We start from the raw sequence: 119,553 nt of genomic DNA on the forward strand, positions 1-119,553 counted from the left end.
TCCATAAATGTGTCAATTCCACCAATCATTTGCTATAAAAAGTTCAGCGTCTCATCTTCGGTGCTTGTTTAACTATAATTCTGTACATATATATACAAAACCACACAAGGATAGCTGCTAGCTGCTTCCAATCCTTGTCCTGGATAAAAAATATTTAAAAAACAGAGTCTGGACTTACAAATAGTGCAGAAAATGCAAAAGCATTTCTGTGATTGTCACAGTCCTAACAGAAATTTTTTGTGCTATCATTCCAATAACTGCCACTATTGAACGAATACAAGGCTGAAATAGAGTTCATGATAGATCTGTAGCATTCAGTTGATGAATTTTTTATATAAGTGTGTCCGTTTTGGCATTAAGCTCCTTGGCAGCTTTCTTTATCCTTGTAGATGCTGTGAGATTACATTTGCATTATCTCATGTGTAATTGCAACGGGATTTGTGGCACCAGCATGCTTTATTATCTCCCAGAAATGCAGATGGACATCCAAATATTCATTAAACCAAACTACAAGACACCAAAATCCAAAAACTAAAGCTAAGATATGGAAATTAAAGAGTGTGATCTCTCAACTTCTCTAGTAGAGAAGACTTACGAGCACCTTCCATAAGAGGTAGTGTTGGAAACCCTGTCCTCTGCTGGGGCAGCAGCTGCTCCTGTATGGAGCCAGAGGCAGCAGACCTGAGCAGCAGACCTGAGCTGAGCATCTTGTCAGACTGCTTTCATAGCAGCCACCTTAAAAGCAGGGCTGTTAGAAATTCAGAAAATCAGGTCTTAGAGTGTTATGCCGCATTTTACCCTAATAGGACAGGCTTGAGACAGTCCACCACTCCAGGTACCTGTATACTGTTGCCTCAAGGATCTCACAGGATTTCATCTGGATGCCAGGACAAGGGCTGCAGGAACAGTCAGTAGGGTCTGCCACAGGTTGAAACAGAGCAAGAAGATGAGTTTAGGGTCTCTAAGGAGGACCAATCAGTCTTGAAGGACAACAGCAACTTCTTCCCATGATCTCCTGTTCCTCTCCATCTTTCTGGGGTTGGGGCATTTTGCTCCAGAGCAATCTTGTCTTGTGATACTGTGGTTCAGCCTCTCTTCCATGCAGTCTCCTGTCTCTTAGAGAAGCAGTCCCTTCTCCACCCCCAGCAGGGCAGGTGCTGTCCCCACTCTACAATTTGCAGAGTAAGAACTGTAAAACAGATACTGCCTCAGCCCTTGCTGTGTACCTAAGAGTGCAGTTACCCAGCACATTGCCTCCGACAGTAGAGTTGATGCAAGCTAAATTTCTCCCAGCAAAAACCTATGTTATGCTGCAGTCTCTATATGTCCACTCCATCCTCACTCGTTTGTCAAGTCCCTTGTGTAGGATCTAGCTTTGTAATATCTGTATTGTTTGCACTGCTTGTCTCATGCTGAGTTCTGTTCCCCTTAGAGCTGGTATCAGCAGTTCACATACGCAAAGGAAATAAAACTGAGACTTAGAATGCAAGCCCTCTGGAACCAGGCTAGTAATTTTCCAGCATGAACGGCAGGTGATCAGGAGGCCAAAGCCCAGCACCAGCATGCTTCCCAGCCATGTGGCTGGATGTGACAGCAGACTGGGCTGAAACACAAGGATAGCTGCAGACAGCCCACACTGGCCCACACCAGCACCAAGTACAGCATCATCTCTGTCTGAAAAGAGCCTCACCCTCCATGCAGCTCTTGGACGAGTTTTGTGAACTCTGTGGGTGGGTGGGCACATGCAAAAGCTCAGATCGCCATTGAACAAAATCCGTGTATTTTTCCTGAAGTGCGAAGCACACCCTTTAGACTCTGTACCAGTAGTTACTGCCAGAACTCTTTTCTCCCCATAGAAGTATGTTATCTCCACCCCCTCCGATAAGAGCAGCTGCTCATGTCCCAGGTGTGCTGCAGGGTGACCTTGCTGTCTCCTTGGTGAGCCAGAACAAAGCAGCAGGACCCCACGGCACAGGTGCTCAGCATGCTGAAGTGCTGTGATGCAGCATGAGCATCCATCAACCCAGCCATGTGTGGCCTCTGTGCCCCAACACCAGTGGCAGAGTGATTCAGCCATGCTCCCACCCACTGCAAAAGCAGAAACGCAATGTTCAGAGGGCAAACTCCAGCTGCAGATCGCACTGCATGCCACAGCAGAAGCTGAAGAGTGAGCACTGTGCACTGAGTTGTCATAGGCAGAGCTACTCCCAGGTTGCACAATACTATGTGCTAATTTGTGTTCAGTGAGAAAATGAGCTCATGCAGTAACTTGTGGATTTAGAGGTGGCTTATCCAAAGATAGAGGGTTGTTGTTTTTTCTTTTTGCCAAATACAGTGTAATTGTAATCTAAGAAAAATGTGTTAGTACTAAGTGAGCCAACCATAAGGTACACTCTGTTTCTCTCTTTCTTTCTGTTATGTAATACATTCTTTAGGTGTAAATAAATATTAAGAACAAACATGTTTCTTCAAATAACTGAGCCTAAAAACAAAGGTGCATAGGCTCCCTCTGTGGCCAGCTCTTGACTTTTAGATACCTAGTTCTCAACTCTGGATCTGAAAATCTGAGATCCTGTGATGTAAAACACTGGTGAGTTATGACTCCTGGGCTGCCCAAAACTTGCTTTTTTTTTTTTTTTTTTTTTGCTTTTTTTTTTTTTTTCTTTTTTGCATTTTTGACCTACACCTTTCTCCCAAAAGAATTCACGACAGATCAGGTGCTGCCAGACTGCCAGCAGTCAGCATATCAGCATAACCCCACTCTGAGCTCAGCACTTTATGCCTTAGTTAATTTGCAGAAATGTCTTCATGCGTCAACACCTCATCCAGATGGCTTTGAATCACCTTTGAAGACTTCTACTATACACCTGTCTTTCTCTGTTGACTAGACAGGCATGGACAACAGGCATGGACATCTGGCTCAGACTGTATGCTCAGCACTGACATGGCTGAAGTCAGCTGAGGTGAAGCCCTATTGAAAACTGAAGCTATGTGACAGCTGGGCTTGTCACTACAAGGAGAACATCTAACAAAGGGCTCTAAAATGATGAAGGGTCTGGAGCATCTCTCTTATGAAGAAAGGCTGAGGGACCTGGGCATATTCAGCCCAACAGTGAGAAGGCTTGAGGTGATCTTATGAATGTCTACAAGTATCTGTAGGGAGAGTGTCAAGAAATTGAGGCCAGACTCATCTCAGTGGTGCCCAGCAATACAATGAGAGGAAACAGGCAAAAAACTAAAACGCAGGAAGACTGAACATGAGGAAAATCTTCTATACTGTGTAGGTGATGAAGCACTGGCACAGGTTTCTAACAAGGGCCAGAGCTGGACAGTGGAAAGGGGATAGGAAGTGAGACCTTCACACTAAGAAGTCTAAGTGGCTCTGCCTGTCTCATCTATCTCCTCCCTAATGCATAGGCAATGAATCCCAGTGGCAACATGGCTCATTGCTTGTTTGAATGCAGTGATTCTCAGAGATGTTCCTGTGAATATGGTATATCTTCCTTAGATCTGATCCTTAGATCAGTACTTGATTCTGGCACGTAGCACCACCTGTAAAGCTCCCTGTTAAATGCTTATGTCCTTACAGGAAACAGAGTTGCAATAAAGCTACACATACAGCAAAGCACTAACCGAAAGCGTAACTGAGTGATGTGGATAAAAGAATGACTCACCAGAAGGAATTCAACACAGCAGTGCTTGCTCGTGCAAGAAGGCATGTAGGAGAGCATCAGAGCAGGCACCTCAGTGGAAATGACTGTCTAGGGCACCTTTAGTTAATCATATTATCCTAAATTCTTGAAGACCTGAACGCTGACTTCTCTGGAACGCTAGCCTGTTAAATCCTTCTACTTCAGTCTTGATCTTCAGGAGTGAGAAGATGCTTTCAGTTCTTTGACTGTGAGGGCTATTGTTTGACAGCATATATGCTACAATTATACATTACTATTGTGGATTAATTAGACCTGGCTTGCATCTGCATCTAAATTTTTAGAGCAGAATTTTAGGCTTTGTTTCATTCCTATTTCACCCAGCCCTGCAAGCATACATCTAAAGCTTGGGAGGGTCAGAGTACAGGAACACATCTTTTGGAAGGCTGACATCTTGTAAAGTAGGCACGGTAATGTTTCACTGCTGTAAACTGAAGAGATTACTGATTATACACAGAAAACCTGCCACAGCTGATGCTTTGCTTCATGGACTGCAGGGCAATATGGTTCTTCTGCAGGGCAATATGGTTCTTCTGCCAGAGGCTCAGATATCCTTTGCTAACAGAACAGCTCCAGCTTTGTTTACTTCGCTCCCCAGCTGCTGTTACACGTTATACACTGATTGACATTGTACTGCATCTGCACTAACAAATAAAATGAGCAGGGCCATTTTTGTTGCTGGAGGCATGTAGCATGGTATGGCTTACATCTATACATCATCATGAACCAGGTGATCTTTTCCCTCCTGTTCACCAGTAGCAGGTTTTGGCCTGTGTCACTGCTGCAAACACATCTGGGCATTGTGAGGACCATACTAATGAGAACAAGGGAAAGGAGAATGAGGTGGTAAAGATTAAGCAGTGTGGATGTGGAACAGTGCTTTAAGCCAAATAGAGCCTTGTTTAGGTTCTCGGTATAGATGTCACACCAGTAAGCTATCATGCTGTACGTTCACTTGCACTCAGATCTACCAACAGAACTGCATACATGCTTGTCCTCTGCTCCATCCCACTCAAAAGTGAAAAAAATTCATCTGCAAAACTTCTTAAAGTGATCAAACAAACACACTCTGGTGTGCTAAGATGACAGAAGTTATATGTCAGTGGAATTTCCATTCCCTCGTGTTGATGGGTTGAACTACTCAAGGATTGACTAGCCAAGGCATGCCCTGCTCCATCTCCTCGACTGGAAGGCCTTGTCCCACCAGCTTAGACACCAATACATACTCTGAGCCTTGTTGAGCTATCAGATGAATTGCCCAACAGGACGGAGGATGGAGTTCAACAGGCTGAGGTGTGCCTCAGCCAGAGAATAAGGCTGGATGCAATGGCTGTTCTTCCCAGGAGTTGCTTTCCGAAATGATTATCAAAGAAATCAGAATGTGAGGAGGATGTTCACACAATGTTCATTCGGGAAAACCCCTCTGTTCCCCTATGGCTGGTGTCACCAGTCTTAGGGAGTCTTGCTAAGATATTTGAGAGCAGCTCAGATGTCAGTAGCAAAATCCTCCAGATGCCATGCAATATCTAAAACTACTCAGTAGCTTACTGGCAATACAAGAGAATTTCTAAGTGCCACTAGAGGTTTTCCCAGTGAAGGAACACTAGTATACCTTACAAGTGGAGACAACCTTCTGTCAGCAAAACTGTCAGGTGAACCCAGTAACTGTATCAGTCTTCCTCCAGGATGAAATTAAACCTGGCAGAATCAAAAAAAGGGAGTAAGCATACCTTTGGGGTGCTTTATGCACTTTTGTTGCAATTAATTGTGTTTTCACTGGCCCAAATTTTAGCTGAGAACTGATGTGTCAGATACATGCACTGAGGAGCTGCGTGTGTGCAGCTGTGAGTACAGTTTGAGGGCTGCTTGTGCAGTGAGGTCCTTGGCTCTGACCTGAAGCATTCACAAGGGAAATAGCCTGTTCCCTGCTTCTGATGTAAAACAGAATTAAACACAGATAGGTGAACAGTTAAGTTGTAAATGGTCAAAGGTTTGTGCTTTTCTTAGCTGTAAAAGACATTTATTGCAAAGTAGCAGTTCCATTTGGGATTCTTGACAGTTTCCAGGTATGACTTCACTGCAACTCAGCAGGACTTGTTATTAATAGCCCTACAGAATATCACATTACTTATCACCTCTGTTTACCTCCAAAGTTCATTTAGTTTTGTGCTTCATAAACCTGAGAGGTCACTGAGTGCTCCTGGGAGAGACATTAACTCAGTGACATCAACCTGCCCAGGGATTCCCTCCAGAAGTACTAGGCAAGCTGCAAAGTGGTTTCATTTTGTCTAGAAAAGAGGAACAATAAAACCTGTTTTGAGAACATTCACCAGTAGAAATATGCCTTAAATGGTCAAAGCCTTTGCCCACAGATGTTTTTGTCCAAATCCACACTTCTGATGCTCAGATGCAGTGCCCTGAATCTCTTCCAGTTCTCCATCACTATTTACATTACTCAACACAAGCTAATTGTTTACAGGGGAAGCAAATGGGGAACATCATGAAAGCACCTTATGTAACTGCAGTTATGAGAACATGAAAGAAATCATCCCACGCAGTAAAAGAGATTGAAGATGCCTCCGTCTCCTAAGCACACATTTGCCCATTAACACTGTCTAATAAATCCATGTGAAACAGCTGGAACGTGTTTGACAGATGAGGCTGTAGCTTGGGAAGCCTAGCCTCCTCCTACTCTTTCCCAGGGAAAGATAGCAGGATAGGGAAGGCCCCTGAGGGCCAGTGCTGTATCCTGGGGACACTCACCGACCCTCAGTCCTCTCCGTGCTCCTTGTCATAGAGCAGTCACCTGTAAACCATGGAAAGCTTGGTCTGGGTACCTATAATTAAGAAATTCCGGTTTGTACTTGTGGTGTCTTGTCTGCTTCCTATGTGGGATACAGTGCTATTCTTTAGCTCTTGAGATCCTAATAGAGGTCCGCTCTGTTGTGCCTTCTTGGAGTTGTCTTTTTCCATGACCCCAAAGTAGCAAACAAGCTGTTATCTATATCCAGGATAATTCTGATAATAATGTCCTCCAGTCGCACACATACAGGGGAGAGAATAACAGTACTTTCATAATAGTTATGCCCTCAGTTAACTTTAAAGCATTGGGAAAAGGAATTATTGTCCACCCCGTACTTTACACTGACAGACTGTCAATGACAAGAAAGGACTGTCTGGGAATAGGAAAGTTGTGGGCAGCTTTGCATGCAGCAACCATGAGATAGTGGGTCTTACATGGAAGAAACAAGGCAATAAGTGGAATTGCAATCCTAGACTTCAGGAGAGTCAACTTTGACATCTTCAAGGACCTACTTGGAGGTGTCCCATGGGTTAGAGCATTGGAAGGTAAGGGGGTCCAAGAGAATTGGTTAATATTCTAGTACCAAAAGTCTGTTTAGAAAAGGCTCTTGAGAAACAAAGGTTGCAATGCATGGCTTGACAATTGACCACATTCTTTAATTATTTGTCTACAGGTTTTAAATAAACACCTCAGCTGTGATATAAGATCACAGTGAAGGTAAAAGCTGTGAAAAGCAACAGAGTTAGATATTTTAATAAGAAGCAAGAGAGAAAGATGCCAACCTTGGATGACATTTTAGAGCACATCGGAGAATTTGACAGGTTCCAGAAACAAACCTTCTTCGTCCTGTGTCTGCTTTCTGCTGCCTTCACTCCAGTCTATGTGGGCGTCGTCTTCTTTGGGTTCACCCCCGAGCACCGCTGCTTCAGCCCTGGCGTGGCGGAGCTGAGCCAGCGCTGTGGCTGGAGCCCGGCGGAGCAGCTGAACCACACCGTTCCCGAGTGGGGCAGCCATGGGGCCGCCTACAGCAGCCGTTGCAGCAGGTATGAGGTGGACTGGAACGCAACGGGTGTCAGCTGCACCGACCCCCTTGGCAGCCTTGTGGGCAACCGGAGCTCTGTCCCACTTGGCCCCTGCCAAGATGGCTGGGTCTACGACTACCCTGGGACCTCCATAGTGACTGAGGTAAGGAACAGTTTGTCCAACAATATCTATCTCACCTGCAGTCCTTAAACTTACCGGGGGGTAGAAAGAGGGGTTGAAATAAAATTTTCAGACAATTCTATTAACATTTGAGTTGATATTTTCATAATAGTTTTTAAAAAGAAAAAGGCAGTGCATTCATTGATTCACCAAAGACTCCTGTTCAACATTTACAAAAGCCACATTTGGCCATGCTCCGGGCTTCTCCCAGCTCCTGCAAACCATATTGCTCAGTCAAGGCTGGGAAAACTCCTCACTACCCAGCGGTGTCGTCTGAAGGCAAAGCACAGCCATAGAAAGCTCTGTGGATGGAGATCCTTGCTCACAGCCCCTGCACACAAATTGTCCCACTGGCCTAGTGGTAACCCCACTACCTCCCACACATTGCACTGGTTTCACACAGTGAGATAATGCATGGCTAGGAGTAGTCCTTAGCATCTGAGAAGGAAACCATGCTCTAAGCATCTTCTAGATTTCAAGCAGATATGGGAGAGGAGAAGGTGACATTTCTCTGAACTTTTTTATTTTTCCATTCAAAGATTCTCTGCCTTTGTCATTCTGTTCTTATGTCATTGTGTAATTATTTTCCAGGGCAAAACTTCTCTGTAAGGTCTGGAAAATCTGGATGAGATGTATTGCAGATGTTGGCGTTAAGAGATTACATATTTTATTTTTCAGAGCCTGTTTCCTTGTTGTTTTTTTCATTCCACTCTTTTTTATTCCAAGTTGCTTCCTTCCATTATCCCTCCTTGAAAAAGCATGGTTTGAGTTGAATGTTCCCATTTTTCTGTGACTGTCTGTGCAGTTTAACCTGGTGTGTGAGGACTCCTGGAAGCTGGACCTCTTTCAGTCATCTGTGAACGTTGGGTTCTTTATTGGCTCCATGATAATCGGCTACATAGCAGATAGGTATGTAACATGTACAGAGGTGTGAGATGAACTGTTTCTTCCAGTCCTCTGCTTCAGCATGTCACTGAACAACATTCATGACTCAAAGGGGAAATAAATGGGCCAAGAACTTGTTTCAGAAGGCCCACGTATCTCTTAAAAATGAATGGATCTTGGTTCCTAAGCCCTGGCTGCTGTGATCCAGGAATTCATGGAAATCTTTCAATGGTTTTGTGTGGAATTTGCATATTTACAAGTGAAGGGGTTTTTTTCTTTAACAGTGGCAATCTGCAATATGAGCTCAGAGTTTTAAATGACATTTTATCTCACACACCAATAACTATTTGTCCATCTTGTAATAAATTTGTTTCATGTTAGTTTTAAAACTATCCAGATGACTGTAAATCAGCTTTAAAATAGGAATATTTTTCCCAGATGAAGAAAAAGTTACTTCCTAAATCTTCTCTTGTCTCTCTCTCTCTCAGCTGGCTCTGTACACAGCTGGGTATAGATCTCATTATCTCTCACCTCCTCTTTCCTATCATAAATGTCAGCATGCCACATATCTACTCACACTTCTTTTAGGTTACACTCAAAACAAACATGCTTTGTAGCTGACTTTCCTGTGCTTCTTTTTTTTCTTTTTTTTTTCTTTTTTTTTTTTCTTTTTTTCCCCAGTACAATGATAAGAGAGGCTGAAATTGGAATTTGGAAGAGGTGAAGTTAATAGGGGATGAATGGTCCTACAGAGGCTTCCTTCCATAGAGTGTTTTCCAGTGTACTTGAAAGTATTTCATCCTTTTTACATTTCAGTAATGATGCACAGCTTATGGAAGTAAAGGAGGAGATATGTAGCAGCCTAGGTATGATAGGACATGAAACAGCAATGAGCAGATCCCACAGCTATCAGGGAGTCACTGTTCAAAATACCCTTCAAACACAGAAATGAACTAAGCAATAATGACTAGCAAAAGAATTTCTTGACCACATATGGTTACGTGAACCAGTAGAACCAAGGATCACAGTCCCAGAGCAAATTATATCTGATATGCTCTTTCTGTTTAAAAACACTAAATAATCAGGCAAATTATAAGACCTGAGAGTCGGATATTATTGCTGTTAAGATAATGCAAGTACATGTTATAACACTGGGTATTTTTCTGACACCTTTTCCCCATTCTCTGTGGTCTTAAAGCAGTGCAGGAGTGAGGAGCAAAGCAAGATCTTGTATCCAGGTGCTTAGGACAGAAACAACTCCAGAAGCCTAAAATTTAGTACAGAAGGAGAAAAAAAAAGGTCTATGAATTATGTGTTTCCTGAATTTGAAACATCTATCCTCTATCAGGAGTGCATACGGAGTGCTGTTTTTTCCATACATTAGGTGCCTGAAATCTGCTGTACTTGAGGCAACTCTTGAGAACATTTTAGGTGCTTCAGGGGAGATTTCATCAGCTCTTCCCAAACGCGCCTCTCTCAGAGGGATTAGACCGACTCATTCACTTGACTGGGCTCTGGGCACATTTCCAAGCACTAGTGTCTCGGAAAGGGCACTCCTGTTTCCTTAGACAGCATACAAGGTCAGTGCTAAGATTCAGTGTTTGCACCTCTGTCATTTATTTCCAGGCCTCTAGGAAAGTGCCATCTCAGGAGAGGACATCTCTTGTGATCTGACAAGCCCCTCATGGGTTGGTCTTTGAAACAGAGTCAAAAAATATCAGTATGTCATACTCACGAAAGAAGGAAAGTATGAGAGATCAGCTGCTTATTGTGGAGAACAGAAGACATTTATTTTGGCTGGCATTTATTATTCATGCTGTTTTTGTCAGTGCACACTAATTTAATGGCTTTTATAAATCAAACTTCTAACTGAATATATGTCTCTGTCAGCTAGAGCACAAATGCCTTTCTAGTGCTCAACTAAGCTTGTTTCTTTTGGAAACGTTCTATTTCTGACTAAGTACGGGTGAGTCACAGTGAATGACAAATAACAGGAATGCCCAAGACCCCCCTTCTAGAAGAGCTTAGCAGACAGCAAAGATTAAATGAGAAAACAGGTAAAGATAACAGTAATCAAATACGATCTACATAAAAAAAAATATTGCAGCTTTGAAAGATGGGATGAAGGGCCTCAGTAGAGCATTTATTGAACTCATTTACTAAGTCATTAACCAGAAGTGGTGATCTGATAACACAGGATGAGGGAGTTCCCTGAGCTTCTATTGAAAAATGCTATAAAGGGAATAGCAGATCCAGACTCCTACTCAGAACGAGTAGAGAAAAGGGGGACAGGGAACATCCTCAGCCTCTTCACATCCTTTGGTCTGCCACCTCACCCTGTGTGTGCAGCAGGTGAGCATGACGGCAGGGGAGCTTGGCCAAAGCAGGTGGTGCTTTCTTTCTGCCCAACCAGCATGTGGACTCGGAATCTGTCACCAGCCAGTGTGAATGGGAAAAGCACCAGAGCTCAGGAATAGAACAAAACAACATGGCTTTTACATTCCTCCCGCTTTTCAGGTCTTTTCTGCGGTCCCTCCATTTCCAAACATATCTCAGAAGAGGTGTAGTCCCTCTTTCTTCTATTAACTCTTGCTTCTGGATTTGGTCACTGTACACACCATCAGTCTGACTGACTCTTCAGGCTGCTGTGGTAGCAGCAGTGCTAAGCAAACATGGTAACAACTTGTACAACTTCCACCTCAGCTCCTCTCCACAGGTCTCTATCCAAGAGGGTGGGAAGGCAGATGAGAGGAAAAGACCAGGGAAGTGATTTTGGAAGGAGAGGTCAGCTCCTTAAACACACTACAGGGTAGATGATCAAAAACTTACTATTCAGATCAGAACTTGGGGTACTAATAAAGCTTTACATTCCTTGTACCTGAGAAAACACTTGGAACAAAATCTGAAAGAAAGCAACCTTTGTTTCATAGAATCATAGAATGGCTTGGGTTGGAAGGGACCTCAAGGATCATTAAACTCCAACCCCCTGCCACAGGTAACCTGTATGGAAGTTGATGGCCCTGCATGGGTTTGTTTCAATGGGTTACTCATGAGGAATCTTTTCGCCATTCTGCTGGGGTTTTGTGCAGCTGTGAGCTGAGCCTTTTTTCCTCTTTTTTCTTCTTCTTTCCCTCTGCAGGTTTGGCCGCAAGCTCTGCCTCTTGATCACAGTCCTCATCAATTCTGTCTCAGGGGTTCTTGTGGCCTTCGCACCCAGCTACACGTGGACAGTGATCTTTCGGTTGATCCAGGGACTGGTCAGCAAGGGGGGCTGGCTGACAGGCTACGTCCTGAGTTACGGCACCTTGCAGTTCCTCTCACCGGGCAGGACCCCAGGGTTAGCAGCAGAGCTGGCCATTGCTGTGCTCTCTGGTGTTTGGGGATCTGTGGAGACAGGGACAGCTTGCTATTTACTGCCCAACTGCACTTTGTTGCTTTAAACCATCTATGAGTCAAGCTGTGTTTTCTTTTGTGAGCTGCCTGTCTGAGGGTTTACAGGCCTACAGACTTTGTTATCAAAACAATATTTTATTCCTGGAAAGCTTGGACCAACTTATACACATATACAGAATAATTAGGAGCAGCTCTAGATACTAGGGAGCATTTGTATCTGAAGTGACACGCCAAATGAGAGGACAAAGTCTGGGGGCAAGAACTGAAAATGCTGCAAAGACATCCAATGCTTTTCCAGGAAAGGCAGCAAGCAGTACTGCAGGAGATAACATTTGTGTTTCACAAACTTTGTGCCAAAATGGCTTTGCTGTGTTTCAGCAGGAGAGGCCCTGTTCCGAAATCAGGTGGAAGGCAAGAGTCAGCAGATGCCACCAGGCTGCTGGTGTTGCAAGCTAATACTTGGTTAGATGGAATGAGAGATAGAAAGCTGTATTTGCCCTTGTTTTGGGTGAGGCCTGACACTCCTGGTAGAGGGGCCAAGTCCCTAGCTGACTGATGGAGACTTCTGCAAAGCTGAGTCATGCCACATGGTCATGGCCCCAGCTGCAGCCACGCTGCCGCCTCTAAGCAGAGCAAACCACATATTGTAGACAGGCAGAAAAGTGGCACCAGTTGTCTCCTGCACCGAGGCTGCAGCCTGTACCTCAGGCCAGTTCTGCTTCCCCAACTAAATCCACATCCTCATACGATGCCATAGGGTCCCTGTGCCTCACATAACATTATCTTTGTAGCTGCAGAATTTGTTGGCTTAAGCTTTCGGAGGACAGTGGGCATCATCTACCAACTTGCCTTCACTGTGGGACTCCTCTTCCTCACTGCCGTGGCTTATGTGCTCCCACACTGGAGATGGCTTCAACTTGCTGTCACCCTGCCCAATTTTTTCTTCCTACTCTACCACTGGTAAGTTTCTAGTGTCACCACTCCCAGCAACCCTAAGTCAAAAAGATAATCCAGTGGACTACACCTGGGAGTCCAAGTTTCCTTGAAGAGGTCAGACATAGTGCTACCAGTAGAACTTCCAAAACAACATCAGATCAGATCTTCTGTTTTTCTTTCACTTGCCTCCCCCTGCCTAGGAGTTTATTCCAAGCCATCTAGGAGCAAGGAACGACCTGTAACATGCACAGTTGCCTTTTCTTGTTCCTTAAGTGTCATGCTTGTATGCACTGCAGGTGTCTGCCCGAGTCCCCCAGGTGGCTAATAACTCAGAAGCAAAATGACAAAGCTATGGAAGTTATTAAGCGCATTGCCAAGAGAAACAAGAAGCAGCTACCTCCCTCTTTCCAGGTGACTGTGCTGCATTTGCTGAGTGTATGCAAAGCTCAGGCAAGCAAAGCGTCAATGTTAGGATTACTGTGGGTTTAGATTTGGGAGCAGCTTGATGACTGAAAGCACTGCAGTTCCCTAATATACAACAAGTGGCTTTTCTTTGCCTGCCTGAGAGAGCATGTTTGAGAAAAGAGGCTTGCAAAAATAGCCAACAAACAAGAAACATTCTTCCTTTAATTAGTACCAATCAACACACAGCAAACTCACCAAATTTCATAACTGAACATTCCAAGACATCCTCATTCATTTTTTAATCTACCACTTCATGTCATGCAACAGCCTCATACATATGGCTGCACAGACATGGGAACTGTCTACATACATTTTCATATTTTCTTTCCCCAAAACATTTTGGAGAAGTTATTTTGCTTTCATAACTGATAAATCAAAACTAACATCTTCCCATAAATCCAGGGGAAAATATTCCTTGCTTATTATCCTCTCACCTGCTAATTCTAATCTTTTATCCTTCTCTCACTTGGGCTCCCAGAACATCAAATCTGAAGATGAAGATGGAGAAAAGCTGAAACCTTCATATCTAGACCTGGTCAGGACACCTCAGATAAGAAAGCACACATTCATTTTGATGTACAGTTGGTAAGGAAATACTTTTGCAACCTACATGGAGGTGATGTATTCAATTCCTTAAAATGTCATGGTTGATTTAAGTCTGTTTTGCTCCAGACCAGCTATGAATCTCTTTCAAAGAGTTTGATTTCATCTGCCTGTTCTTTGCATAGGTTCACAAGCTCCGTCCTCTACCAAGGGCTCATCATGCACATGGGACTAGCTAGTGGGAACATTTACCTGGATTTCCTCTATTCTGCTCTTGTTGAGTTCCCAGCTGCCTTCATCCTCTTGTTAACAGTGGATCGCATTGGCCGTCGCTACCCATGGGCTGTGGCACATGTGATGACGGGTGGTGCCTGCCTTGTTACAGCATTAGTCCCAGACAGTGAGTCACTCATATCTCATCAGTCAATGAAATCTCTCCACATCTCCATGTTATTGTTCTGGAAAATAGAAAGTAATCTTTGCATACCTGGCCCACGTCAGCATTGTGATCCAATGAATACAAATTCCATAGAAGCCTGCGTATGCCCAGTATCACCATTTACACCAGATAATGAGAGGTTTGAGGGAGGAGGTAAATTATATTTTCAAAACAACACCAACTAAGATGGCAAGTCTGCCTGTGCTAGACCACAAGAAATGTCCTGTTAAGTCTTTGATTTTTGTGTGGCTCAGAATTCGGATTTGGATGCACCATTCTGGGTGTTCATCCCCCAAACCCCATCTTTTCTGTATCTAAAAAGTTAAATTGTAGTGACACACACACTTAAACACCATCTGGATACATTGCTTCCAGCAGTGTAGGATGTTGAGCAACCACAGTGAAAGGCACTTGGCTTTTATTCAGCTGAGCATTCTCTCCAAGGCTGGAGTCTCAAGGAAACATGTCCCACGAGGGCCGTTGACTGGAACATCTTTCCTTTCTTTTTATGGAGCATAGTTAGACTGAAACCACACAAATAATAGTGCCAAACAACTATCAGTTCACAGCAGAACAAGGACAGAAAACAGAAAATGTCATGGAAAAAAATTAATAGGCAAAAATAACAACAAAGCATTCAGACAATAGATATTTCACATGCAGCTAGGGATTGCAGGGATACAGAGGGGACTGATGTGCTTTTCCACAGGAGCACTGTAGTGGGAGCCTTCCAGCTGCTGCCCACAGCTGCAATTGCTGCCAGCCATGTGTAGCAGTGGCAGTCTGCTCAGCTCTAGAGGAGCTCTGCAGCAGTGGTTATCAGCAGCTGAAAGTCTGTGAAACACTGCATCCCTCAGCGGGGTAAATGAGGGAGAGAGTCTATGCTGTACGTGCACTAGAAGCTGAAACCACCATCCGAGGTCAGATAGGGATCTAAGAACCCATGGGGCATGCAGCAGTGTCCTGGACTGGCACCCACTGCGGGGCTGGGATATTCATTCATTTGCAGCAAAAGTCTCTATCTTCAGGTCTGAAAGCGATCACAGAGCATATACCAAGAGAGGGGGGTGACAGCACCAGCTTGTCCCTGCCAGAAAGCCATCAGACATCTCTGTGCAAAAGTGCAGAGTATCTTGCAAATTAGCAGCTGTGAACTGCTTAGTTTTATTGCATGCAGGAAATGGCATTTTTGCATAAGCTTTTGGTTAATACACTGAAATACCCAATTTACTTTGTATCATCATTTCCTCTCTGTGACAGCCTCAAACCTCTGTTATTTACTTGAATCACAAGACAATCACATTATAAATTATTTGAAGAATGAAAGAACACAATCATGCTCAGATCTCATGACAATTCATGACAGTAAAGTTCCTCTTTTCTTAAATTAAATCTTTAGTGCTGTTCTGTGTTAACAGCAGAAAAAAATTGGTATTCCAACCTCAATATACACAATGTCTTTCCAGCTCTTTATTGGCTTAAAATGACCGCAGCATGCCTGGGCAGGATGGGCATTACCATGTGCTATGAAATGGTTTGTTTGGTAAATCCTGAGCTGTATCCAACTTCTCTCAGGTAAGTGTACCTCCTTCTGTTAGAGTTAAGCAGTGACTATCTTGTTTATGCACTTGAGGCTATTGTAAAGAGTCACCATTTGGACCTCAGAAATGTCTGTCGTGAAAGAGAAAGAGGACCTGTCAAATAGCAGAAATATCATTTAAAATTGAAAGCCCACCAGTAAGTTGTTCTTATCACTGTGAGGAGCAGCAAAGATTCCCTGTGAGGAGAAAATACAGTGCTGCTTTTCTAAGCCTAGCACTAAGGCAGGAGTCCCTAATGGGATATGTAAGAAACTTTTTCAGATATCTTTCACATATCTCTCTTTCAGGGCAGTTTGGTGAGGCTGGAGTCAAATGATCATTAACACCTCTATCTCATGATAGGACTGCCATCATATTCTCTCTCCTCATCTATTTTACACTGCAGTATTCCTCACAGGAGTACGCACAACCTGTGCTTTTCTATGTTCACTTTCTCAGCTCCTGCCTTGTTGTCTCCACAGCTTGTTCCTCTGCCCATCAGCTGCAACATCCACAGCAGGGTGCTGGCCCCTCTCTTCCATCCTACTCCAGCCATGGGTGGCAGAAAGGGGGTTGCACAGCCCTCTCTGCTGTATAGGGCACTCCTAGGCAGGGCTCCTGACATGGGCCAGTGTCTGTCTCTTCCAGGAATCTAGGGGTGCTGATCTGCTCATCCATGTGTGACATCGGTGGAATCATGACCCCTTTCATTGTATACAGACTAGCGGAGCTCTGGCACGAGCTGCCCTTGGTTCTTTTTGGTAAGAGAGCTAGGAGGTGGTTAGTTTGCCTCAGCCTAGATGAGTGATTTTGGTGACCTATTTCCCCACTGTTAAAAAAAATAACGCTGAGAGAAATGAACATACGCATATCAGATCTAGCTTGTTAAGTCTCTCCCATCTAGCTGTTGTAAATTGAGATGAATACACTCCCTTAGTCCTTTCAACAAAGGGAATCTCATGTTTCGGGAGCAGCTCTCTCAAGCTTTGACTTGCTCTTACTGAACCTTCCCATGGTAAAAAGGTCACTTCAGGGGCCTTGTCCTTCAGTGATCCCACTGTCACTGGGCATGGATGCACCTGCACATATTCATTCAGGTATGCCCAGCTGCACCTTCTATCCTACGTGTGGTCATAACAGGGTTCAAAACCAAACAGAAGGCAAAACGGGCTGGATAGGCTGATAGTACCCTTTCTATCGCATCTTAATTATAGGCCAAAGTAGGGATGGCAGCTAGCTAGCATCACCCCCATCACATCCCAGAACAAGTAGAGCCAGAATCTGTTTCCTTTGCACTGCATGCACAAAGCAAGGGAGCCAGACTGCCTGGGGACCTATGGACCCCAGGGTGTTTCAGACCTCTGTGCCCCTCAGAGATGTTTCCAATCACAATCCAATCATAAGCTGTGTCTCAGTTAGAATTAACTAGAAATTTGGAATAAGCTGGGGCCTGATCCCTGCATTGCCCTTGTGAGCCTTGTTCTTACTTTCTCTCTGCAGCTGGGATTGCTTTTGTTGGTGGTGGCTTGGTCTTGCTCCTACCTGAGACGAAGGGAAAAACTCTGCCTGAGACCATTGAAGATGCTGAAAACATGCACAGGTATGGTGCTTCAAGCACAGACCCTACAGATCAGAGCAGCTTTCCCTCATGGCAGCAAAGCCCTCTTGTTGCCATTCATCACCAGAAGTCCAGCTGGAGACCTGACAGGACCTGGCCTGGCCAGAAACTGAGTGCAACACAGCACAGGACAGGAGAGGAAGAAGTCTCTAGAAGGAAGTTCAAACAGGCAAATACATACCCAGAAGTTACTGTGGAAACCACCTAGAATAACAGCTTTAACAGTAGGAAATGACAAAGTTACTGATGCAACCACTAACATAATTTTCAGACATCCATGCAGCTGTAGTCAGCCTACAGAAATTCTCCAAATTACTTCTTTTCCTGCTGTTCTCTCAAACAATTTGATCTAATTTGATCTCATTTGAAAAATTGCCAGTGATGGGAGAGTTGTTAAATTTAGTCTCCAGTGAATTTAAGCACACGAGTTATTTAGTGGATAATGTTCTTTGCCACCCAGAGCATCATCTGTCTTTCCTTTATTCCTTCTGCAGACAAGAAAGAAGCAAAGAAAACACAATTTATCTTCAAATTCTGACTTCAGAAGCTGTACCCAAGTAAGGCTCCGCTTTTGTTCCAAACCTGCTTTTACCGGGCAGCAGTGGAGGGGCCAGCACAACAGCCTCCACCCAGCACTGAGGAAAGAACCATGCAGACACAGCCCACCCTTCTCCAGCTTGCTCTCCTACTGCCACAGCCATGCCTGTTGACTCCATGGATTTCCTATTCAGGCTCTCACAGACCATCTTCCACTGAATTTCTTTATTTGTCTTTTCAGCACTTTCACACTTCCAGGGTCCCCGGACATTTGACAAGAGTAACTTTCACAGCCCAGGCAGGACACTCATGAAGTAATGCTTTCTTCAGACTTGCAGCTCATTTCCATAGCAAGCAGGAATGTATTTATACTTCCAACCCATGTCCACACTGCACCTAATTTTACATGAAAGAAAGCATGTAGATAGCGGCTGATTTAGCATCGCTGCCCATACCCCCCTGAAAATCTCAGTGCCTGATGCTGAACAGGCTCAGCTCCTACCACCTTATAGCAAACATCTCTGCAGAGCATGCTTAGGGAGTCCATGAGTATCCACTAGAACTTCCCACTTAGTTTTCCAGAAAAGGTGGAATAAACATGGGGGAGGGGGAAGTCTAGTTCCAGGCCAACTTTTAAACTTTTGCACCCCAGAATTTGATTGGCTATGAGACAAGCTGGAAAATGAGAAGGAAGGGAAGGAGGAGTTGCAGGCATGTGAACCTTAGGCCATGAGGTTCTGAGTACTACTGTCCTATCTTGAGGGATCAGCAATGGGGCAAGGAGAGAAAGCCACATCGCATACATCCACTGGGAGCAGCACAAGCAGTAATACAACACAGCGCTCTGTACAATAAAGTCAAGTCCTGTTTTAAAATGCATTGCTTTCCTAATGCTGTAGTTTGGGCCAAGCTCTAAAATATCTATGAATGATATGAATTAAGGAAAAGAAGAGGCACAAAGGATCTAGATTTCTAGGTAGACCTCTATTTATAACATGTTGAAATATAACAACTGTAGGTTGAAAGTCCTCTTCCCTAGCCTTTGGGGATCTTGTAAAGTGGTTCACATCACTCAGCAGCTTTTATGTATGTAGTGCATTTTGATTTGCCTCCTGACCAGTCGCACTTCTTGGCTCACCTCACCCTACTTTTTGTACAAGGTTTTTGACAGGTTTCAAATCAGTATACTACAATTAAAAAAAAAAAAACAGTTCTGACAGATTTCTTTTGGTATGGAGCTGAGACCTCTTGGCAATCACAGCAGGAGAGCAGCTTCATAGACACACCCAATTGCATCTTCACTGCTCCTCAACCAAACTCAAGGCCAAATTGTTCACTGCTGACCCTGCAGCAAATGTTAGTTTTGCAACTGCCTGGGCCAGTGTCATCTGAAGGCCATGCTCAGCAAGACAAAATGCTTCCCTGTCATCAAGGCCCACACAGCAAGACTGAACATTACTTGCTGCTCAAGCCTGGTGAAAGCAAGGGGTAAAGTCACCACACTGACAAAGTAGTCATCCTGGAGCAATTGGACACTGCCAGTAATTTTGCTCAGCTGGGTGCTCTGTCTCCACAGATAACCATTAAGCAGCATCAGTATCCTTACCAGAAACCAGTGCTCTCTAATACTGCCAGGGGCCAGCAAGGCAAAAAAACAGTGGAGGAAAACCACAATACCTCATGTCTGTTCTCCCCTGGAATTGCAAGATGTAAAGATTGCTCAGTGGGGTGGAAAAGGAAAAGCAGAACATGATCAGGAGAGATGAGCAATTACTACAGGGCTACCACTGAGAACAGAAAGAGGAACAAGGCGCAAAGAAAGGCAGAACCCAATTCTGAGGCAGCTGCAAATCATGAAAGGTGCTGAACTGTCCCTAACAGATCCAACTTTGTTCCTAATGCTCCCTGAGGCAGAGGATCACTGGACAAACCTCAGCTCAGAAACTCTGCCCTATGTAATAAGATTAGACAAGGTTTGTTCTCATCTCAGTTCTACAACAGAGGTACGTCTCTGTTATGTTATGCTGCCCGTGCAAGATAAAACAATAAAGTCAGACTTCATGGAGGTTTATAAAGTTCATTTGGAATGGACCCCACAATCCCCAAGCTAAAATCTGCCCCATTTTGAGGTACATACAGTTTGAGTGAAAATTTCCCAGCCCTATAACATTTGTATTACAGGGTACAGAGAGGGAACAAGCTATGCAGTGATATGGACAACCACATCAGAAAACCTCAAACATTCAAATGAAAGAATAGACAGAAAAAAAGGGAAGGATGGAGTAGTATCCCTATCAGTGGAGATGCAATTGTGTAGCATGCTAGATAATCTCATCTAGGCTCCCTTTTCCAATGAAAGGTTGGACCTGATGATCTCCTGGAGGCCCCTTCCTGCCTGGGTGGTTCTGTGATTCTATGAACAAAGGGAAGCAAGACAGAAGAGAGTATTCATTCTAATTTTATTTTTCATGCTAGTGCTCTAAAGCAGACTGCCCAGAAAGTTGTGCCTTCTTCAGTCATTTGCTACTTCTGATGTTTGGACATGGAGATAGATCTTTTTGTCCTTTGGAGTGCTTTGCCTGCAAGAACATCAAGACGTAAGCAGCAACCAGGAAGTAATGCATTCAGCTAGCACCTGATTTCAGCTTCTTCATTTGTTCTGCCTCTTCCCCAGAGGAAATAAGCAGTTAATTCTGAGGTCCTCTGGGTTGCTCTGGCTTCTCAGGAAATACCAGTGCTTCACTTACCATACTATATAAAGTAGCTGTTATTAACACTGCACTTTGTTCCACAAAATCAGCCAATTTCTTAAAGCACAAATTACAGTTATAGTAGGGTTGAAGCCATTTGAAGATACTAGCCAAGTTATTCACAGACCAATAACGGCCTAGGGTGCTTATTTTCAGATGCCTAGATGAACACTAAAGCAGAGTCCAAAATCCCCTAGACTAGAGCCTACGAGCCAGCTAGAAACTTCTTGGAAGCATAGGAGGCAGCAGAGTAACAAATGGACTTCCCCAAGGAGTCCTGCTGTACATTTTGTACAATTTCAAGTGAAACCTGTCAGGCTAACTCACCTGTGAAAGTTTTCAATATCTTCGATGGTCTCAGGCAAAACTCTTCCTTTAGTTTCAGGCAGAAACAACACCAATCCACCCGCAATCAAACCAAGAACAGCTTCAAATCAAAGAAATGCACAAAGAGCTTGTTAGCACATACATCACTTTCTGCTGCCTGGCATAAAGGACTTATGAGTAGCATTTTATTTTGTTGGTTTGTTTTTTGTTGGTGGTGGTGTTTTTTGTTTTTTTTTTTTTTAAAGAACATGAACACAAAGGCTTTATATGCAAGACCAGCATGCCATCTATGGAGGATCTGGCAGCTACATGGAAATAGCAAGGAGCCAAATTCAGTTATGAGGTACACACTGGGCTAGGTGGGGTAATGAAGACTGACTGATATCTGTAAAGAGAGAAAAACCCTTTCTATAGCCTGAGCATAAACCAGAAAATGGATGCTATTTACATAACAAGCTTTAGAAAATATATACCCAACATATTAATTCCTGGACAATGTGTTTAACTTGCTCACTGATGGTTTCACTTACCCACTTTGTACATGTTTATATTTTGAATCCACTAAGCACTCTCCCAAATGTACTGTCAGTTAAGAACTGCATATTGCCATTCAAGACATTTCTCTTGAAACAATGTTCTTCTGATCCAAAGATTCAGAGAACACAGACCTTGACCTGAAAAGTTCAGGTCACTAGTTTGCAAGTGCTCATCTTGCATTTATTTACTAATCTCTTTCCAAACAGGTGGAGAAGAGCCAGTTAACAGTGTTAGAAAAGCTGATGTATAACAACTATACTTGTACTCCATTAAAAAAAGAAGGGGGGAAGGGGGAATTCTGACTTTGGCTCCAGGACTGAGGAAGTACACCTCATAGAAGGGCAACAATTTATCAGAATTAAATACAGCAAAACAAAATCAAAACCTATTTAGTCTCATCAGAATGTTGGAACATTGCTCAGCATTTCACCATCTATCCAATCTGTATTCATCTCCAGCTTCTTTTAAAACACAGGGAACAATAATGACGCTATGACAGCATAGCAGATACAAATGCACAGGCAAGTCCCAGGATGCTACAAACTGAAGGTTACAGCACATACAGATGTGAAAGCACACCTGCTGAATTTGGAGCTACTGTCAAAGCTGCTTTTCCCTCTCTTTGAAATCTGGACCCCATTACTGCACCCCAGGAGCAGCTGGTGAGGAAGTAACGTGGCACTTACTGAAGACTATCAGTGGCAATTCATGCCAGATTTCCACCAGCCTGTAGACGATGAATGGGACAGCAATTCCACCAACATCACACAAGGCAGAGCAGACCATCACACCAAGGTTCCTGGTTTGACAGCAAAGGAATCACATTAGCAAGCACTGCAAATGAAAGAGGACAGGGCACAGCTCTGACTTTGCACACAGCATGTGGCTTCACAAACCACAAAACACCAAAATAGTGTGCAAAGCTCTAGTTTTCCAATGGTGGGCACATCCATGAGTTACTTAGATTTAAGTACTGCAAGCATAAAAAGCTTAGCAAATAGCAGCAATATAGTATACCTGTATTATCACAGGTGTGAGCAATTTCCCAAGGTTAAACATAGAAGAAAATCAGGCTCAAAGTGTCTGAGGGGAGTCTCCACGCACAGTAAAACAAAACCATTAGCTTCAGTACCTCTTAAGTGACTTAGCAGAAGGGGCATCAAATAATGCTTTTGTTTGAGGTGTACCATTAATAAAATTCCAACTATCTTCTACTATGCTAATTTTGGATATAGAAATAAGATTAAGAGTCTCCAGTGAAGAAATGAGGATTGAGATTGCTCTGGTCAGTTCAGACACTTTCCCTGCATGCAATGGCCAATGGTCACTCAGGGAAAGGAACTTTTGAGAACCTTTCTCCCAAGCTATAGTAATCTGCAGTGCACATAGCTACTTCTGAGCTATGCACCTTGCAGCCCAATAGGAAAAAAAATCCATTCTTCAACTCAGGAGCTCAAGTTCACATATTCTCCATAGCAGCAGTCACACTGGACACATCCATTTGCATGTAATTTTGAATCAAATTAAGTACAAATCTAAGCAGTATGTGAGACTTTAGATTTATCACCTGCCTTGGTTCTGTCCACTTTTCCCTTTATTTCATCCGCATGAATTTTCATCTACTTGAACCACATTGGTTTTCTTCATTAATCAACGTTTTACAGCACTTTTCTTCTACTCTACTTAATGCTCAGCAATAATGATATATGTTTGAAAGTATTTGGGGATTACTTAGCATAAAACATAAAATACACATTGGCTTCAACTATTTGTTTGCTGGCCCAAAGCAGAAGGATACACTTACCTGATGTATGTTGGATATAACTCAGTGTTTACAAAGCAAACCATTTCAAAAGCTATTGTGATTCCCATTCGACCAAGGCAAGCAGCAATTAATTTCAGCCAATGTAGGTCTGCAGGTAAAATGCATTCAATACATTTAAATTATCCCACTGATTTAGCAGGAATTGGTTAATACCAGTGCTATTTTAGCTAGGTCTCTGATCCCCTATCACGTGATGTTTTAAAGTACTCTCTTGTGTGAATCAGGAAATGAAAACAGTCAACACCACATGAGCTGTGGCACAGCACAAGGGACCCAGATGCTTTGAGATTTATTATTAGCAGTGCTATAAAATCTGTTTCATTTCACTGGGGAGCAGCTGAAGTCCCTAGGTTTGCTCAACCCGGAGCAGAGGAGGCTGAGGGGAGGCCTCATGGTGCCCCTGCAGCTCCTTGTAGAGGGAGCGGAGGTGCAACACTGAGCTCTGCTCTCTGTTACAGCAACAGGACCAGAAAGAATGGCACAGAGCTGCAGAGGAAGGTCAGGGAAAGATTCTTTAGGAGGAGTAGCAGGGCATGGAACAGACTCCCCAGGACAGTGGTCACAGCCCCAAGCTGCTGAAGTTCCAGAAGTGTTTGGGCAATGTGCTCAGATATACATATGGTTTGAATTTTGTGTGTTTCTGTGTGGAGACAGGATTTGGACTCAGTGATCCTCGTGGGTCCCTTCCAACTTGGAATATTCTATGATTCTGTAGTGCAAGGAGCACCACTGAAAGTTGGATGGGCAACAGCCACTGGTGGGCATGCATTTACAGCCCTTCAGGGCTGTAACTCTTTAAAAAGGGAGACATAATTGGGTGCTGTTCCTAGGAGGAAATTCAGGGATGGGAAGCCTCACCCAGCTGACTTACCCTCTGGGATCAGGGCTGTGGCGAGGCAGGCAGCCCCAGCCACCAGGTTTGCTGTAGCCCATGGGTAGCGACGGCCAATACGATCAATAGTGACAATAATGATGAAGGCAGCTGGAAACTCAACAAGAGCAGAATAGAGAAAATCCAGATAGATGTTCCCACCCATTAGTCCCATGTGCATGATGAGCCCTTGGTAGAGGATAGAGCTTGTGAACCTAGGCAGAGAAGAATGTCCCAGTTTTGTTAGTCAGAAGCTCACAGTCTATCCTGCTGGAGCATTCATAACCAGAGCTTCAAAATGACTCACCAACATTATCTTCTTACCAGTTGTACATCAAAATGAATGTGTTTTTTCTCATCTGCGGTGTCCTGACAAGGTCAATGAGTGAAGGACTCTGCTTCCCACTATCTTCATCTTCAAATTTAATATCCTATGGAAAAAGCCAGCACAGTGTTTGTAGGAGCTGAGCACTCACTACAAGCCTTGGACAGTGGCAGGGACAGTCTGAGGCACTATGACCAATCACAACACACAACAGCCCCGGGGGGGGTACTGATCCTTTCTCCCCATGCAGAAGGCCATATCTGGGCAAAGTTCCCTAAAACTCCCCCCCAAGGTTTAACATTGGTCCCTTCTTGCATTCTCTAGCTTATTTCTGCAGGAACACACTGTTTTTTTGCTTAGACAGCGATGAGACTTATGCTGTCTCACCTCCCTCATTAGTACAATAGTGCTCATTACCTCTCTAACCACAAGACCAGACTTTCCGATATTCAAAGTACAATAAGCTTCCACTGGAAGGAACTGATAGAAGCTACTAGTGGGGCTCTTGTTTTTATATGTATAAGCAAGTACCAAGCTCACCTCAAAATGGGAAGGCATCTTTTTCCGATTTTTTTTAGCTATATCATTGACAATTTTCTTCGCTTTGTCAGTTTTTCCTTGAGATATCAGCCATCTGGGAGACTCTGGAAGGCACCTAGCAACACGAGTTAATGCTGTTATACCAAAATGCAACATGCATACAGTGTTCCTACCTACCTATGGAGACTGAGGAGAGAATATTTTGATTGAATAAAGACAGTTACAGGTTTTTTTGTTTGTTTTATATTGTTTTCTCTTCTTCCCTTGGGAAGAATACAGCATCCCGCTGCTGAAAGGGGAAGAGCAGCAGCAATGGCTTTAGTCAAAGATCAGATTACTAACAAGAAATTGGGGCTGGGCTTTGAGTTAAAGCAGCATCAGCATTTTGCTCACCCTGTTGACCACCAACTGGCTCCTCACATGGAGCCATTGTTCAGCTTTGCCTTCACAGGACAAGAAAAGAGTGAACAAGCTAAAGCTGGCTTACCAATTCACAAGGAAGGGGAAAGGAAAACAAAAAATCTTCTATTAATCCTAACAACTCAACTCATCTAGACAATTCATAACTCAAAATTTGGAAAATATTACTCATAAGGTAGGAGAGATCCAAAATACAAATGAACTTGTGTCACCTTTTGGTTGGATCACAAAAAGCTGTTTTTCCTTGTTTCTTAAAAGAACATGTAAACCAATTTGCGAAGCCATGTATACATTCAACAAGCTTTCAATTGCCATTTTTCAATGTAGGCTCTATATAAGACATTTATTTTCTTTTATGAAATATTTAATACATTATTAGATCACTCTTCCATCTTAAAAGTGATTTATTTATTTTTTAAATAGAAGGCAGGTGTGGTGCACAGGCTAGGATGCAATGAAACATGGGCTGCTGAGGGAACTTATTTTCCACCCCTTATTGCTCTGTACCTCCTCTTTACATTAACATGCATCCACATCCAAAAAGCAGTGCCAAATCTTCCTCAGTATCAAATCTTGGGAGCAGAGATGCTGCTTTTAAGCTCATGGGCAAAGATGCAACAGAAACAGTCTTACCAGTAGTAGAGCATTAAGAAGCAGCAGGGTAAGGTGACAGTGAGCTGCAGCCACCGCCAGTGAGGGATTGCATAAGCAATGGCATCGAACACCAGGAGCCCCACTGAGAAGGCTGCCTGGTAGAGGATCCCCACCGTCCTCCTGTACTGCGGGCCAACGACTTCCGTCACTGCAGAGACAGAATGACAGCTCCACCAACCCCATGCAGTGCAAAACACACAGATTTTGCTGCAAAACCAAATGCTAACCTACATTATATCTCCAACCCAGTAACAAAGCATATTTTTTATTTTTCCAAGCGCACCTTTTCAGCCTGTATCTCATGCAAAAATGCTCATACCACTGGATGGCATACAGATTTTCCCGCCCTAAGGCCTCATCATCCATCTGCGTTTTGAACCACATTGTTACCATATAGGCCTAACAGGTTAAGTCTTGCCAACACAGAGCTAAGGTAAAAAAAAAAAAATTGTTAATGAATCCAGTAGCATCATTTCAAGAAAATTTGTTAGAGAAAGAACAGAACGTAGTCATTTAGCAGCTCAAGGAGCTCCTTGGTTTAGTGATGACAGATTAACTAATATTGCTCAGGCAAAGGATGAGTATAGATAATGACACCTCTTTATCACACGTCAGGCTCTGTAAAACTGATCAAAAGCAGCTGCAGGGTAGACGAGCCCAGAAGAATAGAAAAAGGAAATTGCTCTGCCCTTGTACTCTTCATTGAGCACTCAGTATCAGCCCTCTGACGGTAGACAAGTTTACATGGGCTTTGGGGTTGATTCTATGTGACCTCTCTCACAAAGAGATTTTCAAGGAAACTCCAGGAATAACGAGATGTAATTGAGAGTTTTGGGCACTGGCATTTACATTTCTGCCACCACAGTTAACTGGATCACTTGGAGTCTTTCAGTAGGGCCACTTGCTATGCTAATCAGTCTGAAGAAGAGGAGGCTCAGGGGAGACCTTATTGCTCTCTCTAACTACCTGAAGGGAGGTTGTAGTGAGCTGGGGGTCAGCCTCTTCTCTTGTGTGACTGGTGATAGGACTAGAGGGAATGGCTTCAAGCTGCGCGAGGGAAGGTTCAGGCTGGACATTAGGAAATACTACTTCTCTGAAAGGGTGGTCGGGCTCTGGAATGGGCTGCCCAGACAGGTGGGGGAGTCACCGACCCTAGAGGTGTTCAAGGAACATTTGGATGTTGTGTTGAGGAATATGGTTTAGCAAGAACCATTGGTGATGGGTGAATGGTTGGACTGGATGTGGGTCTATTCCAACCTTAGTGATTCTATGATTCTATGATTCTATGATTCTAATCCAAATATAACTCAACTGGGCAGCACTTACACTATTTCTTTTGTTTATTCAGTGATTTCTCGGTGGGGTTTTGTGCCTTTTTTTTTTTGACAGGAGTCTGAACTGTACAGATGAGCAGCCAGTGAGGTCCCACGCAGCTCCACCACGTACCAGAAGGTGGTCCTGAGCTGGTCCTGGCCCTGCTGCCACACAGCTGCCAGCCAACATGCTGAGAGAAACACCAGCACAACGTGGCTCTTCCCATTACTTCGCAGTGCCCCTGGCTGGCCTTCATTCATCCAAGTGCACAGACACCCAAACAACTTGTCTTTTCCTCAGCAAGTACGTGCTGTTCCTCAGTTATTTTTAGGCTGTAAAGCCTCTGTTTCCCCTTCAGTGCTCCTTGTATCACAACGCCTACAGTTTTCCCTACCCTCTGCCTGCTTCTTTCATATCCTCTGTCATCACCCTATCTGCAACTGGGCTGCAGCAGGGCAGTTGCTGCTGAACCTGGGGCCACTGTCTTTCCCCTGCCAGCACTGACAGGAGGGGGCCCAGTCTGCAGCAGGTGGCTGACCCACACAAAAAGCCTGCTTTGAGGTAACGGTGTTCCTATGCCGACCCTTGATCTTTGAAGGCCATTGCCATTTGGGAGAAAAGAATCCCAAGTAGTCAGAGGGAGAAAAACCCTTGATTGTTTTCATATGATTTCAAAAAACTTTAGGAGGTGTTTTTTTTGTTTTTTTTTAAGAGGTCTTTCGTTCATAGTGTTTGTTTTGTGGTGGTTTTTTTCCCCCTTCATCTTTTGCAGCCCATCTTACTCTGTGAGAAGGTTTGGACTCACCAAGGATGTAGCCTGCAGTCCAGCAGCCCTTGCTGACCAGCCCTTGCAAGAAGCGAAAGATCACAATCCACAGGTAGCTGGGCACAAATACCAGCAGAATCCCACAGACCACATTTGCGAGAATTGTGGTTAAAAGGCAAAACTTACGACCAAACCTGGATTAGAAGATATTAAATGTAAAGCAAAACAATGTAGTAATGAAAACATAGACAAATACAAACTGTGTGTGTTTTGAGGGTGAAAAATAAGAACAGATTAATTATGATTCTGATATATCTGCACATACCAGAGTAGCAGATTTATATATTAGAAACTTAATCCTTAAAAAAAAATCTTATATCTCTTGCTGTTGATCCAGTTGTCATCTGGAGATGCTTGGAGCCTGTTTTGCCAACTATCTCCAGGAGGAAAGAGAGGGAAAAAATGCCTTCAAATATTTGCTTCTTTTCAGCCCCGGCTGCCTGAAAAAGGATGGTTCTGTACAGGATGTTAAAGATGCTGGGACTCACTGATTTCCAAACCGGCTGTATCTGTCTGGCAATCTCTGCATCTACTATTTCAAAGTTTTTCAAAAGGAAGGAAGATATTTCCAGGCTGCAGCCACACTGAGTATGGCAGATGAAGCAATGGCACCAAACAAGCACCTCCCAGTTTTGTTAACATCCCCAGGACTCCTGCTTGGCCCAGAAAGGAGATTTGGGCCTGTCATCCATGCCAACTCTGCAGGACTTGCATAAATCTTTTCTGCTCTGTAACATTTGTACAAAATACCAGGGACAGTTTGTTCACTTTAAGGCAAAGTACTCTCTTCTGATCATGACTGAACAGCCAGTGGATGGCCTTATTTTGGAGGGAGCAGAGATGATACCCATTGCACAACTTCTCTCTGCCTTCAGGTTCAGCCACTAAACACTGATAAGGGAGGCCAGAGGGCTTTGCTGTCACCCCACACATACCTGTCTGCTATGTAGCCAATGTTGACAGAGCCAATAAAGAACCCAGCATTCACAGATGACTGAAAGAGGTCCAGCTTCCAGGAGTCCTCACACACCAGGTTAAACTGAAGAAGCAACCACAGTTACAACTAAAACAGTAGAACCAGGAGCTTGCTCACACCCACAACCTCCTTCGCTTCATGTGAAGATGTAAACATGTTTCTGGGCCAATGTTCATCTTATTGGCACCCAGGATATTCATTAAGTGTCCAAGACCAGAAACAAGATCAAGCTCTTGGGCAGTATAAACTTTTTCCTGATGCTCTACAAGGGCAAAGATGAGGCTTTTCTTCTGTCTGTATTTTTTTTTTTACCTTTGAGCAAAGTGACGTGCTTTACTCTGTGCTACCCTCTCTCTTTTGCTTGGCTAGCAGGCAGTACATAAGGAGCTTTAACAGAACCAGTCACAGTCAAAAACAAGGTACATTGCTAAAATGCAGCCAGAGGCATGTGGCATATCAGATATCTTGTGGTGACGGAAGTGGCTCGAGGGGTCACTGCACCACCTTTCAAAAAAGAAAAAGGGGAAACAGCTTTAGTCTGAGAGGACTGCATAAATCCACACAGTCTGCGAGTTCTTTGGTGCCAGCTAATCTCAAGAGCCATCTGGAAATGGACAATCTCAGGAGATGACAGTGGGGCCATCCAGAGCACGCTCACTCAGGTCTTTGCAATTTGTTGCAGTACTTCTTAAAGTCATTGAATTGTTTGGGTTAGAGAGGACCTTGAAGATCATCTAGTCTCAACTCCCTGCCATGAGCAGGGCTGCCACTGACTAGATCAGGCTGCACAGGGCTCCATTGAATCTGGAGCTTGAATGCTTTCAGAGCTGGGACATCCACAGCTACTCTGGGCAGCCTGCACTAGGACCTAACCACCCTCTCATTTTAAAGCTTCCCTCTGACATCGCATCTAAATCTCTCCTCTTTTAATTTAAAAACAATTCTCCCTTGTCCTATCACCATCTTTAGAGGATGATGGCAAGACCTTGTTGCTCTCTACAATTACATAAAGAGAGGTTGCAGTGAGGTGGGGAACCTGCTTCTTCTCTCACATAACTAGCAATAAGACTAAAGGAAATGGCCTCATGTTGCACCAGAGGAGATTCAGGTGGGACATTATGAAAAACTTCTCAAACAGAGTGGTCATGCACTGGCATGAGCTGCCCAGGGAGATGGTGGAGTCACCATCCCTGGAAGTGTTCAAGGAACATTTAGATGTTGTATTAAAGGACATGGTTCAGCAGAGAAATATTGGTGGCAGGAGAGTGGTGGAAAAGATCTCCAAGATCATCCAATTCAAACAGTAGAATCAACCTGAAAAAACTGTTGGCTCACCTCCTCACCTTGATGTCACACAGCCCATACTCTGTGGCAAGAAATGGACTTAGAGCACACCCTGTATCACAGGACTACAGATGCTGACATCACCTGAACACAGAATGGACCTTCCCTTGCATTTATGCTAGAAAGTTCCATGAAGGTTTTAAGAGATCACACGAGTCAGTTTTTTACCCACAAAAATATAATATGAAATCAAATTTCTCATCCCTGATGACTTTTATCATACCAAATATTTTAAAACCTGAAGTAGTTTAAGTAGCTTCAGTATCTTTTTTGTTTACTCTCATGTTCTGAGAATGCAAAAAAGTCATAGCTTTTCGGCCGTTTATTCCTGTTTAACGGTGAGAGGCACTTTTCCCCACCCACAGTCGTTCAATCGTATCCAAAACTAAGAAGCAAACGAGACTTTCACATCTGAGTGTGGATCACAGAAGGCATGCGTAGTTTCTGAAAGGCACCTGCTGAGATCAGCCACTTTTGTTGGAGTATTGCAGGCTCTTGATTTCTTACACAGGTTGTTTACACACTTCCACCAATAGGATTTCATGTGGGATGGGAGTTTCATTAAAGGGGACTTTATCTACCTGGGGGTTTATTTGCTCCTCAGTTGGAGATACCTTCTGAGCACACCAGCACAATACTTCACAGCAGGGACACAGCAAAGAGGATTTGCAGAGCATTCAGACTAAGTCCACAAAGAGAGAAGATCCTCTCTTACAGGTAAGCGCCTGTCTCTCTAACACAGCTTGGACTACATCAACCACCTCCAGCACCCCTCAGCTTATCAGAAACAACACCACAAGAGAAGACAGACACATGCTTTTACCTCAGTCACTATGGAGGTCCCAGGGTAGTCGTAGACCCAGCCATCTTGGCAGGGGCCAAGTGGGACAGAGCTCCGGTTGCCCACAAGGCTGCCAAGGGGGTCGGTGCAGCTGACACCCGTTGCGTTCCAGTCCACCTCATACCTGCTGCAACGGCTGCTGTAGGCGGCCCCATGGCTGCCCCACTCGGGAACGGTGTGGTTCAGCTGCTCCGCCGGGCTCCAGCCACAGCGCTGGCTCAGCTCCGCCACGCCAGGGCTGAAGCAGCGGTGCTCAGGGGTGAACCCAAAGAAGACGACGCCCACATAGACTGGAGTGAAGGCAGCAGAAAGCAGACACAGGATGAAGAAGGTTTGTTTCTGGAACCTGTCAAATTCTCCGATGTGCTCTAAAATGTCATCCAGAGTTGGCATTTTGGCATCAAAACCACCTCAAATCCTTATCACTCTGGTCTGCAACACTGACACATTCAGTTGGCAGCAAAGCTATTTAAGTAACAAAACATTTGACCAAAAGTCAAGATTAACTCCATAAATTATTAAACTACATGTTGCAAGATTTTTTTTTAAGGTTTCATTTGAAATCAGACCTTAATTCACCCAGGCAGAACTTGCATTTAACCCCTACTCCAAGCACATATGTTCCTTACCTCTCACAAAACATAAATAAACAGTGCTGTGTTGTTCTGCTGTATTCTTTTTTGATGTTGTTGATGCTGTATGTTTGCAAGTTAGCTATTACTAACTTTCAAACATTAGCTGTTTGAATTAATCTTTATTGATGACTTCCTCCTAATACAATGGTTAAAAAGCTGTTCTTGCAGAAGGGTAGGAAAAGCACCAGTTCTTCCCATTGTGCATTGCCCACAGGCCCCCAGAGCATGCACTGCCTAGTATGAAACCTGATCTGTGGACCAGCACTTTGCACACAGCTCTTCCTGTCTTCAGGCAGATCCACTGGAGCCAGATAACCAGACCTTTGCTCCTGCAGCCACCTAAAGCAGCATTACTCCAAGGCCAGCACAACATTGCCCACAGCTACTTCCAACCACTGGCAGATGTCACCTCCTCAGCTGCTGTGCTCCAGCATGGAGACAGAGGGATGGGTGTGCAACACCCATCATACTGTGACAGGAGGTATGTCTGCAGACAGTGTGGCCAAGCAAACAGAAATCAAAGCCTGCCTGGAAATTGGGTGAAGTTGGAATCTGTTGGTGAAAGCTGTCGGACTGTTCCTAAAAACACTGCAGCAGCAGATGAGAGGCATCCTTCTGAAGGAGCAGCACTGCTGTCACCTAACACACAGTCATTAGCACCTAAGACTTGTTTGTACTCCTCTGGTTCCCAGTATTTCCATAGCACTTCCTTCCTTACATCTGAACAGCATATTCTGCTGGAAAAACAGGTTGGTGAAACAAGTCACTCATCTAGCAATGAGCATAACAGTTGGTCTACCTACAGTGCTTAGATAGCAAGCAAAAGTCCCAATACCGAACACCTCAGTCAGTGCTGTCAGCTGTTTATTACTAGAAAGTCTTATTGTTATACTTCACCTGGAGATGCTTATCTGAGCAGTACCTGTTCTGCATAAGCTTTATTATGCACAGTCAAAATAAAGCAACTATATGGTGTCATATACTAAGCCATTTCATGCAGCAGTTTACAGATCAAACAACTCAAACCTTGAGTATTTGGGAAGAAGCAACATTCTTCAACACCTACTGAGGCAACACCTTCAATGATAATTGACAGCATTAAAAACACATTGTCAAGCTTCTCATACCCCCAGAGTAACATAACGCTAATTATGAAAAAGACTACTTCTGTTTTAACAATGATAAGATGAAGCGATAGACAAATTCTTTTAGAGACTTCTCTGGTAACAGTGCAGGAGGAAAAATATCCTCAGTCTGAGAAAGCCAGAGTAGTGAGACTTACCTATATATACACATACATACACATACCCATTCTGATCTTTGATACAACTTCATTTCTCATTTTGAGTGATGGGATTATTAGCTGTGCCAACAGAGAAGGACATAAATCAGCTAGTTGATGAGCAGTATTAGACTAGCATAAGAAAGATTCCAGACTTGAGATGTGGGATTTGGAATACCCACGTCATATCTTTTATTGAAATTGCTAAATACTTTATATTACACTATTTTGATTCAAAATGGAGTTTTTATAAAAAGAAACCATTGTTGAAACTGAATAAGCCTGCCAAAATAAACAATGAAGAGTTTCAAAAAATTCTAAAAAATACATAATTGTAGAATTTTTTGAAGCCTTAACATTGCCCATAAATTAAACACACCTGGAGAAGAGCAAAACTGCTAGAGGAAATCTGACTTCCATTCATTGCCAGCAACAGTGCAAATCAATGACCACAGCCAGGAACTCTGTGTAAGAGCCTGAACTTAGGCTTTCAGAAACAGTAGCCCAATGTTTTTTTCATAATGAATAACAGAGAGGCATTGTACAGATTAGGATTCCTCTAGTTGTTGAGGTTTTCCTTCACAATGACAAACTGGGATGTATCAGGTTGTATTCTAGGAATTCTGCTTCTGTGGCCCTGAACACTGATTCTCTGTAGTCACTCTAATCTAGTCATAATCTAGAGGAAAAAAAGGTCTTTGGATGCTTGTCAGCTGCTTAGGCAAATACTGATGAAGTCAGTCATATGACCAGTACCAAGAAAACATCATGCAAAGAACAGCAATCATCTCAGGCTAAAGCTATACAGAATTGTACCTTTCAGTCAATACCTTTGAACCAATGATCTGTTTAAATTAGAATGTATATTCAAATTTACAGGATAAATTAGACCAGTTCTAAAATTTACATCAAATCATCCCAACACAGAAAAGTTATATTTTTCCTCATCTTACAATGGATGAACCCATTGAAGGGTGAACCCATAGAATAATACCCTGCCGGCAGGAAGAACACGTTGCTATAAGCAAACCTGAGTAGTGAGGACCAATAAATACAAGGAGTTAAAATGCTAGTAGTCATCTAGATAATTTGAATCTCAGGAGCCAGGGGCCTAATTCAGCTTTAATCTTGACCTTTGAAAGGTTTCTTTTTTAAGCAAGTATTTCATATCTATGCTGAGACTTAAAGTTGTCCTGGCTAGAGAGAGTCAACATAACTCAGCCTACCAGATGCTACAAATCCAGCCATTACTGAACAGATCATTGTAAACAACAACCAAGACATCTTTCTCTCCTTCCCTTTTCAATGGTTTCTTGTTAAAGGCAAAATTCAGAAAAACCTCTCAGGCTGAAGTCCTCGTATTTGGTTGAAAGTGTTCGTCCCATTTATATATAATCTCTCCATATATATTTGATTAGGCACAAAAGGGGTTATTAAACATTCAACAAGTCCTCATCACTATCATCATGAAATGATACTGAATTTGTAGAGTTCTGTGCCTGCTGTTGGCCAGGCTTGGCTTTTGCTTTCCTTTCCTTTCCCCCATTCAGCAAGTAAACTTTGTCATCACTGGCAAAGTTTGGTGGCTTCTTTTGTGGGTGCTTGCTTTTGTCTAGTCCTCTTCCTGTCTGAATCTTTACATCTGGGATGGTTAACACTTCATCCTCACTGTCCAGGTCATCCACATGGAGAGATGTAAAAGCATCAGATGTAACAGACTTGGTAGTAACATGACCATTCTCCTGCACTCCTTTTACTGTTCTTTGATTCGGTGCTGCAATTTCTTCCATAAGCCACTCCGTTTCATTCTCATTAGCTTCTTCTTCACTGTTTATCTAAAAGAAAAAAAAAAAATGCAAGACTTAGTATACCACACCATATATTTCTACACACTGATCTCCCCAGTTATGGAACCCACCCCACATAACCTTGAGTTTAATTTAGATATAACAGCATATTCTTGCACAGTACTACTATTGCTTTTCACCATATCTAAAATATACCATCTCTTCCTGCAGATTTATATATTACTTGGCTATTTATGGACTGTTCATTTCCTCAACCCTTCCTTTCCCATTTCATTATATAAATGATATAAAAAGCTGTGACTTTCCAGAGTTTGTTTCCCATGCACCGAAGGAGCTAAGGATTAAAGATTTTTACTTATTTATTAGAAAAGCTTCCCCTTAAAATTATTGACAAGATACAAAGCATTTGACTATGCCACTGTATTACCTTTGTGTATTTGTAGGAAACACCTGATGTCCTTCTGCAGCAGTTTGTTATCTTGTTTACCACAGTTTCCCTTAAAAAAAAAAAGGAATATTGTATTAGGAAGGAATGTGTTCCCCTCATCAGCTTTTGCCTCTCTTCAGGTGATTCCTATCATCAACAAATCATTTTACCAAACAAGTTGCAAGCTATCTTGTTGTGACATTTGGCTCTAAACCACTGATTAGCACTATTCAGTTCATAATGCTGCACATCTTCCCCCCTACCACAGTGTCAAGGTGACTAAAACACCTGTAGTCTTTATTCTTACAGGAAGGAAATAAGAGAGAACCTTGTCTGGAAAGCAGAGAAACAGCATGACTTGTATCAAATACAGACAGTACTGTCACATTGTTTTAACCTCCCTTATTAGTAGCTGCCCACAACAGAGACTAGCTTAAATTATCTTTGTAGTCTATGCCTCTTTATATGGACCTTTAGATAATAACAGTTTGGAAAATAGCTGTTTGACAGCTGATGATGCCAGCTGAAAAAACAGAACTTCAGTCTCTGGAAACCAAAGCCTATGAAAGACTTTCAAAGCTTCCCAATCACTTACCTCCTCTCTTTTTTGTAGAACAGCAAGATTATTAGGCATGCAGTGAGAACAACCAGGAGGACACTCAGCACAGCACCAACTGCCTGACTTCTCCTTGAAAGGCCTTTATATACTTGGGCTTCCTGATCAGATTGGCCCTCATGGATTCCTGGAGCAATGGTTGATCTAATAATATAAATATGGAAGAAAAAGACTAAGATCTACTGATGAATTATATCAGACAGAATTAGACACATCGTACCATCCTGTCAAAACTTATAAACTCTACTAAAATCTGTTTATGAGCATGAAAAAAGGTATGCACTGTGTCTACATTCTGGTATGCTTTCAAACAGCACATAAAACTGAGATTACAGTTGAGACTTAAATATGATTAAACACTTTAGAGCTTAAACAGTAAAAGCTACTCACACAAAGTTGCTGTTTTGGAATCAAAGCTGTACCTGAGCAAGCTGCATAAGCTACAGCAACTATTTCCCTTCCACCTGATAGAGGCAATACATGGACCAGACAGTCTTCACAGATAATTCCTTGCTTAAACCAGAATGAACAATTTCCACTTTTTAAGACGGCAACCAGAAAGTGAACATCCCAGAATTATGTCATCACTTGCAGCAAAGCAGCCCAAGTGTCAAGAACACAGGTAAGCACTGAGACACATTGTTTGGCTTTTAAACTACTGCCAGACATTGTTACTCCCTTTTTTCTACAGATCCAAAAAGGATCAGTTCCATTGGAGAAACGCCTCATTTTCCAAGACCTGCAGTGATTTTCAGTCTGGCCTAAAGCAGATACAGTACTTTTTGCTTACTGGGAAGAAGAGTATTCAATCCCACCATACCTCTTCATTATTTTCAGTGCAAATAGGAAAGTGTTTTGTTTTTAAAATCTTCCTGCCAATTGCTGTGTTGAGACCAAAAAACCCCTAAGCTTAGAAGCGCTACATTCAGAAAAAAGTTAACTACTCACATTAGTGGACACACAGCAGACGTATACCATGTAAATAAATACTGACAGTCTGCTGTCTCATGAAGAAATTCAGGGATGCCTTCCTTTACATGAGGATTGCAGTGGAATAAAATTGATGAAGAGACAAACTTTGATTTATCTTTACCACATCTGGAGTCTGATGAAAATATGACATCCAAGTCATCATCTACAAGAAGAAAACATTACAGTTCAGTGCTTCCTTAAAAACAGTATTAAGGCCATACCCTGAAGAGCTGTGTCTGTATTCTCACGGGTGCTCGTTGTGCAGTATAAGCTTAAACTTTGCAGTACCTGAAGGTGAGCTTATACTTCTACATTACTATAGAACAGACTGAGCTGCTTACTGCAGCACAAGAGCAGAGGAAAATAGGAGACCCAGTCTTGTTGTACGTTATTTCTACTGGAGACTCACAACAAGCATCAAACCCAAATCTACTACTAAAGCTATTTGCAAATGAGATTACATAATAGGAAAAAGCAGCCTAAATCATAGAATGGTTTGAGTTGGAAGGGACCTCAAACATCACCTAGCTTCAACCCCCTACCATGGGCAGGGAAAGCTCTCATTAGATCAGGTTGCTCAAAGTCCATGCAACCTGGCCTTGACCACTTCTTCCAAGGATGAGACATCCTTAACTTCTTTGGGCAGTCTATTTCAGAGCCTCACTACCTCCATAGCAAACAGCTTTTTCCTAATATCAAAATTACTCTTTCTTAAATAAATCCTGGAAGACAGATCCAGGACAACTTCACAGAAGTCATTTAGCTTATATATCATGAAACATGAATCACTTTTCAATGAAGTAATTCAAGTAGAGGATCAAAAAAATTTCAGATAACAAGCAAGTACTTACCTTCAACATAATATTTAGCTTTTTTGGCCCATCCAATTTTCCGAAAACGGCGTTCACTAGTTTTAACCTGGCAGATGTTTGCTTCAGAACACTCTGGGAAACTCGAGTTTGTGATACCAGAAAGTTGTATTTCATACACATATTGATCTCCATTTGTTCTTATGTCACCAGAAGCCATGTACAACCTGAGGAGGCATAAGACAGGTATATGCCAAGTCTAAACATGCAAATTCTGGTTATTCCCAAGTCAATACACTAGCAGTAGTGGTAACTATTACCACTAGTTTAATACAGATTAACAATAGATTCAGCAACCAGAAGAGATGCAGGACTGAGGTCTCTTCTGAGTATTACAACTGAGTATTATACTTAGCAGTAAGCCTTTCAGGAATGAGCCAAAAGCAAACTTTTCTAGTTATACTGTCCTCAATGGGTACATGAACACTTAAACTGAATACAAAAGTACTGTTCAGCAGCTCTTACACAAACTACCATACTGACCATATAATCCATTCTGAGTGCATTCTGTAGCTGTAATAAACAGTGTGGCTTAGCTTTCATGAACTAACAACAAACCGCCTTCTGCATGAGGAGAACTGGATCTACTATATGTGCTACCCAACTGCCATTTACAATCATATCCCTTCATGCTGCTGGTGAGACTGAGAATGCTCTCAAACTCAGAGCTATTTCTTCTAGACACCTGCTCAAAGGCTGAAATTTGTGAGATTAAAGTCAAGTTGAATTTCACATTACACCACATTTCTCATTTCATCCTGACTTCCTTTACTCCCTTTTCCAAGCAGGCTTGATTGTATTTGATAACATTACAAGCACAGAGGAACACTTTTGTTCAGTTGCACCAATCCTGCAGGCAGAGTTTATTCTTCCCATAATATTCATAGAAAGACTTCCTTTCATAACGACAGAATTGATGTTAAACATAGTAATTTATAAAAGTTTCTTATAAGAGTTTCTGAAGCAGAAAAAATGTGCATGTGTTGTGCCAGTGTAACTGCTGGTCTTTCTTTCCCTGCCTTGTTGAAGTTCAGTCAGACTTGACTATTCCTCCAGAGCTGTACTCCTCTAAGGTTTCTGAAGCAGGGGTTCCTGTTTCCATATAGATCTGCTGAGCAGGATGAAAGGCACTATATAAAGAGTGAAGGAGCACTGTAGCTGAAAATTAAGATCTGACGCTGACCTGATGACTATACATTTATGGAAAAGAGAAATAACCCCCCAAAGTGTTTTAAGGTCAAGATGACATATGTGCAGGCATTAGATTTGTCTTAATTTCCCTAGGATTTGCTCAAAGCTTTAAGCCCAGCTGTATGCTGCAGTAGCAACCAGACTTTTACGTCAGTCGTAGTACAAGGCTGACAAAATTCAGTGCTATCGCCATTTAACAGCTAGGAATATTCAAGGCAAATCAGAACATCAAGCTTTCATTTTTTGCAGTAGAGTTCTACAGAACTATATTTTCAGTTTTTTTTTTTTTTTTAAACTTACTTGTTATAAACATTCCCTAATGAGAAGTTTTTCCCAGTTGCAGGATTGATAACTGTTCCATCCACTACCTCCACCTCCTGTGGCTTCAAAGCACAAGCTGCACGTGTGTCCCAAATGATGTAGTAAGCACAGTTTTCCTCATCAATCCTGCCAAATAACAAACAGTTGATCGTTCCAGGAAACAGTAACAAGCACTTACTATCTTGAGAGAAGACACACCTATTTGGTTCATGAGTGAGAATCTCCTGCATAAGCATCATGCAGACTGCAGTCACCTGACTGTACTTAAATTCCCTGCTTCAAAAGTTTTAAGTCACACACCGACTTCTTGATACTTAAACACCTTAGCTAGCAAACATGCCAGCTTGCTCTAAGCAGGTTTAATGCTTTGCACTTCATTTGTCCAGAACAAGAAATTAGATTTTGCTGCATGGTTCTCTGCCTCACGTGGAGCCTCTTGTTCAGTTCCCTTACTCTACAAGAAATATCCTGTCAACCAAAACCAGACAGCAAAATCCATCAAAGCTTTCTTAGTACTTGTGACCATGCACATATACCTCAATTGAGATAATACCTAGTCAATAAAAACTATATTGATGTAATAGGAAAGGTTTAGTAAATAATGGAGCAAAACCATTTTTAATCAGTCTAGCTAAATAATCAAGCTAAGTACTGTCTGCTAAATAGCTTTGCAGTGAAGTTATAAGCAGCTGTACTACTACTGATAACAAAAGAGTATCTCAGCCTAATTCATAAGTAGAATACCTAGATTTTTGCCTAAGCAGTTAAAGATATACAGAATATAACTGTTTATGAAAGTGAACAGGCACAGAAACTTCAGAAGATTTATGCCTTACAAATATAGACTAAGATTACTGTAGGGGCTGTCCAACTGAACAGTCACAACCCTGAGACTCAGTTTATTAAAAAGTACAATAGACTAAAGCAGTCAGAAATATGCTGATTATTTACTCACCTCTGCAGCATGGGCATGCCAACTGTTTTTGCACACCTCAATTCTATTATTGTCATTATTTTCTTGTTTTTCCTACATTCCTGTCCACCAGAATAACTAATATACATTGTATCACCTAGAAAAGAAAGTGACATTCAAGGTTTTTGTAAGCAGCTGTCAAATTCCCTTTGTGCGTTCCCCATACTTCATTACTTTACATCACATTCTGGATCCCCCCCACCTCAAAGATCATATATCAATTACACCACTTGCGTGACTTAAGTCTTTCACACTGATGATTATTTAAAAATCACTCCTCAAACCCCTGTAGTCACAGTACCTTGGAGTTCAGGTTGCCAGTACAAGTGTAACATTTATACTTAAGATGTCCTTTTTGACATCTTGAAAATAAATACATAGGTCACTATGAAAGTAATGCCTCATTTATTTCCATGGAAACTACAATAGATACAAGTTCTCACCTACAAAACACTTTTTCAGTGTAGTCACCAGCACTAGCTATACATTTTCACCGGCAATAAACAGGAGTCTGCATGCCATACGAATCTGCGCCTCTGTCACGTCACTAACATTCACCTCTGATATCATGAGCCAATATAATTAAATATAAGGGCCTTGCCCCAGCCCTCATCCAGGCAGCTGTTGAAGATCTCCAAGGAGGGAGAACCCCACAGCCTCTGGGCAACCAGATGAGCCAGTGCTCATCACCGTATCACAGGAAAGGAGAAAAAAAAAGAAATCCTGATATTCAGACAATTTTCCTATTATAACTTTCATGACACTGTTTGTTTCACACTTTTTTCATGGTTTAAATGCCTCTTTGTTTTGTGTGACAGAATCTTTTGTTTTAAAACAGAAATAAACAGAAGACTTACTGACAAAAACATTTTGAAGATGAGTAGAACGCTGTATTTAACGACCTTTATGCCTAGGTTCTATGATATAGTTACCTCATAGCTCTCTACAGAAATAGGAATGTAGCACTCTACAATAACTGTACCTGTCACATTCAGCTTCTGTGTATGAACAAGCCCAAGAACTTCAACATCTCCACTGTTGCTTTTCCTACAAATACTGGCTCTTTCAGGGCAGCCTGTGGGGCCTTCATATACCCTCTGACAGAGATTCAAGTAGTACCTAAACAAAGGACATGATAGACAGAAACTTTAAAATTAATTTCAGCTAAACTGACAAAATGAAATATGAACTTTGTAGACTCCTTACAGGAAGCTAGCTATATTAAAAGACCAAATAATCAAAGTAGCTAAGGAATTGACCATATGCTAACAACTAGCAGATTATTCCCATCATTTTCAAGTAAACAGATTAGTATACTAGTTAGTTTTGACCTAGGTCAAAAACATTGAAATTGAGTAAATAAATATCTAACCTTTTCAGCTACAAAGCTTATAGTGTTCTCAATTTAAATTTCTTAGGAGCTATACCAGTTAAGATTTATTGTAACAAAAAATTTAGGAGCAAGACAGTAAATGAAACAGCTTTTCAACCCCATAGTTTACTATACTTTTAGAATTAGATGCTCTTATTCTTGCTGATTCATTTCTATTTGCTAACTGGAAAGGCTGACTGACAATTACATTTTCTTAAGTTGATACTGGTGAGATCTTTCTACCCTGCCTTTACATTTGAGAACAAGCCCTTCTTGAACTTTAAACAAAATATTACATGCTTGACTTAAGAGAGAACAACTGAATCAATAGGACTTTTTATCAACATAAGAATCAGAAAAATTGCATTTAAGCTGCATTCTGTCCTTTAAGCAGAAAGCCTCTAAGAAAACTTTTAGTTTAGATTTACTTCTCCTTTAAAGAGGAGTACAGAAGTACTGTGCCACATTATAACTTTAGCTGTACTGACCAGTAAGCTACTGCCCAAGAGTTGCTTGCTACTCACGAATTTCCATTGTGATAAAAGACCCATGAGCCTGTCAAGGAAGAGAGCATTCTCAAGTCATAAGTTCTGTGTTTCTGGACAAACTTGCACTCCATCTTCTTTGGAGGACAAACAGCCTGTGTCCTCCATTCAAATGTCACAGCACAGCCAAGCATGTCACTCAGAAGGTGTGGACTCCCGCTGCCAGCATTTTCATCACATACAAAAATAATAGTAGATGCCCTTCTTGCAGTTGCTATAAGAGGGAAAATTGGAAATAAGAGTACCTTGCAAGAGGCTTCCATACACACACAGATTTTAAAGTCTGATACCTCACAATTGCTATCAGATATAGTTTCAGATAAAGCACAAATGCTTTACCTTGCAATTTTCCTCCCGAAGTTACCTTTTCATGCTTTTTAGGAAGTTATGTAGCTCTTCCCTCAAAAATGACTATCTCTGTCAAAGCAACCACTTAGTGACTCAAAGCCACACATTCTGAAGGCATTAACGTTTTTCACTCATTTGAGTAAAATACATTTATTCCATAGATTCATTGTCTTGCACAGTCCCATCAATTCACTTATTTGCATTACACCAGAGGTCTGCTGCTCTCCCACAATTAACTCTGATCATTATAGGTGAAAAGAAGTTCTTACCATTCACACAAAATCCCCACTTTCCATCTCCCTGGTAGTCCACAGTTGTAGCACACCATGGTCTGCTCTTTTCTTCTGTAATACATTTATCATAGCTCTTCCCTTTGTACTTGAAGGGAAACACACAAAGCTCTCCCTTTTCTGTCACTGAGAAAGAAAGGTAAGTTCTCTTAACAAGATACACAGCAGAACAGCGCACACATCCAGACCCAAGACAATATCTAAAGCCTATACCTCAATACTATCCAAGAAGAATCACATGCAGACCGTAAGCATTAAAACATTAAGTCTAATTCCAGTCAGAAAACTCAAATACAGTACGCAGTTGGCTATGATCACTCCTCCCCTAGAAAAGCGTGCAACAGTTTTGTAGAAGTGTTGATATTGCAGCTCAGTATGGTGCATACTACTGAACAAAACTAACTTTCTGCTAAGGCATGAAAAAAAAAATCTATGTTGCTTCCCTCCTTTTTGCAGTGAAACTTAGATTTAAGGGTAAGAAGAATGACAAGACTTTACATAATGAGACCATCCATTGCAATCTCACCTGGAGGGCACCGATCACCTCCTGTATACTGCAAGATGACTGTTTCATCTTGGTGGCTATAATCCATTTTCATTTCCTTTATGCTTCCAAACGAGGACACACCACTTCCAGATGTCATACACACTGCCCCATCTTTGCATTTTCCCTGGGACACATCTGCCTTACTGCATACACTAACATGGTATCTGCTGGATCCAGAAAGTACCTGTGGGGACACACCCAGAAGCATCACAAACAAGGCTGCCCCTTAGAGTCTGGAAGTCAATACACGTGAAGAACCACCAAAGTGCTTTATGAGACTCATACAGTAATTACATAAATGCAGATAACTGATTTTGCGAGTCCAACCTTCATTAATGTGGCAAAGCTTCAGATAAAAGAGCATTCATAGGGACAATGAAACAGCATATTCAGCAGGCCCGTCATCATGTTCAAAGCCAAATTAGGACTATCTTCAGTTAAAAGTTCTCCTTCCTTTACATATTAGTAGACTCCTCAGCTTCTCTCAGAATTGCTAAGAGCCAATGCTCTAACACTACTCCCTCTGTCAAAGGGCAAATAACTACAAACACTGACCACAGCTGCAGCACACATTTTAGTCTCTTCTCACACCCCAGGAATTAAAAAACATTCCAAGAAAGCGTTACCTCAAATGATCTTCCAGAAAGGCTGGTCAAGTTAAAAGTATAGTGTAACTGTTCATCAGTCACAGAACAGCCTGAAGTTTTCACTCGATCAGGACACACAACTGGTGTTTCCCACTCAAACACAAAACTGCAGTCAAGTTTTCTTATCATCTTCGGCTTACCCTGTTGCCAAAGAGCACAGCAAGAGATAAGATTAGGCTTAATGTTGGAAAATCTTCATCATTTCTACAATATTCTTATCCCTCTTGAAATCCCTTATTACTGAGGTTAGGTATCCCTGACTGTAGGACAAATTCCATACCTTAATATTACAACTATTACAGAAAACTTTTAAACTTATCTCCAGAAAACAAACTAGCAATTGAAGTAAGCTAGCTGTCTTATTAATTAGGGTCAAGATTTTGACGTTCAGCTTAGTTGTACACAGGAAAAAAAACAAAGGAGCTGTGTTTCTTCACAGTAGAGAACATTCAGTTCACAAAGTTAAGATACGGACAGAAGGCTGTTTATTTTGTCATCTGATTTTAGATAAAAGCAAGTATGGCCTGCGTAACACTCAAAGCTGCCTTGTTTCAGCTCATCTTCTGTCTTGATGAGAAATGGTCCTACTGAGCACTTTTAACAAGCTCTCATTTGTCAAATATACTCAAGTGCTTCTCCACCGTTTTTCTTAAATTTTCTAAAAAACATCAAGAAGTGTCAGATTTGCAGCATCAAATGGCTTCAAAAGGTTTGGTGTCAACAGAAAACAGTTATTAGTACCTGAACGCAAATTTTGAGAGCTGTGTATGATCAGGAATTATATCATAGGTGAAAAATTTCATAGTAACAGCTTAATAAACAACTACACTAGTTCTTGTATTAGCTCATGGTACAAGTTTCATTGTGTTGGCTTTTTTTTTTTTTACTTCAAGTGTAATAGAATATTAAGTTTAATGCCAGCAGTAAGTTATCACTGTCACTTCAGTGGAATGTAATCCTTAAAACTGTCAGTACTTGATACTTTCAAGCCTAAAGTTCACGCATTATGAAATTTTGTCTAGTTAAGGATACAAATATTCCTTGCTTGAGTGCACAAAACAAGTCCATCCTTATATGCTAGAAAAAAACGCTTTAGTTTTAAGCAATATTAATGCTGGTTACTATTCAGTTCTCATTGCACTCCAGTATCAACATTAGTTTAACAAATGTCTTACCAGACTAGTTCCTTGGCTACAGTGAAATACAATAAGAGAAGTATAGTTCAATTTGTTGTTTATCTGACAGGGAGTAGTGCTGTTGTAAGCGATGTGAACTTCATTTACTGCCTCATTTAACTTGGGAGGTTGAGTAACACGACCAATATCCTGCGCAAGCAAAAGATGCATATTAGGAGACATATAGGACATACCAAGATTTCACAGCAATCCAGAGATTCAGATCAATTCAGAGATTAATCTGTTTGGTTGACATAGGAGCACAACTACTACACACTTTTGAAAACTGTGTACTGTACTTAAAGAATAGATATAATATTTCAGTCATATCAAAACAGAAGCTGTGCAGCTAAAGACTCCTTAACCCGCTTTGACTGAGCTTGGAAAAAGTCAGGGAGTTTTTGCATATTAAGGCATATTTTTAATTTTTTTTTTTAAATCATTGCAATAATACCAGCAATTGAAAATTATGTTGGTAATACAACGCACTAAGTTCCCTGGATCAGAATGGTTGTTCATGGAAAACCATCTCAATTTTTTACCTGCATCTTCTAAAGCTCTCAAATAAGACCTCAAAACATAAGATCCTCCAACATACCTCAAGGTAACAGATGTTTCTCAATATTCTGTTATTGCCCATTCATCTAGCTGTCAACTACTTAAAAATTCTGAACACATCTGGGAGCATGCTAGGACACACCCTGCTTCATATCGCAAGCATGCTATCATGGAATCAAATGCACAATTTCTGCACCACAGAATAGCAGACATTTTGCTTTCCAGGCTCAGTACATGGCATGCAGCAATACACAAGACCGCAAACAGTTTTTTCCACATCTATCAAGGCATGGAAACTCTCAACATCCAAAAAGTCACTTGGGTTCAGGATAGGGAATTACCACTTCATAGGGAAAAACAATGAAAAATAATTTTGAGATTTTAATTTTGTAGTCCCTTTTTTTTATCCCCTCATCAATCCAGTAGGTTCAAAATCAGTATCTGTGATTAGAGACCTGTTTTAAACTAGCAGGAAAATGCACATTCCCACGATTCCAGACATAATACTTACTATTGGCAATTCATTAACAGGAACCATACAAACAGCTGCTCCAGGTGGGCAATTAACATCTTTGATAGGATTGAGAGGCTCACAAATGTTGATATAGAAGTCTGGAGAAACATCTGATGCATCTCCATCCACAAATGCCTCATAATAACCAGTGCGATGGATCAGAGGAGACAGGTCAATAACAGAACTACCATTCAAAACTGAGCAGCTCACCTATGAGAAAGCATGTTTTAGTGCTTTTATTCTATTATTGTTTCCTTTGACTTATTAACAATCATCCTTTCCCTTTACAGAGAGAGAAACAGAATTGTATTTAAAAACATCGAAGTTCCATTCAAGTAAAGCAGCATTTGTTAAAGCTCGTTTGGCTGTGGATACTAAGCATCTACAAGCTATGTATAAAAAAAAAAAATCAAGCTCTCAAACAATTTTAGAATTTAGTCTATACCAGAGTAATATTGAGACTTAAAACTGCCATGCAGCCAACACAAATAGTCACTATGGTCTTCGCAAGAGTAATGGATCCTATGGCTCCACTGATGCGGGGAAGATGGCAACAATTTCAAGTAAAAATGCTTGGTTATAACAACATGAAGTTAATGTACTGCAAATTGATGGCTTGAGCACTGCTTCCTCAGAACCCATTTCAAGTGTTCTTTGAGGTGCATAAGCTTATGACACTTGAAATCTTGGAAGGCTATTTGTGTTCACATACTGGAAGTTCCATTATTTGCTCCATTTCTGTTTAGTTTTTGTACAAGTGATCATCATTGCTACCTAGTCACTACTATTCTGAAAAGTTAAAGTTACTGTGGGTGCACTGTGAAATAATCAGGAATCTGTAAGTGATAACTGAATAGAATTAACAGGCTAGAAAATAATGCTTTTGAATGCTGATTTGTATTATATGTGAAATGTACTGGAGAAGAAACCTGAGTTGCATAAAGCAGAATTCCTGCACAAGACTGAAAGTGAGGATATTATCTGTCAGGGAAAGAAAAACTGAAAAAAAAATCTTAACAGACCTAAAGCTATAGCAGAACTGAAATATTTGTGAAGGGGAGGGGGAAAACTTGTCAGAGAACAATGGTCACATTAAGTATTTAAGTAAGAAGAAGGATCAGAAATTCATAAAGGTAGCATTCAAGTGCTATTAAGACATTTGTGCTAGTGTGAATTTAAAACATTTAACCTACTCCTAAGGCTAGCTTTTACTCTGTGTAACTGTTAACAGTAACAATTTAAGTTGATGAAATTCAACTAGCTCAGACTACTGTCTGGAACACCAGTTCAACTAGAGTTGATCAAGTTATTTCACCTTGATAACACAAAGGATTTGCCTTTGCAGTGTAACACAAGGTTTATCAGATAGTCATTGCACTTAGCAAACCTGATCAGACTTGCCTGGCCTTTTGTCACTAAGCATCTCTCTGCCTGGGACATGTTTCATTTTCCTATCTTAAACTCAGCCTGATCTCTCTTAACCTTTTCCCGATTCCTGGAGAATCTTAAGCATTCCTAAGAAGTTGCCTATGGCTTTCATTTGAGCTGTACAGAAGAGCAGTTAAGTAGATTCCAGACTGAGGTTGATCTAAAATGGTGAAATTTTAACTTAGCTCACCATGTTCACAAGTTTGCCAAGTGCTGTTCATCCCTGCTGAACACATTTACGAGTATTTAAGAATAAACCTGGGTTCCATACTAGATGAAAAAACCTTTCCCTCAAAAAATATAAAGCATATACTAATATTGTGCCTTAATCCCTCCCCTCCCATCAGAAATTTAGCCACACAAGTATTTTACAGAGAAGTAATCCTTACCTCTTCCTCACAAGCCAAGAAAGTATGCCAGGAGAAGTAACTAGTGCATGTCTGCTCATCAAAAGACAGAAAAACAGGATGGCTATCATCCCCAGAATCAGACTTGCATACAAAGCTAAAATAGCTTTTATGCTTCATTTTGAGGTCTGTAGGACAAGGATCGCCATCTTCATAAACAAGCTTCAGTACTTGATCTTCATAAGTTAAAGTTTTACTTGGTTTTCCAGCATTCAATGTTTTTGGACCATCAGTGATGCAGACGGCTACAGTTTATAAGAAAAGAACAAAACAGATCAAATCTTATGCAACTGCCTTTCCAAACAGTGCTACACATTTACCTTACTGATCAACAGGGAACTTTAAAAGGTTCTAGCCTTATTTTAACTTCCATAGAAAATGTTTTTATTACATTATCTGGACACATCATTAAACTGAGCTTAGTGGCACTGAAACAAGCCAGTACTGTCTTCAATAATTTATTAACTAGTAGAATATATTATAAGCACAGCTTTTGGTTACTATGTGGTTAAGTGTACTTCTCTGAAAATGAGGATATTAACAAAAATATCTAATCTATACATAAAGTCATTAAGATGCCCCCAAAAGAAAAACTACTACATAAAAAAGCAATCTTACTCATAAGCAATACTCCTGATTTTACTTAAGTAGTCTCATATATAGTTTAAGACAGAAGAGCTAGCAATCCAGCCTGCCAATAAGAATCTTAAGATACTAGTCAACTGTTAGTGATATTTCAAAAGCATCCAAAAAAAAGAATACCAAGCTAGAAAGAGGACTGGCAAGAGGCTGAAGTGTGGACACAAGGCTAAGGCAGATGCATTATAGCAATCGATACCAGGCAGCAGTTACTGCTGTTGGCTCACACCACCTTCCTTTTCATAGGAACCATGAGGTTTAGCAATAACGCCAGTCTTCCCCTCACCTCCAAAAACACTACTCATCTTTACAGATGTAACAGAGACTGGAAGTGAACGCATTTAAGGTTCAAAATGAAATTTGAAAGAGAGACATTGCTTTACTACTTGGAACAGCTTCTGGATCTCTTCCTAAGCCAGTCAGCCACACAGCTCTCTTCAGTCCTTATGTTTCCAGTAAAACTCGTCATACACAATTTACTGTAAGCTTGTATATAAATATTTCTTTCAGGTACAACTACAATAACAGTGGTATGAGATGCTTACCAGCTCCATTAGCACACGTGCTTTTAGCTTCAGCACAAACATTCAACTCAATTTTTCTGTTGTGTGCATCAATGATTGTATAGCCAGACTCTCGCTTCAGTGATGTCAAATCAAAGAGGTGGCCTACAGACAAAACAGGGTATAGTTCAAACTTTTTGCAGATTCAAAGTAACGACATTACTTTGTATTAAAAGCTTTCAGTAACTTCATTTGGTAGGAAGGTCAAACAGCACCTACTTGCTTGCTAACTTAAAAAGCTAGCAACTATGAGATCATATCAAGAATTAGAATAAAGCTAGTTTCAGAGCAGATGTATTACAAGCTTCCTATAGATCTTTTCTATTTTAGTACAAAATATTTCTACCCACCAACAGTAAGCTTGTTGGTCACTATCCAGATCTTTCACTTTCCTCATTTAATAAAATTCTTTGAGAGCAAACAGTTACTCTGCATCCAGCTGCCTCATTCACACACATAGTTCTCAGGCTCTCTCTCTCTTCTTACCTGTTGCAGGATTCGTTACCCGGCAGTCATTTTGCATGTTGCTTTTAAGAGGACATGCAGCAGCAGTGAACCATATGAAGCTGTAATCGCAGTCTTCAATGGCCATTATAAGTTCTGGCTTTGATTCCTAAACACAAAACAATGACAGACTACGTTGCTGCAAAGTGATACCTGTAAGGTTCCATGTCACAGGGTCAGACCTGAAACCTCTAGCTGAGCTCAATTCAGCCATTGCTCCTAGGACTTAACAGCCTATTTGGGACCAGCAAATTAACTATTATAGTAGTTTGCTACAGTGTAGCTGTATCACATGCACAGGATAGTACAATATCCTCATCAGTTTTACAGCTACTGATAATAAGTGAGTGAAAGGCAGCCTAGCTTAACAGTGGAAAATCCAAAAGCTGAGGATGAAACATTTCAAGTAGGAGTAATTAATAGCTAGGCACAAAGATGAGCAACCAAGGCTTAAAAACTACAGACACTAACATTCAATATTCAATACTGGCACTGCTCTAGGTGTTTCCCAAGATACAATACTCACCTTCAAGATGCAAACATTTTAAAGGTGTTCCAGATGATAAAAGCTGCTAGCAGATTGTGCAAGAAAGACATCTCTTAAGAGATGCTCATCATTTAAAATATCATTCCATAATCTGCTCATAAAGCTGTCTCACAAATAGCTGAAGAGTAGGGAACAGCTAAGAACTGCTCCACCATCCTCCCCACACAGAGTGACACAAATAACTCACAAAAAAATATAAAGCCCTACCAGGAGAAGCCTACTTACAATTTTGCTTTCATCACACTTAAGGCGCAATATTGTTGTTTTCCTGCGAATTTTATCTGGACAAAGCTCCCCATTAATATATTTCAGAGTAGCAATGCCATTTTCCCACCGGGGTCCTTCAGCCACTTCTCCAAGGCTTATACATTTGATACCTTCCACAAGGGAGGCAGCAGCATCAGGAGGGCAGGAACCTATACAGATGAACAAAAACCACTGCATTATTATTCCAAAAGTTAAGGCCATTTTACGGGAATAAAAAAATCCACTTTCAATTACACCATAGCTGATCTACTTCCAAACCAGCACCTAAATTACATTTACTGTAGATTCCTCCCGTCTCCAACCCTAATCACCTCTATTTGTAGCTAGAAAACGTTTCACTCTTACGTGCAGCGCCATATGGTACTAAAGGCTTGCAGACATTAATATAGTATTTCTTTGTAGAAGTAGAAATATCAGTTGCCTCCCAGTTCTCTCTATGCCGTGTCAGAGACGAGAAGTCATAGAAATTTCCTTCATCATCCCTGTAAGACAGAAAATTTTAATTAAGAGGTATTAAAGTAATTCCAGCAACTTTAGAGCTGTCAAACTTTATCCCAGAAACTCTACAAAGAGTGTTGTGATGGAAGAGTCTGCACCAGATTCACTGGTCCCCACAAGCCTCAAATTCAGTAGAGATAAGTCACCCAACCTGCCAGTAAACTGCCCATGTACACACAGACCATATAATGCATGAGTAATTTTTAATTTCACTGGAGCACACACTATGCATGTCAAACAAATGCACAGTTGACTATCATTTTAGAGTAGAACTGAAGCACGGTACCACAGGCAACTGCTAGCCATATTTGAGAGTACATCACTAAATCTTTTTGAGTTAATACTTAGTTGAGAAGAAAACGCATTTTTCCTTGAGTTTGTCTGATGGAAGTTCTTAATAGGTGTCACTTGCTTCCTTGTTCAAGTTAGCTATAGTTGAATATCCACATTTATAAAAAGCTAGTATATTCAGATTTCTAGCACTGATATCAGCATACCTAACAGTTCACTTTTACACTGAATTTACTCCTCAGGAAATTCCCAAATGAAGTATTTTTGCTTTGTGAAATATTAGTTTGAGAAAGTACAAATAGCATGATAAAATTACACAAAATATTGCTTTAGGATTGAATGTCACTGCAGCTACTAATAGATTAAGTAAAAAATACAATAGCTAAAGTAGTGGTATCGCATGAGATTGCAGTAAGGCTATATACTCATTTCCACCATCACACAGCCCAACTTTACTTATGAGAAAACAGCTTACTTGTAGGAACACTCAGTAGATTTAACAGGGGGGCAGGCATACTGCGTGTGCCATTCAAACATGTAGGTACAATCTGGAGTTTCTTTCAGAAATACAGGCTGAAAGAACAAAATTCAAGAGGAATTTATTTTCTCTCATTTAAACATAGAAATTACCAAAAACATCTCAGTCTTGCTTCAAGAAGGTGCAGCAACTTCTATATATTCACATACCATCTTAGAGACATACTATGCTTCTGATCTTAAAAACATGGCTCAAGAAGCTCAAAACACAGTTTTTTTTTCCCAAACCTAAAGTTATCTATGTGCACAATTCTGATAAAAGAGCAACCACTAAAAGCTACCAGTTCCTCTATGATACAAGAGAAAGGAAGAGCCAGAAGTAAACCTAGGCACCATTCTTTATGAATAGGGAAGTCAGCACAAGAATAGAGAGCACTATTAAAAACGTCAAGTTACCCAATTTTTTTTTGTCTGGCCATATACTTCTTGCTTTTCTGTGGATTTTTCTCCTACCTTTTGCTTCCAACAAACAGACTGCTCTGAGAGAACATCCCTCACCAACATCTCCAAGAGCTTTGCTAGGAGAAGACATTTCTTAAAAGAACACCATGCTCTGATTTTCTTGAGGCATGAGGAAGGTTCCTTCCATAAATAGCAAGTTCAGTTATTTATTAAAGCCTCAGAAGAACTTCACATCTCCTGCCCAGTCTGTAAGTGAATAAGCAGTTCTTGGAGGAAGCCAGTTCATATTCTTCATCTTACCCTCCCGCACATTATGAAGAGAGCAGTTCTGGAAGACAGTTTATGCAGGAATTTAATGTTCTGCAACTAACCTCTGATGTAGTCTTGTCACAGTAGAATAATATGGCAGTTGATCGTTCATATATTTTATGACATTGTTCTCCACTGGTGTAATTAATCATTATTAAACCATTTTTGAAAGTCAGTTTCTCTGTAAGCAAGCCTAGAAGAGTTGAGAAAAGAAAGTTAAACAGCTAATCCAGTAAACACAGAACTGCAATAACACATCTGGCAATAGAGTTACACAGGCAGCAGATACACGCATAATAAAGTACCGACAGAAAGACCTAGACATTCCTCTAAAACACAACCTTTTTATTTCTTACATTCCAGTATAAGAAATAATTCAATCCTTTTTACATGGTAAGATAAGATTTCACACTCTCTCTTTATATATAGATTTTACTTGCACACGAAGTAGAAGCGATAGGGTATTTTATCTTACAAAACACGTAGGATGAACCAGCATATAACTGAAGCTACTATGTGATAAATTAATAGCTCTTACTATTCTTTTACTCTTCAAGTTCCTTTCAATCAAGTGCCATACCTGCTACTTTTCTGAAAGTGCTGTCCTTCTTCTTTACTTGACATGACGACACAGAATGAGCCCCTGGTCTGCAGAGTTCTGTTATTTCTCCACAAACTCTGAAGTAGTAGTCATATTCATCTGTACTCACTTTTATGTCTTTATTGGAAAGTGGCTTGAGATTATAAACATGACCATATCTTGGATCTTTCACCTGGCAATCCTCTCCTTTAAAGGAAAGTTAGAAATTTAAAATAGAATTCTATATCTATATATCTATAGCACAAAATGTAAGTGCTATACTGTATTTCAAAAACCATCTCAAGCTGTCCTTACAGGCTCTTCCTTCACCATAGAAGGTTATGTGCAGAACCAGAAATACCAAGTTCAGCACTTGCTTAATTGTCTGGAAAGAACAGTGAGGTCAAGGCTGAAGCAAAAGTTGTCCTAGATGTCAGACTTGCATTTTCCTTGAATAGTTATGGGGTCTGCAGCACTAGTAAATAATCAATATAGGAATTGTTATAGCTTAAGGGAATATCAAGGTCTATGAAGATAAGAGGTTTGAGGAAGTTCTAGCTTCATGGGTCTAACCAGCTGACAGAAAATTTATAGTATTACTGCTGATTGAATTCTAGTGGTCACTAGTGTCACATGATTACTGTTTTTTCATTAATCCCCTAACAAGTTGGTACTAAGACATGACGACACAAGTCTCTCTCCCTTCAAAATCATAACTCGTCAACTGCATCCTGCACAGTAATTGCATATGACGGAGCAGCATCTTAACAAGCATTCCTTTTGCACCACATGTAGGTAACTGACAGTGTCAATTACATCTAGTACTGCTGCAAACAGGTACTTCACCAAAAGTCCTGATATTATACAAGGCATTATCTGCAAGTTGTAAAACTGAGCCTGTAAAGGCAGAGAAGATATCTCCATGTTCCGCTTTCTAAGAGAAAATTGACTACTAGAACTAAAACTCAATTCCTTCTTGCATGTCCTAAAGTCAACTGTAAACTCATTGTCCTCTGGTCTCTCCACCATCATCTACTAAGAGTCAAGTTCACAACACTTTCTGCTCTTCAGGGAGGATGCCTTGACAGACATAGGATCAATCACACATTAGATCTAGCACCAATATTTGCAAGACACCAGCAAGTCTCACTGTGACTGAGGTAGCACTCTGACTTGGTCAGAGAATATTATTACTGTACTTTTTCCCCCAAATACAAGAGTCCATTTAACTACCACCCTAAATTGCACTTTTAAGGATAGGTATTTCTCTTGGACCTAGGCTCCAAAGGGACTTCAACGCAAGAGTTAGCATCTATCACTGAAGTATTTGCAGGGCAAAAAAGCAAATACAGCTCCACTAGGTATTTGCTTCTTATACAGATCTGTTCTATATTTTGAAGCTTAACTATAGTTACCTTCTGCTTTGTGAACAGGACAGGCTGCCAAGGTTCTCCAAACAAATACAAACTCACAGTCATCTTCTTGCTCCAAAACTGGTGATCCCTACAGAAAAATAAATTGTATGAAGGAGATGTATGTTTTGGACTTGCAACAACTGTAGTTGTTCATACAAGAGATAACTGTTTATTGCATTTGCATAGTCTAAAGACACTATTATCAAACTTCAGTACCCTTTCTACACAAAGCTCTATTGGTGGCTCAAAAATTCAGAGAACTTTGTTGTGCACAAAAACTCCAGGAAGTTGTTGAAAGGAGAAACAAGAGAAAAAGCTTTTATACAAGACACTGCATTTTAGAACCAATCTCTCCATTACAAGAAAAATAGTAAACTGTCTATGTTGAAAGTCCAAGCTCAAGTCTTCACAGCTCTTAACGTAGCAAATTACCATTGTTTGATCGCACTGGAATATTATACGTGTAGAATAGCGTTGCTTATCTTTACACGTATCACCGTTCAAGTAAGTAATGCTAAGTGACCCATCAGTAGCAGCCTGTGGATTTATCTGAATGACTCCAAGGTTCTTGCTTTTATCAAGGTATTTCACACAGGATCCTATAGCACCACCTACAGGAAAGCAAAAGAAAACTTTATTTTAGTACAAAGCTCTGACAACCAGAGCCCAAAGGCTTTGGAATAGAAAGTAAGTCACTGTCCTGCATTCACTGAGACCTTCAAAACTGTACTAATCTTTACGGAGATTAAAGTAAGAAACTTGCTAGAAATTCAGAATTCATTCAGATAAGGCAAGCTAAAAGTTGATACCTCTTTTTAAAAGAAAAGTCAAGATACTTATAAATACTGCTCTTAAAACATTTACCCCAAATGCATTCCTACAAATCCCAGCGCAAGAGTCCTGTTTAGTATCAAGACTGCTCGCAGTCTGAGAGCTCTGTAGTACTTTTACAACCTTGCACGGACCTAGGTGAGGTATGTCAAGTTCAGCAACTGAACAGGCAGGATTTAAGTAATCTTTCTAAAATAACTCTGCACAGAAGTTCTGGCACAAGAACTCAAGAAGTCAAGAAGTGTTGGCCATTTGGCTTACCAGGGCATCCAGGCACAAAAGGCAAAGGCTTGCAAACATTCAAGAAAAAAGTTCGCTTCTTTGCATTCTTTGAAGTATCTATAGCAACCCATGGTTCACTCTCTTTGCTCAAATCACTTAAGTCATACTCATTACCAGCAGCATCTGGAAGAGATGTGGCACATACAGTAAAAGCTGGAATATCTGCTAAGATAGGTGCAACAGTACTGAGTTCCAGACATTTCCTTGACAAATACAAATAATTAAAAGTGTTGTTCAGAATCATATTAGATACCCACTGAGAAAGGGTACTGCTTGCATAAAGAAGCAACTATACTAAATGAAAAAAAAAAAAAAACAAGAGTTCCCTTGATGTGTAATTTAGCTACCATAAGTAGCTACTTTAATTAATAGGCTCGTTTTTCCTGGAAGCAATACAAATTTAACCTATTTTCTTCAGTTAGACTGAAGCAACACCTGTGTTTCACAATAGCTTCCTCCCCCTTCCTCCCTTAAGCCTGCTTCAAACAAATTAGTTCTCCCTCCCCACCTTTATGAAGATCTCAAGTACTGAACTTACTCAGACCAAGCATCCTTAAATCTTTATCTAAATGGCCTCCTCCATAAAAGCCTGTGGTGAGTAGTTAATCCTTCTAATAGTTACTGCACAGAGCCAACCTGAATCTCAGGTACATACTTACCTGTAACCTGGCAGTCTACAGGAGCAGGAGCACAGGCCAGAGCTGTGTGAAACTCAAAGAAAGTATCATGAATGTTCAGCCTACTGTTGATCTCTTCACGCACAAACTTAAGCTCTCCAGGATACGAATCATTACAGATGAAAGTCACTGTGAATGTGTCTGATTTTCCTGTAAAACAAACACTTAGCTTGAACTTCAATTTAAATATTCTCCAGTGAAGCAGCAGCAAGTAACACTTGACTTTAAGATTTTCTAACAGCTTCCTGTTAAACTGCTTCAAGGGCAACACTACCTTCTGTTTTTACATTTTCTGAATGACAAAAAAACATCTTCAGATAACTATCCTAAAATTCATAGCAGTCAGTAATAACATTACAAAATAGAGAATAGAAGAGACATTCTGAAGAGCGTAATCACATTCATTGAACTGTACTTCCCACATCTTTGACAGACTTGTGGAAACAGAAAGCCTATAAAACATCAAATCCATTGTACCAGTAACTCCTAGATTGCATCACACAAAGAACAGTTCTTTAAGTTGTGTAATAACTAGAGAACAAAGAACACTGACTCTTTTTAAGCAATACATGTTTAGTCTTCTCCACAGTAGTAACAGGGAGAATATCTGTCATTACTGCATCCTAAAGTAAACAAAATGGTAGAAGCTCTCACAGTGAAATACATGGTAGCTCATTCACTTTCCTGGCTGTAAAAAATAACATAAACATAGTAATTTGTACAGAGAGATCAACATTTCAGAAGCATCTTAATCCTAAACACTTTCCTGAAAAAAAAACTTTTAAGATGCTCTGTACCTCCCTCAAGACTCAGTTTCAATACAGTCGGAGAGCTTGTGTTTAGCTTATGGGTTTTACCTCTTCTCATTAGTCTTACTTGCAAAAACAGACTAAAATTCACATGGCAGGTACACATGAGATACTAAAGCACTTATTCACAAACTCCTAAGAACAGCATAATATACTTGAAAGGTCATTTTTCATTAATAAAACTACTTTAAGCCTTGGTTTTGTGAATAATCTCTAAAGCAATAATTTCACTTAAGAGACAGAGCTGATTTTGCTTGCTTTCTCTATTTAACTATCTATTTCCCTTTTCTAACAGAAGGTATTTTTCATCCACTTAGTAAGAGGAAAAACATCTTGTGCTGTATTTTGTCCATTTTCAAGAGTTTTGAAGTGCACATTTATTTCTGAAAACTGAACAATAATCATTTAGCATGGTTTGATTTCTCATGAGACACTCATATGAGCTAAGCCTAATTAAGTGATTAGCATTAAACCCAGCATTAGCGATTAGCATTAAACCCATTAAACTTACACAAAGTGTGAAATGAAGACAGAAAGTACAATATTAGTGACAAACCACACTGCACATTTCCCAAACTCACCTGATTCAACAAGAAGACGACCTCTGTACGTAAGAGTTAGAAACCCTTCGCTAGACAGATAAAGAGTTTTATCCAATTCTACCATCCTTACTGATGTCAGATTGTCTGCTTCACATCCAGCAGCTGGTTTTCCATTGATTTCACCACATTCTGGCATAGGTCCACAAATGTTTAGCTAGAATTTTTAAAAACATACAGGTGTACACAATGTTAACTGGTTCAGAAAAGTTAGGCTCATGTAGTCTTTCTGCATCAGTGAAATTCTCTTGTTAAAACCTAATTTTTGAAATTATATCATAATTTATACATCATAAAATGCCTGAACTGCAAGACAACTATCTATACAGGAGCAACACCCTCAGGGTCCACAAATTCACCCCACTGGAAGAAAAGGATGTGATTTAACTAGTCAAAAATCCTATGATACTATCTGTGGATAGTCTAAAACTAACGAGACATATAAAGCACACTAAGAGGACTGACAGATAAATTAAATCACTCATAGGCTTACACTGGCCACCTTTGGCATTAGTAAATAAACCAGTATTATACAACTGAGTATATAACTAGCCATGCATAGCATAGAGGTGCCACTACAGTGTGACTAATTTTTAGCTTTGCCATATCAACAAAATATTGTTTATTTAAATACTATTTTGAATGATGAATCAATTTGTCTTCTATTCTTCTCTTAAGTACAATGCTCTTCTACCAACTTAAATTTCATAAGAGGGTGGAGTAAAAGTTCCAACTCACTAGGTATGACCAGAAGAAAAAAAGCAACAGCAGAACCCATAAGCAACAGACTACAGTCAGAATCCTTACCAAGTAGGTCTTCCCAATGCCAGTGGTTGTATAGCCCTTCTCTGCAGCTAATGGCTGCAGATTGAACAAAAATCCACTGTTCGGATCTCGCACAGAGCAGGACTATAAAATAAGAGTTGTAACAGTATTACTCTCTACCTCTGCATTTCTTTTGTTTAACGTTTTATTTCTACCTTACTCAGAGAGCCAAAGAAGTGATTTGCATGTATACCTATCCTGTGCACCAAGCAGCAACTTAATTTGGACAATTAGATTACAGGTCTGGTAGTAGCAACTCTTCATTTAATTCTTTTGTACAGCTGCCTGTTGACATTGGTCATATGCCAGTAAGTGTAATTTAACCAATGTTATTTATTGGGTTAGCTAGAGAGCAAATGTTTAAATTGAAAGACAGTTGTACACTAATGTGATATTTCAAGACTTGTAAAACAGAGTAACTGAGTGGCTCATTGTACAAAGTGATTCTAATTTGATTAGCTATACACAAACAAGAAAAAAAGGATAATACTTAAAAAAGCACTCAACTTTACTAGCAGCCTCATATGTCCTGCAAATTGCTCTTTGAGTGAGCACTGGAACACTTCTGTCCAGTTACATGCTTTGTGCACACTTCAAGAAAACAATAAGATGGCATGAAGTTCCACCATGATCAACTTCATATTTCACTGTAATTGAATTTTTTCCTAGAGTAATGAAAACGCAGCAAACAAACGCTAGAAAAACATACTCTGCCCTGGTGAGGCCATATTAGACTGTTGGGTTCAGCTCTAGGCACCCCTGTTAAAAAAAACTCCTAGAAGTCCAGTGGAGGACCAAAAAGATGATAAAGGGCCTCAAGCACTTCCCACATGAGGAAAGGCTGAGTAACCTGGGTTTGTTCAGCCTGGGGAAAAGACGACTGGGAGGGGATCTGATAAACATTTATAAATATCTAAAGGAAGGTGGGAGGCAAATGGATGAGGCCAAATTCTTATCAGGGGTGTGTAGCAGTAAAACAAAATGTAAAGGCCTATTACTTCCTTCTACACAGGAAGTTCCATACTAACATGCAGAAGAACTTCTTTACAATAAGGGTGACAGAGCACTGGAACAGGTTGCCCAGAGAGGTTGTGGAGTCTCCTTCTATGGAGACATCCAAGCCCCATATGAAGGTCTACCTGTGTGACCTATTGTGAGCAATCTGCTTTAGCAGGAGGGTTGTACTTGATTTCTTGAGGTCCCTTCAACTCCTGCAATTCTGTGAGACCATGAACACACTTGTTTTGATTTTCTTACCTGAGAATCATCTTTTGTTTCCTTGACTGGACAAGCAGCTTCAGTTTCCCATAAGAATGTAACCACACATTCTTGAATAGATATAAACCGGGGGCTGCTATTCTGAAAATGAATTGCAGACAGAAGACCAGAATCAAGTAAAAAGTAACAGCCAAGATCTTCACACATTTGTGAGATTCTGCTTTAAAAGCAGCCTACCAATGGCCCTCAGCCCTAGGCTGTTTGGGATATATGGTATAGTAGATAATAAACAAAAATCAAGCACTACAAAATACCGTTAGCTGACATAACTGAAATAAGTTACTCAAACTTGATTTCAACGCTTTCGTACAAAACTAAAGTAGCTCATAACTGCTCTAAGACCCAGGTTTTCACCATCTCTTTTGGGAAGACCACTAAAGTAAGGAAATCAAAACTTGCAGATTCACAAAGCCAACAGGAAAAGTCTTAGGCAAACTTCACTAGTGTCCCCGCTCACCAGTAGAGTCTGAACTTTAATATGTAGATTTGTATCAGTAGAAGTTCACAGAATTAAGAGCTCATGTAGAATCAAGCTGCAGATGCAGAAACTCAGTCTAGAAATGCACTTTCAACATCCTTCCTCTTAAGACATCCTGCAATGTCTGTAACTATAAAAGGTACTTTTTCATGCTAATTACACTAGTCTGAAACATTAGTTCCCACTAGGGTTATTAGCTTCTAATTAGTTCTTATTTATGATAAAATACTCAGTTTTAGAATCCAGTAAAATACATACCCAATTTAAAACAGAGACGCAAAAAAAATAAAGGTAAGCCCTCAAGTAGCCTCCCTTAGTCACAAGTCTTACATGCTATAAATTTTCAGGTAGCTTCTTGTTATGTGATGTTATGTGACAGAAAATCTACTATGATAAAACAACTGAATGTCCTTACAAGAGTGCCCCTGGAACACACAAAGTGGATGGTGGTGGTATAAGAAGTTCTCTCTCCATCAGCATTGATGCATACAGAGCCATTTGCATAGGTTAGAAGAATGTGACCAAGTCTTTCAACTACTAGTTCTTTGCTGGCAACACCAAGATTACTGATAGATGTGACTTCGTAGTAAGAATCCTAGAAATAAAGAAAAATGTCAGCAATTTTGAACTCAAAAGGACATTTCTTAAAATATCAAAATGAAAAAAATACAGTAATTTTGCATACAGAAGGTTCTCTCCATTGCATTCACAATTCAAACCTAGAAATCTCTCAAATATGGAACAGAAGAAAAATATATAGGTCCACATATTTAAAGCGTAAACGCCACAAACCACTTATTTTATGATAAGGTGCCTATAGTGCTTCAAAACAACCACCCCATCACATCAGCTACTCAGCTTAGAAGTTTAGGGAGCCCGATAATCTCATATGACAATAAATACAATATAATCTATATAGTTGTTTAAAACTATGCTGAAGCCATAAAGTTGACCTTGCATATATGCATGATTAGCAAAGCTTAAAAGTCACTCTAAGTAGAACACTACCAGCACCCTTTTTCTCTTGGCAACTTCTGACTAACCTATTCAAAAGCCTAAATGTTAAGAGCAGAGTGGCAAATATTCCAATCCAAGCCTTATGCAAAACAATATCCAGAATAGAATATTCCTAAAATAATGCTATCAGTCTTTGAGCCTGCAGCAGCATACATGACAAAGAACAGCCTGTCTGCTTTTAAAACAAAACAAAGGAAAAACCATATATACCCCAGATACCACTGTATGTTGTACCAAGGAGTCAAAATTCATGTGTTCATCTTGTAGAACCCTTTATTTTCATCACCTGGCAAATCAGCTCTGAGCTGGGACAGATGGAAGGGCTACTCACATGATCATGCCGATATTCCATCTGGCACACAGATGCTCGTCGGTCACATCCTGGAACAGCAAGTAGAGGTCGACAGACATTTATGTAGTACTTCTTGCGCTCATTTGGTCCTGAATTATCCATGGCATACCAATTTTCACCTCTCTTCTCTGATCTTGCTAAGCTGGGTAGAAAGAAAAAGTTTTACGCTATGAATACATGTTATTCATTTTGCTTTGTCAATCTCAATAGAAACTGACAGTAAAGTCAAAGAGTCAGCTTGTATCTTAGGAAATGAGTCAATATACTAGATTGAAATACCCACATTTCAGGATACTTGCAGTTCACATTGTTATAACAGATGACTTTTCTAATGCTACCTATGTACCAAGCCAACATCATGCAATGCTAAAGTATAAGCCAGAACACAAACCTAGAACAGCTAAGCTCACACAGAGGCTCCTACTTTTACCTTGACAAGTCATATTGGTCCATAGTGTTGGGATCTGTCACAATGCACTCCAATGGCATTTCAGGACAGGCATATTCAGTGTACCATCTGAAATTGTAGGTATAGTTGTCTTCTACCTAAAACAAACAAAAAACAAACAGGTCAATTGATGCTTTCATACCAACTACTACTTGAATCAAGGCTACTCCTTTTTATGTTAAGCTTATTTCCCTTTGGTTTGGAGGATATATTTTCTCAGATTGATTTATGTTCTATTTGTCTCCATGTTGATCCTGTCATTATTTCCCTTCAAAAAATCCCACACCAGAAAAGCAGAACCAGAACAACTTAACTACTGTGTTACAGAACAGTCTTAGTACTTGTTACTTATTCAGCTGAAATGTACATTTGTTCTTTTGACTAGAAACATAAGAGGATGGAAAGCACTTCTAACTACATGGCCTAGAAACTAGAAAATAGCAAGGCAATAGACCCTGACGCAGGTCAACAGCTTACTGTTCACTAGGCAAAACAGGTTTTTACAGACACTGACAGATACACCAAGAGAAATAACTGCTTCCTTTATCAGCTTGCTTTATAGATATGGGTATTTGCATCCATGAATCTCCATCCACAAATCTATGCTGCAATAGCCTAACAGTGATTATGATCAAAATCTACAGACACAAACTTCCCTTTTCCATACATAACTTCTTACCTGATATTCAGGCTGACCTACTCCAGCCTGACGATCACACAGGAAAGTTATATGGGTAGATCGCTGTGTTTTCTTTTCATTGTTATAAGCAGTACCATTTTTGTAGGTCAACTGAATCAGTCCATCATAATACGAAAGTCTGGAATTAGGTAGTCCAAGACTCCAAAACTGATCCTTTCTGAAAAAAAAAAGAAAAAAGCACAAGCTTTGAGACTGAACCAAATTCACATTTAGTTATGTTAAAGAGAAGTATTCCAAACAATAGGCACATAGGTATGTTTATGGAAGATTCCATAAGATTCCATAATAAGACAAGAAGGATTAAGTAATACTGATTAGACAAAGTGTGCTAGGATAAAGAGTGCCACCAAAAGAAAACTTGAAACATGAATAGGTGACCTTTGGAAAAGAAATCATACCTTAATTAAGGTATCTAACACACTAATCCTGCATTCTCTAAAGCACTGACAGGAAATTCATATTTTCAAACTGCGTATTTTAAATATTAAGCTCAGTTTAGTTCCATGCAATTACCTGAGGACTGAAGATCTAGGACTGCAAGTCTTCCCACTTATTGACGACAATTAAGTTCACATGCTCTTAGCTCAAGTCCAGGTTTGGTCTAGGAGGTTTTCTTTACTCTAACTTAATGCTAGCTTTATCAGATTTAGCCTATCTTCCATGAAGTGCAATTTTATTTAATGCCTGCAGTGAGTTCTGCATAGCCTGAGTTGGAAGGGTCCCACAAGGATCACTGAGTCCAACTCCCAGCTTCCCCTAAGACCACTCAAGAAAAAAGTCATATCTGAAGGAATAATAAACACACTATCTCAAAAGCTAAATGCAAGCATGATCACATGTGCACTTTGCTTGAAATAGCTGGCAGCCTAACTACTATGCTACCACATGCTATTTTACATGTTTTATATGCAAACTCCATCAGTTCTAGTAGTGCAATAATAATTTTAAATGCAAATTGCTGTTACATAGAAAGCACATCAAACAACAGGAAATCTATTACAGGCAAGAGAATTAGTTACTCACCCTTGTGTTACCTGGCATGCTGCTGATTGTGTGTGACACAAATTATCAGGCACACTGCCACAGATGTTTATGTAGAACAAATATTCTGTAGTGTTAACTGTGTAGTGCCCGTTTTTCTTGGTCAGTGGTGATAAATCAAAAGAGAAGCCTAACATGAAAGAAAAAGCTATGAGTGCCATTTTCTCCTGCTATCTGTCAGATCTCAGTTCTCCTGGTTACACAGCCAGTTGTCACATACAGATATGATCCCCATAAACACGTCTCCACTCATGTAATTGTTCCAGAAAGGCACAAGCTCAAATACAAAGCATGTTCCCTACACAAAAATTACTACAGTCAAATAACACCCACTCTCCCACATGTACTAGCAGAGTATCAAAGCTCACGCTGTTTTCACTTTCCATATACATGCAGTTAAAACAGCTGTGCTAAAATGTTAAAGGTTTTAGACTTGCACTGAACTCACTCCAGTTTTGCACAGCAGGACAACAATTTCTTTCCTCAAGGCCTTTAAATGTAGCCAGCATGCAGATATTTAACCTACCTGCCTGAGGATCAGAGACTTGACAGTTATCTCCTTCTGTTTTAGACAGGACACATGCAGCAGCAGTATACCAGTCAAAAGAGAATGAACATTCACTCTCAGACATCAGGATCGGAGCACTTTCTAGATCACCTGGTATCATAAGAGCAACATGTTAAACTGCACACAGTACAGTCATTTGTCAGAATAACTGAATTTAAGGCTAGCAATAGACTCTTTCCCAACATCAGACTGGAGTTAACAGCTGAAGTACCTCTCCTTTAAAAACAAGGACCACACAGAATCAAAAATGCTTTACACGAGTTCCTTGCACCCTGTTCTTCCTTGAACTTAGCCAAGAGGAGGAAGATGGTACTCAGGAACAGACTGAACAGTATATCTCACACTTCCAGAGAAAGTTTCCTTTTATTTGCAAACCTGGAGCTTCGCTACAAAGCAATAGCTTTATCAGGAACTAGGGCATGACCTGATGACCAGCAACTTGGAAAAGTTATCTTCCTCAGGCTGAGGTACAAAAATCCAAGATTTCTATTTCCCTCATGGGCTATTATATGGAGATGAACAATATTAAAAAGTCATGCAAATGCTTCAGTTTTCTGTACACTGCAAGCAATTTAGAGACAAAATACATTTATTGGAAAAGACCTTTTAAGTATACAATTGCATTTCAGAATCAAGTCTTTCCCACCAAGACAATCTGGAAATAGAAAGTGCCTTTTCCTATGGCTTCCAGGTGTTTCCTTTAATCACTTACATTTTGTTTGATAGAATCTCAGCTTAAGAGATTGCTCAAGAGTCTTTAAAGACTACTTCTATAAAACATGAAAACATAAATGCAGTTACATTACTATTATCCTGGCAAACAAACCACATTTTTTCACCTTTTGTATACATACATACAATCTATTTAGTACTCATGCCTAGGAATACAAGATAACCTCCAGTTTTTAACTGGATCAAAGAACAGGGCCTTACCTGGTCTACATATAAGAGTGATGACAGTTTTGATTTTTTTGTTAACACCACAGCTATCTCCATTTGAATAGGTAAGTTGAATATTTTCTCCAACCTTCTTAGGTGGAGAAACAAATGTTCCAAGATTCTTGCTGTTTTTTTCTTCATCTACAAAGACAAGAAAGTCACTTTTTCTCCCCCCAGAAAGCATTTTACACCAAGAAGAAAATATTAGCCAGACAAATGGAAAGATGAAGTATAAAACTGTAAGGTTTTTATTTTTAGCCTTCCCAAAACTATACTACAAATCATGGAAGAGAGCATAATATTCTCTAGTTACAGAAAAGTCTACTAATATCACATCTTCTACAGTCTTTAGAAGCACAGTGAAAATAGGCTCCCAATTTTTTTTTTTTTTCCAAGTAACTGGAAACACTCAGAGCAGCAGCTTTCAATTTACAGAGGATTTGCAAAACCTTCAGCATCTTAAACCTTCAGCATCTTAAAGAAAAGCAAAAAAAAGGACTCACCTACAGAGCAAATAGCAGCATCATCTGGGCAGCCGGAAGCTCCTCCTCTCTTCAGCACTTTATGGCAGACATTGATATAATAACGCTTCCGCCCTTCCTCTGAAAGATTACTGTCCACAGCTTCCCAGTTCTGGGCCGATTCTGAAATAGTCATTAAACTAGATGACATGTTCATAATCTTTCCATCCCCTGCACCCTAGAATGCCTTTTATCATAAAGAAAAATCACCCATCACAATTGTCTTTAAATGTATATTTACTTCCCTAAGGTGCTTACTTAATTTGAGAAGAAGGAATTGATGTGTCCCAGAAAAACACTAAGAAAAGTGAAATTTGATTACTGTTCAACTAAGGAATTGCAGTGACACACAGCATATAAATTCAGAATAGAAGTAACTGAAAGCTAGTTTCCACTGCCATACCTGAACTGCGGACCAGAGGTGACAAATCATAGTGCTTTTTCTTATCAGCAACTCTGCAAAGAAGATCTTCTCTTTCTTTAACACACGCATATTTTGTATTCCAAGTGAAAAAATAGGTGCAGTCCACTTCACCAGTAAACACAGGAGTTCCCCTACCATCATTACCTTAATATTGATAACAGATAAACATAGGTAAGCTTTCCAGTGGGGGGAAGAGGAGAAAAGCAAGAACACTTGAGAATTAGCAAGGATAGAAAAACCACATGTCCTATGCAACAAGTTTTTTTTTTTGTCTACAAACTGTTAACTAAGAAACCAGGTCCTCCCATGATTTAACATTCTTGACTGCTGAATGCAAATTAAAAAAAAAAAATCAGTGCTATTGCACAACACAAAACAATCTTGCCACACAGAATTAAGTGCTTACTCTAACAGTATTTTTTGTATTAACTGTGGCTCAAAGCACACATTCCTTTTAACATAAGGTATATTAGTAAGCTCAAATTTAGAGCAGAGTGATCAGAGCTCACACTCACCTGCTGTTTCATTGCACTCAAAGTTTATGACAGTCATTCTCTGAAAGCCGGAGCTACACGCATCCCCATTTGGATAAATTAAAGTGAGATCCCCATCAGAATATCTGAGTGAAAAGTCAGTTTTAGATAGAGACATAGGATCAAACAGTCACACTGCTCTCCATGCAACAGAAACCACTTTTTTTTTTTTTAAACACTTACAACATTTCACCCTAGGAGGAATAGAGTTGGTTGTTTGACACTAATATTGGTATTCCTACTGCAACAAAGGCTTCAAGTCATAGACTTTTGTCTACTTTTCATGAGATTTGTATACAGGTTCAAAAATATCCTAAAGTTATCCCAGCTTTAGTGGAATGTTTCTTCATATTAGTTTATTTCATGGCTATTCTCGCAAGTGGAAGAAGTTATACTCTCTAGGGAACACCTCCTACAGGCCCGCCACATGCATACAGACAGAACAGAAGATTATATCTACAAGAATTACTTCTGCTTTGCTATTATTCCAGTATGCCACTTGGGAACACTGAAGTTCTTAAAAAAGAAAGACACGCTAAATTCTAGATTCCAGTAGTCTTGAGTACAATTAACTCATACTCCTGCAAATGAGCTAGAGATGCTCTTTTGTTGATAACAACTTCTAAATATTGAACCCTAACATCACACTGCATGCAAAACTTGAAGAGGGCAAAAAAAGTACAATACAGTTTGCAGTTCTGATAAAGTCAGTAAAGTTTCTTCCCCATCTTGGCAATATACTGTTAATGTTTTTCTATACAACAGAGAGCAAAAATACTTGCATTCTGTATCCAATATTTCTTATACGACAAATAAGGGCACCAAAGTAGGAAACAAAGATCAGTCATTCAGACAACTCAGCAGAGCTGAAGAGCCCGACAAGAATTCTTTACACACCTCAGAGTCTGGTTCTCAAATCTTCCTGTCACCTTCTTCTGGTTATTCGAAGATTTTACTTGGCAAGCTGAAGCATATCTTGTGTTGTCCTTGCAGTTACCTGCACCAGTTCTCCCACATACATTCAAGTAATAGTAATACTCCTCTTTATCATCTTTGGCTAAATATGGTGTGACATAATCTAAATAATTAAGAAAGAAAACAAGGAAAAATGTTCCAGTAGAACAGACATTAAGAAAATCTACTAGTCAGATACGACTCAAGTATCTAGAGAGGATATTTTTCCTTAACTCTACACATCAAACCAGAACACCAAATAGCAGTACCTCACACTGAAAATAAGAATAGTGAGTTTACCTGGAGATAGAGTGAGTGGTTTCAAGTCAATGGAGACGTCATGTTGCTCATTAGTTAGAAGACAGCTCTTACTTTCCAGGTAATCCCTGTGACAGGCATACTCAGTAACCCACTCAACTTCATACCGGCAATTTGTTTTTGCTGTGAGTTTGGGACCTGCACTCTGATACAAAAAGGATCAAAACTGCAATTACAAGTCTAGAGATATATTGACAGCATTATAGTCATTTAAGACCAGTAATTACTAGTTTCTTATACAAACTGCCTAAGACCTGCAAATGCTGTCTCTGGCCTCTCTGGTATTGAGAACACTAAAATAGCTCTTATTGATTATGTGACAAACTACTGAAAGCCTAAATAGAGGCAAAGCATCAGGCATTAGCAGAGTAATAACATACTAAAAAAGCACTTTTCCTGAACATGTTGGCAAAAGCAGAGAATACAGAACCACAACTGCTGACAATAGCTTGGATTGTATTTGTCTAAGGGGATTCCTTGAAGACAAGAACAGAGATCAAGCAATCCTTTAAAGGCAAAGCAGCCTTAAATAGTGGACTGTTATAGCAACTTTCATCCTGATTAGAGGAATATTAAAAGTATTTCAGAATTCTTTAGCCAACACTTATCAGATGTCAGGTAGTGAAATATTTTTGTATCTCTTCTTGCAGAAGTGAAATATTTAAAAACTCTGATTCATACAACTAGAACAGGCAGACAGGCAGGTAAGCATGAGAAAAGTTACAAGCACAGATAAGGTGAGCAATACCACTCATACTGCAAGCACACAGCTATGCTGAGGTATTACAAAGTAGAGAAATCTTTATGGTCTGCTTCTTCAGTCATGAGTACGATACGTGGTACTTATCTAGGTCGTAAGGTATAAAAACATGAAATTCAAAGTTAGGAGAGCAAAAGTTCCTTCTTCATAACCCTACAACCAAAAGCATCACAACATCAAGCAGCAGAGCACTAACAATATCCACTCTGGTCCAATTAATTTCAGCAACCTGCACCCCTTTACCTGGCATCATCTCTAACAATGTAATGATACTGTACTGCCAAAACTGATTAACACTACAGACTAAAGTAAAAGGAGTTAGCCTGCTTAGGAAGTGATAAACTTCTGCCAAATACAGTTGCTAGCTAGTTTTTTTCCCTGAAGGTCAGACTAATGGTTGTTTGTATGTAACTAGTTTCTTTATAAGCAAGTCCAGCCTCAATGAGAATGAAAACGCTCTCATTAGCCAACAAGGCTTCTGTGCCAAGGATTAACACTGTAATAATTTCGTCCCCTTCATAGAGAAAAAAATTAACCCAGAATAGGACAACTAAATACATCAAAACACAACGAACACATTCCTGAGAAAATTTTACTCAAGTTCTTGTTTAAAGTTTCAGAAGACAGTTTTTCTACAGAGTATTTTGTTTTGAGTATCCTACACTCTCCACAAGCTGCAGAACTGAAGAATTTTCTGTTCCCTTTAGCTCTCAATAAAAGATAATGAACAACGGGAGTTAGAGAACAACCATTTAACACAAACTAAAACAGCAAAGTTACCTCTTCTCCTCTCTTAGATGGGCAAACAAAAGTGATTGTTACTGCTGGGTTATGGCCTAAGCAGAAATTCAGCTTTTCATCATTGTATGTTCTCTCATAACTCAGTATCAGCCTAGAAAAAGAAAAAGGCAAATCAAAAAAACAAGACACTACATAAAAGAATACTCTTGGAGTAACATCTATCCTCTGCAGAATACACCAAAACAGTCCCACTTCTGAAAGTTACTTTTACAGGTGTCCTTACTTCTTTCATCTTAGAGTTCAGCAAATAACTACTAAGAGAGTCCCAGAATTATTTAACATAGCATCATTCTGCACAGCAGTTAAGATGGCAAGTTACAAGACAGGGAGCATATAATAGAAGGAACTTGGCTGATAGTTATAAAAATAGCTTTCTTCTCAGACTGCTGGAGAGCAGGTGCAATAAACAGCTCTGCCACTTGGAAGCAAAATATAGTAATAATGTTTTGCCACGTTGCTAACTCCATATTTAGAATTTCTTTCCATCCAGCTCCCAGAACTGAGAGTGAGGCAAACTCCTTAGCTTGCTGACAGTAGCAAGACAACTGGGATGGATCACACAAGCTGGGAATAGGACAAGGAAGCACAGCAACTGACGGAAAGACAAATGAGAAGTTGACATGAGCAAGGAAACAAGGAAACCCATACAACTTCCCAAGCAAGTGCATCAGTCCTGTGCAATCTAACAGGCAGAGAACAGCTTCAGGAGAAGCAACTATCTGGCTTCAGCTTAGCTGCACCTCCAACTGGCCTCTCTACATCACAGGATACAGATATACCCAATCATGTTACTCCTTTTCCAGGCCACACGATGACTTCTCCCTCAAAAAATGAAGAGCCACATCACTGAAAGACTAGAGACTTTGGTCACTTTGTTATAAACTCTGGTCTGTTTTGGTTAGGCTCGGATATGACCATGTTAGATCTCGCAAACAACATGAGATTTTTTTCATTTTATTTTATTTTTAGCTACACTTACAACATAAAATGCAGCAACAAGAACAGGGTCAGCATCAATAGAAGTTTCTACTATTCAGAAGTTATCCTTCAGCCTCATACAATAGGCAGACAGAGTTAAAATTCATTCCTCTGCTTTGAGAGATAGAGCACTACTTTTGCATTGTTCAGAGAAGCCAAGCGATTTTGTAAAGAGAAGTCTGAGAAGGAAGAAAGAAATCTGTTCCATTATGATAGTATAATGGAACATCTACAAAAAGACTGCTCTCCCAGTATTTGAAATAATAGTCTCTGCGAATGTCTCAAAACTGAACTTGCATCAACGGCAACGTGAGTCTTCTGAAGTTAATGTTTTATCCCATCCAGATGACTGACTGGTTCACAGAAGTATCATCAGATAAAATCAATCACCTGTCTTTGTCATGATATTTCAGCTGATCCTGTGGACGACCAACATCATATGCATGACCTTCATGTATCAAGCATGCTGCACTGCCAGCAGGGCAGTTTATGGTTTCTCCACTTGATCTTCCTGTTACAGAACACAGAAAATGAGATTCAGCATCTAGGCTCAGCCCTGCAGAGTACTTTGCCATTCTATCTGCAGGCACACTGTTTTATCTCTTTCTAAAGATGCTTTTAAAACAGATTACATCAAGAACATGAAACTGGCAGACAAAATCTGAAATGCTTGTGATATTCAGTGGGGGGAAGTTCATGCTTCCCTGTTTAGAATAGCAAGTTCACCTTCCTTGCTGCAGTTAGTTTCTAGTTGCTAGTACAGCAGTTGGATACATATAGCTTTAACAATTTCTAGAAGCGTTCTAACTACTTACTCCCCCCCACACGCCTGCCACAACAATGAAATAATTCCAAGGAACAGGTAACCCCTTCCTATCCAGAAAGGATTTTTTCCCCTCCTTTGTTTTTTTTAATTAATTAGCTTATTCAAAGCTGTGAGCAAAGCTGCAGACTTTTTTTTTGTTGGGTTTGTTGGGTTTTTTCTTGTTTTGTTGGTTTTCTTTATTTTAAATAAAACAGACCTGCTACTAAAACTGGAAATATTATGTTAAACTTCTTGACACGGGCACAAAATACAAATTTAATTGCACAGATTAAGAAAAATCACTGCAAGTACACAACTAAACTAGTATTTTCAACAAGATTCAAAGGAACACTTCTGCTGTTTTGATTTCTTACACATGTAACTCCCAATTGACATGAAAGTACTAGCTAGTCACTGCTACTTACCAAAACACCTCAACACTATTTTAGCTGCACCACAGGATATTCAAATATAACAAAACAGCAGCTTGAATGGGAGCCCAAAGCAAGTAATAAATTCAGTTCATAGCACTTCTTGTGCTCTATCTGGGTCTTATCTGACAGCAAACAGAAGCAGCTGCAAGACTGGCTCCAGAGGAAGAGCTTAAGTAAACGTCTCTAACAGTCCCCACCCTTTCAGAAGAGGAGTATCTCTAAACAGCTCAGTAGTTAAAGAGTGCAAGATGCAGCTTCACAGAAAGCAGCCTTCAAATCATCAGAAATAGTTTTGAAACAGAAGCACAGCTCCTAAAACACTAGTATTTGGTCACAGGACAGCCTCAACTGGAAAACTACCATACTGGTAGAAATGTACATACTGACAGGTAAAACAAGCAGGTGTTCACACCTATGTCTCTGCAGATGTTTATAAACAAGGAATCATCATCAGAATCGTCCACCAAGTAGTACCCTGGAACTCTGATGAGAGGACTCAAATCATGTTTCTTCAAGTCTTCATCAAATACATAACAAGGCACCTAAAAGAAAAGTTACATATAACTCATGCTAATGAGGTAGAGAAGTTATGAGCAGGCATTTATAGAACTACTTCAATAAAAGGAAAAGGCTTTTACTTCTTGAAGTACTTTCAGACAGATGTAAAGCTAGATATGCTGACTAAAACAAAGCACCCAAAGTTAATCAGTTCTGCTCAAGCTTTTACAGGAATTTTACTATAAGCCACAGAGGTAACAAAGAAGGTCAAAGAGCTGCTTAAAATCCTCAGCCCCACCAACCTTCAACAGCTGTTTTATATGCCTACGAAGAAGTTTGTTGAGGTTGTTGGCATTTGTTTAGGTAGGAGGGTTGGTAAAGTAAAATTACCAGAAGTGTGAAAAGTAAATTCTGTACGGATAGTACATAGATTACCTCTTTCACGGGTTTAAACAAGTTTTTCTTGCAAGCAACAAAGGTCCTCCACTCAAAATAGTGTATGCACTCTGTTGCTGTTACAAATTCAGGGGTACCCTATTTAAAGGAGAAAAAAGTTAATTACTTGAAAAACAGACTTCAATTTTATATATATACACTCACATGTATACACACAGTCAGCATTAAAAACTAAGAATATGATACGTAACAGACCAAAGACAGACATTCTTGTTAATAGCAAGATCATCGGGTTGTGTGTTTTCAGCAGTTTTGTTGGTAAATGCAGCAAAATGCAGACTGCCAAAATCCTTCTCACTCTGCATATGTAAGCTCTCAAATTAACATGTGCCAATCTTAACATGCAGTAATTGTACTGTATCTTTCAGAAGCACTATGCCAACTGCTATTGGCAGGAGCACCAGCCACAACTACTAAAAATGAAAACACCAAAATAAGTGTCTGTAAAGAAATGAACAGCAAAGCAATGTGTAGTTTACCATTTCTTTATCTTTCATCCCACAAAGAAGGCCAATTAGCAAATTCTTCAGCTACACAGAATGGATACCTTTGATGTCCACTACTTATAGGCTCACATTAAACACATCTGCATCTATTTTGAGACAAGAATTCTACCACAGTTCAGGGCTGGAGACTCAACTGAATGACTGCTAACAAAAAGACAATCACATTTTTTCCACTGTTCTTTCATCACTCCAGCTAGAAACACTTCAGCCTATTTATTCTCCCCTCCATTTAACCTTGGAGACAAGTTGTTCCAGACCCTATGACTATGTCACATGGAGAGTGTCAAAACTATGCTAATTAGAAGTTTGCAGGCAGTTATGATGTGGTATTACAGGCAAAGTTGTGCAAGAATTTTTTTTTAAAGAATCATCTGCTAAAACAGCATGGGAAGTATTTAAACCTCTCTAGTACACAGCAAATTGTTTCAAATGGCTATGTTTCCAATAGAGGGGAGTGCAATAGTGTTCAGCATGTCCTACAAGAGCAGCCTTAATAAGTATTAATCAGATACACAAATACACACACTGATCATGATCTGTATAGAATATCAAGCTGTGGTATCAGTTAAACGTTTGTTAGCTGCAACCCCAACAGCACAAGATCAACTGCATACAAACACTTTCCAAGTATTGGCACTCACAGTGGATACCCATTAACAATTGTGCCTCTAGAAGCCCAGCTGATGTACAAGCACTAAGTTCAGCTATATGCAGACAAAATCTAACACTTACTATACTGACCCACACCAGAGGTCAGTCACGTTCTTCAGTACTGACAATTTAGGTTCACAGCTTCAGCACAGCCAGTACTGAAAAAATAGCTCTTATTGTTACAGCACACAGTTGACTCATTCATCAACACTGCATTAAGTGCAATCCCTTTGAAAATACTGAAGACCCAGAAGAGTATGGGATCAGAGCTAAGCTACAGATCTGCAATTATTTTCTAGCTTGACTGTATTTTGGAAGCTGCTTTGGATCACATCCTTAATTTGGCACTAAACTGTAACTGGTTCTTCCTTAAGTATGAAGCTCAGTAATTACTACACCCACTAGAACAGCAAGTCTCCCTGCAAAGCAAGTTAAAAGGACATGCTACTTCTACTGAAGATAAGAATAAGTGATTTAAACTTACCAGTGTTTTCCCACACAGGAAGTTGATGTTGCTTTGAATTTGGTGCTGACTGCCTTGCTGGGAACATTTATTTGTAGTGTTGAATACCAGAAGAGTTTTAGAAATTTCTCGCAAAGTTAAGCTACCTGGGGTATGAAAAGAAAGAAAAGAATTTATCACAGTACTACGCCTTCACAGAAGCTCACAAAGACTTCAGGGTCAAACATAGAGCAGAACAAGACATACCAGTCTACTTGAAAACAGTCTTAAACAGAGTACAACTGAAGACTTTCCTTACAATTCTTGTGATCTTTAAAATATAGGTCCCAGTTAAGACAGTATTTGATCTTTCTAATCACTTCTACTTCCTCAAAGATTTGTAATCAAACACTGTTATGAACTAATTTCAAGTATCACAATTCACTCCTTCCTCCCAACAGCTTCTATCAGCTTTTCAGCCTTTGTGCCTTCTATATGTATAGTGTCAGCACAATATCAGAGAGAATCTACTTAATGAAGAACTCAGTGGTGGACACACAGGCTGTACTGGAATTACCTACTGCTGAACCCAGGACAGTCCCGCTATATCAGCGCAGGCCCTCCTGCAGCTCTCATCTCCTTCAGTGCAGCCCACATGCTGCATGTAGGCTGGGGTTAGTGATACATCACTGCATGTCCCTCTTTACCCAGCACCTCACAGGAATGGAAAAAGTGAAGCAATTTCAAGCCATGTCGACAACCAGCTCAATCCACTGAAATGTTTCTCTCAAGCCTACTTTGGTCAGCATTAAATACCAACTCCTTTTAGATGTAGCATGCTAACTGCCTATTTTTGCAGGTAGATTTCGCTGCTGCAGCACATTTGGGTTGAAATAGAGAGCACTATAAAATGCCAGCATTACCTAGCTTCCTCCTTTTTGTTTTTACGCCTGTGCTAAAGAATGACAAATCAGCCATCACTGCAGACAGCAGCTTTGTGTTTAGGTCTCTTGCCGTTTCACAGAACTCAGTCCAGCCTATTATCTCCCCATTTAGAGCAGGAAGAGGCAAAAATAATCAAGGCAACATTTCACAGGAATACCATTCCAGCCACTGTTACCAGCTGCAAGCGCTTTCCCTAACAATGTGTTCTTTTGCTTCTTTCTATCAGATTCCTCAGCACTATCATCCAAATCACTCCTGCAGACTGGAAAAAGATATATTTGTGATATTTCTGATAGCTATCAATTACTTTGAAACATAGTAGGGAGAAATCTACTATAGTCATCAAGCCAAAATGGTAGCAATCAGAATGACAACTGGACAGCCAATCAATACAACAGTTCACCAGTAGAGCAGGGTGTGTCTATTGATGCTGTGTTACAGAAAGCCACATTAAGATGCAACACCTAAGCAGCCACTCACAGTATCCATCATATAATCATGGCAACAAGATAGACAGATTCCATACTATCTGCCTTCTCAAGGTAAGGTACGTATGGAGACTTGTCAACCCAGAAGAAAGGTAGCATAGAGTAAACCTGCACATACCCATGGATTTGTATCAGGCTGAGAACCTGCTGCAGTTACATATGTTCACATAACTGCAGCTCAGAACCAGTTCTTCAGCACCTAGAAGCTACCACAGTTCCTGCCTTTCCTGTGTCTTGGCACTCATTAACAAAACATCATCTTTGAGTTTTATGGCTTCCAGTACTGATGCAGATTCGTGTTTTTTCTTCACTAGGAGACTAGAGGGAAAGAAAGCAACAGAACTTTCTAGTCAAAAGAGCACTGCTTGAGGACTCAACTTAGGATCCTGTACACATTAGTTTTCTCCCAGTTTTGAGAACGTTACACTGCTCTAAAGGTTTTGTTAGCTGACTCCAGTTTCCACATTTAAAGTTATATTCAAGGCATATATAAACAAAAACAAGCAAAACCAGTATGTCTTGCTTAAGTCAGGCTAATATGATTACTTTCCCTCCCCTGTGAATGCTTAAATCTAGTTTAGGAACTAGCTAAGGTTTTAACATAACTCTCTTCAGTTGCACATTACACATAACGTGAGGAGGAACAGTCTCAAACCACCCAAACCACCTCCTTGCACTTTTAGCTTCCCATGAATGTCATTCCAGAACACCAGTTCTGGAGCAACCTTTACCTCTTCAGTCAATCACATTTCATCATTATTTTAGAGATGCAGTCCTTCCATTAAGCATCACTGAAGTCAGCTACTACAGCTTACCAAAAAATACAGTATGAGATACACTTTACAAAGTTGTACTAGATCAATAAAGGCACTGCCCACAACAACTTTTACTTATTTATTCCTCAGTCTTTTCAGCTGCTTGGAAGGAGAAAGACTATTGTGGAAGGCATCCAAATAGCTGTCCATAAGAAAGAGATAGTTAGGTGGCAGCTATCATTCCACTTCCAGCTACAATAGAACTGGATGAGTGCAAGTTTCACCACTCAAGTTATTATGTAATGTTTCTGTTTTTAATTGTAGTAGGTCTACTACAATTAAAAGTAATTTAGAATTACTAAACAGAAGTCAAGTCATATCAAGTTCAGATGGTGCCACGTCATTTCCACAGTCTTCGACATTCAAGAACTTAGCATTCTGCCCACACCTTGAAAGCTGCTAGTCAGTCTGCCAATAAATCTGAAGGGCATATTCCAAGACAAGTCTTTGGGATCTGAGTACCAATACTGGTATGTCTCACTGACACAACACTGACCACAAGACTTCCCTTAGATAGTATCATTATAGTCATGGACCATACAGCCCTAATCCCTACCAAAGTTCTACATATCAGTCCCTACAGCTGTTATCTCTCCCATAACTAATATTTAAAAGTACATCTACTGTTTGCAGTGAACACATCTTTCTGCAAGAAAGGAAAAGAGATCCAATTGAGTTCATATTGGAATTAAGTTTACTACTTAATAGATTTTGTTAACTGGCACATTGCTCCTCATTCCCCCAAATCAAAGCCCTTCAGCTGGACTTAGTCTTAGACACAGAAGTAAGTTGATACCAGCTAGAATTCTTTAAGACAGGTATGTGGCTTAGCTGTCTTAGCCAAGAACCTACACTGGGAATCCATCTGTCTAGACCTGGATTCCCCTTCTCTCATTAAGAGAGACTTATTGACAAGAAGCTTGATAATCTGCCAGCATGACCTCAGTGTGATTGTGCTGAAGCTTCAATACAACCAAGGGCAGTATGTTGATGAATGGCAGATGCCAGTAACATGTTTCAAATCATGAACAAGAACAGAACTGGCAATCTGGACAGAGACAAAATAAAACTCAATTTCAGTGTTAACTGTACTGCCTTGATTCCCTAGTTTATTGCAAGGTGGTTAAAAAAAAATCTTGTGCAGTATTTGTGGCTTAACCGTTGAGTCGTTTCTGCTTGGCCTCTTCAGGACCAGGTTATAATGACTGTTGCTCAGTTCTTTTCCATCCAGTAGCAATCAGGTGATAAGACACTCTGCTTTGCATAGAGTGGAATATTTGCTACCATTCACAGTTATGACACAGCTCTGTACTCCTCTTTTCAAAAAGGAAATGAGTCACACCTACACAGGCCTCTAGATCTCACAACACTTCCCTGGAGAGAACAATAGTTTTCAAACTGCACTCAGGCAGACACATTTCAGTCCCATTACATAGAACATGCTAAAACTGTAGCTCACGTGCTCTTTCACTTTGTGATCCACCTGCAACTGAATGCTCAGAGGCGAGATTCCACTTCAGTAGGAAACAAAGTTCTCACATATTTTGTGAATGGAAGACTCTGTCACACATTTAAGTTCAGATGGCAGTTTTGTATCTAACCAGTCATTCCAGAAAACTGAGGCTTAGAAATAGTGCTCTACAAAAAGATAATAAAGCCATGAGTTGAGACATGCTTTTTACTCATCACACAGTGATTTGAAGTTGCAATTAGTTTGAAAAGCACTGATTGTATCACTATAGCTAAGGGAGAGGAGTGGCTTACTAGATGCTGTCTGCATGCACGTGAGAATCCTTTTTCTCACTATCTTCCAGCAATCCAAGCTTATACACTTTTACTGATGAGTCAGAGCTTCTCTTAAGAGCTGTCTGCCAATGGAACGCAAGATTGGTCAACACAATCAAATTCACATATCAGATATGCAGGAACAAAGAGGTGGTCTGAAAAGATAGCACTCTACAGAAAGCTACCACATTACTGTTAGAAGTAGCTATCAGCTATCAGAAAGCCTCTTTGTTGGTTTCAGCAGCTGAAGAAGTAACCTCTAAAGTGAAAAATACCTATGAAAATAAGCACACAAGTACTATTCAAACTATGAGCTGTTTCTAATTGAGGACACCACGTGCAGGCATGTGCCCTGGAATACGCCAGTTTAACACTTAACTCAGCACCCAGTAGTCCACCACAGACACTTAGGATATCAAGGACATCTCAGGATTACCACAACAGCACCAGACTTGATAAACTGAAAAATGGAGGGCTGTACATCATTCACTTCCTCTGCGTCTAACAACCTAAAGACATGCCAGAAAGTTAGCAGTACTCTAGACTGCATGACATAGTAACCTAACTCTGTCAAAGAGCTAATATAACATCAGACTAGTTTGTAATTAAGTTTTTCCAGTGTTTAGTATCAAGCTTCAAAACAAGGGTATGCACACTGTATATCCTACCACAAGTAGACATGTTTATTTCTGCTTGAGATAGCGTGGAACTACGCAGCACTAGGTCTCCAGTAGTGAGACCAGAAAATAAGTTTCACTAAATTATGTGAAATTATATAATGGATTACACATTAAACCTACAATAGAATGAAGTTCTGAACTGTTTCAAAAAGAAAATCTTTACTAATATATTAAGAAGTTTGGAAAAATACAAACAGGGCCTTGCACTAATATGACTCTGAAGTACCTACAAGGAAAGACACTTCTTTACTTACCTACTGACATATACGTTCTCTTATCAACATCATAGGCACAGACTGCACTTGATCTTCCACATTCTTCAACACCAAAACAGAGGTTAATTTTATAAAGCACACGTTTGTCTGTATCAATTGCTTCCCACGTGTAGCTGAAAAGAAAAAAGCCTGTCAGTTAGTATCCACATTTATGCTGTCATCCTCTAGACACCAGTCCCCGCAATCACCAAGTTGTAAAGCTCAGTGTACCATTACATCAAGTTCCCTATTTATGTTCTAGATCATTAAGTATCAGAAACAGTTGTTACTGAACCAGGGTCAAGAGCTAAACCAATTTAGCCACTTGAGAAGCATATATTTCATCTTTCTTGCAACACCCAACCAATCACTTTTTCCCCTCAAATCCCTGCAAAGGCTGCTCTGAACAGGTAGATTACAGGCGGTGAGTCCTTTTCCTTGAAAGCCTGATAAACTTGTCAAACATCTTGGGCAGGCAGCATGCAATTGTCCTTCAGCAATATCTAACAATAGTGGAAGTCTAAGTCTCAGAGGACTAGAGCAACAGTCCACATCCCATCCCCATCAGCTGCAGATCCATTCACCTTCAGTGAAAAATTAGACTTAGAAGTATTATTTGCATCTTTCTGTCTGAATACTGTAAGAATCTTAGGACTTCACTGCAACCTTATGCGTTTTTCATGCAACTCTGAATATTCAAAGGACAGTTCCTGTAGGGTAACATCAGAAGCTGGAAAGCAAGCAGAGCTATCTATGAGAGATTCAATGAAAGTGACCATGCTAGTAAGGTACAACCACATCAGGAAAAAAAAAGAAATCAGCTGACCAAAATCTGATAGAGGAACATAAGCCTCTGGTTAAACACAACGGGGAATAAATCAGAGTAACAGAACATAAGAAATAAAATGTAGTGTAGTAGCTCCAAGGACACATTTAAGGACTAAAGACACATTTCCCTCCTCACAGTCACTGAGATCACAGTGCTGATATGATCAGTTATACAACATGGCACCACCTAAGTTAGGACTATGCCCAGCTCAGCTGGTCTGGAGTCAGAAGCTCCTCAGACAGGCTGGTTTACTGGCATAGCGCACCATCCAAGCTCCACCAGGAAGGCTCAGCTCAGTAAATAATCACTATCATCAGCTTGGCTCAGCTACATCTCCTCTAGTTCTAGCAGGAGCATGCATCCTGGGGATTATACTGATTTTTGCAGTGTAAGAGATTCCCTAGCTTTTCTATCTGAAATGGCAACTTCATTAGGATTTAATGCAGATTCATCACATCAGGAAACAGAAGACAACACAGCAATTTATTAGGTACTCGTGAAACTTACAGCTCACCTAGGGTTTAATGAATCTGATCCTGCACTACAGGTTAGTAACAAGTCTAACAAGGAACCAGCTTTCCTCTCAGCCATCAACAGACCAGTTGATCAGAAGGTTCACCCTTACAGTATATCTACCTTGATCTCTAGCTCATAGGTGCTACGTCCCTCAGTGCTGCCATATCCCAGATCCCCCCCCGGAAGAAAACCCTCTCTTGTTTTACTTTGGAAGCCTAATTCCTGGCTAAGGATAAGACAGCAGCAGCTCAGCTACTTTGTTCTAGATTTCTGAATCCCTCAAGATCTCCTCTGAAATCCATCGTACTGCATCTCTAATCAAAGTGTCAGCAGTAAAATACCACACTGCTTTCTGTTTAATCACTGACTATAGGGTTCTTGGCTTCCTTGTACTACAGCAGCCTTAATTTTAATCTGCTAATGGCTGGAATAAGTAGAGAACAAGTAGAAATGGTTTCAATTCACAGAAGGAATTCTTGATTCTTATTACAGAATTAAAAGGCTCAAAAAATAACATATCAAGCTCTAAGTCATACCCGAAACACTAATAAAAACTACTTTTTATCAGCATGATTAGACTCGAGGACTGTGTCTCAATGCTAGACAAATACTTGCCACTATTCTTCCCTCATAAGTAGTAGAACTGACATTTTACAATCATGCTGATTAGTTCTCTGAGCCACTGTCTTGCATTTCTGAGGAGGTCAAAAACAATGCCTATAGGAATTAAGCTATAGTACAGGAAAAAAACCAAGAAGGGATTGTTGTACAACAACATATGATCCCCCTCCCCATAACTGGAAGAACTTGGTTCTGGCTTCAAGGGCTCTGAAGACTGAGATCAAGACTAAAACATATTCTTTCCCTCCAGGAAAATGTATATTTCAATCTCAATACAATTTCCTCAAATACAACGCTGGAAAGTTAACATTCTGCTGAAAAAAATCCCAAAGGCTCCAGAGCTCTTTTTTGACCAATTCTGAAAGACTACAGAAGTAGTAATATATAATGCTAAAGTGATAAATTGCTGATCAAGTAAGTGTGGCTATTCAGCACTTTTAGATGATTAGGAAACTATAATTTATTTTCAAATTGAACTAGAATCTGACTCCTTCATACAACTGAATTATCATCTATTAGAGATTAGTTTCTTGCTCTTCCAGCTCCATGTTATGAAAGAGGAGAAATCAATACCTTTAAGTCAGTTTATCAGCATGCCAGAAAAGAAACAAGATGAGAATGCTTCCAAAACAGAAACAAAACAGCTCCTGAAGTGAGCCTCTCTGTTCCTTCAGACCTCTACACAAGTAGTCTGAGGAATTTTTCTAAACAATCCAGGGAAGTAAACATGGGATTTCTTGCTTCATCATGTTCCAAACCACACCTCCAACAGTACACACAAGCGAACACCTAGAGTTGTTTCTGAGTACCATCACTTTCAGGGAAGCTCAAGAACCTTTTCTTTAAAAGACAGCAGGAGGAGCAGGGCTTATTGGTGCATTGGACTCACTGAACACACCAGAGCATAACAGCAGGTTGGATACCATCTAAGCAGCTGTTCTAAACTCAGATGCAAAATACACATTCACAGTGAAAGTCTGAACAATTTCCTACACAAGTAAAGCTCCTGACATTAAATCAGTCTGGGAATAGGTTCACATACAGCCCTGCAGCACATGCTCTACTTTCCAACAAATACAAACTGATCTCTGCTGCATCCTGTAATGGAAACAATCTGTTCACAGCCTCACCGCCATCCCAACTGCAGCCCATTCACATGAAGGGCTCTCCTCCAGCTGCTCAGAAAGTGCCTCCTGCCTGCAACTGTCATGGTATCACCCTTCCCAACCTGCTCTAGCCAGTTTTCCAGCTAGCAGAGTAACTTCTGCTTATGACATCCCAGATTCACCTCAACTGAGCCATTATAGCAACAGCTCTAGCAAGACAGAAGTGGTTACAGAGGTGAGAACACAAGCAATTAACTCACTGCCTGCTCTGGGCCACAGTCAGAACTAAAGGAGCAAGCACAACCTGAGAAAAGTATGTCACTTCCAAAGCGTCAGCTGCAGACAAATGTGAACTTAGTTTGTACTTAGCAGAAAGTAAGAGCTGGAAAAGCCCTCAGTACCCCTGTACCAGTAACCAGGCTGCACAGGTGGACAAAGTTCATGCAAACATGCAGCACAGGCCGAGCCCCAAGCAGTCCTAATAAGAGCCACAGCACAGCTGATGTGATATGGAGGTGCCCTCTGCCCTGTGAGTGCAAGAAAGCCACCTGCTCACATACCACACCACTGAAATGGCCAGTTCTGGTGCAGTTCATAAGTATACGTCCTGAAGAAAATTGCAAAATAATCATCTCTGCTGAAATCATAACATGATGCCTTGTTTACAGATAACGTCCGCCACAAACTATCTCACCATTAGAGGCCCAAAATACATCTCTACTTTCACCTTCTGGGACAAGTTCTCCTCTTGTTTTCCCTCCCCATCTCCATTGGTTATTTCTGGCCCCCGCTTACAACACAAGCCAGATCCAAGAACTGCTCTGCCTCAGAGTTAACAAAGTGACAACAACAGGCATTGCGCAGCAAGCAGAGGAGGCCAGGCTAGCTCCATGCCTTGGCACAAGGCAACTGCAGCAGACAGCTCCCACTGAGGCAGAGCCAGGCCTGGCTGAAAGCAGCTGTGTAAACAGCAGCAGCAAGCGCACAGACTAGGACTGCCTGCAGCTCAGTCTTTGGTCATTTGTGGAGCCAGGGGTTGGACTTGATGATCCTGGTGGGTCCCTTCCAACTCGTGATATTTTGTGATTCAAGATGCCAAAGCAATAATGAAGCAGTGAAAAAAAAATCCTTTCCAGCAAATTGTAAGGCCTTTATGCATTCTGTTCATATGCCTGTTGACTAAAGAAAGAAGCAAAAGGAGCATGAAAAAGGGAAAACATATGAGCTTCAGAGAGTCTGGTTTACCTTGTGAATGAGTAGCTCTGGCACTGCAAGTTGTCAGATTTCAACAAGAAGGCGAGCAGCTGCCAAAGCACATGCACCAAGTTAGAGCCACAAGCTGCTTCCAGGTCTGAGTACTGGTAAACCACCTCAAAGGAAACAAAGCTCTCAACAGACCAGGGCTGCCTTTCTCACAACCATGCTGCACTTCCTGCTTCTTCAGTTCCTAATGGAAGGGGAGTATCCTCTCCCCAGCAGCTATAAAGCAGTTACAAGAAAGCAGACATTGCTATCCAGGCATACCATACCAGCTGGTTTTCTTGAAATGGTATGACGCAGACCTCTCAACTCAGAGATAAGGTAACCTAAAAATCACTGAACTATACCTCATTAGACATCCAGCAACTTCTCTGCTGGAATACATTGCAGGGACTGACACCTCTGTGAGCCTTCTGCAAGCAGGCTCAACAAGCACAAGCAGACAAGCTTGGGAACAGCCTCCAGAATGATCCACCCTAATCTTATGCCAGCAACTTAGATCCACTACTTCCCACTTCCCATGGAAATCATTATGAGGTGTGGCTAACGTTTTAGCATAAACATGCATGGCACAAACTTGTTCCTCTACCAAAAACATTTCTCTTTACAGAAAGAGAGAGCTCAAATAGCACAATGTACAAAGCTATCACTATGCCTCAAGAGATGAAAAAACACTGATTTATCACTACCCATGCTTAGCTCTGCTCAGGTTTACTCATCACTTTTTCCAGCCACCACACACAGCACATGTCTCCGGGCAAGGTTTTATGCATCATGCATAGCAGTCTTACAACTACACCACAAGCTATTCAGCTTTCTCAATCCTTGCACACACTTTGACATTTCATCTTTTGTGATGCAGTCTAGTTCTCATCTACTACGTCATGTTACAGAATGCATAAAAAAAGAGATAGCAATTTGAAGCTCAAATATATAAGAGATATTGAAGCACATGTGCTGAGAAATCATATTTAAGCCACTATAGTGGCAGCTTCCCAGGCATATGAAGCAATCATGTACATACACAATTAGGTCTGGTAATGAGTTACTTATGACATCTCCCACTTAAATGTGGGAAAGCACTTAAGGGAGCCAAGCAAGTTCAGCTATAGGTCATCTTTGCCCAGCACATGCTCCTGCACTGAGGCTACGCCAAACACTAAACCCAAGGCTTCTAGTGGTGTGCAAGAGCACATATGTGGTTTCATGACAAATACTGAAAGGAGCATACATACAGTTCTGTTCACGTCAATGGCCAAGTGCGTTATTTCAAAATTCAACATTAGGCTTTCAACTCGAAAGTTAGTAGTTCTGCCTAATAACAGACCTGTGACTTAGAGCTATTCTGAGTATTCCTTTCACTCAGAATTCTAAATTATAAGATCTATGCAATGACTCTCATCCTTGCACAGGAGACAAACATTATCTGTCACCAAATAATCTACACTAGAATAGACTCAGCACAGCAAAGGAGCTTGCTTACTTTTGCTACTATACCACCACATTCAAAACATACCCTGTATTTGCTTTTTTTCTTTTAGAGAGCATAAGACAACTGTCAAGCTTCATCTTGTTGATATTGAAGCACACTGATTTGAGAACCTGACTAGTAATTTCCTATATCCAACCAAACTCTTTGTATCATTTCCCAGATTCTGACACTGCAGCAATCCCAGATGCACCTCAACACAGAAGATAAACTCTGCCTCTATTTATAAGTCACACAACAGCACAGTCAGCTTTAGGAGAGCACAAGCTGTGACATTCAACAAAGTTTCAGCAAAGGAAAGCTTTTTCCTATTTCCACTTTCTTGTCCTTTCTCTAGACTGTCCACACACACCCACAGTAAGGCTGCAAGAAACAAGCAGCGTAAGCTATCCAAGGTTTAGGCAGTCTCACACTACAGTTCCGACAGATCTGTCATCTTTCTTTCCCACTACTAGAACCCAGATTAGGTGCCTCTCTGCTACTACTTAAAAGCAGAATGACCTCTATTCTCAACTCCAAGTTTTTCCTTCCTCAAGCAGCTTTTGACATTCAGGCACTAAAGAGCCTGCTGCAGCTTTACCAGCCTAACCAAAGAACCCAAGACACAAGACAACAGTTCTTGTAAAACTAGTCAAAATCTTGCCTAAGGCAGCATAAGAACAGATTAGACTGGCCCAAGAGCTATCCTGCAGAGCCACATCAGATCTTACAACTTACAGATGAGACCTCAGAGAATAGCATAAGTGTTCAAGCCACTTAACCACATCATCCCCCCCATGGTGTAGCAGTTTTCCTGCAGAACAGATCTCCACAGCATCTTCAAGAGCTTGCAGTTTGACAAGTTTGGCTTTTCCTTTATCTTTTCTACAATACTAGCCAGAAGTCTTTTGAAGCTTTTCTTTAAAAAAACGAAAAGAAAGAGAGAAAAAAGCCAGGCAGGACAGTCAGCACCGATTTTCAGAGGCAAGCGTGTCCCTCAGTGGCAATCCTAAAAGTTTCTCTAGTCACAAACAGACATGCAACAAAACCAAGGCAGACGCTGACATGACTTAATACTACTCTCAATATAGGAGCTGTTTGAGAATCAAATCATTTAGGGCAATTAAAGAAGGAAAAAAAAAAAAATACACTTTAAAGCCAGAGGAATTGAGAATTTGAGAGGCACAATAGCTTCTCACTTCTGTCCCAATTTCACAATTAGGGCAGTTACCCCACAGAAGCATTTTATGCTCATGGGTTAACCTCGTAAGAACAGCTGTCTTCTCCCCTTCTCCCTTTCATCACATTTTTTTTTTTTATCGCTGTGCCCGCAGATTCTGCCATTCGCTCACGTGACCCAGACCACCTTCGTGCTGTGCTCAGGGGCTACACTGCTGCTTGCCCGGTAACGCTGGGGAAGATAAAACACTCCTGTAAGTACCACAGCGTAGCCTAGCTCATTACTGAAAAAATGAGGACTAGCAAGACATATTTCCCAAACCAGATTCCCAGCTGAACGCATTACCGGAACAGGCCAAAACACGAAGAACAGTCATTCCCATGCAGCGGCTCTCGTTATTCAAGGCTTTCGCAACTAAATCAATTACTGGTACGCGGCGGTACCCCCGGCAAGAACCCGGCTGGGAGGCGACGTACGGCGCAGCGGACGCAGGCACGCTTCCCAGGGGAGAGCCGCACGCCGCAGCCCGGCCCCGGCCGCAGCTCCCTGCGAGGGGCGCTCGCGGCGCCGCCCACCCCGGCACCCGCAGGGCCGAACGCGGCGCTACGCCCGCGGACAAACGTCGGCACCGCGGATTCGAGCCCCTCCCAACCCCGCGCCCCTGCCGCCCACCTGCACAGACTCTGGAAGAAGGGCTCGTCCAGGGCTACGGGGGCCGCACTGCCGTCCCCCAGCGGCAGGCAGAGGAGAACGAGAAGCAGCGGGGCGAAGGCAGCGGCGCGGGCCATCGCGGCGGCACGAGCCGAGCCGGGCCGAAGCGGCTGCCCCGGGACGTCAAGGAGCGCCGGCCGCCAGCGGCGCGTCATGTGATCACGGCCCGCCCACTGCCTGGTCATGTGACCGCCGTCATGTGCAGACATGGCGATCACGTGACTCACCCCTCCCCCAGGCGGCGGGTGGGGGTGTTTCGCTTCTCCGCTCTCCGCTCCGCACCGCGCCGCCCGGCACGTGCTGGGGGCGGCCGTTAGGCTTAACGGTCGTAGGGCAGGGCGGCCTCGCCGTGTGAGGTGCGGTCTGTCCTCCGGTGTGAGATGGGGGCGGGGTGGGGCATGAAGCAGTCCTGACTACGAAGCGTGCTGGGGGCAGCGCGTGGCTGAGTGAGACGGACGCCGTCTGGGAGAGTTAGAGAGGGTTTTAGGAGTCGTTCTCAGAACGTGCTGTGAGGGCTGGAGGGAGAGCACAGAATTATACGTCTCCAAGGATGAGGACGGAGCAGGCGGTGGCAGCCTTGTGGTGACAGAAGTATTGCTACACCAGGAGAGCTGGCGGTGTGGCAACGAGCCCCGCCGCAGCCCCGCAGAGGGGAGGCTTGCATAAGGCTGAGAAGCAGCAGCTCTGAGAGTGGGGAGAATGGAGAAAAAAAAAAAAAATCACACTTGAAAGAGAGACAGCTGCCTCAGAAGTGTAAATAAGCTTTGTTTGCTGATACTGCCCAGGAGTCATTGATATAAAGAAATGCAAAAGGCCTGTTACTGAAATGGCTTCTACTTGTCCCATCTCTTGGCATCCACAGGAATAAGACAGCAGTAGAGCTCTGCTTCTGCAGCAGTTCACTTCTATTCCAGGCTGCCCTGATGTTTTTCTCCTCTTTACTCTTAAGTTACCCATTCCATTTCCATCCTTTCCAGCAGCACTTAGTGTTGTTACAGAGCACCAGCTGGCTCAAGGTGCTTGTCTGGCTGAAAACGGGCATGCCTTTTGAGCTGCTCTCCGTTTACTCACAGCTCTGTCACAGCCCGAGTCAGCTTGCTGCAGATCGGTACCAACACCAGCACAGGTTTCTGTGTGTTCCACAATAGTACCTCCCAATACAAGGGCAAATGAGCTAGAGGGGGAGGACCATGTTGGTGTGCCTCTTCATCAGCAGGAGCAACGTTTACAATGTTTACAGGAGTTTACAATGAACACAGCTAACCTAACAGTAATGTTCTCAGTTGATGGCAAGAAGACCTTCCAGCTTTATGATGGAAAGAGAACTGTGATATGAAGCTGTAATCAATATCTTTGCTCAGAATCTACGAAAAATATAATGAAAAGGACTGCATAAATTCTGTTACCCTTAGCAGTTTTGTATCATTGGGAAGGATTGTAGCCAACTTCTGATGTTTTGTTTTAGTCTTCAGTTAATTCCTCAAAGTTCCAAGTCTGATTAGTCAAGGATCCCAACTGTCTGTTTTTTAAGAATGTAGCCTGTATAGTTTAAAGACAATCTTGATGACATACTCAGAGGCAGAAAAAAAAAACAAACCAGGGAAGATAGTAGACAAAAAGAATACCAAGTCTATTATTTCTGGGGATATTTTCCTTAAATTTTGCTGCTCTGCTGTCTGTACCAACATCACTCACTAGACAGAGCAAACACGTTGCACTTAACTGTAAATTCTGTCAGTTTCCCAAGTTGGGTTAAAGATGTATTAATCAGAAAGCTCACTGCAGACAGCAGTGCAAGCAGACATACTGGGTCTTCTGATCAGATTAGCTACCTAAGTTTCTGCAAATAGAACTTCACTGCTGAAGTGATCTTTATGTATATTTAAATGCAAGTGTGACTGTGCTGAAGACAAGGATTCTATGAACATGACTACTCACATCGGTAACATTAGGAATGTGTATAAAGATCTGCAGTGTCAGGGCCTAGCAATGAATAAACGGTTCATTTCAGTTATCCAGTAAGAGTTCATTTGAAGTTGTTTAGTGATAAAATGAAGAAGCTTACAAGCAACTTACATTCTTCATTCTTCTGTGCTTTGTATGCACAGGCCCTTATGTTTGCGCAAGGCTTTGCAACCAGAGCAGTGCCACTTCATACCCAGAAAAATATGTGAAAAGGTACTGAACAGGAAGGAAAGACATTGAAAAGGCAGTAAAAGATCCCAGTTAGGGGGAAAAAAAATAATAATAGTACATATGCATTCATCATCCTAACTAGAAAGGAAAAAAAAAAGCAGAATAGAAATATTACTCCGATTTGAAGTACTAATGCATATGCATTCATCAACCCAGCAATGAATAAAAGTTGCAACACTACAAGGATAGCTATGAAGCTGCATAAATACTGAAATATAAGATGTGAATACAAATATCTTTAAAATAAATTTTAAAAGTAAAAGATTCTCCAGAGGTGAGAAATCTTGCGTGCAGACTCTAAGCTTGCAAACTTCAATGTTTATAATCTGGGGAGTCCAGTGGTTCTCTCCTGGTCCATGGGATTTCTCCCATGCTTAAAGCTAAATGCATACATAAGCATTTGCCGTATCTATGTCAGTCATTCATATGCCTCAAAGTATGTTCTGCAAATACAGAAAGGCAGGAATGCTTCATTCAGCGTATCTTTTATAAATAACAATTTATAAAAAATATTTACCATCCATGTTAATTGATCAGCTTCTCAGTTAATCCAATACTGTGAGACAGTATTAAAATATTCTGGAATGTAATTTCATAATCTTACCTTTTCCTTCGAAGATGCTCAGTGTGATAGCTGATAGTTACACTGCACTGTATCCCAAGGATATGCTGAAGCTTCTTGGTTGTGGATGGTTTTCAGTAGGCAAGGTACGAGATGAATAAACAGGTGCTCTACCTCTAGGATTCTCTCTTGCATCTTGCGTGGTGTCAAATGTTGGAGTCATTTCATGTTCTTTTTGACACTCTTTCTTCATGTGGCCAGCACTGTATGTGGGGTATAGCCTATCTTAGAGGAAGCTTGTCTCTGTCTTGCTGTTTCTGTTCCTTTTAACACTCATATCTGATCTCTGTCTTTTCAATAAATAGGAACAAAAACTATTTGGGAATCCAAATTTGTGTTTATGTTTGATTTTGGGAAGTTCTCTCTCCAGTGAGAGACAGTTTATTTCCATCTGTCTGTATAATAAAATAATTATTTCTATACTTTGTGAAAAGTCTTCATAAGGCCCTTCTGTGGAGCCATGCTGTTCTTCAGAAAGCGTAGTAGCACCTGTGTTGTTCTCCATTCCTTTTTTCTTGCTTTCTATGTCTAGAGTCCTAATCTCATACCATTGTCATTATTTCTCATTTCTCCTTATTCTTTTTTTGCTGCTCTCTCCATCTTTCACCACCTCTCTAATTCTTTCTACTCATTCTCTTTCCTTTTCTGCTCCACTTCTACTCTTAACTGTTTTTCTCTAGCACTTTTCTAATGCAAGCGTTTGATGAGAGTTACCTCCCAAGTTCTTATGACAAGCTTGCCTACTTTATAGCAATTTGAAGTACACTGTTGAGACAAAAACAGTGTTTGATGACCTTGTTTTGCAGACATAGGTTTAGGCTTCCCTATGCAGCTACAAAGATAATGACATTTTCCTAATCTAGCTGATATTGTTCAGTGAAGCTGTGAAAGAATATCAGACATAAACATATTGACTTCTTTCGAAATCTCTGTTTTGCTGGGCAAGTTCTTACACTGTGTACTCAGCATGTGCTCTGAAAAGGGCTCTGTTTTGTGCTGTGTCCTAGAAGATAGCTCTTGTCAAGGACATTCTTGAGTCACAGCCTGCTCAAGTCCAGCAGCTTCTCTGTATTCCTCTCTCTCTTTTTGCTTCTTTGATCTAGCTTTCAAGGAACATGGTTCTTGACTGTTTGTGCTTGGGCCAGAACTCCACATTTTATTATGATAAAGGGTTTGAATTACCACCTACTTTTGTGGTACTCAGTGAAATTTCACTCTCACACATCTTTTTAGTCAAAGGAATTATGAGACAATTTCTTTGCTAATCCTCTTCCGTCTGAAGCACCTACTAGACATTTAAGGTAAATGATTTAACCTCAGTGCCTTACCAAGACAATAAATGTAGTGTGAAAGACTGTTCCATGTTTTAAACCTGATTACTCAGTCTTGTGTTTTAGCTTCAGGGCACTTTGACATCATTGGGTTTCTTCACACTTTGGTCTGTTCTTCTCCCACAGGCTCTTGTCTCTGTGTTCTCCTGACAGTCATTTCTGAGCTAACCATCATCTTTTTGTTCTGTGAGCTATGCTGGTACTGAACAGGCTCGCAACACTAACCTGCTCTTGCTGAACTCGTTCTGCTCTCAGAGCACATCATGTCAAATCTAAGCGTGGTGTGGTAGCAAACAGCCTCCATTTGCGAGGCATGCATGGGAATGCAAAATGCCCCAAAATGTGTTTGTTATTTCTGAATTATTATCCTCTATCCCCCTCCTGACTTATATTACGATTCATGAGGTTATTCTTCTTATCTCTTGTTGTTAACCATGTACTCCAAATACATCACCAACTCTTTTCAAATATGATAATTTATCATGTTGTGCTCTCCAGTTACATGATTTTTCCCTTCACTTTTCTGCTTCTGTAGATAAAGTGTTGCTCCTTCGTGCATGTGGGACCTCATCCCAGTACAGTTATCTCAGTGTAAGTTGCAGCTCTGCACAAAAGGATGTGATAACAGGAAAAAGTAACCTCTTGCACCAACTACTACAGTACCTAGGATTTACTTCTGAACTGCCCCAAACCTGTCATGTTTTATCTGCTATGAGTGATGTAAGCTAGTAGAAGACTTTGTCATGACAGAAACTTAAAGGTGTCTGTTGCAAACCTAAAGTAAATAAATGAAACTTCTTACATCTGGAAGACATACTACCCCATGGTTTCATACTTCTATCCTGAGATAACAGCAGAGATAATAAGCAACTTTCATTTTTCTAATTCAGTAACTATGTCGTCTAATTCATTAGGACTATATTACAATAAGTTGTCACGTGTTCCATCTTGTTTGTCATGAAGTAGCTGATAAATTTGTGTTTTGCTTCATTTTTCTTGGCTCCATGTGTTGTGACTTTTTTCACTTGTAATAGAAGGAGACTAAAATGAAAATGCCGTCTCCATCATAACACCTAAGAATTTACAGACTTTATACATAGCAGAGAAATAACAAAATTGATTTTCTTTAAGCATCAAAACGCAACCTACATTTTGTTTCTTCATGTTTGTCCCAGGGGAAAGAAGCTATGCAAGACATTTCTTGCATAACGTGCTATTTGTAGAGGACTAAAATATGTTGTATAATTTGTTCAGTTGATTCTTTTATCACCCTGTCTTTCTAGGTTATATTTATATATTAGATCTATATATACACATTTGTTTTCATAGCCACATTCATAAATATGCCCATGATTATGATAAATGTTTTGTAGATGTGCATTTTATTTTTGTTACATTTGTTAGTATTGTGAAATATCTGAAAGAGAAGAATAATAAATAAGGCTACATCTAAACTCATTTAAAAGTAAAGTACCAATCTATTTTTTTAATCATCAGCACCACATTTCCCTGTATATTTTATATGCATAGGTTGCTGAGGTAAACAGAATAGAAAAAATTAAATGCCAGTAGCACTGTATATATGAAGACACAGTTAAGCCATTATATGATTAATGTCAGATAACAATATTGTATAAATGATTCAATCAATTTTATAAATGATTCACTTTAGGTTATAATAGTAGATTACACGCGTGGATTGCAAGACAAGAAAGACACATCCAAACTGAAACATTAATCTGAATCTGTAATATCTCCACCTAAGTCAGTGGAATTAATCTGATTTCCGTTACCTTTTTTCTTCAGTCAGAACCTGATCCAAGAGTAACAGGGCCAGAACACGTCAATATTACAGTAAATATGCTGAGAAATATCATCACTTGCAGATGGAATGGCAACAAGTGTCTGATGGTTTTTGTTTGTTTGTTTGTTTTTGGTTTGGTTTGGGTGTTTTGTTTGGTTGTTTTTTTTTTGCATTTTCTCAATTACCATCATGAGAACTAAAGATATGGTTATGGGGAAGGAAATCTTAATGGGCATTTCTACTGAACTGAATAAAAAACTATGTGGAAAATTTAGCAGTGCTAAACATTGATATTTCCAATAATTTCCTCAGCAGTTGAAATAAAGTAATATTAGAAAATTCTGTGTATGTTCTCTTCCAGAGTAGCATAGATGGTTTGTGCCACACAAAAGAAAAAACAGTTTTCTCTGTATATTTTCACATTGCTTTGATTTGCACTTGAGCTTTACAGCATGTGCTATGAAGCAAGCTTTCTGCCACTAGTCTTTTGAAGCCTTCAGTAAAACAACTCAGAGAGATTCTCTACAGCTTTTCTTGTTGCTCCACAAAAAGTAAAGAATCAGGAAACTGACACTATGTTTGACAAAGAACAGCAGTATGGAAAGCTTATTAAATCCTTCTGGAGGTGTTTTGTTATTGTAATGCTACAGGAAAACACAATCCCAAGAGTGTGGCCAAGATGAGGACAGTAACAGCTGCAGTCTGTCTGAGTCAGTGGGGTGGGGTGCATCCAACCTCTGCGGAATTGTACAGTCTTATGCTAAGCATTGAACTAGGGGAAATCTGAGTGGAATACACAGTAGGAAACTGAGGATGGATAGAAAGCTGAGAGACGCACAGTACATGTTTTGCTGTAACTACCCACAGACTTAAGGGCACAGTGGTTTAGGCTTTCAGTTTTCGCTGTATTGATTCAACTAGGGCAAACCTGCAGGGTTGAATGGTCCTTTGAGAAGTAGTCTCACATTCAGACTGGGAAAAGTAGAGATAAACATTTCTGAACACTGCAGGCTGCTAAGAAACACAGGCCAGTGTTGTGCTCGAAAAGATACGTGCTAATGGATAAATTAACCAAAGAGCTCATAATAAATAATATAGTTGGCAGGGCTATGTTTACAGAGGACCTCAGCCATAGCAAAGTTAGCAATAGAAACATTGTTCATTGCTCAGAAGCTGGTCTGACTGGCTTAGCCTGTCCCATGGCTACAGCACAGTTACATTTCCAACCAAGTACAGGGAAAAAAATATCAGACAAAACAAAAGTTGCTGGCTGTACATACTTGCTTTCACAAAAATCATTTCCCTTTGCTGTGGTATGTAATTGAATATATTTAATGAGCTTACAGTTTGTATTCATTTGGCAATCTTCACTTGTAATGGAGATCTTTTTTTTTGCTAAAAGCAATACAGCAAGATAAGTTACATCTATCAAGCATATGTTGTTGTTTCAGCCAAAAGTAAAAAATAAAAATAAAATATCCAGATAGACTAAAGACTGCATGGAACATAAAACATCCTCCTCTGATGGGAAAAAAAAAAAAAAAAAAAAAAAAAAAAGTACTTTTGTTTTCTTCTGAGATGAAACAGTGATTTCAGGGTGTTCAACCCATCTTCTGCATATTGTTTTTAAAAGCTTTTCATCTCTTTATAGACACTTTATACATAAAAATACTTGCTTCTATACATATTTTAATGTATTGTTTATCTCAACAATCTATTACCATATATAATGAATATTTATTTGCTGTAATATACAATTATGAGGGTCCATATTTGGTGTAAATACTTAATGGGGTAAAGAAACACCTAAATTAAAATAATCTCTACTCTAGAGTAAATCACTTCTCTCTCTTTTCTTGACCTGCTGCCACTTTGTGGCAATACAGATAGCTGTCTGTTGGGTAAAAGGGTCAAACTGGGTTCTGTGACTGCTCCAGGTGTGATGATGAAAGCAAAGACCCATTGATTCTGAGAAGAAAGAAGTTAATGAAAAAGTAAGAGAAAAAGAGGGTGTGCACATCTTTTAACCAATTTCAAAGCAGTTTTTATTAAAGGGTGCATGCAGGTTGGCAAGCTGAAGTGATGTGATTTATAAGTCACTTCCTTAAGGTCGCACAATAAGTCAGTGACACAAGTGAAAAGTGAATAAAGTTTCCTGAGCTCTAGTGCAGCAAGCCAACCTATTGAATCCAACTTCAGGTAGCTGGAGTTCACTTTATTACCATCATCTATATTTCAACGTTCCCTTTGCTATATTCTTTCCAGTTCCTTAAGGAAGCCAATTCATTGTGGTAGACATTACAGCAGTGACAAGGCACTGTGCCAGCAGGTTATTTCATAGCACATCACTTCTGAAGTCAGTGAACCTCCTGGTTTGTTCTTTCCTTCCTCATTCCAGTGGATTCCAGATCGTGCATCCTGCTGACATGAGTGAAGGCAGCATCCTCAGCACTGTTTGCTCCCTGTTGGGAAGTGATTTGTGCCAATTCAGGATGGCAGCATTCTTAAAGTTGCAAACTATCATATTCAAAAGTTAGACCATCCTACACTTGATGCATTATTACGATTTTTTAAAGATAACCTTGCCTCATCTTGCTTTGCTTTGTTTTGCCTTCTGTGCCTGCTTCAATGTATAAGCATACAGTCACATAAATCAGCACATTTATTTGTTTTCTACTGTTGCTCAGGGAGAGATTCAGTCCTTGTTTATTGCATGCTATTCTTCATCATTGCAATGTGAGCTCTTCATTGCAACTTATCACTGACAACTGATCTGCCCAAGAAGACCTGTGCCCTGCTCAGGAGGAGGGTACTATTAGCACATTTTTATAGAGAGAAAGTTACCTCCAAGAAATTAAGTTCAGAAGTAACTGCACATCAGTTTGGAATGCCTGGGATTTCCTCATCAGGATATTTATCATAATGCAGCACTTCATCCATTCAACACACAACTCCTGTTGATAATAATCCAAACTATGTGCACTCAAACTAAGGATTTCAATCCATGAATTCAGAACTCATTTTATCTTAATAAATAAAATAAATGAAATAAAATGAAATGATGAAATAAAATTTCCAGGATCATTTGAGGATGATTTCTTGCTTGGTAGTGTTAGAACAATACGTGAGGAAACTCCCATAGTACAATTGTAGAGGAAAGGTAAGTACTCAGAGTACTTGCAACAACAGAATGGTGGAATAATTATAGCAAATTGAAGAAAGTTTAGGATAAAAACCATTGTAACAAATTAACACGAGTTTATGTTTCAAGCCTATATACTAAAATTTCTATTAGAATAAGATAGGAGCATTTTTCATCTTTTCTCCGTCACCTATTGCCCAGCTACAATGCTGAGGGAAATCAAAGAGGCTGTGAAGGCAGAGCACCAGCTCACAGCACAAGGCTGGGTCTGCACCTCTGCAGAAGGGTCTAACACTCATCTGAGGGTGGAGCCAAGGCAATTTTTTCAGACAGTTGGCAACTATTCCATGAAGCAGATAGCTCAGGAACCCTGAAGGAGAAAAGCATCTTTAAATGCCATTGTTTTGATTACTTGACTAAATAGCATATAGGACTTGGTTCAAAATGCCATTGTCAAAACACAGCTGCCTAGTAGCTACTTCAGCTCCTTGCAGATGTAACAAAACTGGGTATAACTGCATGCAATGTTAAATATGGAACATCATAAAAATGAGGTTTTTTTTAAAGGAAGATGAACTGCTGTTGGTAAGCACGGCAGAAATCTGTTAAATCACAAGTAACATGGGAAGGCTGGTTGGAGTAAATTGCTCATGGCTTTTTCCAATGCAAGAACTATGGACATTAAAAGATTTAGGAAGTCGCAGCTCAAAACAACCAGAAGAAGGATATTTTTTCAGAAAGTGTTAAATTAAACTGCAAAACAGAATGTTGGAAATGACAAAAGGTTGTGTGGAACTCCATTGACTTCCTGGCAATATGCGAGTCCTCATGTCTGTAAACGTTACAAGAGAGAACAAAGAGATGGCTTCTCTTCTGAAATGTTTACAGTTTAAATGTGAAAGCACGAATAAAATTTTATAAACCTCATTTTACTAGTAGGAACATGAGAAACAGAAAGATTAGAAGCTAGGAATGCACTAAAACAGATCCCACATATCTAGACTCCATGAGTACAGCTTCACCCCTAGGACATTTTTTCCTATTTCACATCAGTGCAGAGTGTTTGTTAACAGTGCCTGACCAACACAGGGTTTTTCACCCTCTCGCACAGATGCAAATCATTTTCAAAAAGTCAGGCTGATGGAGAATTATCTCTTGTTGTGCAACAAATGAAATGTCACATTTTCCTTGATGAATATTTAATGGTGGGATAATGTGCTTATCAGTTCTCCTTGTACTGCAGCCTGTCTGCATAGACAAGTCATCAGTCACCATGATAAAGAAGAAAGAACATCCTTAAGATATTTTTATCTGAGGGCTGGGAAATGTTAATCATTTTTCAACTGCTAGCTGTTTATTCTAATTCATACTTCTGGACGTTCCTCTCATGATGACTGTTAATTTTGTCTGCTCTGTAATATGATCTGTGGACAGTTGTTCAAATTCTGAAATGTTTGAGGGCTTGAGCAGGCAGACAGACAGACAGGAGAAGCGGAGTAATAAGATAAACACCCTAAGGCACCACGTGCAACTCATGAACACAAATTGCCCTGCTGTCTATTGTCACCTTGCTGTATATTATTGCCCTTTCGGATCTACTGAACTAGTTGCATGCATAGTGATCCTACACACAGATCTGTCACAATAAATGGGTACTTTTAAGCACAGTGAATTATGTGTCACCTGAATTACTTTGAGAGAGCTAAGTTGCATGTGGGGTTACTGCAACTTTGCTCCTCTCTCTGGTTCTCTGATCATTGTAAAAGTATTGAGGTAAGGATAGGGAACAGCTTTAGAGAGTCAGAATTTGTTCTTAGCTAAGTCTACCCTAGTTCTCCAGTTACATTTATCCACGTTGACAAACCCCCTAGGAGGCCTCAGCCCCCAGCTGGTACATGCACACACATGCTACATGTATGTGGACATCACACATGCCTGTTCCTTTTGCTCCCCAGGGTGTTCACAGGCCTGACTTGCCGTATCCTGCTCTCACCAGCAGTAGGTGCTCTGCTGATTTGTTATTCCAGCAGTTCAGTAGATCAATACCCAGGCAGAGAAGCAGACTGTGCTCTTCTGCTGTCTAAATCAATACAGACAGCAAGCATGGGACTAAAGTCTTAAGAAGTAAAACTTGGACAAGCAGAATGGCTGTCACGGGGGAAGGTTTTGATGGAGTGAGAGAATTGGGAAGATAACAGAGGTAACCTTTTTATTTTCCCAAGTCTTTCTGCAATATTACAGTGCAATGCTTTAACGTAAGGAAGGAGGGGAACATGCGTAGAAAAAATATTTATCCTCCTGAGATCTGTTTTCTATGTTAATTCCCATACAATCCTAGGTCTTAACCTACCATATTCCTTATTCCAGGGCTGGCAATCTTTCAACAAAGTAAGGGTAGGTTGTATTTTTCTTTCCCCAGTCAGCTATTAAGTGAGCCAATGGAAACTTGGCGGGCAGCTGAAGATGCGCCTCTGCCTGTGGCAGGAGCTCTCGGTTCCTGCTGAATTTGGAGCCCTGTGGGGGCTAGAAGCAAATGCATCTCTCTGACATCTCTTTGGAAGTGCCACAGTTCCCTAACTGTCTAGATCCCACTTCTATGTCTGTGTGATAAACATGACGTAGCCCCATCCTTTCCTTGATGTCATCTTCCTCTGCTTTCTGCAGGTTGGCTATAGTTTGGCAGACGCCACTGAGAATTAAATTCCACAGCATACTATGCCTACTACCCACTATACAGAAGAAGCAGTCAGGTGAAACGGTGTTGCTGAGTTATAATCTCAGTCATGCATTGCTAGAGGCGCTTTTCTGGTTATTATGAAACAGAGACCACAGGGGGAATATATATTCTCCAGAGAACAGCTAAATACTGAAGACATGGCTGGGACAGCAAGTGTTGAGATGACTTTCTCATAGACCCCTTGAATAACTAAATATACAATAACACTGGTGTCTGTGGGCTAAGACAGCCCCCTCCTTCACAATTAGGGCAAAAACTCTGTGTGAGCTGACAGCATCTGTATGTTGTCAGCTACTGCCGTATGTCAGGTACTGAACTGTCCAAGGAATGCTGATGTCTCTGGAAGTTATGCAGTATATGTTTTGACATAAAATTCTGAAGTAGCCCCTTGACCAAAGAGGAACTTGATCATTCAGTGTATGCCTACACATTCTGTTAGACCAAAGAAAGCTACACTGTATGTTTGTGGTATATATGGGGACCATATGTAGGTTTCTTCTTCTGCTCTCCCTGGAGAGCAGCTCTTTTGTGAACTTGTATGAGCTGGAAACAGCTGTAATAAATCCCAGTGTGTAATGTGAATCCCGTGTTTAGTGGGTTTGACTTTTAAAAATGCGAATACACGCAGGCCCTGATGACTTCAATAGCATTTATGGGTGCTCAGTGCTTGTATAAATGTCACACTATTTATAACATATTTCTGTGTCCTTTTTTTATATTCTCTGTTGGCCTGTCTCTTTTCCACTGTGGTATCCTTGACTGACATAATCACATCAGGATGTAGCATGTGTTTGAATAATTAAGAAAATACAAATAAAAGTTATCTTTATTCTAGTCCTTGTTTTTCCATTACTCAGCCACCAAAGATAACAGTACCATTTTTCTACTGTTTTTTACATTCTATGGAAGACAAATACCTTTCGTTTTGCAATAGTTTATTAAATCTTACAAGTCCAATTATTTGCCCCTGAATTTTCCCCTCTAAGCCTTAGAAAATTGTTTCTGCTATATCCAAGCTCATGCCAACTTCTTGGCTTCTCGGCCGCAATCCATCAGCAAGTGCTCTGCTAAGAACCACTTTGAGACTCTCCTTAAACCTCTTCTTCTTGCTGCTTCCTACAAAGAAGTAAACAAGAGGATTGATGCTGCTGTTGACGGTGGAGAGAACAATGGTGACATGGTTCTGCTGGCTGAGCAAAGATGACCAATGGTGATAGTTCAGAAGGTACAGCAGCCTCATAGGCATGGCAAAGATGAGGAAGACAACGACGGTGACCACAATGATAATGTAGAGCTTTGATGAATGAGGTCTCAGGGAGTTACGATGAATCCTGATGACCAAGATCAGGCTGGACAGAATCATTAGAGGAATGAAGATCAGGAAAGTCAGGATCCATGTGAAGATGAGCATTGCTTGACAACGGTTGGCATCATCAAATTGTTCCTTTGTTGAATCATCTTTGCATGTTAAGTATTCGGCTATTGTCATCAGAAAAGACAGAGTCCATAGAATTGCGCACACAATTGCTGATTGGTGCTGTGACCGATGGCAGCGGTACCAGATGGGGTAAACAATAGACAGACACCTCTCAATACTGATGGCTGTCAGGAGATAGAGACCAGTATTATATCCGAGAAGAAAGACAATAGACAGTGTGGTGGTTATATAGTAGTAAAAGCCATACGCGAATCCAAAGCCAGCAATGTACTCAATTGACAGAATAAATATACAAAACAGTAAGGAGATGTCAGCAATGGACAGGTGTGTGATGTACGCAGTGAATGGATTTCTTTTGATCTGGAAGCAGAGGCACCAGAGGACAATTCCATTTTCACAAAAACCCAGGAAGGAGATGATCATAATTACCCAAAGTGGGGTCAATATCTCCCAGACTCTTTCCTGTGTAGAAATGTTTCTGTGCATTGAGATGTTCTCTGTGCCTTCACTGGGATGAAACGTTATGTTTGACTCATCCATGGGGAAAGCTCAAGTTTGGATAGCACAGCTCTTCCTTCTGTAAATATGTATAAAAATATACTGTGAATATTGTGTGTTCCTTCCCTCCCCTTGTTCTTTCTATTTTGTGGACCCCGGTTTTCTGATCAGCTCTGAAAGCCTTAGCAAAGGAAAACTATCTCTGATCTACTAATGCTAGCTGAAACCCAGCTGGAACTATTCTAAGCAAGTATTAAAGACTGCTAAGCCCATCATACTAGCAAAAATCCTGAGTCTTCCTCTCTGTGGGGTTCAGCTTATGGATGCTAAACCACAACTACAGAGATGCGCTTGAAGAGCTCCTGAACATGCAACCTCCCTGTCACACTGCAAAGTTCCATAATGCAGTTCCATAATCACAGATAGGATGGGTGGTTCTTACTAAACTGTTTCCAGACAGGTCTGTTCAGCTCCCTTTGAAGCTAGTGATGATATTTTGAAGCCATGCATCTTTCAGGTGAATCTGGTACAGCACAAAATGTTGTGTCAAAAACTTGATACCAATACCTTTTCCCAGAAGATTTTAATTTATTAAGTAAAATTAGTATGTAATTACTCAGCTCAATATTTCCTCAAAGTGTAAAGTTGCAGGAATGGAAAATGACTTAGTTTCGAAGCCGTCTCTAATTTGTCCAACTTTAAAGTTGTGTCATTTATCAAAGTATACACTCACAGAATCGTAGAATATCCTGAGTTGGAATGAATCCACAAGGATCATCGAGTCCAACTTCAATTTAGCCATGTTTAAAGACAGTGAACCATTTAACAGAACTGCAAATACCCTGCAAACATTACAAACACAACCCACCACAAGAAGCAATTGTTCAGGTTCCCTGCTATTGTTATAATGGTTAGAACAGTTGCTTTGGAACAAGTTCTCCCTTCAAAAGTCTCTTTTTATCCCACAAGAGACGATAAGTAGCACTGGCTTCTGTTGATTTTCATTGGTATGTAGGAATGTGTCATGCTGCCTCCTCTTTTAACTTCCTACCTGCCTCAGTGACAATGTAAACTCAGAGCCCTTGCTGATTTACTGCTGTTCCAAGGAAAAACTACTGGCAATAAGCTTGCCCAGCTGCTTCGGTTCATCTATATAGGCTGCCCTGGCTGTTAACATGCCGTAATGGGAATTTACCTACATCCTCAAGCAGTCAAGAACATCAAATGCAAGGGAAAGAAGTTTTACTGGGGATAAGTCTTGCAATGATTATTGAAACAGAGCCACTGACTCCAATCATAAATTTTCCCTCATAAGCCCTGGGTTTCCCATGTTCACAACAGCTTCTTCAGACAGGAAATCACAGTTTGAAAAAGAGCATTAGTAAACAACCTGGGAAGCCTCAGGGCTTGCTGGCATTTAAACCTGCACAAAAATGGTAATGATGATCTCACCTGTATGTTGACTGTGCCACCGTCTGAGACTCAGTCGGAAGGAACAAACAACATAGCTGGAAATGTGGAAGACAAGTGAGCGTGAATGAAGCAGGTAAGTGCAGTGACTGGAATGAGTGGCAGAATTCCCAAAAGCAGCGTTCTGGAAAAGCTATAGAGGGAAGGTGCTCAAACACAGTGCTACTGGAAGTGCAGTAAAAATTCATATGAGAAAAGGAGAGGAGAATATATCTTCTTCATGAGTTAAAAGAAATAGGAAAGAACAATATGTAAAGACTTGATTATGTGTTTGATTCATATATCTGTATCAATACACTATTTCTCTCTGGAGAGTGAAATGAAGAACAAAAAGTTCTGGACTTACTACAGTCATTCCCACATGAAAACATTCAGAGTTGAGAATGGTAAGAATCTTCTCCTTCCAGATACATCCATGGTCTGTTCAGATTTCCATGAAGCTGTTGAGGAACTTCCTTGAAGAAGCTGAAGTTTACCTTTTCCAACCATTTGTCTTTGGTAAGAGGGAGAGCAAACAATCATTCTGACCATGACTCCCTCAAAAATAAGTGTGCAGTTATCCCATTGCTCAAAATGACTGAGGCACACCAAGGAAAGAGCCCTACATCTGAAGCTGTGCTTCAAATGGCATCACTCAGTAGTTGGCAAGTCATCTGTCTGAAAGCCTGGGAGTTAACTATTGTGGGAACTGAATGGCAGTATATGGAAAATTGTCCTGAGCTGTCACAATACCAAGAGACATAGTTTAAACAAACAAACACAAAGTGAGCAGGAAATCTATTTGGGGAAGATAAAATCTGAAGGAAAAATCTCAGTTTAGAACTGTGCCACCAAATGCCATCTAAAAAAATACAAGTTGGTGTGGAAATGTGTCTTAAATTACTTTTTAATGTAAGAAAGTAAGAACAGAATGAAAAGAAAGTGAAAAAAGAGAGGGAGAGGGAGAGAGATAAAGGGAAAAGAATGAAATGAAGAGGGAATGAAGAGAACATGGAAGGAAGGAAGGAAGGAAGGAGGGAAGGGAAGAAGGAAAGAAGGAAGGAAAAACTAAACCACAGAACAAAGAAAGCAGACAAGTCTTTTGAGTTAGTCTCATATATACATTTCTACTGGTAAAAATTCTATCCCAAGATTATTCTTAAAAAAAAACAAACAAGCAAGCAAGTAAACAAACAACAACACCAAAAAAAACCAACAGCGTAGAAATACAAAGCAGAAGTCATTCCTTGAGATTTAAACACTCTCCCCTGAAAAGTTCAAACAAGCTTAGCAGCAGATGAAAGTCCCCCGAGGATGTCCCCTGCTTTTGCCCCAAGTATTAGATTGTTTTTCTATTCAGATATTAGCAGAACAAACATTCTTCGCCAAAAAAGGAGAGAATTTGCTTGGTCTTCTCCTTTCGATGTTTCACTAAAACTACCAAATCCCCAAATGGGAAAAGCTACTAACTAACATGAGAAATAAGTGACCCCAAAGGGAGGGTCAGAATAAAGTTAGGAAAGTAACGGAAAGAAGTGAAAACAACTTCTAATTGCCCTTTTGTTCGTTTAAATTGTAATCTACCTCACATAGAACAGCTATGGTACCAAAAATTTCAAGCTGCTTTGGAAAAGGAAAAAGCCTGTTCCTTACCCATAAAATGAGACGTGCATGTGTGTAGTGAGGATGATCATTGTAGGAGTCTGTTAGTATTGCAAGTTACTCATTTTTATAGCCTATTGAGTCTGCTGCACAAAGTGTTCCAAAATCAGGGATGTGCTTGCCTCTGTGTCTCTGGGTGGATGGTGGTTTCTGATAACTCATACACACACAGCATTTCCTTCGTGACTGATCCTTAGGGCACCATCAGTCATCATCATGGCCAAGGCAGCAGCGTGAAACCTGGTCTATGGGGGAACAGATCACAAACCCAGCTTGTACCTGGCAACTTAAGGGGTGAAAGGAGGATTGAATATGGCAGGGTGATCCAGTGCTTGCCGACTGTTGAAGTATTCATATCAGATGCTGCCAAGAGACAGAGTGGTTATTTCTGAATTGGTTTAACTATTCAGATGTTGAACAAGGGGACTACAGTGGCAAAGCGTGGAACCCCAGCGCATCTCAAAATTAGGAATGAATATCAGACATGAACTCATGAATGCCAATATAGACATTTTATCCATTTCAATCTAAATTGATTATGCAGCAAAATATGGTATGAATGATAATTTATCCTCAAACTTTTCTATGAGACATCAACTTGGTGGGACAGAGCAGCCTAGCAATAGATGTAGGTTGAATTAACACTTTCAAGTACCCTGTATGTACAAAGCTGGCAGGGTTGCCTTTTATCATTTTGCTTTGAGCCTTTGAACCATTTCATGTTCTTCTGTCTTCAGTTACTGGAAGCAGAAGACAAGTTAAAAAGAACTCAAAGTTCATTCATTCATTAGATAAATATATATGAATTATAAACCAAATTAGAGGGTTTAATGTGTTGGGTACAGGTGCCAATATATAAAGGATACTCTGGAAGTTGCATGTCCTAATTATATATCTGCACAAACCATGTAAAAAAAAAAAAAAAAACCACAAGTAATGAGTTTTGGCAGCACCTGCAGGTGTCATTCAGTCCATGGACATCGTCAGGCAGCCTGGCGCAGCCTTCAAAGTGTGACGCTGCTTGTGCAACCCTCCAGCCAGAGGTGAAATCAGCCACTTTGGATAGAGAGTATGGGTGCATTTCATGCGATATCACGTGGACGGGTGTATCACATGTGTTTCATGTATCACATGAATAGGTGCTTGTGCCTCTGCATCCTGACAGAGCATTGGTGAGGAAGCAGACAGGAGGCAATTGCAGGGAGTTTCCCAAATCAAAGAAGGGTGAGAAATGCAGGAGAGTAGGGGAAACTGAGAGCTTTTAGAGATGCTGTGAGATTGAAAGAAAATAATGTAAATGAATATGGTTTCCTATTGTAAATGAACATGGCTTCCACATCTTTCTGTGTTTTTTGGAGAGAGGGAAAGGAAAAATGTAAAATATAATTTTAAAAGTTATAAGGAATAAATGGAAAAGGTACTCTTGGTCAAATAATTGCTATCTCTACTAAAATCCTCAAGTATCTAACTGTCAAAGAATCTCTGTAATCTATTTCTGAACTATTGGTTTAGAAGAGTTCTTTGTGGGTGGAAATGTGTTCCTGCTCTCCACCTGTACCCCATCATGCCACAGAGAGGAGGAACCTTGGCATCCCTTCTGTTTTTCTCTCCAACCTCATTAAAGTGCAAAACAGCTGTCTCCTTTCTTCTCAAATCTGGCTTACTTCATTCTGCGCTCTGATCTGTTGTTAGTTGCCTTTTGGCTGTCTTTGGTCAACAATGTTGTGCCCCTGTTTCCTTCTTCATGAGTAATCACCACGAGCCCTTCACGAAACCTTCTCATTCGGATGGCTTCTGCCTTCAGACACACTGAACATGAGGAGTTGTCTCTATCCTTGCAGCAGGCTTGGGTTTCTGAGGCTGCACAGGCCTGTCCGTAGCCTACCTGTTAGTGCTAATGCATGCAGAGGGGTATTGTCTGGGGATAGTAGAGTTTGTCCACAGAAATCATAGTTTTAGTAAAGTCATACTAAATCTTTTTTCCTTCTTGGGACAGTCACTGGTGGGTCAAACAGTAGCACCAAATCCAGCATCATGACACATCAGAAAAGAAAATACACTGCATCTGCCTATTGACAGATCCAACTACCAAGCAATAGAACCATCTGCTACATTGTGTTAGATATTACAGGAAACACTTTATGATAACCACTGGAGAGAGAATGCTATCAGAATGTAAGTAATAGCACGGCATATATGAGTAACTAGTATAAGCAGTTTAGACCACTTCAGCTTCAGTTGTGCAAAGCAGAAGTTGTAGGATTAGAAAATATCTGAGATACATGACAGATGAGTCAGAGCTTTCCACGATAAAAGGTTAGAATAAATAGTTTGAGTGTCAAGTAGCCAATAAGCTTACTTTTCATGTTATTCAAGTTGAGATAAGATGCTATGATCATACCCTGTTACCTTACATTTGGACACTTTGTACTACTTGTCAAGACAATGAAAGAAAGGACTGGTATGCTGGTGTTCCATCCTTCAACCTGCCTTTTTTTCTGGAGCTTCCCATCTATGGATGTTCAAAGCATTCTTCAAACAGAGTTGCTGCTCAGATTTCTGAACTGCCTGCCTTAGTGAAAAAGAGCGCCCTGAAATAATCTTTACTCCTGAATGTACTAACCTGCTTGTCTTCCTTTTTATTTATATACGGTATCACATAGTCACCACTTAGAATCATAGAATCATAGAATTGCTCAGGTTGGAAAAGACCTTAAAGATCATCAAGTCTAACCACAACCATACTACCTTAACTCTAACAACCCTCTGTTAAATGATGTCCCTGAGCACCACATCCAAACAGTTTTTAAACGTATTCAGGGATGGTATTTCCAGCATATCACAGAAATTAGCCGTTGTTCTTTATTCTCCGTGTTGCAGGAATAGATGGTGAAGTAAAGCCCTTGTTACCTGTTACTGTGAAAACCTTAGTCCATTTGGCTGTGTTCACTGAATACTCATTATTTTTCAGCTGAAGTCTAGTGGTGCACCTATCTCCTTGCGCTCTGCTCCTACACACAAGAGAAATAGTTCTGATGCTGAAAAAATGATTAAAAGGGATGATAACCTCTGTAGGCACCAGTCCTTAAAAAAACAAGGAAAATGAAATAAGAATTGTTGACAAACTTTTAGGAATACTCTTTGTACTCAAAGGTCTTTGTCTCCTCAGGGCAACCCCTTTGCAAGTCATATAATGGCATGCTTGCAAATACTACTGCTGTGTATGGACATGATTAGATAATAAGCAGTAAACAATGAGTGCTACATAGTGACGTAACTGGAAGAGCTATATGCTATATGATCCTACGGTTTAATAAAGCAGTTTCTTTCCCACTGGTGAAAGCGGTCTAAAAATCAATGGATTAATTAAAATCACAGTATTTTAAAATCAAAATTGTTGTGAATATCACATTGTGTGTTTGCAGGGAAACTGTAGCCCAGTTTTCTTATGCCTCATTTCTTCTCTATTGAAATGAATTCCCTACTATACACTGTAGAACTGGACTTTGGAATAGAACACAATGACAGAGTTGAACTGGAGCACAATTCTGAAACAATCGTTTCAGAAGTAAAATACTTCTACCTCGTTCAGATTTTTTCACCAAATGTAGAACTTTTAAAATGGAGCCAAACATTTTCATTTGAGTAAGATGTTTCTATTATTTTTAAATTGTTACCAATATCTTTTCAAAAACAAATTACAGACTCGAATAGCGTTTTCAAGGTGATCCAGTAAGCTAAATGGATGGTGTAGGTTTATTACATAAAACTAGAAGGTTACTAAAACAGAAACACTGAACTCTCTCACCCTTCTATCAAGGGTATGCACTTGGAGTGGATTTAGAATCTTAAAATATTAGAAAAAAAAACATTTTTTCTGCAAAATTTTATTTTTACAGCATAGCAAGAGAACAAAACAATGATTATAAGAGTAGAACATCATGAGACCTGCATTTACACTGTATCAGAATTTCTCATCAAAATTTCTCCTATACAAAATTGAAGTAACATGGGAGCACTGAGAGGATAACTCCAAATTTGTTAGATGTCTCACTAGCACAGAAATATATATTAAAAAAAATACAAGGAATTCGCTTACTACTTCAACCTCATTAATGCAATGAAGAACCAAGTTTGATTTCATTACAATAATATCAAGTGGTCTTGGCTTTTTTCTGACTTTTTCCTTCAACGGAAATTGGACAAAACATAGCTCTGTTAACTCATCACAAATCCAGAGAAATCAGTGTCAGAAGCCAAGCCTGTATACATGAACCAAGACTGCTCTTTTGAAGATTCTAGGCTCAGGATTTTTAGTTCCCACAATGACATGGTGGTGCATCTTGTCAAAACTCCAGCATGAGCAGCAATTGGCTGTGTCATCTGCTTGCTTCCAGAAACAGTACTGACTTGTCCTCTTCTACTCATAGATTGGTTTGGTAACAGAATTTGCAGTTCAGGGTTGAAATAATACAAAATACGTTAGGTAAGGAACAACAACAAACTGAAGTTAGAGGTAAGGAAACTGAAGTTCTGTGTTCTTTAGGAACTTCTCTCCTTCCTGTATCAGAACCTCAAGTTCTTTGTTGGAGAGGCTAGAGAGGCCACAACAGTCTTGCCCCCTGTAACAGTGAGTTTGGACTCATTTGAGCTATTTTAAATAGGAGTCTTGTATTAATAAAAAATATTTTCCTCAGAAGTCTATTTTCTAAGTAGTGTTGTTGCCTCTATTTCCTGCTGCACACATTTCCTAGGACTACATTTTTATTCTTTGGCATGATTTCTCTTTATCTTTCTGTGCCAAGGACATACAATTTTCTTGCCCTGTGGGCAACACCAGAGCCATCAAATGCATGCCACCAGCTGCAGTGGGGCTAACCACAGAAAGCACTTCAGGGCATTTCCCAAGTGGGCAGCAATGTTTGAGCAGCCCACAATGGCACAGAGCTGACCATGCAGTTAGAAACCAGAGTAGTATGGAAATACTCAGTTTGTCACCAGCCCCATCGCCAACATTGCCGCTGTGAAAATTACGGGGTGTAGCCCCAGAAAGAAAGCTGCATTTAGGTTAAAAAGCAAGGAGGTTGGCTGCTCTCTGTCGCCTGTCCCGTTTATCTTCCTCACTGACCTATATTTCTTTCTTCCAGTTCCTGCCCTAATCTCTTAATACCTTGCTGTGTTTTATGTGCACCCACGTTCCCACTGATAGGAATATACATTCTCATTTAGGAGTGGAGGTCACAAGCATGACTCAAGGCACGCTTAATACCCATAACAGGTTAGGTTTTCACCACCTCTGTTGTCACGCAGACTGTCTGCTGTGGTACACAGAAATCAGCTCTGATCTGTGGTATTTCCTTGGTCCTCCTCCAAATACTGATTGACTGTAGGAGATAGAGACATCAGTCACACAAGTAGGCAGGGCCTCCTCATTAGGGTGCACGTAGTCCAGAAGTATGTGTGGTATACTTTAATATTCATATACATATCACACCAAAAGTAAACTTGCTGCTCTCCTGACTGAAGAAAGGCCTAGTTTCTGATGGTGTTTTGCAGGGAACAGGTAGTGGGGAAAGAAGACACAATAGGTGACTAACACATAGTTGATGGTGTAGACGCCATGCTAGTGAGGAATCCCGGGAGCCACACAAAGCACAGTGCCAAGCAGTGAGACTCATCTCCTGTGGTGGGCAAGTCACTGCAGCCTGCATCTGCTGGATCACAACCACCAGTCTGATGGCTGCATTGTGACAGAGGAGGTGATAGGGGAGAACACAGGCCAGGGCCTGTAAACGTACATGTTTTTTTCCTGACACCTGTGACAGTCCCTGTGGTTCTGGTGAAGTTAATAAACTGTACTACAGAATTTGCTAGTCTGACAACAGGAAATGAGCCCCAGGCTACTAAGTGCTACCCCACCAGCTTGGAGATCCCAGCTAACTCGTTTTACTGGGGGCTCTTGTATCTTCCCTGCTACTTAAGAAGCTGCTGAGTGTCCCTGAGTGTGGGATCTTGATGGAGCCTCTGGTACAAACCACTAACAATTCTGAAGGGCAAGCTCAGTTCAGTTTGGCAAGGCTTAAATCACATCATCTATGTTGATACATGTGTTCAGGCCCTTTGTTCGATCAAGGCTTTAACGTTTCAGTCTTCACATTTTCATTAGCTGGAAAGAAACAGTTGAAAGGATGGCACTGTCTATCACATGCCTGCAAATGCAAATCTTCCTTGATATTAAATTTCAGGTGCAGGTTTCCTGAGGGTGTGTTGTGCCAGGCAAACAATGCCAGGCTTTTCAAGCATTCAGCCCATTGTATCATTGATGAAACAGACTTCCCCAGTGGAAAGCTGTCATTAAGTGTAATTATACCTTCTGGCTTCAAAGAACAGGCGTTGATTTTAATGCAACAGGAGGCACATGCTCTACTCTAACTCACAGCCAAGAGCACTCTCAGCTACAGTAACCCGCTCAATCTTTGAGTGACAGTACTCATATTTTTGCTTGTCCCACACATATCTCAAACACATTCCTGTATGACAAGTAGATCAGCCATTTGTATCACTCTCAGACATTCTTGTTGTAGTACCACTAGGCAAGTTATGTGTTTGTGCTTTGAAAAGCCTTACTTTCCATAGATAATGTTTCATAAAAGTGCTCCTGGAATAGGCACAGGTGGCCCCTCCCTTCTAGGGTCATTTCTTTCTCATATGCCAAAGCCAAGCTGTTTGTCTCAGATGAGGAATTGGAAACACTTCTGGGGAAAAGGAGGGAAACCATTTCCTTTTTGAGCCTCTGCCCTAGACTGTTCTACTCTTGGGTAACTTCCCAAACTGATGTATGTAGAAGCCAGAGATGCCCTCTTGGGGCTATGCAAAGGCCTGGGTTGCCAAGTCTTCTCTTTGACAGCTGATCTGAAAACAAACAGAAACTTAAAATAGTATTTCTACCATTGCATTGGCTTCAAGTTTTCAGCCCTGAGTTGAACTGGACCAGGAAAAAGGGGCAGAATGAGCAGTACTAAAATGAGAGTTGTGCCTTCTTTGTCCTCCATTTTACTCCTTTGTCCACAGTTTCTATTTGTTTATTATTTCCTCTCATCTTCCTTTTGCTCTTTCTTGACTTTTTTGCTCTGCCCTTGCTCTCATTGCATACTTGGGCTGGAGTTCTCTCAAGATGATGTTAACTTCCTTCTTGTGACCACTCGAGTTGCCAGACAAGGATTGAGAGACTGGGAAAATAAAATGGGAAGAATAATGGAAAGGACCAAAAATGGTGTACAAAATCAATACAGAGAGCATGCATTTTCAGTATCTCTCTGTGATCTCTCCTCACTGCACTTCTACCCAGCAGGTTTCTGCACGCAGTCAGTCACACCTTTCTCCTGACCACCACCAGCAATAAAAGCTCTTCTCTTCCTACACAGTCTAAATATTCCACATATTCCAAATATCACCCACCAACTCCAAGGGCTGTCCTCACATTCTCTTCCACAGTGCTCCTTCTGCCTCAGCCAGGAATAAATGCACGCTCTCACTATGAGCACGGTGGATGTAATCAAACATGTAATTCTTTACATATGCAGTTACCGTATTCTTTAAAAAAAAAGAAAAGATAAGAAAATAAAAGAAAAATGCTGGCATTATTCAAGATAAAAGAAACGATTTTCAAGTGAGCCTGAGAAAAGAGCAGTCAGGCCCTGCTTGTTTTCCAAGTGTAGGAGGCAGGCTTAATGAATGTTTTCTGTCAGGGGTGCATTGGGTAGGAATAGTTTCTGAGGTGATTATGAGAGGACTTTCCTCAGTACTTACCAAAATCAAGTTCTCACCTAGCAGTGGTCAAGGGGACCACTTGGGTCCTCACATATGCATAAATGGTTGTCTTTCTCTCTTCCCAAGGCAACCTCAAACAAAATTGTGAGAAGACAACTTGTCTGACCCTACTTGCATTGAAGCCTCCAGCAAAGCACCAGTCAGCTTGAATGGAAACGGGACCAGCCTGAAACTTGCTTGCATCTTGACTTACATTTTTGTTCTGGAAAATGGAGAAAAACTGCTTATGAAGGACACTTTTTCTTCCAGTTAGGAAATGATGTGTCACATCAGACAGAATCTAAAGTGTCAGAGTATACTGCCCTGGCAGAAAAGATTGTATCATCTCTGATATGATCCTGTGCCTAGCCTGCAAACTGAATTGACTGTCAGAGGAGCACTGTTTAGGGCAAGCTGGGAAAAGAATGGGAAGAAAATCCTGACCACTTTGAGTATGATGGGCTTGGATATAGGATTGTTTTATGTAATCATAAGTTGGACTTTGGAAAGCAAGAGCTCCCTCCTGGTCCCATGTTCCCAGTTAGTGATCCCACTCCAGTTCCAGTTTAGTGAAAAAAAAAAAAAAAAAAGTAAGAAAGAAATGAGTATATTTTCATTTTTGTCTGTTTCGGAGAGAACAGTTTCTGCTCTTGGGAATTCCAGATTTGAATGCTCTGTCTGTGGCACTGTTATTAATAAAGTCTGCTTATTTAATCTGTTCACGGGTATGTCTGGGACTTTCCATTCCTCTAAGACCGGTGAAGCCTTCAGTTTCCTATGTTTGATTTAGTGCATCTTGTAAGAGTTGTCTGAGGAAGCAAAGACCCATCTCCTGGAGATTCCTGGAGACTGGAGCTGCCTTAAATATTTACAAAAGCAATTGTATGCCTTTGTGCTTGCAGCTCCTCTACATGGGAGCTGAAAGAGCACACAAGGCTTCCCAGAGCCCTGCATCACACCTCTGCAGGGACAGCAGGTGTGGGCACTGCCAGCACAGGATGGGAACTGCAGCAAAGGCCTCCTGTCTGACTTTGCTTACAAAAACAAAAGTAATTTGAATTGTGATGTTGGTTTGCTTATTGTTTTTAAATAATGCAATCAAGCACTCAACTTTCTCTGAGTCTTTTTAATTAATTGAGAGTACAGTTGAATGTATATAAGCAGCCTAAAAGGGTTTTGCTGTTTCTTTCAAAATTCAGAGATCAAATGCACCAAAATTAAACTCAAGATCTTTTTTTTTTTTTTTTTTTTTTTTTTTTTTTCCCCAATTCTCACTTTTAGAGACTGATGGTAAGATTATATTTATAATTATATACTTTTAAAACTCCCCTTGGCTTTTCCCAAGGGCTGCATAAATGCAGGTGTAAGGCCAAGCTTTGACCTTACTGACAGGAGATTACCCAGGAGGTGCTGGGAAAGGCAGTGCATGTACCCAGCATTTCCTCAGAGTAGGCATGTTGAGCCCCACTGACTGCTCTCAGAGGCAGTAAGCGTTGTACAGAATATGACTGGCCGCACTTTTCAGCATGGCACCTCCTCATGTCTGGGCAGGTAGAAGGGCCTTCTTGCTTCCTGCTTCATGGGTTGGTGCTGAGCATTTCTCCTGTCTTTTCCATGCTGGAGACATGGAACACCCTCTCAGTCACTCCGACTTTGCATAGCCTTTCTTCCTGGGGCCCAGGGAGGACTGTACCTTTCACTTGAGTGAATGAATTCATTTTTTTCCTCCATAGCTACAGCATTTCATGCTGGCACTGTACTTCAAGCACACTACGCTTCCTTGTTTCTGCTGACTTAGTCTTGTCTGTTGTGGGACAGATCCCCCAGTCCAAAACAACACCAGCAAAGCACCCAGCATGGTGATACAGCTCTCAGAACCATGGATTCCTCCCAGGCAACTCCCATACTCCTGGACACACACTACCATCATCTTACTTTCTCAAAAGCTGATGCAAGGACATGGCTGTGCCTCTTGGACAGGCACCAGCAGCAGGCCAAGGCAGGTCCAAAGCACCATTTTCATTTCCCTCACATCTTTTGTCCTGGGAAGCTACCATTGCCTTGCTGTTGCTGTAGCTATGTCTGACTGAAGTGTGTGCCCTCCAGGTCAAGTAAGCTAATCCTTCAGGAGAAAACAACAGGAGCAAGGGGCAAAGCCCAGGCTGATCTCATGCAGGCACTCTGCTGATGGAGGAAACATGAGCTTTCCCTGCACTTCTTTCTCTCTGTCATCTCCAGAGAGGCCTGGGTGAAAGAACCTCTTTACTTTGGAGCACATAAGGAGGAAGTGTAAGTGAGATGTGCTGAGTCTGACTTATTGAAGAGTGAATAATGGAAGGGTTTCCTTCTGAAAGGGAAGATGTGGAAGGATCACACAGTGCACAGTCCCGTGTGTGTAAAGCAAAGTCCAACAAGGCAACAGAAGAGAAGTGGCTGGAGGGAGGACAGTGCCTTTCTTGCTTCCCCAGTGCCTCTCGGTGCTGTGTTAGTGCACACGGTAGGCTTTTCAACAGGACTGCTCTGGCATTGAAAGGCATTTGCAAAGCAAAGCAGTGCCATCAACAGAAACTGTATTCATTCTCCATCAAGACTCAGTTCTGCTGACTTTTTTGAATATTTTCAGTTGCTACAATTAGCACCAAAGTGCACCAGTTCTTACAGAAATTTCCTTCTTTCAAGTAAATCTTTTTCTCTTTTCCTAAGGAAAAGAATTTTAGAGAGCACAAGCCAGTAACACAGTTGAACTTACACAGGTCTGCGAACTTCCCTCTCCCATTTTCTGTTGGATATTGAGAATAATTGAAATCAGCACACCAGAACTGAAGGATTCTGTGCTACAGACCCAGCTAGATCCTTGGAAACAAATTACAGCAAAGATCAAAACTTGCATGGAAAATGTAGGTCCTAATCCTGCAAAGTGCTGAATGGTATTGACTGTTCTTACCATGAAAGCAATAAAGAGATGCTTAGTGCTTTGTAGAACGTTGTTTTTTTGTTTTTTGTGTTTTTTCAAAGCCTGTGTAAATATGAGCAAACTACCCTAGACAGCAAGGAATGCAAAATCAGATGAGACTGTTACGTATTTATCGCTGGGTATATGTACATATTAAAATAATGCATTAATTGTCATTTTAACACCGGTGACAAATCATTTTGCTTTATGACTTTGTGTGCTCTATAAAAACGACAAACTTTTGGATTACATAAACATGGCTATAGAAAACGGTTGTGGCTTTTCCTTTGATGGCAGTTATGATATTATCAGACTGGTTTTCATGAATAGTACTTAGTAGCTGACTAAATGTGTGGCAATGTAGATAATTTGCTAACATTTTCACATTTGCTGGGTTCTTATCACAAAAGAAGTATTCATTGTTGTTTTAGGGCTGTGGGTTATTAATACCTATCCACAGAAGTAAGATCAGTAGGTCCACATCATACTTTTTTTTTTTAATTAGCTATTTATTTGATTTGCAAGCACTGCTATTTAAATGGGAATATCTGCTGTGCCATCAGCTCAATACTGTCAGCCTGGGCATTTACACAATTTGCAGAATTTTATTTCTAACCTTTGCAGCAGCCCTCTCTAATGAGTAGATTTTTCTCTGCAAGGAACTATTTTTACTTTCCCCCTTTCATGCTTGAGATGAGATCTTTGTAACTCAGCTGCAACGAGGAACTGGGAAACACTCAGTACAATATTTGTAACAGAATATGCAGAACAGAATGCATATTGGCTTTAGCTCTGATACGTTCAATAAACCTGTCTCTCCTTTGGTGAAGTAATTTAATTTACATAATATTCACGGATTGTATCTATTCTCTTCCTAATGCATGGGACTAAATAAGAAATTAATTTATTTACAGTCACTCTAAATTATAATACCTAGGAACCTAAAAATTACCTGGTATGTTTCCACTAGCTGCAGTAATGCAAACTGATGGCAGAATATTCTGCTCAGAGAAAACAGCTCCTGCTTCAGGTAACATTACAACAGAGTCACATACCACATTGTCCCTCGTTAGCAGATGATCACCGAAGCCTAACAAGATCAAATCCAATGCCTGGAAGACAGCACATTGTTTCTGAAGGCATATTTGCCATTTAGTGCTTCCCGTGCCATGTTGGGATTAGGTGGGAGTGGTATCATTCTCTGATTTCTTTGTTTCAAGATGAAGAGGAGCAGACCTACTGCTTTTCATAAAATTGTAGAATCATAGAATGGCCTGGGTTGAAAAGGATCACAATGATCATCTAGCTGCAACCCCCCTGCTATGTGCAGAGTCGCCAACCACCTGACCAGGCTGCCCAGAGCCACATCCAGTCTGGCCTTTAATGCCTTCAGGGATGGGGCATCCACAGCCTCCTTGTTCCAGTGTGTCACCACCCTCTGTGTGAAAAACTTCCTCCTAATATCTAACCTAAACCTCCCCTGTCTCAGTTGAAAACAATTCCCCCTTGTCCTATCACTTTCCACCCTTGTAAACAGCCGTTCTCCTCCCTGTTTATAAACTCCTTTCAAGTACTGGAAGGCTTTTGTCCTAAAACTGTCCACCGAATTTGTCATTCTGCCTTGTGCCATACAGGCCGACTCCAGTGGACCTGCAGTCACCTGTTCAGAAGAATTTCTCAGCTATCGCTGCTCATTGCTGAGCATAGTTCTCTCTCCACTGGGGACAACACCGGACTTTCTTCTGACAGCCTTCAACACAGAGCAATGTCCGCACACCCCGATCCCATGTGAAGCCTCTCAGCCTGCGGGTGTGCTGCTTTCCTGATCACCAGTGGGACAGAGCACTTCAAGCACTTCAAGTCTGCCAAGCTCTGCTCTCTGAGGGCTCTGGGATAAGCTGTGCAATAGCTACCTCCTAATTTTACCCCCTCCTCATGGTTCTCTCCGGTCTGATCTTGTTCACTGCTGCCCAAAAGAATCTGCCGCAACATAGGCCCCATATAAGGCTTTACATCACACATCATTGTCACCTTCATGGCATTTCTCATTTTTGCCATGCCCATCGGACTCAGAAGCATTTTGAAATGTGGGACTTCTAAATCAGTGTCGTTCAGACTGGTTTACTCTTCTGCCTTGTCCAACCCTATTAACAGCAGTGCAAACACTTTGGTCTGCTGCTGTGTGAGGGATGGAGTAGGATGAGGTCTGGGAACTGGTTCAGACAGCAGTGCAGAGAGCCCTGAAAGATGGGGCAGAGACAGCCATTTGAGAACAGGTGCAGAGTCAGGACTGAGTGGGAAACCCAGGTCTTCAGGCACGAGGTGGGTGTGTATTTCTGACTTCTCAGGACTATAAAGACAATGAGTCACTATGCAAGATTGCCCGGGAAAAAATTCTGAGTCTTGAGCACAAAGCAAAGCAAAGGCCTCGCTCCAGGGGCTGGGCAGTACAGTGGGAGCACCCACCAACTGCATCTTCCAGGAAGGAGGCAGGGAGCAGCAGGAGAAGGACAGATCTCCAGCTGGGCTTCAGGAGGCCCAAGTGCAAAGACCATCTTGGGCTGCTAAGTCTCTGAGGATAACCATGGAGAAAGCCACCTATGTGCTCTAACCAGAAAGACCTGTCCAAAAGCTGGACCACAGACACTAAGCATGGTGCTAAAGGGTAAGAAGGACAGAGAGCAGCAGGAAAGAAGCCCTGCCCCTGGCTGCAGGCTGCCCACTCCTCTTGGGTGCTGTGCCAGCTCGCGGGCCTGTCTGCTCAAAGGGGCTGTGTGGGCCTTGTGCTGTGTGGCACCTTTTGTCTGGCGCAGATCAGAGGGTGAGTGAGTAAAAGGTGCCTATGGGATTAGGGAAGAGCTCCAGCTGCCTTCTGTCCCCCATCAGCATGCTTTTCACCTGTACTAATCATAGAATCATAGAATGGCTTGGGTTGGAAGGGTCCCCAAGTATCATGAAGTTCCAACATCTCTGCCACTGGCAGGGTTGCTATAGATCAACTACTTGATCAGATTGCCCAGGACCCCATCCAACCTGGCCTCAAACACCTCCAGGAGATGAGGCATCCACAGCCTCTCTGGGCAACCTGTTCCAACACCCCAGTATTCTCTCAGTAAAAAACTTCCCCTCTGACATCTAGCCTAAATCTCCCTTCCTTAGTTTAAAACCATTCCCCTTTGTCCTATCACTATCTACCCTTGTAAAAAGTTGATTTTCCTCATGTTTATAAACACCCTTTAAATACTGGAAGGCCACAATGAGATTCCACAGAATCACAGAACGTCAGGGATTGGAAGGAACCTCAGATGGTCATCATATAGTCCAATCCCCAACCAGAACAGGAACACCTACATCAGGTCACACAGGAATGCGTCCAGGCAGGTTTTGAATGTATCCAGAGAAAGAAATCCCACAACCTCTCCCTGTAGCCTTTTTCAAGCTGATCAAGCCCAATTCCTTCAGCCTACCTTCACAGGTGAGGTGCTCCAGCCCTTGAATTATCTTTGTGGCCCCCTTCTGGACCCTCTCCAAAAGTTTCACATATTTCCTGCGTGGGGGGATGCAATACTTGGATGTAGTACTCCAGCTGGGGCCTCACGAGGGGCAGAGTAGAGAGGGACAATCACCTCCCTCACCCTGCTGGCCATCCCTCTTCTGATGGAGCCCAGGATACCATTGGCCTTCTGGCCACGATACACCCAGGATATTCATCAAACTATGAAGCATAGACATTCCCACTCCGTTGTGATGCCCCCAGCTGCAGACACCCCTCACTGAGCCCTACACATATCTTGTGGCATCAGTTCCCATGGCCCAGCAGCCTATTGGAGCAATGACATCAAGGAGTTCCAGTCCCACATCCCAGGGGAGGGGTAAGTCTCAAGTGCTGTAGGCAGCTGTGGGAGCTTGTGAGTTTGTAAATCCTTTTTTTTTAATGTAGAAACAACTACCTCTGCTGAAGGTGTTTCAGGCACAGAACAAATCAGTTCTCTGGGGCAAGTGAATGTTGCATGTCCAGTTATGCTGGCTATGAGTAGTTTTTTAAACAATGGGAAATTATAGCCTGCATGACCTTTGGTAATCAAAAGCTGGAGGCAAAGCAGAAATTTCTAGCAGCGTCTTTTAGAGCAAACCCAGAACATGCCACAGCTGCAGCGAGTCACTAGTGCCAAGTCTTCTGAAACAAATAA

The 119,553-nt window shown here is 40.8% G+C and overlaps 4 protein-coding genes across 7 annotated transcripts; 1 reads left to right on the top strand and 3 right to left on the bottom strand.

Annotated features, from left to right (window-relative positions):
* Positions 1 to 7,198: 7,198 nt before the first annotated feature.
* Positions 7,199 to 18,373, top strand: LOC116242039 (solute carrier family 22 member 2-like). The gene is made up of 11 exons (XM_031612614.2): positions 7,199 to 7,698; positions 8,522 to 8,625; positions 11,741 to 11,895; positions 12,786 to 12,954; positions 13,227 to 13,341; positions 13,874 to 13,980; positions 14,124 to 14,338; positions 15,844 to 15,952; positions 16,606 to 16,718; positions 17,458 to 17,557; positions 18,070 to 18,373. Exons 1-11 carry the CDS (start codon positions 7,288 to 7,290, stop codon positions 18,134 to 18,136), a joined length of 1,665 nt encoding a protein of 554 aa, XP_031468474.1. The 5' UTR covers positions 7,199 to 7,287; the 3' UTR covers positions 18,137 to 18,373.
* On the bottom strand, positions 14,261 to 32,096 carry LOC116242031 (solute carrier family 22 member 2-like). 3 transcript variants are annotated; one of them, XM_090135545.1, is made up of 11 exons: positions 31,645 to 32,093; positions 29,437 to 29,540; positions 28,481 to 28,635; positions 26,341 to 26,509; positions 25,288 to 25,402; positions 24,747 to 24,853; positions 24,423 to 24,637; positions 23,531 to 23,639; positions 22,413 to 22,525; positions 21,190 to 21,289; positions 14,261 to 14,396 (listed from the first exon to the last, which is right to left on the bottom strand). In XM_090135545.1, exons 1-11 carry the CDS (start codon positions 32,053 to 32,055, stop codon positions 14,348 to 14,350), a joined length of 1,647 nt encoding a protein of 548 aa, XP_089991671.1. In that variant the 5' UTR covers positions 32,056 to 32,093; the 3' UTR covers positions 14,261 to 14,347. The 3 variants fall into 3 exon arrangements, with proteins under 3 accessions (XP_089991671.1, XP_031468456.2, XP_089991672.1); XM_031612596.2 differs by lacking the exon at positions 14,261 to 14,396 and adding an exon at positions 20,555 to 20,691 and having other exon boundaries at positions 31,645 to 32,089; XM_090135546.1 differs by lacking the exons at positions 14,261 to 14,396; positions 23,531 to 23,639; positions 24,423 to 24,637 and adding an exon at positions 20,555 to 20,691 and having other exon boundaries at positions 31,645 to 32,096.
* A 1,638-nt stretch (positions 32,097 to 33,734) lies between these two features.
* On the bottom strand, positions 33,735 to 87,899 carry IGF2R (insulin like growth factor 2 receptor). Of its 2 annotated transcripts, none has more exons than XM_031612577.2 (48): positions 87,684 to 87,899; positions 80,032 to 80,165; positions 75,107 to 75,231; positions 73,445 to 73,543; positions 72,924 to 73,053; positions 71,663 to 71,783; positions 70,274 to 70,385; positions 68,716 to 68,878; positions 68,359 to 68,539; positions 67,444 to 67,547; positions 66,908 to 67,072; positions 66,487 to 66,627; positions 65,978 to 66,124; positions 65,003 to 65,134; positions 64,459 to 64,606; positions 63,415 to 63,592; positions 62,718 to 62,833; positions 62,267 to 62,429; positions 61,334 to 61,513; positions 60,420 to 60,521; positions 59,145 to 59,246; positions 58,320 to 58,494; positions 56,912 to 57,079; positions 56,232 to 56,375; positions 55,572 to 55,750; positions 55,140 to 55,227; positions 53,725 to 53,931; positions 53,207 to 53,337; positions 52,372 to 52,469; positions 51,453 to 51,589; positions 51,066 to 51,256; positions 50,276 to 50,402; positions 49,772 to 49,894; positions 48,570 to 48,832; positions 46,750 to 46,962; positions 45,681 to 45,830; positions 44,485 to 44,646; positions 43,838 to 44,042; positions 43,291 to 43,437; positions 42,653 to 42,887; positions 41,739 to 41,875; positions 40,739 to 40,853; positions 39,763 to 39,909; positions 38,254 to 38,438; positions 37,379 to 37,565; positions 36,410 to 36,574; positions 35,815 to 35,884; positions 33,735 to 35,414 (listed from the first exon to the last, which is right to left on the bottom strand). In XM_031612577.2, the coding sequence occupies exons 1-48, from the start codon at positions 87,875 to 87,877 to the stop codon at positions 35,013 to 35,015; spliced, it is 7,488 nt and encodes a 2,495-aa protein (XP_031468437.2). In that variant the 5' UTR covers positions 87,878 to 87,899; the 3' UTR covers positions 33,735 to 35,012. The 2 variants fall into 2 exon arrangements, with proteins under 2 accessions (XP_031468437.2, XP_031468444.2); XM_031612584.2 differs by lacking the exon at positions 87,684 to 87,899 and adding an exon at positions 87,357 to 87,570.
* A 12,527-nt stretch (positions 87,900 to 100,426) lies between these two features.
* Positions 100,427 to 103,045, bottom strand: MAS1 (MAS1 proto-oncogene, G protein-coupled receptor). The gene is made up of 2 exons (XM_031614121.2): positions 102,943 to 103,045; positions 100,427 to 101,569 (listed from the first exon to the last, which is right to left on the bottom strand). The coding sequence occupies exon 2, from the start codon at positions 101,530 to 101,532 to the stop codon at positions 100,543 to 100,545; it is 990 nt and encodes a 329-aa protein (XP_031469981.1). The 5' UTR covers positions 101,533 to 101,569; positions 102,943 to 103,045; the 3' UTR covers positions 100,427 to 100,542.
* Between the last annotated feature and the right edge of the window lie 16,508 nt (positions 103,046 to 119,553).

This window comes from Phasianus colchicus, chromosome 2, assembly GCF_987193195.1.
Source record: "Phasianus colchicus chromosome 2, bPhaCol1.hap1.1, whole genome shotgun sequence".
Taxonomy (NCBI): domain Eukaryota; kingdom Metazoa; phylum Chordata; class Aves; order Galliformes; family Phasianidae; genus Phasianus; species Phasianus colchicus.

Bases quoted from the DNA above. Each gene is read 5' to 3' on its own strand.
- LOC116242039 (XM_031612614.2), top strand. From the start codon at position 7,288: ATGCCAACCTTGGATGACATTTTAGAGCACATCGGAGAATTTGACAGG. The intron at 14,339-15,843 runs GTGAGTCACTCA...ATGTCTTTCCAG, and splicing joins TACAGCATTAGTCCCAGACA to CTCTTTATTGGCTTAAAATG. The intron at 15,953-16,605 runs GTAAGTGTACCT...TGTCTCTTCCAG, and splicing joins CTGTATCCAACTTCTCTCAG to GAATCTAGGGGTGCTGATCT.
- LOC116242031 (XM_031612596.2), bottom strand. From the start codon at position 32,055: ATGCCAACTCTGGATGACATTTTAGAGCACATCGGAGAATTTGACAGG. The intron at 21,290-22,412 runs GTAAGTGCCACG...TTTGATTTGAAG, and splicing joins ATTGCCACTGATAGTCTTCA to CTGTTCTTGGTTTGATTGCG. The intron at 20,692-21,189 runs GTGAGTTAGCCT...ATGTTCTTGCAG, and splicing joins GATATTGAAAACTTTCACAG to GCAAAGCACTCCAAAGGACA.
- IGF2R (XM_031612577.2), bottom strand. From the start codon at position 87,877: ATGACGCGCCGCTGGCGGCCGGCGCTCCTTGACGTCCCGGGGCAGCCG. The intron at 55,228-55,571 runs GTAATTTGCTAC...ATTTTTCTGTAG, and splicing joins TCCAGTGCGATCAAACAATG to GGATCACCAGTTTTGGAGCA. The intron at 51,257-51,452 runs GTAAGAGTGAAA...TCATCTGTATAG, and splicing joins AGTACCATATGGCGCTGCAC to GTTCCTGCCCTCCTGATGCT.
- MAS1 (XM_031614121.2), bottom strand. From the start codon at position 101,532: ATGGATGAGTCAAACATAACGTTTCATCCCAGTGAAGGCACAGAGAAC.